The 144179-nt window shown below is 41.3% G+C and overlaps 2 protein-coding genes, 3 non-coding genes and 1 pseudogene across 21 annotated transcripts; all 6 read right to left on the minus strand.

Moving 5' to 3' along the window:
- Nucleotides 1–2612: 2612 nt before the first annotated feature.
- Pspc1 (paraspeckle component 1) lies at nucleotides 2613–59173 on the minus strand. The gene is made up of 9 exons (XM_021181553.3): nucleotides 58633–59173; nucleotides 52353–52654; nucleotides 45124–45219; nucleotides 43549–43745; nucleotides 40632–40716; nucleotides 29231–29339; nucleotides 8307–8364; nucleotides 5113–5282; nucleotides 2613–3106 (listed from the first exon to the last, which is right to left on the minus strand). The coding sequence occupies exons 1-9, from the start codon at nucleotides 58999–59001 to the stop codon at nucleotides 2921–2923; spliced, it is 1572 nt and encodes a 523-aa protein (XP_021037212.1). The 5' UTR covers nucleotides 59002–59173; the 3' UTR covers nucleotides 2613–2920.
- Nucleotides 59174–67111: 7938 nt separating this feature from the next.
- LOC110309901 (ATP synthase F(0) complex subunit C1, mitochondrial pseudogene) lies at nucleotides 67112–67513 on the minus strand (annotated as a pseudogene).
- Nucleotides 67514–69816: 2303 nt separating this feature from the next.
- Zmym5 (zinc finger MYM-type containing 5) lies at nucleotides 69817–91166 on the minus strand. Of its 17 annotated transcripts, XM_085828677.1 has the most exons (10): nucleotides 90781–90971; nucleotides 89979–90034; nucleotides 87766–87811; nucleotides 85124–85234; nucleotides 83533–83981; nucleotides 83267–83357; nucleotides 77988–78276; nucleotides 76741–76903; nucleotides 75792–75998; nucleotides 69817–73723 (listed from the first exon to the last, which is right to left on the minus strand). In XM_085828677.1, the coding sequence occupies exons 5-10, from the start codon at nucleotides 83935–83937 to the stop codon at nucleotides 72989–72991; spliced, it is 1890 nt and encodes a 629-aa protein (XP_085684803.1). In that variant the 5' UTR covers nucleotides 83938–83981; nucleotides 85124–85234; nucleotides 87766–87811; nucleotides 89979–90034; nucleotides 90781–90971; the 3' UTR covers nucleotides 69817–72988. The 17 variants fall into 17 exon arrangements, with proteins under 17 accessions (XP_085684803.1, XP_085684804.1, XP_085684808.1 ...); XM_085828678.1 differs by lacking the exon at nucleotides 89979–90034; XM_085828682.1 differs by lacking the exon at nucleotides 85124–85234.
- Nucleotides 91167–115026: 23860 nt separating this feature from the next.
- On the minus strand, nucleotides 115027–115112 carry LOC115029340 (small nucleolar RNA SNORD86). Its single transcript, XR_003834900.1, has one exon. It is a non-coding gene; the product is annotated as a small nucleolar RNA SNORD86 (small nucleolar RNA).
- A 15238-nt stretch (nucleotides 115113–130350) lies between these two features.
- On the minus strand, nucleotides 130351–130409 carry LOC115029274 (U7 small nuclear RNA). The gene has a single exon (XR_003834852.1). It is a non-coding gene; the product is annotated as a U7 small nuclear RNA (small nuclear RNA).
- Nucleotides 130410–130422: 13 nt separating this feature from the next.
- Nucleotides 130423–130481, minus strand: LOC115029271 (U7 small nuclear RNA). The gene has a single exon (XR_003834849.1). It is a non-coding gene; the product is annotated as a U7 small nuclear RNA (small nuclear RNA).
- Nucleotides 130482–144179: the final 13698 nt, after the last annotated feature.

Genomic DNA, 144179 nt, shown 5'->3' on the forward strand with positions numbered 1-144179 from the left:
AGTTTAACCACATATTTGATCATAGTTTTCATAAAATTTCATTCATTTGAATAACACATTTGCATTCCTTCCCTCATTCATAATCTATGTTGTAACTGTTAGTGTGCTGTTATTAGCCATTCACAGTGATACTTAATAGAAGATTTACATATAAATACCAAGATACTATAGTATTCAACAAGTATTTCTGAATAAACTTTTAAGTTATAATTTAGTGTTTGGTAAACAAGAGCCAAAGACTTGTCCTAGTCCATAAATCCTATCGCTATTAAATGTCAATCACAGCTAAGATGATCCCCCAGATGTAATGACATTTCTAAAACAAATATTTGTTATTTCACTGAATGGTACTGAACATAGATTTCTAGAAATGCCCACAAATGTCAGAATAGGTGAAAATTTACAAAATACAGATAATCCAAGGTTTTGCCTTAAAAACAAACAAAAAAACCCACATCTGACAGGAAGAAAAAAAAATCAATTTGTTGACTTAGAAAATAAAACCAGGAAATTCCAATAAAACAATTATAAAATTAGATTTTTCTTTATTATATGATTATTAACTACAATTAGCACGAGCATTCTGAATTCTTCAAGATTTTAAAATTGATTATTTCAAGACAGGAAAAGAAATAAGACTGTAGTACTATTATAAGAATAAAATTATGGCATGTTAACTTCTGTAGGAATTATAATAGTACATAGGACAATGTCACACTAAATCAGAAAAGCCAGAACTATTATTTTTTACGAATTTTCCTACTATTAAGCAAATGATATTCAAATCATCTATGGAATGCTAATTAATGAAATTAAAAATCCTGAATAAAAGAACTGTGAAGTTAGAGAACTCACAAAGCCACTAAGAACTGAATAGCTAGACGGTCATGATGTTCCACTCCACTGTCCCTCAGAAGCTGACTTCTATCAGAGAAACCTTGGTAAGCACTGCAACGGGGTTTTCTTGATGTAGAAAAGGCTGTGTAGACTCTTGTCTTGGAGCTAGAGCTGAGCCTGGACACTAGGCTCTGAGGAGATTAGGGTCACTCAGTGTTCTTAAATAACAACACAATCATCACAGCCTTGGACAAAGGCAGCTTGGTATAAACAAAAAAGATTGAGCTTCTCCAAATCTTAATTCAGGACTAAATCAAAAACACTGGTGAAAACTGCTGCTGAAGGATTGGACTGGAAAGACAGTTGAAAATGTTTTGTTTTTGTTTTTAAATCACTTAAAGTTGAATTTAAGAACTCATTCCCAAAATAATGTAACAAGTTAAAACAAAGTGCACTCCCCCCATCAGCTTATACTCTTGACACATATGTAATGGGAATTAGACTGCCTCTTATTTTTAAATCTCAAAATCATTTAAGTAATTACTAAAAACAAAGTTTCTGAATATTCCAAGTTTTTAGAAAATATATCCACCCTGCTGCTGCACATAAAAGGAGTAGAAACACATAATGATAAAATAAAAGATTTTGTACCAAAGATTACATCTCAATCATGTTTTATAATCAATTGCTTTTATGTAAGACTTCTGATTGACTGAAGACATCTTTCCAAATTATAGCTTATTCCCCAAAAGCCAGGTAGAAAAACATAAACAAAATCTACCGCAATGTGTGCTGCTCTTCAGAGAGGTATTCTGTAAGAGGACGATGTATGAATACATGGAAATGTTAGGAGAGAAACCACCTGCCACGACCATGGGTTGGGCAACTGGATATTCAAATACGAGACCCCATATACTTATATAAATGTACACATATATACACACACACACATATTGAAATTTTAAATAAATAGAGAAGGAACATTACAATATGGCATCACTTTCTCTCAAGAACCAAAAAGGGAAGTTCAAAACTGTATTTCCAAGAAGGATCTGTCACAGACCTTACAAGGCTGAGGAAAAAGGGGGAATGTGCATTTGGACGGATATTCCTCAAAAATGAACAGTACTAACATCACATGGGGTTTACTGGACAGACGTAACAAAATGGAAATATTCCAATACATCAGTTACACTACCTTCTAAAACATTTATGGAAAACAACAGGAAATGCTAAGTGGCTGACCTAGTATTTAGGAATAAGAGGCCACACCTTCCTTTCACTGCCAACACTCTGTCGGTATGGTTGGTTGGGATAAAGCTTAACACTAACTCTTAAAGTGATAACTGGGGGAAATGTAAATGAATGATGGCAAAAGATTAAAACCAGGAGTTATTTTATAAGCAAAAGAGATTTACTTTCAAACATTTTTTTTTAAGATTCAAAAGGTTTATTTGGAAAAATCAGCACAGAACAAAGATAGCCTCAATAACTTTTCTCAGAATATATGAATAGTGAGACTCTATATGAAATGTAAGCAACAACTCTAACTTACACAGGATCTATGGTTTATACAGTCTCAACCCCCATGCCTCCCACCCACTAGTATACTACAGTATGTATCCCTTATTGACATCAGCTTTCACTAACAGTCTGACTTAAGGGCTACAGGAACAAACAGAAAAGCAAAGTCATCTTCACGTTTAAATAGGTAGGATTAGCTAAAGCAACCATAGCAAGTTTTGTAAGGTCATGAGGGAATACCACTAAGAACATTTTAAATTAGGCAAAATCGTTTCTTTATTGAGATTAAGTAACTACACAGACTTAATAATAATGCCACATAGCTATCGTTAGCTAAGGTCACAAACACTTTTCAACATTCACAATGATGGGCATCTTTTTCACCAAGCTAATCTACAAAGCTTATGAATAAAGAAAATACAAAAAAACCCTCAAGTTTTACAAAAGAAAAACTTTAGTCTACATACATTAACAGTAAAACCATTTCTCCCAAGTAACAGACATGGTGTAAAGGCATACCATTGAATGTTTCTCTAAACAGTCAGGAATGAACCATTACTTAATATCTCCGACGCTTATTAGGGCCTTCAAAATTGCCCCCTTGACTCCCTCTACCAAAGCCACCAGGACCACCACTTACAGGCCCTACACCGCTCATTGGTGCCTGGGTAGTTTCAGAACCTGTTCTATTTCCCATGGGTGAACCCATCTGGGAAGGAGGTCCTTGGGGAAACCTATCATTGTGCTATAGTCACATATAATAAAGTCCATTTGGAACACGCCAAAATAAAAGTGACAAGAAAAATTGGCAAAATCCCAAGTGGTGGTGTCAGGAAGTTCAGCAGAAAGTCCAGCAGAGTCAGGATCAAACATAGAAGGAAGAAAGGAGCAAGTTAATTAGTTCCTGTTTTTAAAAATGGTAGTAGTAGCAATAATAATAATAATAATAAGCAGCATCTGAAGATTTACAAATTGCAAATGCTATGCTCCATTTCATGGAAAGAACTGATTCTGACATAAGCAAATGCCTCCTTATGCCAAATCAGCCTAGAACACCACTCTGATCCCTTTTTAAAAAGTTTACACTGCATGAACCGAGGATGGAAAGTAAAAAATAATGTATTTTGTTCCGAGTTGGAGTCTCTATCTACTCAGCCCAGGCTGGCCTCTAACTCAGGGCTCTTCTGTCTCTGCGTTTGCCCCCAGGTGCTGGGACTATAATATAAACATGTCTCATCAGGCCTGGTAAGAAAGAAACTTTTTAAAAAGAAATCAGAGATGTACACTGAGGAGCTGCATCATACTGTTTTAAAAGTAAACATTCTACAAACTCAATGATCAATGCTTTTAAGAAACAAAGCATTAAGAAACAACACAAAACTCAGGGATTTAATATGGAGACACATGAAGTGCTCCTTTAAAGGCTAGTTGTAATAAAACAGAATGTTTTAAGAATCATTTTAATAATATGAATAACTAAAAGCACATTAAATATCTGAGTCATTTATTCTTTGAAACTTTACAAAGGTCAATCTTAAGAAGTATAAATGCATAAATAAGGGAAAAAAAAACCCTAAGAATGACATTTAAATTAAATTTACAATTTTAGGAAAGTGTATAGGAATACAGCCAATAATGTCTATGTTACTGCTAATGATTAAATGCGGAAGAGAAATTGAACCAACATACTTCAAGTTTCAGGGATTACACTATATAAATGCTGCCTCTCTTAAAGGCGCAAAGGCACTGACCACTTAATGTGCCATCTCTCTGTCCTGGATACTGTGACCCTGCCTCTCTACCTCCTTAAACAATAGATTTGAAAATGATATCAAGACCAGTGTATTACTCTTCAGTTCTACAATGAACGATGCCTTCCTTTTAATCTCTCTCTGATCCCCATGGGTGTAAAAAGGATGGCCCGTCTACATTAACTGCCAGTGCATTTCCTCCTTAGCCATCGGTAGACTGCTAACCTTTAGGATGGTAATCCCAAAACCAAGCAGCCTTTGTGAAATCTGGTCACCAATTTTCTTTTTCAGAACTTTAAACAACCATCACCTGAGGAAGAAATGAGTTCTACTAGAAAGCGTCAGACACAGGTGGCAAGAGTCATCTGTCCAGCTAACTGGTATGTAAAGATGACAGACGTTACAACAGAGAAAATCAATCTTTACGTTTTAGCCACACAAAGGTATCTTCACACTCCTGGATCAAAAATTTGTACATATTAAATTTAGTAATAAAAGCCATCAGCAGTCATACTAAACATACAACTGTAAACCTTTAAAATGTTTTGAAAAACTAAAATTTTATCAACTTTTTGTCAACAAAGAGAAATGGTTTGAAATAAATCATTACAAGGAGATGTGTCAAAACTAAAGCTTGGTTTTTTTCCACACACAGTAGAGTTCTGTTTCTAGGGTAAATAGTCTACACAGAAAAAGCGCAATCATAAACATTTAGCCTTGCATCCATTCACTGGCGGACAGGAGTTAAACGCACTGCAGAGAACTGTAGTGAGACATGCGCTCTATTGAGGAAGAAGAATAAGTGGTGATGGCAATACTAAGACACTTTAAAATTGTCTCTAATAAATTGAAATTTAACAAAGTCGCTTCCTCTTCACTGGCTGTACATTCATACTACCAAAAGTAATGATACCACGTTATATTAAGTGTGAAGTTATCTTTGAGGCAGCAAAGTGCTTATTTACAAAATATAACCAAAAAAATTTTAGTGATACGTTACCACTGCGCCATTATCTGGTATCATTGGAGTTCCCATATTTGCAGCTCCTTCTGGTCCCATGGCAGGACCAGGACCCATTGGTGGGCCAGGTATAGTTCCTCTGTTGTTCATATTCATACCCATCATTGGAGGAGGACCTTGGGTACCAGCAGGTGCTGGGCTAAATGCATCTATGCAAAACAATCTACACTTAGAGCTGTCCTATCTTAGTTCAGTGAACATTAAAAACTGTACAATTCATTCAAATCTATACACAAGATTATCATCAAAATAACTTTCCTTCCTTAACTAACCATCAACAATAAACATCATATACACAGTAAAATTCTCATTACTAAAACAAGCCTACATGGCCATGTCAATTTTTTAGAGCCATTGGAACTATCATATTAAAAGTTTCAAAAATCAGTAATATTAGGTGTAGCTTATAATTAAAGAAAATGACCCTGAATAATTTTACATTCTATGAGCTTTAATAAACAGTAAAGGTTTGTCACTAAAAAACACAACTTGTTTTCCCTTAAAGTCAGAGCTAATAAAAATATTAGCATATAAAAAATAATAAATATTAAGGAAAATTACTCTAGATAATCACACAAAGACAGCTGTAAACTAATCACTTGGCTTTATATAAGTACTAAATACTTTAAAAACGTATCAAAGAATGGTTTTCAATTTTATATTAAAATATATAATCTAAAACAAAAAGCCCAAAACACTAGGATGAAACTATGTTTTAAAACACTGTTCATGCAAACAGATAAAATGATTATGTGCCTACTTCTAACAAGGACAACTTTAGACAGGGAGACAATGATGCTTCTAATTTGGCCATCAAGATATGCACCTGTTTCATATCACAGTGTTGTCTGAGCTGTCCTGTAACATATATGGTAGTCTCAAGTAAAACATTTCAAAGGAATTGATTATTTAAAAAGTATATGTACCTTTCAATCATAAAAATTCAAACTCAAAACTGATGCCAATTTAGAGATCTCTTCTACATTATATAGGCCAGTTTTCAAATAGTCAGAATTGAACTTCTTAAATACACATATAAAACACTGGTGTATTTAAGTCCATGGAACAATGACGACTGCAGCTGAACACTCTACAGTGTCAAGGCTAAGGAGCAGCAAAAGGAAGTAGCACTCCTCAGGAGTCCATCACGGCCTTGCTGTGCTCTTACAACTCTAATTCCAGAAACAAGCAATGTCAAGGGAAGGAATAGTTTTCTTAATCCCAACTCATTCTATTTAAATAATCAGCACTTTAAGCTGAAAATGTCTACTTCCTCAATATTGAAGGCTATATATAATAGAGACAAAGATAATAGAGACAAAAGGTAGACGGTAACATCTACAAGCCCTCTTATCTTAGCTCAGCTTTCCTGAAAAGAAAAGTACTGTTTTCCCCTCACTGTTTTTAAAAGGAGAGTGACTGGGTGACAAGGTCTTGTTTGTAGCCTAGTGTGATTTGCTGTCAGCTGTCACATACTCCTGCCTAATGTATCTTCCATGACAGAACTATAGGTATGAGTTACCATGGCTCCCTTCTTTATAATAGTACATAACTTAGATAAAATACAAGTCAGAATATGTAAAATAATACCGGTACATACGTATCTGATATATACACTGGTATACATCAAAAAATGATGCTGCCATACTATCAATAGGTCATATGTGGTTGTGAATACAAAGCCTTGAGCACAACCACTAAGCTACAAATTCTAGCCCCATTTACAAAGCTTGATGTGCTACGACAGTTGTAACAATTCAACGGAATAAGGACTGCAATAAGCCATCAAGCTATAGTCTAACACTGAAGATTAAAGAGATGGACTAGACTTTAGGAGAATAACTACTAACAGATTATAATTTTCTAAGGAACAGTATAAAAGTCTAAATTTCTAAAGCATATTCTCCTCATAAAGTTTTTAATCCAATGAAAAAACATTTCCAGATCTATGTGCACTATCAGAAATTGCTTAAAAATTTACAATACGTTTGATACTGATATTAATGAAAATAATTATATCTGTCTTTGAAATTGTACTTAATTGTATCTTCCTCTAACTGCCCTGAAACTATATTTATTGTCTTATATACTACCTAAAAGTTACTATGAAAAAACTACAGAGCCACCTCCCCATTATATAAAATCTGCTTACACTAATGACCCCTGTGCCTGCGCACTAACTGCACAGTTGGGTCCACAGTCCCATGCTTCCTTGGCATACCATAAACGCTAGTCAGTACACCTTGGTGGCCAAGGAAAGTGACCAGAAGGACAGTAATAAACTATATTACCTGACTAAAATAACTGAAAGGACAAGAATTTTTAAGAGCTACTCACAGAAAATATTCATGAACACATTCCTTGTTTAAGTTTTATCTAATACTCTACATATTTTAAGAACATATGAGTTCGGTATATATTGTCTATTCTAATAGTGTAATTATTCAAACAGCGTGTACATCTGAATTATACAGACTTTAATTTCATGAGAAGTTTCGGTGGGACAATTTAATATAAAAGTGAAACATGTATCATTATTGGCAAATGATTAAAGTATGCCAGTTCAAATTTTAATGTTTTTAATAAGAACCATCATATGCAACATAGTTTCTCGTTGGGTCACAACACTATTTCACTATACAATGGTGAAAATTTTAATATAACTACCTTCATAACATCTTATTTCCTCAACAAGCCACTGAAGACTCTTGAAAAATACTTTCATACTAAATACTGTAACCAAAGAAAACATTTAAAATATTCTGTAATATAAATAAAAAGCCTAGACCTCAAAGAAAAACAACCAATAAACAAATTTAAAATAGAAATTTTAAAATCATTTGAAAATAACTCAAAAACTATCAGCATCAGAGGTAAAAGGAAACTTGATTTCTGCACTATGGCAGCAATGTATTTATATCTCACTATGATTAAACTTGTCTCGCCATGTAGAAAAACCTAGCTAAGAGGCTTCTTTCACTGATGATATCAAACCATATTTGAGTTGTAAAATATTCTTCCTATGATACACTTTTATTTCATTTTTAAAAAAGATATCACCTTTATAACTGTTTGCATGACTTAGTTTCTCAGCATATAGATACCAAAACCAGCATACAGTCCCCAAAAGAATTACAAGTAAGTTTTATAAGTCTTTTGCTTCAAATCCCTACCTCCCATGTTTATTGCTCCACGGGGACCCATATCACCCATTCTCATTTCCTGTTCTCTCTGTAAGTAAACAGAGTTGTCAGAGTCAACCTATCCATCTTATGATTTGACATTTCCCATCTAAAATCAAACAGAAAAGAGTGAGTTGGGATATCACTGTCCATTAAAAATTCTGAAATTTTCCAACAATATTTATTTAACAAGAATACGAGGAGAGAGGAAACAAAAAGTAAAAACAAAATTCAAAACAAAAACAACAACCACCACCACCACCAACCCTTCAAGCATCCAAAGCTAATACCCATTAAGTGCTTAGAATCTCCAGGTTACACTGGAAGACTAGATACCACATGACCCAAACTATGTTCCATCACTCGGTAAGGCTGCTACTCCAGAGACATTTGCCTAGACCTTGTATCAGAGAAAAACTGAGCATTAATAGTTAAGGTCAATTATATTTAACTTACAAGTTATTAAAGTCTTAAAAGTTACAGGCGGTTTTCATTATATAAAACAAACAAAGGAGTCTTGATTTTTATTTAACTAACCAGGTACAATTCCACCTATGGTCTACAGATACACCCTAACTCTTTCAGTAGACACAAGGAGTTATAAAAATTTTATGCAATATTGCTTCCCTTTAAATAAGCAGTTGTTTTACTTAAAACATAAATAAATTCTTTTTCATTTACCAAGTTCTGAAATGATGCATTGTAGAAGTTAATTATAACGCAAGAGGCGGGTTATATAAATTAAGAACTTTTGAAATTTCATTACAGCAGCTACTTCATAGGAATTGTTTACTATGACTTACTTCAAAATTAAACCAATGAAATCTGTGTGAAATCACTCAATAACAATGAAATGGCAACACTACCTGAACCAAGGTACTAAGTGTCCAAATCACGAAAAGCAATCAGACACAAAAGTATCAATGAATGTTTCAAGTCAATCCATAGCTGAATGAAACACAATTATTTTTGATAAAAGCAAATTTTAGTAAACTAAATAATATAACACTGAACACCATACAAAACCAAGGCCATAAAATGCTACAATGGAAGAATAAATGGCATTCATGAGTGACTGCTTTCAAAGACCTCTGCAGAGAGAGAGGTTTAATGGTAGAGAAGCTCTACCAAGCACAAAGTCCATGGCCAGATCCCCTGGCATAGGCATGAGGGGGGCAAAGTCTTGCCCACTTAGTCTAACGAAATATATATTTTAATAGAACATTAACAAAAGCAATGTATAATGAACAAAGTTATATTCCAAACAAAAGAAATGTTTCGTTGCATTATTTAGAAGATACAAACACAATACCTCCATAAAAGCTATTTTTCAACTTTCCTAGAAGGATGTTTTTTTGCCTTCTCATAAAATTTGCTTATTAATAGATACTATCATTAACATAAGAAAAGGTTAAGTCTAAAGCTGGCCATGGTGGAGCATGTCTTTCATCCCAGCACACCCAGGAGGCAGAGGGAAACAGGTATTTCTGTGAGGTGCAGGCAAGTCAGGTAGGGGTATATGAGATCCTGTTCTCAAAACGAAAAAAAGGAAGATCATAAGATCAAAATGATAACCAACCAAACATCATATGGCAAACACTTTAAACATGTTAATTATTAAATTTCCTTGGGTCTTCAGGCTGTTACTTTCCAGATACTTCTACTAAAATGCAAAGGAAACAAAGCTTTTAGCATGGTCATTTTATAACCTTGAAGAGACTCCAGAATACCATCTATCTACAACTTCGCAACCGTGTGCCATTAAGTTCTCTTAATGATGTTGGAGATAAAACTCAAGAGCTTCAAGAGGATAGGCAAGAGCTGAGCCTTTAATATGTTTTAAAATAGAAAAAAGGATAACATTTTCTTGACCATAATTATTTACTTTACAAAATTATTCTAGTGTAGGTTGAAAACATACAAACAGAAAAAACTGTAACCAACATCCCAACAGACTTTTAATAGGAAGCAGAAAAAAATGGATCATAGTTAAAAGCAACTGCTGCTCTTCCAGAGACCTAAGTTCAGTTCCCAGCACCCAGCACCTTATTGCCAACTCTAATTCCAGTACCAAGGAACCTGATGGGCTGGGGAGATGGCTCAGCAGTTAACTGACTGCTCCTCCACAGGACCTGAGTTCAATTCCCAGCAACCACATGGTGGTTCACAACCATCTGTAATGGGGTCTGAAGCACTCTTCTAGTGTGTGTCTGAAGACAGCGACAGGGTACTCATACAAATAAAAATAAATCCCCTTTTTAAAAAAAAAGGATCTGATGGACCCAAGCCTCCAAGATACCTACCTGCACATACATGGCATATACTCACAAAGACACCTATATTAAAAAAAAAGAAGAAACCTAAGACGAAATATAACTGTTTAATATCAGCTAGAGATGGGTCACAGCACTTAAAGAGCACTTACTGCTCTTGCAAAAAGATCGGGGTTTCATTTCTGAGCACACACCTGGGTGGCTCATAACAGCTAGGGAAACTAGAACCGTCTTCTGGTTCCTGTAGGTACCTGGACTTGTGTGATACAAATTAATTCATGCAGACTCATGTGCATGCACACAAACACACAGGATTCAAGATTTCCTTCCAATAAAATAAAACTACAACAAAAACTCAAATTTTAAAATAGAAATTCAAACCTGTTAGGCAGAACGACCTATGTGTTTTATGGCACATGGTGAACCAAGGTCAATGCTGGGCTTACTTCCTCAATCCCTTTCCAGTTTTTATTCTACCCCAGGAATAGGGATAGAATCTCACTGTTTAGACCTGACTATCCTAGAACTTGTTATGTACTCACATAAATCCTCCTGCTTCTGCTGCCTGAGTACCAGGATTACCACAGTGCAACACCATGCTTTTGAGACTTTGGCTGGCCTGGAACTTTCTATGTAACCTTGGCTGGCCTCAGACTCATAGGTATCAGACCACCTCTTCCTGAGTGCGTGTGACTAAAAGCACTCACCACCATGCCAAGACCAGCTTTTTATTTTGAAGCAGAATCTTTCACTGAACCTCAAGCTCATCAACTAGAAGGGCAAGAAGTTTCAGAAATGGGGCTCCAATGCCCACCCAGCACACAGTCACCAAGATTAGAATTAGAGGCTCATACAACCATGCCTGGCTACAACACCTGGGTTATTCAGGGGTTCTGTAGCCCTGTGCTTGGATGGTAGGCACTTTACCAACTGGGCCACCTCCTCAGTCCATTTCTATAGCTATTCCCCTGAAGCAGAAGATAAAACAGATACAGAGGTAGTAAACAATTTGTTCAAGGCAATACAAAGTGAAAATGACCAAGTTGTCTTACAAAAATTCTAATAAAACTCATAAAATCCCACCATTACAAGATACCTCCAATCTTCAGCAATGCCAACATTGAAAAGCAAAGAAATTGAAGTTAACGTATAAAGAATGTATAGCTCTATAAAGAATTATGAATGAACAGATGACAAAAGAAGCAGCAAAGTAGAACTGTTTTCCAAAACTAAGCCCAGAAGCACAGTGCAGGCTAGCAGTTAATAAAGTCTTACTTGGAATATCCACAGCTCTTTCAGAAAATAACAAAAGTAACAAAAATTCTCTTTAACACTAAAAGTGCTAAAACTAAATTTTAATATTGAGACCTTACCACACATTTACATAATGTCAACATTCATGAAATTCCAATGTGGCAAAAGCAATGGGCATAAGAAAATCCTGATGTTTTAACACAAATCAGGGAAACTGACACCACTATATAATAATAGTAACTACCACATTTGTGACATATATTTATGTATGTGTGTGTGTGTGTATATATATATATATATATATATATAAAATGATTATGAATATTTGAATGAAGCACCAAGAATAGACTAATTTTATGAACTTTTATCAACACCGATATATATGTTATTAGTACCCTGAACAACCAAACAGGACACAAACAGTGTTTCTGCTACAATTTAAAAGACTGTGGTTATTTCAAAACCAGTTCCTGTCTGATTGGGCTGCGTAGTAAACAAACCATTTCAACACACAGTAACATCTTTACCTAGGACCTTAGTATCTGACTGCCTACCTGCCACTAAGAAATATAGTTTCTGAGTAAAAGAGACAATTAGATGATTTGCTTTTAAAAAGCAATAATTTTCTAATAATTTACATGAAGCTTAAAATTTTTCCATGGTAAAAAGTTCCATTCCGGTTTGAAGGCAGACCAATACGTTTTAGTGCAAAAGCATTTCTAAGACACTACCAGTCAAATATTATTTATATAAGAGAATTGTGTGTGTGTGTGGTTGTGGAGTTTTACTGTAGAAAGGCAGGGGGAAGGAGAGAAGACAGAAAGAGAGAGGGCAGTCATGGCTACGTGGAGAGAGGGAGGACGGGAGAGAGAGGAGGAGGGCTAGAGATGAAAGTAAGAAAGGTAAAAGCTTAAAAAACTATATAAGAATTTTTTAAAGAATTTTTTTATGGGCAAGTAATATAGAATCTCACTGTGTAGCCCTGTCTGGCTGAGAACTTGATGGGTAGATCAAGCTGAACCAAACTCAGGGATCTGCCTCTCTCTGCCTCCCAAGTACAGGGAATAAACATGTATACTACCATGTTTGGCTTCAGGAATATTTTTGCATCTCTTGAAATACAAAATCAAATGTGGGAAGATAACTATTTATTACAGAAAAATATTAAACAAATTTACAAACTTAAACAGTTTCCCAACTTCAAAAAGTTAAACATTAAGACTCTGAAACATAAACTGAGACTGCTATTCTTTGTACAGACATTTTTAAAATTGTAGTTTTAATTTTGTGTGTTTGTGTTTGTGTTTGTGTGTGCGCAGTTTCTGCATGTCCACAGAAGTCAATAGAGGATGTTACAGATGGCTGTGGGCCACCAACCTAGTAAGGATGTTAGGGATCTGGAGGAAGAGTAAGTACACTTAGCCACTGAAGCATCGGTTCTACAAACAACCCTTACATTTTTAATTGGCTGTAATTTGTAAAATGGCAAATAGTGATAACATTTAAAAGCTCTTTCGGGCCTTCAGTAAATTTTAATAAAGGAATTTAGATTCCATAAAGACTGGCATCCTATTGCTATTGTTGTTGTATGTCTTTTTGCTCTGTTTGGAAAGAAGATCTCACATATAAGAGTTGGACTGTATCTTACTAAGCAGCTGAGGCTGGCCTTGAATTCCAATTTAATTCTCAAGTGATGGAATAGAGGCATATGCTGCTAATCTCACTTGAAAACATTTCTTTTGAGAATATTTATCTATTATCAGTTTATGTATATAGGTATTTTGCCTTCTTGTATATACATACATACATACATACATACATATATGCGCACCACATGCTTGCCTGGTACCCACAGGTCAGATGAGTACATGAGGTCACCTGAAACTCGAGTTAAAGACAATTGTGAACCCCCATGTGGGTGCTGAGAATTAAGTCCTGGTCTCCTCCAAGAGCAGACAATGCTCTTAATTGTTCTGCCATCTCTCAAGCTCCTGTTTAATTGTTTTATCATGTGCACATCACTAGAGTCTGGCTGTGTGAGTAAGCCAGAAGCATCAGATCTCCTAGAGCTGGAGGTACAGGTAGTTCTGAGCCAATGACGTGGGTACCAGGAACCAAACTCAGATATTCTGGAAGAGCAGTTCACACTCTTAAATGCTGAACCATCTCTCTCGACCCTAGAGAAATCTTTCAAGTTCTAAACATTCCTCCTCAATAAAATTATAAAGGAAGGAAAAAAAAAAGGCGACACCAGTCTACATGAATCTATTCCCAACGCACGTTAAATGTGCCACTACTGGCATCTGATACTATATATCCTTAACATTCAGAACAAATATGTGATTCCACATAGTGTGATTATGTTTCTTACAATTATTTTGTGTGTATAGAACATATATTTATATAAAAAACAAAGGACTTGGGGGGCTGGTGAGATGGCTCAGTGGGTAAGAGCACCCGACTGCTCTTCCGAAGGTCCAGAGTTCAAATCCCAGCAACCACATGGTGGCTCACAACCATCCGTAACGAGATCTGGCGCCCTCTTCTGGAGTGTCTGAAGACAGCTACAGTGTACTTACATATAATAAATAAATAAATCTTTAAAAAAAAACAAAGGACTTGAAGAAAATGATTCTTCCTCACACCAAGTATGCCCTCTTCTGGTGTGTCTGAAGACAGTTACAATATACTCATATACATAAAATAAATAAATCTTAAAAAATAGATTCAATCTTATCAATAAGTATTTCTAAACCTAAATTTATAAATCTATGAACCACACCTTACATTTCTTTTTTTAAAGATTTATTTATTTATTATGTATACAGTGTTTTGCCTGCATTATGTCTGCAGGCCTGAAGAGGGTACCAGTTCTCATTATAGATGGCTATGAGCCACCATGTGGTGGCTGGGAATTGAACTTAGAACCCCTGGAAGAGCAGACAATGCTCTTAACCCCTGAGTCATCACTCTAGTCAGCATTTCATTTTATTTTTCTTTTCTCCTATTCTTTAGTAAGAAAATGTGAGCCGGACATGGTGGTGCACACCTTTAATCCCAGCACTCTGGAGGCATAGGCAAGCGGATTTCTGAGTTCAAGGCCAGCCTGGTCTACAAAGTGAGTTCCAGGACAGCCAGGGCTACACAGAGAAACCCTGTCTCGAAAAACCAAAAAAAAGAAAGAAAAAAGAAAAAGAAAAGAATATGTATGTAACAGGGTACTAAAATTAGATAAATGACCAAATTTCCATGAAAAACATTAATTAATAACCAACAAAAATATTAGCTAACACACAACTCCTAGGCACAAAGAAGAACACAAAAACTATCACCATGTAATATTTTAACAAAATAGAAATAAGAAAAGTGAACACAGGGCCCCAATGGAGGAGCTAGAGAAAGTACCCAAGGAGCTGAAGGGGTCTGCAACCCTATAGGAGGAACAACAATATGAACTAACCAGTACCCTCATAACTTCTGTCTCTAGCTGCATATGTAGCAGAAGATGGCCTAGTCGGCCATCATTGGGAAGAGAGGCCCCTTGGTCTTGCAAACGTTATATGCCCCAGTACAGGGGAATGCCAGGACCAAGAAGTGGGAGTAGGTGGGTAGGGGAGTGGGGGTCGGGGGGGGGGGGGAGGTGACTTTCGAGATAACATTTGAAATGTAAATGAAGAAAACAGCTAATAAAAAAAAGAAATAAGAAAAGTTTGTAGAAATTGCCAACATCACCAATAAAGAAAAAAAAAAAAGGCTCATAAAGCTTATGGCTTTCTTTTCTCTTCCAGCTTTCTTAAGCCAGTCTCTCTCTGGCACAGACTGGCAATCCATCAGCCCCACAAGTGCTGAGATTACAGGCTCATACCATGATCCTTGACTAAATGTACACTTTTAATTCAGGTAATTGAAAGCAATATCCAAAACTCAACATAACTTCCATTTAGGGAAGGAGTAAATACCTGATAAAATGTGAATTTACAGCATTTAACCTTATATTGTAGGACTTCCTGCGTACGATGTGAATACATGTATTCTAAAATAATTACCCACACAAACTACAGGAAACAGTTCTCAGTTTTATCATCATTAAATAAAATTTGTATCACATATAATTACAGAACTGAAATTTTTAAGGAGCCTAGACAGATGACGTGGAATTTAAAAGCACTGATTGCTCTTGCAACAGACACAGGTTTAATTTCCAGCACCTACATTGTGGCTCAGAACCATCTACAATTCCAGTTCCAGGGAATCCAATGCCTTCTTCTAGCCTCTCTAAGCTCCATGCACACAAATGTATACATGCTGCCAAAACATTCATATACATGAAATAAAAAATAAACAGAAGAAAAAGGTCAAACGGGAAAGAAAAAAGAAAAGAAAAACCAGTAAAAGAGTAAGTATCCAAATAGCCAAAGTCCAACAACCAATGACACTACTAAATACTAGGAATAATAGGGAAGGACAGGAGGAGCCATTACTGGGAATACAAAAGGAGCATAAACTGTCAGCATGGTGGGACTTAAATCTGCCCAATCAAAACGGAACATGAATGTTAATAGTAGCTAAAATTTGAAATCAAAAAATTTTTCTTCAAACAAATTATTGGAAAACAATTATTGTTCAAGACTAAAAAGAAATGATCTCTAAAATTAAGATGCAGGGAAAATTTGAATTGTAAATGAATAATGTCCATGTAAAGAAACTACATGCTGTATTATTCTAAACAGGACATCCTAGGAACAATAAAACATGGGCACAACTAGACAGAACAGACTGTAAGGGTAAGGAGGGAAAACTAAAGCAGCGGAGAAAAGGATTAAAACAGAGAGGAGAGCTGTGTGTGGAAAAACACTCTGGCCAATACCTGAATGGTAAAAATCACAACGCTCTTAATGCTAACACATGGAGTGAACCCTAAACTATTGCCTGTAATGGATAGTGATGTGCCAATACAGGTTCATCAAAGTGCTATCAAATATGCCATGCTGGAAGAGATAGGAGGAGGATAGAGGAAATAAAGCATACTGGAAATTGTCATACCTTCCTATCAGCTTTGCTAGAAATTTAAGACTACTTTTAAGAATGTACTAAATAAAACAGGGAAGAAAACAAGGAGGAAACATCACAAAGGGAAGAACACGGTGGATAGGATAACTAGCCTTCAAAAAATTCTTAAAAGATAAATGTTTCATGTTTCCATTTTAACAATAACTAAACTTATGCTTTTGTCATTAAAAAAAAATAAATAAAAATAGTTCATCTTTGCCCAATCAGAAATCAAAGTAACAACAAATGGAGAGATTACTTAAAACACAAAGGCTTTGGGCTGGAGAGATGGCTCAGCGGTTAAGAGCACTGACTGCTCTTCCGAAGGTCCTGAGTTCAAATCCCAGCAACCACATAGTGGCTCACAACCATAATGAGATCTAACCCCCTCTTTTAACAATAAATAAATCTTTAAAAAAAAAAAAACAACCCACAAGGGCTTTACCACAACCGTGCATTTTTCAGATCTTAAAATGCAGCAAAATCAATGGCTGATTTTTAATTCATGGTATTTCTGAGACTGAATTGAACAAACTACATAAAATGTAACAGGTAATAGTAAACAAAAAGGGAATACACTGTATATAAACTAATATTTGGACATATATACTGAGTTAAGAATTTTATTTTTAATGCATTTACCTGAGAACATTAATAACTATAACCTTCAAATGCCATATGAAATTCTCTGAAAATATTCTTGTTTTGCTTTGCTTCCTGAGGTAGGTTATAAGTGAAACTGCTGCTCCTTCTGTTTCAGCCTAACCTGACTGCTGGGGTTACAGACATCCATCACTGAAAAGATGCGGGTAATTGCTAGAATCTATCAGTAATACTTAAGTAGCCCTCAAATTTAGTTTAGTATTTTTTCTTAATACCAAACTACTAAAGGAATGAACAATGGCATCAGCTACAAGCAGATACTACTGACAGACAGACAGATAGATGGATAGTAACAAAGCTTTCTAACACTAACGGGAAGGGAGGTCTACACCCCTTTCCTTGTCTCTTTATCACCCTGCATATTTTTCTTATGAACATTATGCAACTCTTAGGATTGGACAGGTCAACTTATGAAAGACGAACCAATAAAAAAAAAAACACACACAATACAGGAGACAATCTGAACGTGTTCCCTAGGAGAGAGGAAAGCAATGGAAGAAGGCATCACTGGATCCAATATTATGAAGCATCAAACACATCAAAAAGAAGATGGTCTTTATCTGCTCATTTGCTGTTCACATCACACCAACAGTTTCGCAGGAGCACTGATATGCTAACAAAGACATTATTCATAACAGGCCACTCAAAGTAACACCTTTAATATAATGCTTAGATTTCAACTACTAAATAAAACTTCAGTTATATGAAATTGTAAAAGAAGCTATTTCTACAAACAAATCAATGTTGACGATGCAGAAAATGTACTAATATACCAAAAGAAGTCAGCTTACATCAAATATGGTTGAATTTACAACCTAAAGATTTAAGATACAGAAGACATATGGAAAAAAGCAATACATTTCGTTTGAAATTTTTCAATAAGTCTTTCAAAACACAAATATAATTATCAACAATCTAATTTAAAAACATTACCACTAGAGTATGTTTACAAACCAAGTTTTACACCTCTAGCAGTTAAAATTAAAATGCCTATTTATCTAGCTTAATTTGCAATTCTTAATATTTAGGTGATAATAGCTCCATGATCTCAATGAATAAACAAGTTACAAATGTTAGACATAGGCGATTCTATAAACATCTTGAAAATATAATCACCAAGGAAAATAATTCCTGCAAAATGGCTCTGCACTAAAGTCACACAGCAGAAGTAACAATCGAAATATGCCTTCTTACAATCTGTTACTAATTCAAACTACTTACAATCCAAATGTATTTATTACATTATACATATTAACGACAGTTCCAAGCCATGTTTAGCCCAACCACTTCTAATTTCCAATGCTGATTCTCTTCTCCATTTACTCAAAAATGGTAAGTATCTGCTAAAAATAAGATAGTACCATTGTGAACAAAAATTAAAACTTACCATTTCAAATGAAAAGGCATATGGTATACCTATAGCACAGCAGAATAATACACCAATTTTACCAGTTAGGATTTTAGAAAACACTAAAAATCAATTCTCAGTAATACTTCCCAGTAGAAAACTTTATTCCCTAACCCTCAAGAATACTTTAGTCTCTCTCTTAGAGGTCCTTCCCTGCATAAACACTGTACCAAAACACCCAGAACACAGGAAATAAGGTGGATTTTTTTCCCTAAATGGAAAAAACTTCTTGTAATGGAAACCAGCCTTCCTATAAAGTGTGTAGAATTCTCACATTAAAAAGTTAGATTTGCTGACAACCAAGCATGCACATAAGAAAGTTGATTATTTGACAGTTTAAAAAAGAACTATTTATTCATTATGTGATTCCACCATGAAGTCTATAAAAACAGTCCAGTAGCTTTACCTCAGTGCCAGTGTTTTTCCAAAAATCTACCAAATGCTTAATCTACGACGATATACCAAGGCACAGTAAATCATAAAGTACATTTAAAGTTATGATTTGATTATCTACCTACTTACCTATTTTTCTTTTACTGTACAACATCTCCCTATGTAGCACCCATGATGGCCTCAAATGTGTGATCCTCCTGCCTACCTCGAGAGTACTAGGTTATAAGCTTGAGCACCATTATGACCTACAATGGCAGGTGGGGTGGGAAACACACACAAAACTATTTAATTCTGTTAGCTTCTAAATAACTATATAAACAAATCCTGATCTTTAAATATTTAGCATTAACAGTAAACAAAAGCATTTTAAAACTTGGAACATAATTTGCAGGTGCCTAAACACACCATCTCCCAGAAAGGGAGAAGGAGAGAGGAGGGGGGTAATATATCTGGGTTATAGGGTCCTGAAACACCAAGTTGTCCCTTGATAAGGTGAACAACATATAAATAAGATATTCCCATAATTTCCATCAAATGTATTCAGAAAAGAAAACTTTTACATATTAATCAAAGAAACCCCTGTTCTTAATCTTATTAAATTGTGCATGTGATTCTACTAACAAATGTTATATCTTTCATTTAAAAACTAATTTAACAGGTGGGCGTAATGGCATAGAGGTCTCTGAGTTAAGGACCACCTGGTCTACACGAAGACACATAGTCCAGGATAGCCAGGACTACACAGAGAGCTTGAGCACTCTTGCACTTTCTCAAAACAAACAAACAAACAAACAAACAATTTACAGCACTATTAATTTGCTCCGATTTATATAAAAACTTGTAATGTAGCCGGGTGTGGTGGCACACGCCTTTAATCCCAGCACTCAGGAGGCAGAGGCAGGCGGATTTCTGAGTTCGAGGCCAGCCTGGTCTACAAAGTGAGTTCCAGGACAGCCAGGGCTATACAGAGAAACCCTGTCTCGGGAAAAAACAAAACAAAACAAAACAAACAAAAAAAAAAACTTGTAATGTTGCAACTAAATATTATTAAAACCAATATTCAGTATAATTAAATAATTATCTAAATAAAAATGACCAGTATTTCTATGCATATGGATATTTTTTACCTCCATGCATGTCTGTGCACCACATGCATGCAGTGCCCTTGGAGGCCAGAAGAAGGCACTATGTCCTTTGCGGCAGAAATTATGGCAGGCTTACTGCCATACCATGTATGGTGTGGGTATTGAGCCCTCATCTAGAAAAGCAGCAAATGCTCTTAATAGCTAAGCCATCTCATCAATTCCCTTACCAGTACTTTCAATTCAAATATATTTAATCATCAAAATCCTAAAGAATGGTGTCAATAACATGAGTAATTATCAGCTTAACAAGTGTATTTTAGTTTAGTCATAAGTCTAAGTTGTTTCAATTATATACCCTAAGCTACAGATGGTATTCTAATGAATTAATTACCCAGACTCCTTGTTCTTTTCTACTATACTCAAAAAAAGGAGTTCCGAGAAAAAAAAAAAATCCTCCCTAATATTTAGAAGTCCTTAGCTTATAGAGGGAAAAAAAAATGAAGTGAAAGTACACTAACCCAAAATGGATGAAGCTAAAACATGAAATGTGACCATCGCAACCCCACTGTGTCAGTCATTTGCTTTTACCAACATGTCCAACATCTGTCAACTAGCTGACCTGCAAGTCATACCAAACTAAAACAAACCCTGCCTTGATTATAATTCCCTCAATTATTTCCACAGAAAGAAAAGGCCATGCAAATGACTTATAAAATCCATCCTTGGAATGTTCATTTGTTTGTCTTTTCTCCACTTCTCTGGGGGAAAAAAAAAACTTCTATTGCAATCAAATTATTTGTTTGATAACTTAGAAAGAAAGATAAATTGAATTAGCCATGTAGAAAGCACAAAATTAGAGCTTGTCTAAAAAATACATAGTTTCAGAAAATAAACGTGTGCCTCCCTCCCCTCATTAGTAAGAAACAATAGGTGTCATTTCTCTTTGCTAGCTTACATTACTCAAGTTTTATCATTCCCAAACCTTATGTTTTGAGTCCTATACATGTCCCATCAGAGCAAATCAAGTATAATTAAATGATGGAGGTAATGGTAACACACAATCAATAATGACATACCCAAGTTGCTACTACTGAGCAAGAGGAAGCAGCATTGGGAAGAATACATTTTAAACCTCTACGGACAGAAAGGAAAGTATCGGGAAACTCGTAAGGACTCGTGTTTGGCAGCGTCACTTTAGCAGTTGTTTCTTTGACTCTTGCTCTGACTTTTACAAGACTATCATGAACCTAATTTGGATTCCTCAGGAACCTTGGATCTTACGATATGAGCAGATCTGCTCAGTGGGCCTTCTAAAAACACTGGAAAGGAAACATATAAATTAATTAATTTGCATTGTAATTTACCAACTGTTGAGTTTGGATAATCTGAGTTCCCCCTCCCTTTTTAAAAAAATCCCCCAATTATCATACTGATTCTAGATCAGGGAGTAGCAAACAGGGCCAAGTAGTAAATATTCTAGCCTTTGCTTGCCAGAAACTCTTGATACAGTATCTTATATTGTTCACAACTGGTCACCTTAGCCTTTATAAGGCAAAGCAAACAAACAAAGCTAACAAATGTATTTCAAATTTAAATACAAAAACAGAAGGCATGCAGATTGAGCAGGCCTTCTCTAGTCTGCTGATCCCTGGTCCAGATGAAATAAATCACTAAAAGGTAACAATATCATTACTTGAGACTGTATCTCCTGCATACATATAGTATGAGAAATCAATTGAAGGTTGATATCCAAATCCACCAGGCAATACTCATACAGAAAGCTGTACTATTTAAATTATATATATGAATCCCCAATTCTCTCCCATGTTTGCCCAAGTCCATTTAACACTAAAAACTTGTATTACGACCACGATAATTTCAACACATTTAAGTGCATCTTAAGCTTCAAAAACAGTAAGTTGTCCAACATTTTAAAATCCAACTATATGTCTCCAATATAAGCCTACTGATTACAAAATATTGGTGAATCTCAAGTATGTTTCATTAGTTTATGAATATGTCACGAATTGTTATCTACTGGTTAAGCAGAACACTATGCCTAGTTGTACATGCCAGAATCTACTCTAATCACACAAACACAAAATTCTCTCTAGGTATAAAATGTAGGGATTTACTGGGAACAATGGGATGCACACTCTTACTCCCATCAATAAGGAGGCAAAGAGGCAGGGAGATCTCCTGTGAGTTTGAGGCCTTAACCTTCTGACCCTTCTGCACCCACCTACCCAGGGCTGGGATTACAAGACTATACCATCCTGCCAGGTTTGTGCAGTATGGGATGAACTCAGAGTTTTACTAATGTTAAATTAATGAAGGTGCGCTTCATCCCCAACCACGTTTCCAGTCTTGACAGGAACGCACCAATAGAAGACCACTGACAAACTGGACACAACATAAATTAATAGTTGACACATTATATACTATTCTCAAGTATATGATGTGCATACTTATCAAAACCTGCACAGAGAATTCCACTGGCCCTTGAGGTGCACACCTTTACCCATAGCACTTGGTAGGCAGAGGCCAGTTTGGTCTACAGAATGGAGGGGGGGGGGGGCGCACTATATATAGAAACATAGGGTCCTGGAGAGATGGCTCAGTGGTTAAGAACACTGGCAGCTCTTTCAGAGGACATGGGTTCAATACCCTTGCACCCACGTGGCAGCTCACAACTCTGTAACTCCAATTCCAGGGGATCCAATGCATTTTCTGATCCCCACAGGCACAAGGCATTCACATGGCACACATACATACATGCAGGCAAAACACACACATGAAATAAGAAAAATTTTTGAATGTATAAACAAACACACATACTTAAGGTAGCGAAATTAAGACATGTTACAAGACTGAAAGCTATCATACTTAATTTATAATTACAACAGTTATCAAAGAATTTGACATTTTCTAAAAAGAAATAAAGTATAAATTAAGACTGATTAATTTATATCCCTGAAATTCTAAAACATGTATATCAAAAATAATTATGTTAAAAACTACCAAAAAATGTCTAATTGACTAAGCGCTGTTGTTCCTCATCCTATGCTACAATATTCCTGATGAAATAAAATGTATACTCCAGGGGCTGGAGATGGCTCAGCGGTTAAGAGCACTGACTGCTCTTCTGAAGGTCCTGAGTTCAAATCCCAGTAACCACATGATGGATCAACCATCCATAATGAGATCAGACGCCCTCTTCTGGTGCATCTGAAGACAGCTAACAGTGTACTTAACATATAATAATAAATAAACCTTAAAAAGAAAAACTGTACACTCCATGGCTTCCATTTGTGCTGTTCAAGTACACCCAGTGAGGGAGGGGAGGACAAGCTAGCAGGAGCACATTAAACTAACTGAGGAAACCTGCTTAGGCTCTTACTTGGGAAAGATCAACTTGCCATTAGACTTCTTTCTTTAAACTGAACAGTAAAAAAAGAGAACACATAAAAATATTCTAATTTTAAAATTTGAAAAAGAAAAAAAAGAATTAAAACTGCTTAATAATTTTCCAAAGGCACATTTTCTAAGTATAAGAATGTGAAAACTGCCTCACACTATGCCTATTAACACAATGTTTGCCCATGAACACAAAACTACTCTAGTACTTCTTTTAGCTACAAAGTGCTTTGATACACTGAGCAACCTAGTAAGTTTAGTTTACTTACAATAACAGTATAAGCATCATAAAGCTAAAGAACTTGTGCTTAAAGTTTCTTATCTACTAAAAAATTCTGAACAACCAGACTCCGTGATACATTCCTGTAATTGCAGCACTCCAGAGGCATATGCAGGGGATCTCTATGAGTTCCAAGTGAGCATGGACTACATAGTCAGACCCTATCTCAAAAAACAAAAAAGCAGGGCTTAAGAGATGGCTCAGCAGTAAGAGTACTGTCAGCTCTTCTAGAGGTCCTGAATTCAATTCTCAGAAACCATACAGTGGCTTACAACCATCTATAATGGGATCTGATGCCCTGTTTTTGCATGCAAGTATACATATAAACAGCATTCATATACATAAAACAATTCTTTAAAAGAAATTTTAAGGCCAGGCAGTGATGGTGCATGCCTTTAATCCCAGCACTTGGGAGGCAGAGGCAGGTGGATTTCTGAGTTCGAGGCCAGCCTGGTCAAAAAGTGAGTTCCAGGACAGCCAGGGCTATACAGAGAAGCCCTGTCTCGAAAAACCAAAAAAAAAAAAAAAAAAAAAGAATAAATTACAAATATTCCAACCAGTGGACTCAACATAATTCAAATGTTTAAGTAAATTGGAATTAGTCTTTAGTATCTTTCTTCCATTTTTTCTTTTTTGTTCATTCATTCATGATGCATGTGTTTATGTAATTTAAACACTTATGTTTGTCTATTTTATGCATTTGAAGGTCAAAAGATAACAGCTCTTTTGACTTGAGAGCTGTTCTAAACTAACTGTGTAGTCCTGAGACTCTAAAGTCATCTGACTTTGAAGCAAATGTCACTGTTAACTTGCACCAACCTAGCTTCTTTCATTTTAACAACGATTTACTTTTATTTTTGGTTCTGTTGTTTTTTGAGACAGGCGAGTCTTGAACTTGCAGCACACCTCAGGCTTCTACCTCCAAAGTACTTGGAATACAAGTATATGCTATCACGTTCAACCCTTCAATAGCTTGTGTCTGTCATGGGATGGCAGGTGAAGTACACAAGAAGACAGGGGCTTGTCTTCTCTAACTTAGTTTGTGAAGGAAGGCCTCTTACGGAACCTGAACCTGGTGCTCCCTTACCTGGCCAGACAATTGGAAATGAGCCAGTCTTTGCCTGGCTCCACCGTCTACCCTCTCTGGCCCGCCGTTCCTACTGAAACTAAGCAAGCCTGGCCATTTATTAATCTCAAGTCCTCCTGCTTCCAGTCAACACCTAATCTCTCTTCACATCCCAGACATGACAACAATCTGAGTGTTTCTGTACATATGATACAGCCTGTGTGGAGGTCAGAGGACAACTTCTGGAAGTCTTTTGTGTCCTTCCAAGGTGTAGATCCCAGAAACCTGGCACAAAGTGCTTTGATACACTCAGCCACTTAGAAGGCCCCTCAAAAATTTTTTTAAAAAAGAAAGGAGCATGTTTATCTTTAAAATTTGGTAGGGGCTGGTGAGATGGCTCAGTGGGTAAGAGCACCCGACTGCTCTTCCGAAGGTCCAGAGTTCAAATCCCAGCAACCACATGGTGGCTCACAACCATCCGTAATGAGATCTGGCGCCCTCTTCTGGAGTGTCTGAAGACAGCTGCAGTGTACTTATATATAATAAATAAATAAATCTTTAAAAATAAAATAAAATAAAATTTGGTAGTATGACAAAGGGCAGTAGTCACAGGCTGTAATTTAATATTCTAATCAGATTTTTATTATGCGGCTTTAAGCATGCAAAACATAGTTTTTTAAATAATTTGAAAAATATCTAAATTGGGCTGGAGAGACAGCTCAGTGGTTAAAAGCACTGACTGCTCTTGCAGAGATCCTGAGTTCAATTCCCAGCAACCACATGGTGGCTCACAACCATCTGTAATGGGATATGATGTCCTCTTCTGGTGTGTCTGAAGACAGCGACAGTGTTTTCAGATAAATGACATAAATAAGTCTTTAAAAGAAAAAAGAAAAATATCTAAATGTTTAAATATACTATCTAATCCTACTCTAATAAAATAATCTTGTGAAAGAATAAACTATGTACTTTACAAAAGCCAATAAAATCAGCCAGAGTATTTTAAATATCTAATTTCTCTTATTCCCCAAGTTCACTAGATAGTTATACAATTTTATCACCTTAAAAATTTTCTGCAAAAAAAAAAAACCAAAAAACAAAAGTGCCGGGCGTGGTGGCGCACGCCTTTATCCCAGCACTCGGGAGGCAGAGGCAGGTGGATTTCTGAGTTCGAGGCCAGCCTGGTCTACAAAGTGAGTTCCAGGACAGCCAGAGCTATATAGAGAAACCCTGTCTCGAAAAATCAAAAAAAAAAAAAAAAAAAAAAAAAAAAAAAACTTTCTGAAGGAAAAGTGTATATTTTATGAATTTAGAGGCTGATGAGATGGCTTAGCAGTGAGGAGCACTTGCAGCTCTGCCAAAAGAGCAGGGTTCAGATCAATTCAGTTCACTCCAGCTCCAGGTAATCCCAGCCAGCACACATAATACACGCACCCAGAGATATGCATCCTAAATTTTTTTTTTGATCATTAAAAAAGAAAGTCAAAAAGCCACAGAGTAATGGTGGTGCATGCCTTTGATTACAGCACTTGGGAGACAGAGGCAAGAGGATAGCTGTAAGTTTGAAGGCAGCCTGGTCTAAAATGAAGTTCAGGATAGCCATGACTAGAGAAGTCCTGTCTTGGAAAACAAAAACAAAACAAAATCTTGCAGGGCCAGGAACATGTCTCAACAAGTAGACCTTAAGTTCCATCCTTGGAACCCATAATGAAAAGAAAAAGCCAGCTCCCAAAAGCTGTCCTCTGAACTCACCACTGGCTACCCACATCCATTCATAACCACCCCTACTCACATGCACACATTTTACCTTAGGAAATTTAAGGAGTTCATAATTCAATTTTAAAACAAAATGTTTCCAAGCCACAGAACATATAACGTTATGTTGTATGGTAGAAAAGTAAAATTAAAACCAGTCATTCATGATTAACATCTATAGGCATATTAATATCTATGTTAATTTCCACAAAGCAAAAAATGGCATTATTTCAAAAACAGTCTACAACTGCATTTATGGTATGATAAACTAACATTTAGAAATAAAAAGATTCTTTACAAGTTTAGAAATGGAATATTTTACTAAATCTTTCCTTTCTAGTCCACTGCAATGACAGTATTAATAATACAAATAACTAAGTTCATTATAAAACATGTACAGTTCATGTCAGGAAAAATACAAAGGAAGTTAATATTTACCTATTTTACTATGAGAAAATCTTTTTGTAAATATTCAGATAAATAAAAATAATAGGTATTATTTCTTAATTCTCAATGGAAATTCTGTAAGAAATATATCACATCTGACTTACATATGATTATTAAAGACTAAAAAGCAGTATTAGCCTGAAAATGTTAACTTCCACTTCCTTTTATATTAAACAGTATCTTTACATTGATAAATCCAACAGATTTATGTTCAAAATCAAGACTGTAGTTTAAAATAAGTTGTTAAATACTTAATATCAAGGAAGAAAAGACAACAGAAAAGTAAAGCTAGCCCGGCAGTGGTGGAGCACACCTTTAATCCCAGCACTTGGGAAGCAGAGGCAAGAGGATTTCTGAGTTCGAGGCCAGCCTAGTCTACAGAGTGAGTTCCAGGACAGCCAGGGCAAAACAAAGAAACCCTGTCTCAGAAAAAAAAAAAAAAAAGAAAGAAAGAAAGAAATTAAATAAATAAAAATTTCAAAAGGACTTAAAATTTCTTCAGCAGTTAATTTGTTGATAGAATAATTATGAACATTTCTTCAATTAAATTTAAATGCCAGATATTTTCCAACCAAAAAAATATTTAGTTGATAACAGGATAAACATTTTCCTTGTTATTATCAGTTAAGGTTTCACTATGTTTATAAGTTCTAGTTAAAAACAAAACTAACATTTCCAAATACAAAAAAATGAGAAAGGGAATTTGAAATAAATAAATAAGTAGCTAGCACCAAAGACTTAATACTTTCAGCCTCAGAAATGTATTAAGTTTTAGTTGTGAAAGAATCATTGCTTTTGACACTAGAAGAAAACAAAAAACTATTTTTCAGAATAAAGACTATAGCTGGTATTCTTTCAGGTGAACAGTGAATCTTTCACTTAACTATCATTAAGAACTTGGAAAATATAGTACTTCTGAAGTATTTGGAGCCGCCATCATTGGGGAATAACAAAACCACAGAACAAACACCTAAACCCAGCAAGAAGGCATTTGCTGAGCAAACCTGCAAAACTGAGTTTGATTCCTGAATACGCGTAAAAAGGACTCCAAAGTTGCCCTATAACCTACCTACCTACACACATACACACACACCATGGAACAAGCTACCAACACCTAATGAATAATTTTTTTAAAAAATTTAAGCCTGGACTACCATGAAAGAAATTCAGAGATAAAAACTGTTGACTAATCTGTAACTAGGAAGGCAGGCCCATAGATGAGTTGCTTTAGTCTACATGATGGTGCATGGCGTGAAAAGGAAGAAGAAAAGGAGAGGGGGAGCTCCTACAGAGTCAAACTAAAGGGAATGAATGCATCAGGGAACGAACAGGAAGAGGCCACTCTACACATCTATTTAAGACCTTTGCAAAGTTGGGCTTGAAACAGTTAATATTAACATACCCACTAACAAAACTGGATGAGGTTAGATATTTTATACAAAATAATTCAGAAAAGGTAACGTGCAAGATGAAAAGGTTCAGTTCTATGTTTAGAGGCTTTATGGTTAGAGACTGTATATATCTGAAACTTTCAAAAATAAACACACGAAACAATACAATACAAAATCAGGTAGAGCTGATGCTTGTATCAAGGTATCCTACGAAGAGCATGTATTTTTACCAATCAACTAAAACAGATTTATAAGTTATGAATGACTTCAGAAACTAATGTATTACTTACAAGACATTAACAAAACCACTAGCTTAACAACCCTGAAAAATTCAGAAAGTAGAAAATACACTATTAAAAACAGAAAATCTAAAGACGTATAAGTGCACATCATACACTATGTAAATCATCTTGGCTAGCCGGTATTTCACTTACATTTTCCATATAGTTTGGCTTAAAACCGCCCTCCTGCTGTCGCCTCAGCTCCTCCTGTTCTCTGTGACGGATCATTTCTTCTTCACGACGACGATGTTCCTCTTCATGTCTGAAAATATTTTTTATTTTAAATTTCAGCACAAATTTCACATTTGAGCTTTTAGATACTGTGTTCAGGAGGGGTAGGAAGTTGGGGGTAAAACTGTTGTTCCACTGTATATACCAAGTTGTTACACTGTATATACCCAGTCTGTGACTGAGGGCTGCTTATGGCATCTGAGATTTCACCTTCTAGTTTGTTACAAGCTCTAAGTCAACAACAACAAAAACACAAGTCCAATATATAACTATGCATGTATCAAAGAACTCTAATCAACTTGCTAGTAAAACCTGTAATGTCATTTAAATCGTGGGGGCAAAGACATGGCTCAGCGGCATCTAAGAACACTTGCTGCTCTTCCAGAGGACCGGAGGTTAATTCCCAGCACTCACATGGCAGCTCATTCCTGTCCATACCTCCTGCTCCAGAGACTCTGACACCTTCACACAGACATACATGAACATTTAAAAAAAAAAAAAAATCTAGCATGGACTATCTGCTTAGGGAATAGTCGGAAATAGATCAAGGACAAGAGGTGTAGCTCAGTGGTAAAAGACTGGTCTAAAATGTAAAAAGCATGAATCAGAGGAGTTCAAGCCAGCACTAGGACAGAGTAAGAAGAGGGGGTGGGGTGGGGGATTAAAAAGGAGAAAGCCTACAATCTATCATCTACATTCAAAGTCTAACCAAAGATGGGATGAAGGGGACCAGCAGGAATGAATGGAAAACAAGAAAGGATGATGGGGTTGAATATGGTCAAATAGATTACCTAGATGCAAAAACGTTATAATGAATTCTCTTATGTATAATTAACATATGCTAATAAACCTTTAAATAAAGAAATCAAAAGTACATTATCACAAAGAACCAACTACATAAAAATTCAATTATACATGGGAGGTAGTATAAAAAAATATTTTCTACATTCATTAAAGCATTAAGGAAACTCCTGGGGATTCTCAATACAAAATCTGTATGTAAATCAGTCATTTACTATGGTTACTTTAGGGCCATAGTAGCAAAGTAGTTGAACTAGATATCAAAAGACGGTTGCTATTTTGTCCTTTTTTCAGAAACACTTACTATGCATAGAGAAGATGGCTCAGTAATTAAGAGGATCTGTTGTTCTTAAAGACCCAAGTTTGGTCCCCAACATCTACATGGTAGCTCACAACCATCTGTAACTCCACTTCAAGGGGATCCAATCCTAACTTCTGACCTCCACGGGCAACAGATGCACATGTATCTCATATATATACCCGTAGGCAAAACACTAACACACATAAAATAGTATGTATTATTATATATACATTAAATATAATATATACAACTAATATATAAAATAATATATATCCTGGAACTCGTTCCATAGACTAGGCTGACCTCAGAGATCCCAGAGTTCTGGGATTAAAGGCCACTGCCACCTGGCTAAAAAATATTTTTTTACCAGCACTCGGGAGGCAGGCAGATTTCTGAGTTCGAGGCCAGCCTGGTCTACAAAGTGAGTTCCAGGACAGCCAGGACTATACAGAGAAACCCTGTCTCGAAAAAACCAAAAAAAAAAAATATTTGTTGACACTGCAAACTTAACTTTTATTATGTATATAATAATATCAAAGACATAATTAAGCTATAAAATGATTAAGACAGTAAACAGTCAAACTAAAGTAAAATTCTCTCTCATGGTATTGGCATTAATTCAGGTGAAATTGAACATTTGTTTCACACACACATGTAAGTAAAAGAGTAATTTAAGTAGTAAAATGGGGGGGGGGCCCTCAAGACATGAATCTCAGTTCTCAGGAAGCAGTGACAGCCTTATCTCCACGGCAAGGCTACTTTACAAATCAAGCTCCAAGGCAGCCAGGTCTACATGGTGAAAACCTATCTCCAAAAACGTGGAACAGACATATGCAGCTGATGCTCCCTCCCACAGTACTGACAAGTTTGCAATGCTCTTATGAAGCACCTCTCGAGATTAAGAACCTCAGCAAAGTTCTCAAATTGCAAGATATTACTGCATGGTTTATGTATAAATTTTACCTGCAAATTACAAGTTTGCTGAAGTTTTTTTCTATTGCCAGAGGGAAAACTCAAGGACTCATGGCAAAACTTCTGGAACTAGAGAGATGGCTCAGTGGATAAGAGCATTTCCTGCTCTTGCAAAATATATGAGTTCCCAGTATCCACATAGAGTGGATTAAAACTGCCTCTACCTCCAGGTCAAGGAGGTCCAATGTCCTCTTCTGGCTTCAGCAGGCATGCACATTCATATTCATATCCCCCCTCTATTCCCCCACCCATATCTACACACACAGAGACACACTTGAAAAGGAACAGTACAGTACTATTGGCCTAAAGTTAAGTAGAGTTATTTGTCTGGGATGTACAGGGCGGGGTTTTCAATCTCCAGGACCCAACTAAAAATGTATTCAAATTATCATTTCTAAAAATTATTTGTATGGAATAGATGGTAAAAATCTGTAGCCACATTGGTTGGGAGCCATTTAGAGTAGGCTAAGGCTAGCAGATGGTCTTCCTGGAGGTGGCCATTTGTATAGTCTGCAATGTGTCAGCTTGATGGCAAGATCCCAAAGAGACTTCATCTCAGGATTGCTTCTTGCAGCTGATATGCCTTTCCTGTCATTATTAAATTTATGTAATTATCCCTGGGCACTAGTGTGAGATGTTGAACCCTGGGACCAAGTGGTAGTAATTTACCTAATGGGACAGAAGGAATTCTCTCATGCTCCTGGAACTCTGGGTCCTGCCTAAGTTAGGACCCCACTCAGCCCCCACAAGAGAAGCATGGTTAGTTAGAAGTCACATAGGCAAAGTCCCAAGCTTCTGACCTCCTGGCTAAACTCCTCCCCAGTTACCTAGCAACAGAAAAGATAGCAGCATACTTTAAAAGGGGCTGTTTGGCCCCTCCATGTTCTTTCTCACTCTCTCACTCCTTTCTCCTCTCTCTCCCTCTTACTCTCTAGCCTTTCTTATCTCTCTCCTTCCCCCACCTCTCCTCTTGGCATGGCTGGTCTCTCTCTTTTATACCTTCTCTCTTTCCCCCTGCCTTTCTATAATGAAGCTCTAAAACCGTAGACAATCTCTGTTCAGCTGCGCTTACTCTCACCTGTGTGGGAACCTCTTTCCCTCAGCCCTCTCTCTCATAACCCCAGGGATACAGGGTGTGGTCCCAGGGGCACCCAGGTAGGGGGCTGCCCCTTGTCCATATCCTGTCGAGTGGGTCAGAGGCTTGAATGCCCACCTGGCAGCCCTCCCGCATCCGCCTGCCCAGAACATAGGTGGAACTCTGGCCGGACGTGGGCTATCCTCCCGACCCCCTCTTTCCCAGGCCCCTTTTTAGTTTCCACACATTAGCCCACTCTAGTGATCAGATTTCCTGCATTATCATCATAAAGATAAACTATGCTGTTTATATGAATTCATGATTCTATAGAATTCCTGATTTGATTCAAACAAGTTGAGGAAGAAAGTTTTAAGAGATGGTATTAGTTGTTTTGCTAGAAAGGTGTAATAAACTTAGAATTAAAAAGAGAATGTGAGCTGGGCGTGGTGGTGCACGCCTTTAATCCCAGCACTCGGGAGGCAGAGGCAGGTGGATTTCTGAGTTTGAGGCCAGCCTGGTCTACAGAGTGAGTTCCAGGACAGCCAGGCCTATACAGAAAAACCCTGTCTCGAAAAACCAAAAAAAGAAAAAAAAAAAGAAAGAAAAACAGAATAAACAACATATAAGTCTCTTCAATTCCTAGGTAGAAATGGAAAGATAGAGAATGGAAAGAAATATTGCCACTTTTTGAGTTGGAGCACAAGAAAATAGGCAGAGGAATAGTGGGAAATCAGAGGCATTGCAGAAAAAGGTTAAGAGGGAGCCTCAGTAGGATGAAAAAGACAAGTGTGGGGGACAGCACATCTAGACTTTGACCAAGCATCTCAAGGAAAAAGAGATAGAAAGGAAACAGAAAAATGACTCAAAAGAACCAGTCAGGGGCTGGAGAGATGGCCTGGCAGTTAATACTATTGCTCTTGCAAAGGGCCAGAATCACATTTCCAGCACCCACTGCCTGTAACTCCAACTTCACGGTTCTGACACCCCATTTTAGCTTTTCTACCCAGATACATGCACATAAATACAAAAATTGAAAAGAAATGATGAAGCAGGCAGGCTGCAGTGCTGCATGACAGAAGCTTGCAAAGTGACTATTATTTTCTTATTGCTTATTTTTGAGATTTGCTTTCATTAATTCAGGTTACCCCCAAACCCACTGTATTGTAGCTATCTCTTAAGCATTTATTTTCTTATTTGCATGCTGGGAATACAAGCATGAGCCACCATGCCTTTGAAAAACTGTTCTTTTTGTTTTGTTTTAACTTTGTTTTTTTTCATGTGAGTGTGGAGGTCCATGCATGGCCGAGCCCCCTGTGGTGGTCAGAAGACACCTTTGTGGGAGTTGACTCTGTCCTTCTGCCTTGTTCAGACAGGACTCTCAATTCTGCCTTCCTACTGTATCCTCCAGATGACTACATGTCCCAAGAGTTCACTGCCTTCTGCCTTTAATTAGACGTGCTGGGATTACAGACGGATACCAGACTAGCAAGCTTTTCACCTGGCTTTGGGAATCCAACTCTGGTAAAGGCTTGCACAATATGTGCTTTTACCCACTAAGAAATCTCCCTAGCCCTCTTTCCCTCTCCTTCTCTATCTCTTTCAAATTTATTTATTTACTTAATTAGAAAATAAATTTAAAAAAGCCATGCAGTGATGACACACACCTTTATTACTAGCACTTGGCAGAGGCAGGCAGATCTCTGTAGTGTAATGTAAAGGCAGCCTGAGAATTCCAGGACAGCCAAGAATACAGAGAAACCCTGTCTTGAGAAACAAAACAAGTAGACAAAAGGATTTGTTTTAGCCAAGTGTGGTAGCACACACCTTTAATCCCAGCACTTGGAAGTCAGGGGCAGGCAAATCTCTTGAGTTTAAGACCAACCTGAGCCGGGCGTGGTGGCACACGCCTTTAGTCCCAGCACTCGGGAGGCAGAGGCAGGCGGATTTCTGAGTTTGAGGTCAGCCTGGTCTACAAAGTGAGTGCCAGGACAGCCAGGGCTACACAGAGAAACCCTGTCTCGAAAAACCAAAAAAAAAAAAAAAAAGACCAACCTGAACTGCATGCAGAGTGAGTTTCAAGATAGCAAGGTTACTCAAAGAAAAACTAACAAATTTTCTTTATTCTGTGTGTATGAGTGTTTGCCTGTGTGTGTGTGTGTGTGTGTGTGTGTGTGTGTGTGTTATCATGAGCCTGTGGAGGTCAGCAGAAACTCTGGAGCTAGAGTTACAAGGATCTGAGCCACCCACCATATGGGTGCTGGGAGATGAAACCAGAATCTCTGCACAGGTAGGATATGGCTCCTAACCACTGACCCACCTCTGCAGCCAGCTGTGACTTCATTGCAGTGGTCTAGTGTGTTGTCCTGATGACAATACAATGAGGTTATGAGTATTTAGCAAGAATGTCAGGGAAGCTATCAGTTGCTGAATCTTTACTGAGTAGTATCAGATATCTAATATGAAGTCTCAAATAGGATAATGGACAGTTTTGACATTTAGTTGTAGTGCTGTCTCCTGGGTTACTCTACTTTAAGTTTACAATTTTTCCACTTGACCTTAATACAAAAATCTTTGTTTGTAAAAACAAATATATAAAAATGTAAAAAAAAAAAATCATTCTTGATTATGTGTATGTGGATGTCTGTGTATGGGTATGTGAGTTCAGCTGCTCAAGAGGCCAGAAGTATCTTGTTCTCCTCAAGCTGGAGGTTGCCTAAAGTAGATGCTGGGAATCAAACTGGGTCTTCTGCAGAGCAGTACACTCAGGCTGGAGACCAATCAGCGGTTAAGAGCACTGGCTACTTGTCCAGAAAACCATTCCCAACACCAACATGGCAACACAACCATTTGTAAACCCAGTCCCAAAAAGTTTGCTTTCCCCTTCAAACCACAAGGGCATTCCGGGCATGCATGTGGTACATAAACACGAAGGCAAAACACCCACGCACACTACAGAAATAAAATCTAGAAAGTAATTTAAAGAAACCTGTAAAGAGAGAAGTACATGCTCTTAGCCACTGATCCATCTCTCTAATACATACAATATTTTAAAGATTTTTTATGAATATCTGTGCATCATATGCATACACTGCCTAAGGCAGGCAGAAGAAGGAATTAGATCCCCCTTGGTTGTTAACTGCCATTTTAGGTGTCATGAACTGACCTTGGGTCCTGTGAAAGAGCAGCTAGTACTTTTAACTACTGTGCCATTTCTCTAGCCCCAACAAATAAGCTATTAATGATAGAAATATTTGTATTAACACTATGCAAAAATCCTGTTGTTCAAGGCTTTACCTACTTTCATATTCATAAATAAATCTTCTCTTGTGGGAATGAGTACGGTAGGCAGAGCCAGTCATAGGGAGACTGAAGTAAGAAGCCCCTGTGGAATACATGATACACTGTCTCAAAAATAGTAATTACTATATTATTGGTGGGGCATGTGGACCGTACCACAAGAGGAACTGGCACAGGACTGGTGAGGTAGAGCATGTTCAAATCCCGGAAACCTCAAAACTTGAGACCAGAAAGAGTAGATGAGACTAGGAGTAAAAGGAGAGAGCAGCTCCTTCCCTGTTTCAGTGCCTACCTTGGAGCTGGTTACCAGGCTACCCACAACCAGGTAGTCAGTCATGTACTCAGTACTAAAGCAACTCAGTAATCAGCCTTCAGCCAAATGACCTTTTCCTCATCCTGGATACTGTCACTCCAATAAAGTTTACCCAAATAAAGTGTGTCCATTCAAACCTACCCCCAACGAAGAAATACAAACAAGCTAAGACCCTCTTAGAGAGCTGCCTTATTAAAGATCATCTGGTCAGGGAAGGCTGTTGCTCTTTTAGAGCCTGTGCCCCAACCAGACCGGATCCTGACTATCAAGCAGCAGTATCTGATACCATGGAAGGAAGAGGAAGACTATGAACCCCATCCATTCAGGACTTCACCCAGTCCTCTGTGAGCAGGTGTTTTGGCAGCAGTGTCCAGATACCCCGAGAGGAGAGGCATAGCACAGGACTACAACTATTTACTTATCACTGAGTTATCCCTTTTAATCTTTTTCTCTTTACTCTGTTAAATGGAATTCCGCTGTGAACAGTTGTTCTTTTTCCATTATGTATTTATTATTCAGTACTTTTAGCAGTATAAATTTACAGAAATTTTGTTCTATGGTTTGAAAGCTAATGATCTCATTCTCAGTGTCTCCATCTTTCTCCTTCTTTTGATGAAACTGTTTGGCCATTAGAAGCTGTCATGTTGGCTTCCAGGTTGTTCTGATACAACCTACCCTGTTTTGAGTACTTCCTTACTACTGATAGAATGTTTTGCTATTAGGCAATGAATGGCACTTACTAGAATGTGGAAAATAGGTGTGCTCATTGTGGCTGAGACAACACTGTTTTGGGGACTTTTATTGAACTGTACTGTACAGCATCTACCTATATATACTGAAAACCTCTGACCTTGCTCCAATAGTGAGAAATATGTCTCATACTACAGTTACTGTTCACTTAACAAAGAATATACAATGCTGGGTGTGGGAGTGCACACCTATAATCTCAGCACTTGAAAACCTGCAGGTAATCCTGTGCCATTGAATGTACACATTCATGTGCTTCCCACACTGTATGTAAATGCGTGGGTGTGTGCCTGTGAGTGTGCTTGTTTATTTATTTTTGAGAGCTGTTATGGCTCTGAAGAAAAAAAAGTGGTATATTGTATTCCCAAATATTTCCTCCACTCCTAAACCTACAACAACCTACTGTCAATAAATATGTGCACTAGAGTGGCACATTTGATAAAATCCATGAACCCCAATGACAAATCATTATCATCCAGAGTTCAATGGTTCTGTTAGGTTTCAGTTTTGATGTGTATGCCCTAAGTTCAAAGACAAAATGTAACATTCTACAAACCAGTCTTTCTGCCCTAAAACTCTGATTTCCTAAAGAGGGCTCAGAGATTAGGAGCTGCTTTTGTGGAGGGCCAAGGTTCCCAGAATCCACATGGAGGCTTATAACTAACAGTAACTCCAGTTCTGAGGAATCTGATACACACTTTTGGTTTCTACTGTATACATACAGGCACTTTCATATAAAATATGAAATTTTTACAAAATAAAAATAAAATTTTAAAACAATTTCCCTCATCTTCATCTCTACTCACTAACCTCTGACAATCACAATCATCATCTCCTTAGCTTGCTGTCTCCATAGCAATCAGAATCTGTGGTGCTTTACATATTACTCTTGGCCCATGGGAATTAGCACTATTAGGAGGTGTGGCCTTGTGGAAATAGTTGTGGAATTGTTGGAGGAAATGTGTTACTGTGTAGATGGGCTCTGAGGGCTCCGAGTACTCAAGCTCTGCCCAGTGCAGGAGAGTCTCCTTCTGTCTACCTATGGAAGGAAGTCTCCTCCTGGCTGTCCTGGCTGTCTTTCCATTAAGATGTAGAATTCTCAGCCCCTCCTCCAGCACAATGTCTGCTTCCTGCCAAGAATGATATGGACTGAACAGTAAGCCAGCCCCTATTAAATGTAGTCCTTTGTAGTTGCTTTGGTGATGGTGTCTCTTCATAGCAATAAAACTATAACTAAAAGTCATACAGTACTGACCCTTTTAGATAGTTATCTTTTACTCAGCAATAGGCATATAAGGTTCCTTCCATGTCTTCTGACTTTATTGTTCATTCCTCTACATCAATGTCAAATATTCTATCATCTAAAAATTTCAGATTATTCAAGTTCATTCTTTTCCAAGGTCAGCTGTAGCTACATAATAAACAAACAATGTTGGGGAGGGGAGACCCTTGTTTATTAATATTTTGTATGCATTGGTGTTTTATCTGCATGTGTGTCTGTGTGAGGGTGTCAGATCCCCTGGAACTGGAGTTACAGACAGTTGTGAGCTGTCATGTGGGTGCTGGAACTGGAGTCACAGACAGTTGTGAGCTGTCATGTGGGTGCTGGAACAGGAGTCACAGACAGTTGTGAGCTGTCGTGTGGGTGCTGGAACAGGAGTCACAGACAGTTGTGAGCTGTCGTGTGGGTGCTGGAACAGGAGTCACAGACAGTTGTGAGCTGTCATGTGGGTGCTGGAACTGGAGTCACAGACAGTTGTGAGCTGTCGTGTGGGTGCTGGAACAGGAGTCACAGACAGTTGTGAGCTGTCGTGTGGGTGCTGGAACAGGAGTCACAGACAGTTGTGAGCTGTCGTGTGGGTGCTGGAACTGGAGTCACAGACAGTTGTGAGCTGTCGTGTGGGTGCTGGAACAGGAGTCACAGACAGTTGTGAGCTGTCGTGTGGGTGCTGGAACAGGAGTCACAGACAGTTGTGAGCTGTCGTGTGGGTGCTGGAACAGGAGTCACAGACAGTTGTGAGCTGTCGTGTGGGTGCTGGAACTGGAGTCACAGACAGTTGTGAGCTGTCGTGTGGGTGCTGGAACAGGAGTCACAGACAGTTGTGAGCTGTCGTGTGGGTGCTGGAACAGGAGTCACAGACAGTTGTGAGCTGTCGTGTGGGTGCTGGAACTGGAGTCACAGACAGTTGTGAGCTGTCGTGTGGGTGCTGGAACTGGAGTCACAGACAGTTGTGAGCTGTCGTGTGGGTGCTGGAACAGGAGTCACAGACAGTTGTGAGCTGTCGTGTGGGTGCTGGAACAGGAGTCACAGACAGTTGTGAGCTGTCGTGTGGGTGCTGGAACAGGAGTCACAGACAGTTGTGAGCTGTCGTGTGGGTGCTGGAACAGGAGTCACAGACAGTTGTGAGCTGTCGTGTGGGTGCTGGAACAGGAGTCACAGACAGTTGTGAGCTGTCGTGTGGGTGCTGGAACTGGAGTCACAGACAGTTGTGAGCTGTCGTGTGGGTGCTGGAACAGGAGTCACAGACAGTTGTGAGCTGTCATGTGGGTGCTGGAACAGGAGTCACAGACAGTTGTGAGCTGTCGTGTGGGTGCTGGAACAGGAGTCACAGACAGTTGTGAGCTGTCGTGTGGGTGCTGGAACTGGAGTCACAGACAGTTGTGAGCTGTCGTGTGGGTGCTGGAACTGGAGTCACAGACAGTTGTGAGCTGTCGTGTGGGTGCTGGAACTGGAGTCACAGACAGTTGTGAGCTGTCGTGTGGGTGCTGGAACAGGAGTCACAGACAGTTGTGAGCTGTCGTGTGGGTGCTGGAACAGGAGTCACAGACAGTTGTGAGCTGTCGTGTGGGTGCTGGAACTGGAGTCACAGACAGTTGTGAGCTGTCGTGTGGGTGCTGGAACAGGAGTCACAGACAGTTGTGAGCTGTCGTGTGGGTGCTGGAACAGGAGTCACAGACAGTTGTGAGCTGTCGTGTGGGTGCTGGGAATTGAACCCATATTCTTTATATCGTACTTTGATAATTTTCCAAAACAAAAATATCAAGTTTGTTTCATCTAGCATAGCTTTGTTTAAAACACTAACTTTGGGGGCTGGAGAGCTGGCTCAGCGGTTAAGAGCACAATCTGCTCTTCTAGAGGTCCTGAGTTCAAGTCCCAGCAACCACATGGTGGCTCACAAGTATCTATACTGAGATCTAATGCCCACTTCTGGCATGTAGGTGTACATTAAGATATAGCACTCTTAAAAACAAACAAACAAACAATAACAACCAAAAATTCAGAAACATTAACTTTGATTTCTGAAAATTTGAAGACTAAGTACTTTACAGACCTTGAGCTAGGGATGTAACTCAGTTGGTAAGATGTCTATCTACCATGCAAGAGCCCAGCCAGCACTACATAAACTGGACATAGTGGCACAAGCCTGTAGTTCTAGCACTTAGAAAAAGTAAGGCAGGAAGATCTAGCCTTTGAAGCCAACCTAGTATACAATAGAGTGATGAGCCAACCCCATGGTACAAAGTGAGACTCTGACTCAAAATAAAGCAAGGCAAATAGCAATCCAAATGTACGTATATCTGGAAAAACTGGTAATCACAAGCATTCTTACAATTGCAATGCAGTCAAAGTGACCTTAACCAGCTAAAGAATCATAACAAGAACCACCAAAAAAGAGTTATGGCATATTGTAATTTTCCATGTGGCCAAAAAGGAAAAAAAGTTTTCTTTAGTATTTCTACTATTTTTACAACTTGTTTATAATAAATGGAAATGTTCTCACTGAAACACACACATTTATATTAGATGTTCTTTTACCTCAGTTGTATTTGCTTTCGTTTCTGCAGTTCTTGATTTCTGAGTTCTTCCAAACGTCTGAGTTCTTCTTGACGTCTCATTAGATCTAAAAAATATTAACTACATATTAATATTATCTAACCTTCCTTCTGTTTTCAGATCCAAAAGTGGAATCTCTATTACTGGCACATATAAGAGCTAAGGACAGAGAGGCAGGCGGATTTCTGAGTTCGAGGCCAGCCTGGTATACAAAGTGAGTTCCAGGACAGCCAGGGCTATACAGAGAAACCCTGTCTCAACACCCCCTCCCCCCAAAAAAAAAAGAGCTAAGGAAGTATTGTTTCTACTGCTTCCTTTCTGCTTTTGTCTCAAGGATTTATTTTTATTTTCTATATATGAACATTTTGCCTGCATATATGTGTGTACAACATCATGGCTGGTATCCAAGGAAGTGAGAAGAGGACATTAGATCCCCTACAACTGGAGTTACAGAGTTCTAAGTACAGTGACTGAAGCTGGGTCCTCTAGGAGAGTAGCCAGTGCTTTTAACTGCTGAAACAGCTCTCCAATCACATTTTCTTTTTAGTCTTTTAATTTTTTGTGAGTTTTTTGAGATAAGATCATACCCTAGACAAGTTGTTCTCAACTTATTGATTGCAACCCCTTTGGTGGATCAAATGACCCTTTCACAGGGGTCACCTAAGACCACCAGAAAACACAGGTATTTACATTTCAATCCATAACAGTAACAAAATTACAGTTATGAAGTAGCAATGAGAATAATTTTATGGTAGGAAATTACTAGAACATGAGGAACTATGTTATAGGGTTGAAGCACTTAGGAAGGGAACCATTGAGAACCATTGCTCTGAATCAAACAAGAACTCACTATGTAGTCCAAGGTAGTTTCAAATTCACCACAGCCCACTTTCTCGGCTTCAAAAGTGCCAAGATTATACACATTAGCAACCAAAAAATTGGGACGGAAACATGGCTCAATGTAAGAGTACAGAACAGTGCCGGTCGGTGGTGGCACACGCCTTTAATCCCAGCACTTGGGAGGCAGAGGCAGGCAGATTTCTGAGTTTGAGGCCAGCCTGGTCTAGAGTGAGTTCCAGGCCAGCCAGGGCTACACAGAGAAACCCTGTCTCAAAAAAAGAGTATAACACATATTGTTCTTACAGAGCCACACAGTTCCATTCTGGTATCCACATTAAAAAAAAATAAATAAACTCTGTAACCGTACCCACGGGGACCCAATGTCCTCTTCTGGCCTCCCTGAGCTACAGACATACCATACACTCAGGCAAAACACTCATATACATAAACAAAGAATTCTTTTATTCCCAACACAGGGTACCTACCCCTGGTTGTCTTGGAACTACCTGTATAGACCAGGCTAGCCTTGAACTCCCAAAGGTCTGCCTACCTCTGCCTCCTGAGTGCAAGGATTAAAGGCATGCACCACCACTGCCTTGTTCTAAAAGAAATATTTGCAGAGTCCAGTGAGACTGTTAGAAACACAGTAAAAGATCTCTATTTTATCCTGGCAGAAAGAGAATTTACCAAAAGGATTCAGAGATGAGTCATCAATGTTTTCTACTTTCTAAACTCACTTTATGTAGCCTAGGCTAACCCTGAGATGATTCTTCAGACTCTATGTCAGATGTTGGGAGTGCAAGCATAGGGTACTGCACAGTAATAAACGTGTACTATTCCAGGTACAGTGGTGCACACCAATACCTGAGGGAAGAATCAGGGGCTCAGGTTTATCCTCCAGGATTTAGCCAAGTTAGAGGTAAGCCTGGGCTACATGAACCTCACCTATCTCAAAAATATGTAAGTAAATAAGTAAATAAACACCCTAGAATGGTTTTTAAAGCTAAAATACCAGAAGTTCAATGTCAGCTTGAGTTACACGACAGGGCTAGAAAGATGGATCAGCATTTAAGAGTCTGGGCTGCTCTTCCAGAAGACTTGGGTTCAATTCCCAGCACCCACCCAAATGACAGCTTGGAACCAACTGTAACTCCAGCCCTAGGGGATTGACAGCTTCTGGCCTCTGAAAAGACTGCACACACATGGCTCACATTAAGTCAAATAGCTAATATACATAAAGACAAGTAACTCAAAAGTAATCTAAAATAAACAAACAAAACACCTTCAAAGAAGAGAAAAGGAAAATGTGAGCAAAAGATGAATGGAACAAGGACACAGAAGCTTCTAGGAAGTATTTAAGCAGTCCATCTTACTGCTAGCTATGCCCTCTAATGCTCTCTCTGGCTTCTGAGGGGCAACATGCACACTTGTTACAAAGGCATACTTGCAGACTACATTTGGTACCGACCCAGAGATCTAAATCTGTAACAAATCTGTTCCCAAACTTTTTAGATCAGGGATACTCAATCCCTACTAAATTTCTGACTTTAAAAGAAAAAAATTTTCAATAGGCAGTGGTGGCGCACGCCTTTAATCCCAGCACTGGAGAAGCAGAGGCAGGCGGATCTCCATGTTCGATGCCAGCCTGGTCTACAAGGTAAGTTCCAGGACAGCCAGGGCTTTACAGAGAAACAAACCCTGCCTTGATTTAAAAAAACAAACAAACAACAAAAACAAATAAAAAGTTCTCCCAGTTGTTGTGGCTCTATTCTGAAATTCCAGTAATCAGTATAATAAGGTGTTCAAACAATGCCTGAGTGACCAGGTGAGAAGAGTCTGTTTTTAAAACAACAAAGTTCTCTCAGAACTAGTATATTGAGTTACAACTCCTGTTTCTGAACTCCTAATTGGCAAGTTAATACTAGCACACAGCACTCAAAAGGCAGAGACAAGCAGATCTGCAAGTTCAAGTCTAGTCTGGTATATATATAAAGACCCTGTTCTCCACAACCACAACTACTAATAAAGGACTAACATCTCACTGGCACATCTCCTTTACCTTGCCTCATTAGCATTAACTGGTGTTCATGTCTAGCTGCTTCCATCTCTGCCTCCAGTTTCTCCTTGGCTTCTCTGATGTTTCTATCAACTTGTTCCCGCTGCTGCTTTTCCATTTCATCAAGAGCCTTCCATCGAGACGCATATTCAAATTCAAATGTCCCAGGTTGAGCGAACCGTGGTGGCTGCTCTCTTTCCCTGTATTAACATTAAAAACATACAAAAGTGTATACTTAAGAGTAAACAACCACAGAGAATAGTAACTATCACTTACTGGACATTTATGGCCTGAACAGTTAGGCACCATACATTGTCTCATGACAGGATCATGAAATAGATTCTATAAACACAAATTTATGAAATTTTCAAATAGTGCCCAATTGATAATAAATAATGATTCAAACTTACAAAATGCAATACTCCAACCTATGCTTTTATTACTAGCTCTCATAAAGACTTTCTGGTTTTCGTTCAACTACTACACATATTGAAACCTGTAACATACAATCCCAGTAAGCCCTAAGTTAATAGCTTAGAATCAGATTTTCTTAGTAATAAAAATGTTTTGTTATGTACCAAGCTATGTGGATGGGCTAAAGATAACCAACCAGCTCATTCTACCTGTAATTACATATTTAACAGTTATACCCTTATAGGACAGGCATTACCAGTCAACTATTTAATCTCAAATGTGTAATACAATTCCTATGACATATAACTTATGCTACAACTATACATATATACCTTTTCAAAAATTAAATAACAAATGAACAAAGAAATGACTAAATAAAAGATAAAAATTGGCAAGCTTTGTGGGGCATGCCTTTAATCCCAGCACTTTGGAGGTAGAAGGATCTATGAATTCAAGGCCAAGCTGGTCTACATAGTGTGTTTCTGGCCACCAGGGGCTACCTAGTGAGTTCATGTCTCAAAAAAGACAATAAACAAATAAGAGCTACAAATACAACTGAAGCTCAAATGAAGTTTTCAACCATTCTCAACTATGAGGAGTGTCTGGTGAAAGTATTAATACCAGTACAATTCTCATCTCACCTATAGAAACCTTACAGTTGGAATTTTCCTTTTATTTGGGGTTAAAGGGAAGATGAGCTGATATGATTAAATTCCAAGTACTAATACAGAAAGTCACAGAGCAAAAACAGGTAGTGAACACAGAATCACATAGGGTCCAGGAATTTAGGTCAGTAATATACAGAATAAGGCAATAAGGCACAGGATTTGGTCCTTGTGGGTGGAGGTGGGAGGGCAAGAGATGGGGCCAGGTGCAAGGGCAGGCAGATCTCTGAGTTCAAGACCCCATCTCAAAAAGGGAGGGAGGAAGGGAGGGAGGGAGTAGTTCACATATATAAATAAAATATATACATATATATATGTATATATTTATACACACACACACATATATATACATAAAATTAAATAGTTCTTTCAATAAAAATAACATTCCATATAGACCAAACCGCTCATTAACCAGATTGTATTCTAATAGTACTTCATAAAAAATATAATATACCCAAGACAATATATATCTAGAATATCTTTATTAATCAAGTCTTACTTATGGTACTGTTGAGTTTTCTGCATTAGCTTCTCTGGTAAACCATCTTCATCATCAAACTGTTCCATGGGTTCTACAATGACTGGACGAGGTGTTCTAGATAAAAGTATAAAGGCATTAATAAAAATTAATGTCATGCCTACAATTAACATCCTTTATAAGTTTTTATAATAAGAATGTCAAAAAATGTTAGTTAAGGAAAATGTCTAAGTATTATGCATATTTACAGATAAAAATTATGCAAGGCATGGTGGCTCACACCTATAATCCAGTATTGCAGAGGAAGAGGCAGGAGGATCTGAATTTGAGGCCAGCATGCTCTACAGAGCAAGTTCTATTGAATAGCCAGAGCTATTCAATGAGAACCTGACACAAAATTAGCTAATTAATTGTTAAGATCTTTGTCAAAATAGGTAGGCATGGTTGCTATGTTGGTCATTTTGTCTACTTGAGACAAGCTAGAGCCATCTAAGAAAGAATGTGTGGTAGTTTAAATGAGAAAAGCTCCCCACAGTTTTGGGCATTTGCATACTTGGCCCCTAGCTAGTAGCACAGTTTTAGTAATCTTAGGAAGTATAGGTTAGAAGTAGGTTATGGAGAGCTTTCAGTTTCAACAACTCCCACAATTCCCAGTTTGCTCTCTTCTTTGTGCTTTCAATTCAAGATCTAAGCTTTTGTTCAAACAACCATGTCTTCCTCACTCCACCATCACAGAACTGATGGCTCTCCCTGGAACTGTATGGGCAAATACATTCACCCTTTCCTAAGCTGCCCTGGTCATAAGTGTTTTACCACACCAACAAAAAAGTAACTATTACAGAATCTCAACTATGAAAATATCATCAACTGGTCTATGGGCAAACCGATTTTCTTGACTAGTGTGTAAAGGTTACCCCACTGTGGGTGGCAAAACCTCTGGACAGGCGGTTCTGGGATGTATCAAGAAACACACTGAACAAACTCTGATAGCAAGTAAGCAGTACTCCTCCCACAGCCTCTGCTTCAGTTTCTGTCTTAATTTCCTTTCCTGGCTTCTCTTTATAATTGGCCACAACTATAAACCGTTTTTCCAAGTTGCTTTTGGTCAGTTTATTTTCCTGTAGCAACTGAAACCAAACAATAGCTTACAGCTGCCATTCCAGTACACAGTATGTATAAATGTATAGTTCCTGATCTGTGTGCAAAGTGAGAGCTTGTCTCAAGTAACAGGGCAGGAGATTATGGGTTCAACCCCCAGCATACAAAGGCATTATGTGATCCAGATTGGATGTATATGGCTTCTTATCTCAGTCCTACCACTTCAAACACTCAGATTTGCCTATTTCTCAGTCTTCTTTGATCTAGCAATATTGTTCAATCATCTTTCGTTAAAAATTCTCCAACAGAATCTAGAGAACTGGCTCAGTGGTTAAGAGCACTCAGTGGTTAAGAGCACATAGGACCCAGGCTCAATTCCCAGAACCCAAATATGGCAAAATCATGAACTCCAGTTCCAGAGTATCCAATACCTTCTATCTCCTCAGGCACTGCACACACATGATATACAGACATGCATGCACACAAAACACCCACATAATATTTTTTTAACTTTTTTAAAAATTTACTTACTTATTTAATATACATGTATGTCTACATGCCAGAGGAGGGTATCAGATCTCAGTATAGATGGTTGTGAGACATCATGTGGTTGCTAGGAATTGAACTCAGTACCTCTGAAAGAGTAAAAATGCTCTTAAACACTGAACTATATCTCCAGCCCCCCTTTTCTAATTTTATAAAAAAATTCTACCGGGCATAGTAGTGCACGCCTTTAATCCCAGCATTCGGGAGGCAGAGGCAGGCGGATTTCTGAGTTCGAGGCCAGCCTGGTCTACAAAGTGAATTCCAGGACAGCCAGAGCTACACAGAGAAACCCTGTCTCGAGAAGGAAAAAAAAAAAAAAAAAAGGCAGGCTGGTGAGATGGCTCAGCAGTTAAGAGCACTGACTGCCCTTCTGGAGGTCATGAGTTTAAACCTCAGCAACCACATGGTGGCTCTCAACAAATAAAAACCTGTGGGCTAGAGCAAGGGGGAGAAGGGAAAGGTGGGGGAGGCAAGGAGAATGTGGTGGTGGTGCAAGCAGGCATTATTCTTGTGAGGTCCAGGGGGCAGGAAGTGAACATGAGGAGTTCAAGTCCTGTGGTCCTTGAGCTACAGAGAGTGTTCTAGGCCAACAAGGGCTACAAAAGGCCATGTGCTTGTCTCAAATAAGACGAACAAAAGGAATGAGAAAGTCTACAATGAGACCTAAATCAGGCATGGTGGTGAATGACAGAAGCCACAGGACACTCAAGGAACAAAATAGGGTCTGAGAAATTAAGAATGGGTACTGATAGATATGCCTAGAAACCGTTCTTACATTACTATGGTCTTAAGTAAAATGGAAGGGGGAGTTCATGAGAAGAGTCAAGTAAGAAGAATGGATGATATAATATTAAAATTGTCTCTGCTATCTGCTCATCACAATGCAAGTAATATGCTTTCAGAAGAGTGGTGGTTGAAAAAACACAAGTCAAGCCGCTAACAATCTGAGTTGAAACCCTAACTAGAGGAAAACCACAAAATGAGTTAAATATAAGTACTTGCCTATTAATACATATTATACTCCAAAACTTCGTAAAACTGAACATGGCAGTGCCTATAATCTCAGAACTTAGGAAGCAGACGCATGAGAAACCTAAGCTACACGTCATCTGAAATGACATGCCAAGTGGGCTGCAGAAGAACCCATTAAAAATAAATAAATAAAAAAAAGGAGTAGAGGGTGGGGCTGGACTCAGGACTTAAGAGCACTGGTGTTCTTCCAAATGATCCAGGTTCAATTCCTGACACCCACATGGCAGCTCACACCAGAGATCCAACCCCTTTTTCTGGCTCCATCAACAGTAGGCATGCACGTGGTACAAAATATATGCAATCAAATACACATATACATAAAGTTAAAATTATGTAATTTAAAGGAAGAATGGAGAAGAGAAGGAAAAGATTGAACATTATTTCTTCCAAAACTGATTTCTAGGGCTGGAGAGATGGCTCAGCGGTTGAGAGCACTGACTGCTCTTCCAGAGGTCCTGAGTTCAAATCCCAGCAACCACATGGTGGCTCACAACCATCTGTAATGAGATCTGATGCCCTCTTCTGGTGTGTCTGAAGACAGCTACAGTGTACTTACATATAATAAATAAATCTTTAAAAAAATAAAAACAAACAAAACTGATTTCTAGCCAGGTGTGGTAGAGAATGCTTTAATCAGGAGGCAGGAAAGGACTGCCTCCTGTAACAGATCCTGACAAATACAAAATTTCCAATTTCCCCCTAACTCTTCCATTGTCTTGTCCCTGAATAGACGCAGGAATAAAAAAAGGGTGAAGATCAGTCACTCACAAGCCATTTTTATCACATGACATAATAAAAGAAGAGGAATCTGAGGTATAATGTACTTAAGGGGCTCTTCCACCTTACCCTTGGTCTCACCATGCCTACCACTCCTGTGGAAGCTTCCTCTGTCCATTTTTGTAACTTAAACATGAGGATTTGAGCTCAATCCCCAGCATCCATTAAAAAGGCAAGTAGGGCAGGTACTGTAATTCCAGAGTTGGAAAGGCAGAGACAGACATATACCTGGAGCTCACTAGCCAGCAAGCATAGCTAATCATATCAGTGAGTCTCAGGTCTTAGTAAGGCCTTGTCTCAAATACGAGGTGACCCACTCTAGAAGACGACAACCAACATTTATCTCTGGCTCTTGATGATATTTACATAGACACACACTAAAACAAACAAAAAACAAAAACAAAAAAAACCTGAAGTTTCAATTTTGAAAGATGTCTCCTATCCCATTTTCCCACCTAATGCATTGTTTAGCAACTTGAGAAATATTCTATAAGTCATCAGGCGACAGGACAAAGCAGCGAAGGGTAGGGTATCTTTGCAGGCCTGTGACAAGTTGTGCTGCTAAGAAATGAAGCCACACAACAAAGAGATCTAGTGCAGGAGGTTTACTTGAGGAAGAAGGGGATAGCAAAAGGCCATCTTGGAGTATGAGCATGGGAGAGAGAGGCAGAAAAAGAAGACAAGGAGGGAGGCTAGGAGGGAAGGAGAGAAAAAGGAAGGGGGCAGAGAGGAAGGGAGGGAGAGAGAGGGAGGAGGGAGATGGGGGAAGGGGAGAGAGGGAGGAGAGAGAGGAGAACACAGGCAAGGGACTGAGCAGGACAAGAAGGGAATGGGGGTTAGGGTGGGCAGTGCTTTTATGCCCCTCACCTGTCAGCAGCAGGTGACCAGTAAGTGAGATGCCTCTAGGTCCCTGAGGGTAGAGAGGACTCAGCAGTAAGTGCAATGCTGCCCTTCCAGAGGACCCTAGTTCAAGTCCCAGCACCCACATTAGGTGTTCAGAAGCACCAGTAACTCCAGCTACTGCTGTTCTTTGAAAATCACTATTAAAAAATTAAAATGTGGGCTGGAGAGATGAGATGGCGGTTAAGAGCACTGACTGCTCTTGAAGAGGTCCTGAGTTCAATTCCCAGCAACCACCTGGTGGCTCACAACCATCTGTAATGGGATCTGATGTCCTCTTCTGGTGTTGAAGAGAGCAATGGTGTACTCATATACATAAAATAATAAAAAATATTAAAATGTAGCTCTAAAGCAGAGGCTCTCAACCTTCATAATGCCACGATCCTTTAATTCAGTTCCTCATATTATTGTGACCCCCAAGCATAAAATTGTTACTACTCCTAAATAATTTTGATACTGTTATGAACTGTAATGTAAATATCGGATATATGACATACACACCCCCATAGGTATCAACCCACAGGTTGAGAACCATTGTTCTAGTGTGGTTAAGAGTACATCCTGAGCCGGGCGTGGTGGCGCACGCCTTTAATCCCAGCACTCGGGAGGTAGAGGCAGGCAGATTTCTGAGTTCGAGGCCAGCCTGGTCTACAAAGTGAGTTCCAGGACAGCCAGGGCTACACAGAGAAACCCTGTCTCGAAAAACCAAAAAAAAAAAACCAAAAAAAAAAAGAGAGTACATCCTGGCTTTGCAGAAGAGACAAGTTCAGCTTCTAGTACCCATATTTGCAGTTCACAACTGCCTAAAACTCCAGGCTGAGGAGAATTTATCTAATGCCTGACAACTCTAGCCTCCAAGAGAAACTGAAGTCATGTACACACATACAAACATATATGTATATGTAGCTCAAGTAGAGAGCTTGTCTACCAAATACAATGCCCTGGATTTCATGCCATGCACTGCCCACATTTCTCAAAGCACAAGCCACAAGCTGGACATGGTGCGGTGGCCTGAATCTTTAATCCCACTACTTGGGAGGCAGAGAGAGGAGTGGATCTCTGGGAATTCAAGGCTAACCTGTCTACAGAGACTACATAGTGAAACCCTACATCAAAAGAAAACAAAACGCAAGCCACAAACAAAAGAAATATTTGCAATACTGATTATATAATTCATGAAAGCAAACTAAAAAAAAAAATTGGGTGAAAAATTTCAGATACTTCATGGGTGTTTGTATTTGATATAACTGGCCAAAAGTACACACACCAAAAAAACCAAAGTTCAAACTTTGTCATCACAAAAAAAAATCTAATTTAGCCTGCAATGAAATTTGTCCACATATTTAAGTCCAGAAACAGAAGTTGGTAGGACTATAATAGAACTATAGAACAACTAAAGCTGTCGGGCAGTGGTGGCGCAAGCCTTTATTCCCAGCACTTGGGAGGCAGAGGCAGGCAGATTTCTGAGTTCGAGGCCAGCCTGGTCTACAAAGTGAGTTCCAGGACAGCCAGGGCTACACAGAGAAACCTTGTCTCGAAGAAAAAAAAAAAAAACAACTAAAGCCTGCCATTCACTGCTGGTGGGACTCAGAAGTGATAACCACTTTGTGAAACAGTCTGACAGGTCCTGAAGTTAAACAATCAGCAACCTATTCCCAGGCTGAGTGTGATAGCACACGTCTGTAATGATACAAACACACACATCAGAATGAGTTCAAAGTCATCCTCAGCTGCATACAAAGTTTGAAGCAAACCTGCTCTACACAGCAAGACTATGTCTCAAAACAACAACAACATACTTCATTGAGCCAGCGAGGAACCACACACTTTTAATGCTTGGGAAGCTAAGAAAGGAGGATTATATCTCAAGGTTTGCTACAAATCAAGAAGGTTCCAGGGGCTGGTGAGATGGCTCAGTGGGTAAGAATACCCGACTGTTCTTCCGAAGGTCCAGAGTTCAAATCCCAGCAACCACATGGTGGCTCACAACCATCTGTAACAGAGATCTGACTCCCTCTTCTAGAGTGTCTGAAGACAGCTACAGTGTACTTACATATAATCAATAAATAAATCTTTAAAAAAAAAAAAAAAAAAAAAAAAGAAGGTTCCAGGCCAGCCTGGACTATAAAGATAAGACTCAATACCCCCCAAAAAATTCATTGGGTTCTACATTTAAAACAAGATGGGTTTTGATGTAAGAAAATTATACCAAGAAAGCTACAATTTCTTAGGATTACTCTATGTGACTTCTAGTGAAAAGCACACACATGAAAATGAGTATTCAATATCTACTTATCCTATGCAAACATGGACAAATATTATTCCAGAACAAACCATACATAATTGCACACACTTAAGTGTAAACCCAGCACTCAGAAGGCTGAGGTAGAAAGACTGCTGCAAGTTCAAAGGCAACATCTGCAGCCTAGATTTCAAAAACAAAAAACTGTCTTTAAAATAAAAAAGTCAGGCCTAATAGCGCATGCTCACCTTTAAACCCTGTGGCTCACTAGCCAGAGGCAGGTAGTTTCTCTGAGTTTGAGACCAGCCTGTCTCTATAGTGAGCTCAGGGCCATCAAGAGCTATGAGAGATCTTGTCTCAAAAAAATTAATAAAATTAAAAACAAGGGCTGGAGAGATGGCTCAGCGGTTAAGAGCACTGACTGTTCTTCCAAAGGTCCTGAATTCAAATCCCAGCAACCACATGGTGGCTTACAACCATCTGTCATGGGGATCAGATACCCTCTTCTGGTGTGTCTGAAGTGTACTTCCATATAATAAATAAATAAATACTTTTTTTTAAATTAAAAATAAACAAACACACACACACACAAACAATTCCCAACAAACACAAGTCCATATTTAACTGGACAGAGGACAAGAGAGTTAAAACTTACGTTGTTAGCAAGAACGCCCCATCACCACATCTCTCCAGAGCCTTTCGTGCAGGAGGTTTCGCTGCAAATTCTACAAAACCTTTTCCTGTGGCTCTACCACGATCATCCACAACCACAACAGCTTTCTCTACTGGGCCAAACTGGGAAAATGCTTGCTCTAGAAGCTCATTGGAAACAACTGGAGAAAGGTTCTTGACCGTTAGGGCTGCTCCATGTGTAGCAAATCGAATTCGGAGAGGTCTGCTCTTCAGTATGGTGCCATCCAACTCTGCTTTTGCAATTTCAGCCAGTGTTCTGGATTCCTTTTTAGGAGGAAAAGTCAATTTTTTAAAAGTTGAATTACAAGAAAATTAAAATAGTGGTTTGGCTCTAAGAAGACTGGGTATCACTAAAAAACAGATACTAAGGTCCCTTTCATCTTTAACCTTGGCATCACATGATTTACTATGTATTCATAGAGGTGCACGCCTTTAATCCCAGCACTTGGGAGGCAGAGGCAGGTGGATCTCTGAGTTCGAGGCCAGTCCGGTCTACAGAGTGAGTTCCAGGATAGCCAGGACTACACAGAGAAACCCTGTCTCAAAAAAAACAAAAAAACAAAAACAAAAACAAAAAACCTCAGTCATTAAGCATTCAGGGCAGAGGTAGGTAGATCTCTAAGTTCAATGCCAGCCTGACCTACAGAGTAAGTTCCAGGACAGCCAGGCTACACAGAGAAAACCCTGTCTTAAAAAATAAAACAAAACAAAAAAAAAACCAAAAAAACATTATTTTAAAAACAAGTATCAGTTTCTTTTTTTTTTTTTTGGTTTTTCGAGACAGGGTTTCTCTGTATCGCCCTGGCTGTCCTGGAACTCCCTCTGTAGACCAGGCTGGCCTCGAACTCAGAAATCCGCCTGCCTCTGCCTCCCGAGTGCTGGGATTAAAGGCGTGCGCCACCACGCCCGGCTAAGTATCAGTTTCTTACCATGAAAACAGTATTTCTTCACAAATACCTCAATGTTTGACACTGGTTGGTTGGTTCATTTATTTATAGGCTGTTTTTTGAGACAATCTCCCCATGCAGCATAGGCTGGCCTTTACGTTGTCCTTCCCCTACCCCACCCCCACAGACACCCCTGCTTCTGCTTTGTAAGTGCCGAGACACAAGTGTGTGCTACCTACTATGCCTGGATGATATTACAACAAAGCATATTATTAGTGTCAGCCTACCCACATTATCTGCAAACACTACCATTAGTTCTTTTTTTTTTTTTTTTTTTTTTGGTTTTTCGAGACAGGGTTTCTCTGTGTAGCCCTGGCTGTCCTGGCACTCACTTTGTAAACCAGGCTGGCCTCGAACTCAGAAATCCGCCTGCCTCTGCCTCCCAAGTGCTGGGATTAAAGGCGTGCGCCACCATGCCCGGCTTCCATTAGTTCTTGTTAATCACTCCTCCTGAAATACCTACCTGGGCTACGTATTTTTTGCTATCATGGGAGGGAGTCAAATTCAAAATCATGAACTGCAGTTTCTCCATTGTACTGAAAAGCAAGTGATACATTCAAACCTGAACAGTTCCCTCACAAATGCTACAATTGCTATTGTGCACAGCTAGAAAGTTCTCTATTATCACAAATGAGTGTATTTTCTAGTTTGTCATTGCCTATGTACACTTACTTCTTCACAGGAAAATAAGAACTGTTACAGTCCACAAACTACTTGTTACTTGATTTGCAATGAAACCCTATCTCCCAAAACAAACAAACACTGGGCCAGTAAGATGGCTCAGCAGGTAAAAGAGAACAGACTCCCAAAGGTGTTCTTAGACCTCCACATGTGTGCTACTGTGTGCATGCACACTCATGCAAACATATCCACACACACAAATAAATAAATCTAACAAAAATTCAAAGAGAAACTCCTTTCTACTGAAGAGATTTCACATCTGTGGTACAAAATAAGTATATATAATAATAAATAACTGATATAGTTAGTAGAAATGGTATTTATTGTGCTCCAAGAACTATGAAGAGCTTCTTTAGGCTTATATACACTGAGCAGAGGTAGCACACACCTTTAATCCCAGCACTGGTTTAAAGGCAGAGGCAGGAGGACCTCCAAACTCAAAGCTAGTCTAGTTTACAGAACAAGTTCCAGGACAGTTGGAGAGATAGCTCAGCGCTAACTGACTATTCTACCAGAGGTCCTGAGTTCAACTCCCAGCAACCACATGGTGGCTCACAACTATCTGTAATAGGATCCAATGCCCTCTTCTGATGTGTCTGAAGACAGTTATACTGTACTCATATACAATAATAATTCTCTGGGGGAAAAAAAAGTTCCAGGACAGCCAGAGCCCCCCCCCCAAAAAAAGCTTGCCCCATGAAAACTGCCCCGAGGGTACACTACCTCTTTATTCAATCTGTATGTGATGGCAAACTTGGGAAGCATAGGCAGAAGGATCGGGACTTCCAAACTACCCAGGCTACAGAATAAAACCACTTCAAACAGTTAATTCCAGCGTGGAGGAAAGGGCGGGGAGGAAAGGGCGGGGGAGTCTCTGTGACCAGGACAACCTGATCTACATAATCAGTTCCAGAACAACCAAGGTTAATACTGAGACCCTGCCTCGATAATAATAATAATAATAAATTAGGAGGCTGGAAAGCTGGCTCAGCACTTAAGAGCACTTGCTATTCTTGAAGAGGTCTTGGGTTCAGTTCCACACACACACACACACACACACACACACACACACACACACACACACACACACACACACGGTGGCTCATGGCCATCCTTAACTCCAGTTCCAGGAGTTCAACACTCTGCCTCATGGTCATCAGGCATCAAGTGGTGCACAGACACACAGAAAAACACATCAGACATATAAATTAAAATAATAAATCTAAAAAGAATTTTAAAAATAACAGTATCAGCCAGCAAGATGGCCCACAAGGTAAAGGTGAGGCCACCAAGCCTGATGACATGGGTTGGTTCAATCCCCAGAACCAACTCCCACAAGTTGTCTTCTGACCTCCATACTTGTACCATTGTTTGTCCAAAACATTTACTAACACATGAATGTAAAAAAAAAAAAAAAGAAAGAAAAAAAAATAGGGCTGAAGAGATGGCTCAGCGGTTAAGAACACTGACTGCTCTTCCAGAGGTCCTGAGTTCAATTCCCAGCAACCACATGGTGGCTCACAACCATCTATAATGGGATCTGATGCCCTCTTCAGGTGTGTCTGAAGAGAACAATGGTGGTGTATTCATATGCATAAAATAAATGAATATCTTTTTTAAAAATTACCAAATTAAGGTTAGACATGACATCTTTAGTCCCAATATTCTTGGGAGGAAAAGGCAGGCAGATTTCTGTGTGTTGTAGGCTAGACAGGGTTACATAATGAGACCTCATCTCCAAAAATAAATATTACCAAATAAAAAGAATTTCTATGAACTATGGAGACAGATCAGCAGGAAAAGATGCTTTGCTGTGGAGCCTGGCAACCTAAATTATATCCCTGGGTCCACACAGTGGAAGGAGAGAACTGACTCCTGCAGACTGAATCTGACCTCTACACATATGCTGTCATGCACATGCACACATAAGTAAAGAAAATGCTTTAAAAAAAAGTATTTCTAGGGGCTAAAAAGATAGCCCAGCAGTTAGGAGCACTTGTTGCTCTTTCAGGGGATCTGGATTTGGTTCCAGCACCTACATAATGGCTTGCCACAATCTATAATTCTAGCTGAAGAGAATCCTATGTTTCCTTCTGTCCTCATGGGCACCAGGCACACAAATGGTTGTAGCTTTTGCTACATTGTGGGTTCTTCTTTTTCCCCACCTTTTATCTCCCTGGGTTCACAACCTACCACTAGATAGGAAAGAAAGACTAGAGGGGGAGAGAGAAAGTCCTAAACCTAATTTCTTTCTTCTTTGGTTTCTTCCAACCACTAATAAACCACAGCCAACCCCCATGAACAGCCAACACCTACAATCCCCGCCTGCAGGGTTCTAGTATTTATATACCCTCGGAGACGATCCCAGAATTCCAAATATCACACAATCCTAGAAACTATCTGCAGCTCACAAAACTATGCTTTCCTAGAGCAGGAGGCAAATCATAGTCAGCTGCTACAGACAGCCCCATAACCCCACACCTGGGATTTAAAAAGCACATTCTTATGATATTTCTGTATTTTTTACAGAAACCAGGGGACCAAAAATCCACTCACTACACATAGTGGACACATACATGCAGGCAAAATATGAACACATGTATTTTAACGTTGATAATACATTTTTTTTTTAACTTTTCAAGACATGGTTTCTGTATAGACCTGGCTGTCCTGGAACTCACTCTGTAAAGCAGGCTGGCCACAAGCTCACAGAAATCTGTCTGCCTCTGCTAGGACCGAGTGCTAGGACTAAAGGCATGTACCACTAACACCTGGCAAGATGATAGTACATTTTTAAAAAGTACTTCTAGGGGCTGGAGAGATGGCTCAGCGGTTAAGAGCACTGACTGTTCTGCCAAAGGTCCTGAGTTCAAATCCCAGCAACCATCCTTAATGAGATCGTCTGCCCTTTTCTGGGGTGCCTGAAGACAGCTACAGTGTACTTACATATAATAAATAAATAAACCTTTACAAGAAAAAGTGCTTCTAGAGGAGTATTGGTTACAACTCTAATCTTAACACTATGAAGGCTGGCTACGCACCCACCCTGTCTCCCTTAAAAAGGGGAGTTGGGAAATCTCTAGAAATACAAACCAGGCAAAATTCGTATCAGAAATGTAATTGAGGAAAATACATAACAAAAAAAAATTTTAAAAAAAATTTGTATCAGTTTTAAAGCCATTCTACTATCTACCTATTAAGTCACTGTATATCAATATTTATATTCACACATACTATACAATTATATGTATTTCCAATTGAAAATTAGACTTAAGCAATACTTAGAATTTATAAATTTACCTGCTATGCACAGAATTCAGATTATACTGTAAAATTACCTAAGAAGACTAATTTCTGTAAGTTAACTAGTTTCCAATTAACAGGTCTTTTTATTCCTACACAAAAAAACTCTGGGTGCCAGGTTTAGAGGAACACATCTCCCATCCTACCCCCATCCTGCTTTTCAGACAGGGCCTCTCTATTTAGTCCTGGCTGTCTTGAAACTTGCTACGCAGACCAAACTGACCTGGAACTCACAAGAGACCATCCCACCTCTGCCTCCCCAGAGCTAGAATTAAAAGTGTGTGCCATTGGGCTGGAGATGGCTCAGAGGTTAAGAGCACCGACTGCTGCTGGGCGGTGGCGCAAGCCTTTAATCCCAGCACTTAGGAGGCAGAGACAGGCGGATTTCTGAGTTCGAGGCCAGCCTAGTCTACAAAGTGAGTTCCAGGACAGCCAGGGGTACAGAGAAACTGTCTTGAAAAAACAACAACAAAAGAAAAAAAAAAAATGTATACGACTTGCAATTAACTATCAGGCATAAGCTAGGTGGTGGTAGCGCAGGTGGGCCTTTAACGTCAGAGCTCGGCAGGGACAAGCAGGTATGACTGAGTCTGAGGCCAGCCTAGTTTACAGAGTGAGTTCCATGACAGCCAGGGCTATATAGAGAAACCCTGTCTGGAAAAACCCAAAATAAATAAATAAATAATGAATGAATGAATGAATAAATAGTGCTTCAAGCTGATAAACTAGGCATATTTTTTTTTTTACCTAATTGGATTTTTTTTCTTTACTTAAATTTAAGAGGGTATAGGATAATATTTTAATGCTAAGATAAGTCAAATACACGGTAGCACCCACCCTTGCCCCCAATTACTCTCAGGAGTTTGCAGACCTGGATGGCTTAGCGTAGACAGCACGCAATGCAGAGACAGAGGGCGAATACTTGCTAGATGCAGGAGAAGGAACCCTGGGCCTTGAGCATGCTAATGCTAGGCCAGGTTCTGCCACAGAGCTACACCACTCGACACATCCCCTTGAAAGCAAAAGGAAGCTGTGGATCATTCTGGTAAGGGAACAAGTCTGCTGCTGAAATTCCTCAAGTTCATCCCCAATTCACCTCCGTGACAACAAAATTTTGTCGCGCAAGACTGTCCACCCAAACGCCGCTGGTCCTCCTTGACCCCGCCCCCTGCGATAGCAGCGCGCTCCCGAAGTGAGCCCCCGGCGACCGGCGACCAGCAGGACAGAAGCCCTGCGGCGCCCTCACGCCAAACCGCAGCCCCCGCACTTTTTTTGTTGTTGTTGTTTCCTCGCGCCCCGCCGCAGACTCACCAGGCGGATGAAGCCGAAGCCTCGGTCGCGGTTGATGAAGACCTCGCTGGGCTCTCCGTAGCGCTCAAAGAGGCGCTTGAAGTCCTCCTCCGTGATGTCGGTGGGCAGGTTACCCACGAAGAGGCGGCAGCGCTGCGTGTACGTCTTCTCGCCCGGCTTGAGGAAACTCTTGATGTCGATGGTGAAGCCCAATTCCTCGTCCGGGTGCTCCTCGGAAGGTGCGGGTGGCGGCGCCTGCTCGCCGGCCAGCGTCAGCGCCATGGCCGCCGCGGCCACCGGTTCGCTCTCTCCAGCCGCCGACTCCAGGGCGCGAAGACGAGCCGGGTTTTTCTCAATACGTACTTGCTTCAGATTTCCTCTTAACATCATCTTAGCAAGTTCGCTTGGGATGCTGGATGAGGCCTAGACGTCAAGGTACACACGTCTCCACATGTATCTATGGAAACGAAGCAAGGAAAGCCAGGTAACGGAGGGAAGCCCAGCCTCCCCGCAATCACGCCCGCGGTGGCCGAATGCTCAAAATGGCGCTGCTTCAAACTGCAGTTGGAAGAGACGCGGGCAAGAGTCCCGCCCCTCCACGGCGCGCCTGCGCAAATCCCAACCCGCGAACCGTTTGCTTGCATGGCGCGTGCGCAAACTGTGGCGAGCCTGAGAGTCCACTCCTAGGGTCATCCCATCCTAAGATAGTGCAGACTATTGGGGGAGAGGGTTGTTTTGTTTTCTTGCTTTATGCAACTGGAAGTGTATGGACATATATATCCGAGGCTGACCTTAGCTTTCGATCCTCCGGACTCAGCCCCGGGACACGTAGGTCAAACCACTACGCGTGAGGTGTTAGTACCAGTACACTCCATCCTGGCCTAACAATATGACCCTTGACCTGCGTTGCCTGGACAACGACCCTCAATCCCACAATCCACTTGGCTCAGTTCCCACCCTCACTTTCTATATAAATGCGGGAAGGAATCACCCCCTCCTTCTCTTCTATTTCTCTCCCCTCTCTTTCTCTCTTTTTCCTCTTCTCTGCCCTTCTACCCGCTTCGCCGCCCCCCAATCCCTGCACAATAAACCTCTCACGCGTGGAACCACCTTGGCCTGGTCTGCTGTCTGGTCTATCCGCTCAAAATATATATAGATTAATATCTGATATTAATTAACATATTATGAGAAACAAAGTATATGTGTACAATACGGTGTGAAAATACAATAATTTAGGAAATGTATTTGCCCTTTTAAATATTACGGCAACTATCACTGAATAGAAAAAGAAAAACTTGCATGTTATCTGCACTGAATAGACTAAGGAGGAAGATAGGCAGTTCAAGGTCAGCCTGGGCTACACAGCAAAGTGGTATTAATAGAAAAAATGCTTCCTTTCATTTTTCTTGAGACAGGGTTTCTTTGTATAGCCCTAGCTGTCCTGGAACTTAGAGATCCACCCACCTGTGCTGGGATTAAAGGCATGAGCATATTTATACACAGCACTTAATAAAACAAATTTTCGAGGCAATTAAAAACACCTTTTAACAGGTATGGTAGCTTACACCTGTAATCCTAGCTAGCATTTGGGAAGCCAGAAAAAAACTAACAAAAATAATAAAGCTCTTAAAAATCATATTTCCTGATTAAGCAATCCAATGTTGTTTTTTTTCAGTGCTGGGAAATGAACTCGAGCTTTGCACACACCAGTGCTGAGCCCCACAGCCTCACAATCCAAGTTTCTGAAACAATCATGATTTTGCTTGGTTTAGTCTATGTAGCCCAGGCAGTCCTGGAACTCTCTACCTAAACAAAGCTGGCCTTAAACTCATAGAGATCCTCCTGCCTGTGTTATCTCTGCCCCACTGCCTCTGCCTCCCAAGAGCTGTGTTTAAAGGTTCACACCACCCTGGCTGTGTTGTAGATTATTAACTTTAGAGTAGAATTTCCTGAAATAGATTATAAAATTAATACAGACAGACCATGAACTCCTATGGACCAGACACCAGGCTTAAGTATTGATAGACTCCCAGAGGAGCACCTCACTCAGGCCTCAGGACAATAGCAGACACCCAAGAACTCACGATAGACCAAGCTTGATGCAAACCACATGAGGCTTTATTCCGGGAAAGCCAGAGCTCTGGGGACAACTCATATCCCAAGCAGGGGTAGAGGAGTCGACCTTGAGGGGAAAGAGGTCCCAGTTTTTATAGGCCCTCAGGGGAGAAAGGAGGGGGGTGGAGTAGGGGATTTCCAGATCTAAATAATGTCTATTCTCAAGAAATGGGTATGGGAGGGGTACAAGGAAAGAGTCTGGTGCAGGTGTAGCAACTCAGGATTGGCCGGGCTGTGGTTGCTGGGGAGATTTTCTGACTCTTTCTCAGCAACCAATGTCACAAACACCTGGCAATGGGCTTCATCAGTGGGCACACACATGGGTTCAAGGAACGGTCAAAACACTGGCAGACACATGGGTTCAAGGAGTGGCCAGAGCATTGTGCACCTCTATTTTTCTAAATCAGTGAAGTTAGTTCTGCTAACAGTGACATCTATCTTGCCAATTTCAGGGCTTCTGGGACCTTTTACATTCTGTCAGGATCTTTCAATACAATTAAAAAGAAAAACATACAAAATGAAATAAATCAACCAGGAAGATACACACTATCCAAATTAAGTAAAAAAAAAAAAATGCTGAAGATGGCTCAGCAGTTAAAAAGCACTGCCTGCTCTTCCAGAGGCCCTGAGATCAATTCCCAGCACCCACATGGTGGCTCACAACCATCTATAAAGGAATCTGATGCTCTCTTCTGGCATCCCCCAACTACCCCTGACATTCCTCAGTCTGCTCCAGTTCCACCATCCCTTCCAGTTGCTCCAAAGCCTTCAGTGAACTGAGTCTTTAGAAACTATCAGCAAAATCCTCCAGCCTCATTGTTTCCTGATTGTCCTGCAGTCATCTGCTTTAATTGCAGCTGGTCTGCTGTGAGGAATGCTTCTATCTCTCTAGAAACTCCTGGGTGTGACTGCAGATTGCCCATCTGTAATCAGCATTTGACAGGCTGAAATAAGAAGAACACATGTACAGCAAACATGGATGACAAGAGAAAAAGATACAAAGATAAATTAGCAGGGAGGTGGAGACACATATGTTTAATCATAGCTCTTGGGAGGCAGAGGAAGGTGGATCTCTGAGTTCCAGAACAGCCAGGGTTACACAGAGAAATCCTGTCTCAAAATAATAATAATAATAATTTACAAATAGATTTTTTTTTATATTTAATGTCACAGAACTTACATGTGAAAATATGTCATTTCTCAACTTTTATTTTTATTTATTTATTTATTTATTTATTTATTTTGGTTTTTCTAGACAGGGTTTCTCTGTGTAGCCCTGGCTGTCCTGGAACTCACTTTGTAGACCAGGATGGCCTTGAACTCAGAAATCTGCCTGCCTCTGCCTCCCAAGTGCTGGGATCAAACGCGTATCCCACCACTGCCCTGCTGTTTCTCAACTTTTAGACCACCTGTTTCCTTTTTCCTTTGACAAAAGTTCTAAGTCACAAAAGTTCATTCCAACATCATTCTCTCTTTGTCTAGCTCTTTTCCTCCCTTAATCTGTATGATATCTATTAATACAAGTATCGTGTGAGGCCAGAATGCATATATCCTTTCCTTCTTTCCTAAATAAACTGGTCTACACAGTTATCTTCTTCCTCAGAGCAACACTTCTCCCTGCCCTCACTTGCAGCTGATAACATCCACTCTATATTTTTTTTCCACTGAAGAAAGGACAGATAACCAGGCTAAAGCTACCTCATTAGCACAAGGATCAGCCTACTCCCCAGTGCAGCCTCCCACTCTTCTCTTCCTGTTCCCATGAATAAAATGTTTTCTCTATGGCTATTAGTTACATCCTTTTGCCTTGTTCTTTGTTCGGGCAGTTGATCTACCTGATCTAAACTGAGCAATTCTTCATCTGTTCTGGAGCTGTTGTTCACCTAGATGGCAAATAAGCAATGTCCAGCTTATCGTGTCTAAAGCTGGCTGTGACAGTGAGTGCCTGCAATCCCAGCACTTGGAACTGGAGGTTGAAGGATCAATTCAAAGTCATCCTGTGCTTCCTGGCAAGTTCAAGGACTACATAAGACCCTGTCTCAAACTAACACTCTCAATCCCCACAAAACATCCTGTTCAGACCAAGGCTCTTAGCTGTCCCACACAATGCTCATCCAGTCCTTTCCACTTCGCACGGAGGCACTATCTTTCATTCACATCATGAAACCAACAGTGCAAGGTTCATATTGAAGCCTTAAAAAATAAAATAAAGTAAAATAAATAAATAAATAAATAAAAATTTAAAAACACATACTCAGGATCCACCCAGCCAATAGTTTTGGTTCTATCTTGCAACGTTATCCCAGGTTGAAGAGATGGCTCCAGGGTTAAGAGCACTTACTGCTCTGGCAGAGGACTCAGTTTAGTTCTAAGCATCAACAGGGTGACTACAATCACTTTAGCTCCAGTTCCAGGGAACCTGAAGTTCTCTTCTGTCCCCTTGGGCACCTGCATACATATAGTGCATATAAACCTTTGTAGGCACATGCCTACAAATATACATAAATAATAAACTGTTGTTTAAAAAGATGTCCCGAGCCAGGCTTGGTGGTGCACATCTTTAATCCCAGCACTCAGGAGGCAGAGGCAGGCAGATTTCTGACTTCGAGGTCAGCCTGGTCTATAGAGTGAGTTCCAGGGCAGCCAGAGCTACACAGAGAAACCCTGTCTCAGGAAAAAGAAACAAAACAAAACAAAACTTAAAAAGACATCCCATCCATTCTATGCTAACTCATCTTCTGCTAGGTACTAATTATTGTCTAATAATGACTATTGTGCTTTCAGACATATTCCTGGTTCTGCCCTTGCCCTATTAGGCAATACATTTACTCAAAATCACTAGCTCCATCCCATCAGTATGTGACCATATATGGAAAGAGGGTCTCTAAAGAGAGAATTAAGATTAAATAAAGTCAGGCTGGGGAGATGGCTCAGTGATTAAGTGCACCAACTGCTCTTCCAGAGGTCCTGAGTTCAATTCCCAGCAACCATATGGTGGCTCACAAGTATCTGTAACAGAATCTGATGCCCTTTTCTAGTGTGTCCGAAGAGAGCAACACTGTACTCATTTAAATAATTCTTTGTTGTTGTTGTTGTTGTTTTTGTTTTTTGAGACAGGGTTTCTCTGTGTAGCCCTGGCTGTCCTGGAACTCACTCTGTAGACCAGGCTGGCCTCGAACTCAGAAATCCGCCTGCCTCTGCCTCCCATGTGCTGGGACTAAAGGCATGCACCACCAGTATGTGGCTAATAATTCTTTAAAAACAAAAAAAATTAAATAAAATCAAAAGGATGGAGGTAAGATCAACATAACTAATGTCATTATAAGGAGAAAAGATAAAGACATGGATAAGCAGAGAAGTCAGCCATCTGCACAGCAGGAAGTGGTTTTAGAATAAAGCAACCCTGCTCACAACCTAACCTGCACTCTGAGCCTCCAGCACTGAGGAGCGGACTTCTAGGTTTAATTCACTAAGTCTGGGGTGCTTGAAAACTCTTAGGAAGTTATTTATTTTTAGGTGTGCATGTGTGTCATTGCACCACTGGTATGCTTGGTGCTCAAGGAGGATAGAAGAGAATGTCAGATCCTCTGGAACTGGAGTTACAAGGTTGTTGACAACCATGCAGGTTCTGGGAATTGAACCCAGGTCCTCTGGAAGAGCAGCTAGTGCTCTTAACCACTGAGACACCTACCCAGCCCCAGCCCCAGTCCCTGGTACTTTTTGTTACCTGGTACTATTTTGTCTCTCTCTCTCTCTCTCTCTCTCTCTCTCTCTCTCTCTCTCTCTCTCACATACACACACACGCGCGCGCGCACACACACACACACACACACACACACCGCTGGAGCTGAGGAATGAACCCCACAGCCTTGTGCTTTCTAGGCAAGCACTCTACCACTGAGCTAAATCGCCAAACCCTGGCCATTGTACTTTTAAAAGACAAAGAAACAAACTGGGTGATGTTAGCACACACTTTTAAAAATCCCAGCATTTAGTGGTGGCGAATGCCTTTAATCCCAGCACTTGGGAGGTAGAGGCAGAGGCAGAGGCAGAGGCAGAGGCAGAGGCAGAGGCAGAGGCAGAGGCAGAGGCAGAGGCAGAGGCAGAGGCAGAGGCAGAGGCGGCAGAGGAGGCAGAGGCAGAGGCAGAGGCGGCAGAGGCAGAGGCAGAGGCAGAGGCAGAGGCAGAGGCAGAGGCAGAGGCAGAGGCAGAGGCAGAGGCAGAGGCAGAGGCAGAGGCAGAGGCAGAGGCAGAGGCAGAGGCAGAGGCGGCAGAGGAGGCAGAGGCAGAGGCAGAGGCAGAGGCAGAGGCAGAGGCAGAGGCAGAGGCAGAGGCAGAGGCAGAGGCGGCAGAGGAGGCAGAGGCAGAGGCAGAGGCAGAGGCAGAGGCAGAGGCAGAGGCAGAGGCAGAGGCAGAGGCAGAGGCAGAGGCAGAGGCAGAGGCAGAGGCAGAGGCAGAGGCAGAGGCAGAGGCAGAGGCAGAGGCAGAGGCAGAGGCAGAGGCAGAGGCAGAGGCAGAGGCAGAGGCAGAGGCAGAGGCAGAGGCAGAGGCAGAGGCAGAGGCAGAGGCAGAGGCAGAGGCAGAGGCAGAGGCAGAGGCAGAGGCAGAGGCAGAGGCAGAGGCAGAGGCAGAGGCAGAGGCAGAGGCAGAGGCAGAGGCAGAGGCAGAGGCAGAGGCAGAGGCAGAGGCAGAAATTTCTGAGTTCCAGGACAGCCTGGTCTACAGAGTGAGTTCCAGGATAACCAGGGCCACAGAGAGAAATCCTGTCTTGAAAAACTAAAAAAAAAAAAAAAAATCCCAGCTCTTGGGAGACAGAGGCAGGTGGATATATGAGTTTGAGGTCAGCCAGGACTACAGAAAAAAATTTCAGGATGGCCAGAATTACAGAGAAGCCCTGCCTCAATAAATAGATAGATAGATAGATAACATTGTTTACTTAGAAGCATTCAGAATAATGACAAAAAACAGTTGCAATTTTTATGACTATAGAACAATAATTATTTTCATATAAGCTGCATCAAGGACAATTGAACCTGGGGGCGGGAAAACTACTATCTATAGATATAATTAATTTGTCTTGTGCACCATCAAGGACCTGCTTTAAATCTTTTTTTTTTTTTTAAGATTTGTTTATTTATTTATTATATGTAAATACACTGTAGCTGTCTTCAGACACTCCAGTAGAGGGAGTCAGATCTCATTACGGATGGTTGTGAGCCACCATGTGGTTGCTGGGATTTGAACTCTGGACATTCCAGTCCGGTGCTCTTACCCACTGAGCCATCTCACCAGCCCATTTTTTTTAAAGGAACTTTTTCTTTTAATTAATTTATTTATTATATGTACGTACACTGTAGCTGTCTTCAGATACACCAGAAGAGGGCATCAGATCTCATTACAGATGGTTGTGAGCCATCATGTGGTTGCTGGGATTTGAACTCATGACCTTCAGAAGAACAGTGGGCGCTCTTAACCGCTGAGCCATCTCTCCAGCCTCCCTGCTTTAAATCTTCATGCCAATTTACAACCCCCAGACTGCACCAGGCAAGGTTAGTGGTTCAGTTAGTACCACCAGAATAGCGCTATCCAAAGCCACATCAGTAGTGTGTGAGCTATACATAAAGACAACATACAATTTAAAAACAAATTTTACAAGCGGGGCAGTGGTGGCGCACGCCTTTAATCCCAGCACTTGGTAGGCAGAGGCAGGCAATTTCTGAGTTCAAGGCCAGCCTGGTCTACAGAGTGAGTTCCAGGACAGCCAGGACTACACAGAGAAACCCTGTCTCGAAAAACAAAACAAAACAAAACAAAAAAAAAAAAAAAAAAGAAAGAAAAGAAAAAAGAAAACTGTCACACAACACAGATCTCTCCCAGGTTTTTCACAATAGCAGCAATAGATTAGCCAAGATGTTCTTCTTTGATGTTGGGGCAATACTCAGAAGAGAACAAGAAGACCTAAGTAAGCCTTTGTTTTGTTTTGTTTTGTTTTGAGACAGGGTTTCTTTATGTAGCTCTGGATATCCTGGAACTTGCTTTGCTTTTTAGTTGTTGTTTGTGGTGTTTTAGAGAAACTTTCTTTATTATTTTTCTATTTTTATTTTATTTTTTTTTTCTTTTCTTTTCTTTTCTTTCTTTCTTTTTTTTTTCGAGATAGGGTTTCTTTGTATAGCCCTGGCTGTCCTGGAACTCACTTTGTAGACCAGGCTGGCCTCGAACTCAGAAATCCGCCTGTCTATGCCTCCGGAGTGCTGGGATTAAAGGCGTGCGCCACCACGCCCGGCTAGAGAAACTTTCTTGTTTAATGGTAAAGCTCAATACACTCCAGCACCAGGACTGGCATGGATTTAAAGCAGTAGGGATGGCTGGGTGACCCCATGGAGTCTCACATGGCAAAGAGGATGAGGAAGGCGACCATCAAACAGAAGAGTCCCATGGCCTCAGGGCAAAACCCAGCATGGCATAGGAGAAGAGTTGCTGCTTGAGAGTTGGGTTCCTGGCATAGCCAATAATCAAGCTACCAAACACTGTGCCAGTGCCAGCCCCTTATTCAGCCACACCAACTCAGGCGGCCCCAGCACCAATAAACTTGGCTGCTGTGTCAATGTCCCAGGGTGGGGATAACACTGGTCTGGAATTCCTGTCTGGCCACCTGGAGAGAGAACTGCTGCAGGCAGGCTGTTTAGATGGGTCCTCTGGTGCACTCAGGAGGGAGACAGACACAGGCCTGATTGGTACAGGAGCTGATCAGAACTGGAGAAATGACCAGTGCCTTGGTGGTCTGCATTTTTCAATCTGGGAAAACCTTGGTCCTGTTATTTGTTGTTTTGAGACAGGGTTTCTCCATGTAGCTGTGGATTTCCTGGAACTTGCTTTCTAAATCAGGCTGGCCTCGAACTAACAGGGATCCACCTGCCTCTGCCTCAAATGCTGGGATAAAAGGCTTGCACCACTGCACGTGTGACTTTTCCCTTTTCTTATACAGACATGGGGGTCCTACCTCTCTAAGCACTTCTTAGAGAACTCTGAGAAGCTGACCCAAGCATTGTGGTACTTCTTGTGCTCCTCCCAGAAAGAAAGGGTTGCATAGGTGCTTGTATTCAGTTGATTTTCCTGTCCAACTGTCAACAGGCTCTTGTCTTTATAGAGTTCAATGAACTGCAATTCCTGGTAAAACTGACTTCAAGTTTTCCTCTCACCTCCTTATTCTTTTCTTTTCGTTCGTTCGTTCTTTCTTTCTTTCCTTCTTTCAGTACACTGTAGCTGTCTTCAGACACTCCAGAAGAGGGCATCGGATCCCATTACAGATGGTTGTGAGCCACCATGTGGTTGCTGGGAATTGAACTCAGACCTCTGGAAGAGCAGTCAGTGCTCTTACCCACTGAGCCATCTCTCCAGCCCTTGACCTCCCTCTTCTTGCAGGCAAACCAGAAGCTCACAACTACCTGTACCTCCAGCTCCAGGCAGACAGACAGACAGTCTGTCTCTCTGACTGGCTGGCTGGCAGATTGGGGCCTAGAGAACAGTGATTAGGTGAGACTAGCCAACCTTTTGTTCAAGGAACATCAGAAGTGGGTTTTATTTCATTTGCTTGGTTTTTTGTTTATTTGTTTTTTCCTTTCTTTTTTGTTTTTTTGTTTTTTGTTTTGTTTTTTTTTTTTTTTTTTTTTTTTTTTTTTTTTTTTTTTTTGAGACAGGGTTTCTCTGTGTAGCCCTGGCTGACCTGGAACTCACTCTGTAGACTAGGCTAGTCTCAAACTCAGAAATCCAGCTGCCTCTGCTAGGCTTAAAGGCATGCACTACCACTGCTTGGCCCTGCTGTGATCCTTAATGAAGCAGTTCTCTGAGATGGTTCTTGCTTGTTCACACTGGTTTATTTGATGGTAGATATAAATGCATACACATTATTTGGAGTGAACCAGGGATTATATATCTTTTGTGGTGGAATACCCAGGAATGGAAGCTCACTGGATGAAGGCTTGCTCGATACCTCATGAGCATGGAGAACTCCAGGTGCTACTTTATGTGACTGACTGTGGTCCTCTCAGTGGTGTCATGGTTTACATGTCCCAGAGCAGGTACAGTGGCAGATAGGGAGTGGCTCCACTCCTACTGGTCTCAGGTCTTTGAGAGTGAGCTCACAAAACCTTGTCAGTCCTATGTTTGTCTGGTAACACAATCCCACATGCCTTAATACATATTTCCAAGACAGCCAAAGCTACAGAGAAACCCTGTCTCGAAAAAAACCAAACAAATAAATATTTGTGGTTTGTTTTATGTGGGGGTGGATAGAGTAGTTAAGGGCATTTGCTACCCTGGTAGAGAACTTAGGCTCTATTTACATGATCCATACATACTGGGCATCTCCAGATACTCCACTTCCAGGTTGATGACATCTTCTGGCCTCCAAGGGCATCTGCAAGCATGTGGAACACATAATTTAAAAAATGTTTTTAGGGGGCTGTAGAGATGGCTCAGCAGTTAAGAGCACTGACTGCTCTTCCCAGGGTCCTGAGTCCAAATCCCAGCAACCACGTGGTGGCTCAGAACCATCTGTGATGCGATCTGATGTCCTCTTCTGATATGTCTGAAAACAGCTACAGTGTACTTACATATAATTAATACATTTTTAAAAACACTGTCTACTCTTCCGGAGGTCCTGAGTTCAATTCCCAGCAAGTACATGGTGGCTCACAACCATCTGTAATGGGATCTGATGCCCTCTTCTGGTGTGTCTGAAGACAGATACAGTGTACTCACATACATTAAATAAATAAGATCTTTAAAAAAATAAAGGTGTAGCAGTATAACAGCACAAGCCTTTAATTCCAATATTCCTATGAAGAAGAGGCAGAGAGCTCTTTGAGAGATTGAGGCCAGTCTGATCTTCATATTAAGTTCTAGACTAGTCAGGGCTACACAGTGAGGCCTCATATTAAAAAAAAAAAAAGTTTTATAATTAAATACATGGTGTCAATATTGTTTCCCTCCCATATTGCAAATTCCAGGAGTGGGGTATGGTGTGTGTGTGTGTGTGTAGGGGGGAAGCAGGGAGAAACAAAATTAATAAATCTCATTTTCACCAAAGAATATCAGCAAAAAAGGGACTTGGACCCAGTTTTTATTTCCAGTTGAAATTGGTATACACGATACTGATTCCCAGGAGGCAGACCACCACAATTGGATCAGATTTTCTATCACCTTTGTCTGAATGCCAGTCAGAAACGGAGTATATCAAGCTATATAATTTTTCTTTTTTCAAGACAGGGTTTCTCTGTGTAGCCCTGGTTGTCCTGGAACTCACTCTGATGACCAGGCTGGCCTCGAACTCAGAAATCCGCTTGCCTCTGCCTCCCAAGTGCTGGGATTAAAGGCGTGCGCCACAAGGCCCGGCAAGCTGCATACTTTTGTATTCAAGTCACAGAGCAACCCTGTCCTGAGAAGTATTTCAACAATAAGTATGTGGATAGTGGAGAGGATCACTCCAACAGCAGAACGATGCTATTTCCACACCGATGTTCTCAGCACACTACAAATCAAGACAGCAAGGAGAACCTTTAAGACCCTTAGAATCTGGGCTTGGTTCCTAGCACTCAAACGGTAGCTAACAAACATCTATAACTTCAGTTCCAGGTGTACCTCCCTCTTCTAGCCTCTGCAGGCACCAGGTACACACATGGTACATTTAACATACATACAGGCAAAACACTCCTACACATAAAACTATAAAGTGTTATATTTTCTAAAGTAGCCTTGTAGACCTCTGCATGTAGTGACATTTTGAAGCCATCACAAAGCTGTATTTACGTTAAAATCAGCCAGTTTCTCTAAAAGAATAGCAATTATAGCTCAGGCTGGCCTAGAACTCATTATGTATCCCAGGTTTAGCCTTGAATTATGAACAATCCCCCACCCCCCATTACCTTCCCAAGTGCTGAGATTACAGTTGACAGCCACCATGACTCACTTAGATCCAAGCCTAAATGATTAAAAGCAACTTTCTTTTGGCGACAGGGATTCATAAATCCAAGGATGGCTTCACACCTGCTGTTTGTGTCTACCACCCGAGTGCTATGATGATAGGCCTGCTGCTACATGGCCAATGCAGATCAAACCCAGTTTATTGTGTGCTAGGCAAGCATTCTACTAATCAAACTACATCCTCTCCCTGGAAAGGTCTCATGTACCGAGAATGGTTTTAGTGGGTATTTTAGAAAATACTGTCACAGAGCAACATGACTGAGCGTCAAGTGCTCCCATGCAGAAGGAAGCATCTTCTCAGGCCATTGTTAATGATACTGTTTTGCAAGAAAAGCCCTAAAGAGGAAAAAAAAAGCTCACGTATCCCTAAGAATTCAACAGATGATAAAATTAACATCAGAAATCAGAAACAAAAACAAACAAACCCCAAAAACTATCAAATGCATGATCAGGACCATAGATGGCCATCAGAAAATTTGCTTCTTCTTTAGGAAAATGTCAAATGACCAATGAAGCTGGTATAGCTCAAGCACTTGGAGGCCCAGGGAGTTGTAGTAGTGGTCATGGCTGTGGTGCTCTTGGAGGTAGGACAGGGACAAGCTGGACTACCTGGTCAAGGACATGAAGACCAAGTCCCTGGAAGAGACCTACCTGTTTGTTCTCCCTGCCCATTAGGGAGTCTGAAGTTGACTTTTTCCTTAAGGATGAGGCTCTAAAGACCATGCCAGTGCAGGAGCAGAGGAGGGCTGAGCATCGGTCCAGGTAAAGGTTTTTGGGGACTACAATGGTCACATTGGTCTTGGTGTTAGGTGCTCTAAGGAGGTAGCCACTGCCATCCAAAAGGCCACCATCATCTCAGCCAAGCTTTGCACTCTCCCAAGTGTGGAGAGGCTATTGGAGAAACAAGACAAGTGCCACAGTTCTATGCAAGGTAATAGGCGACTGTGCCTCTGTGTTGGTACATCTCTTCCCTGTCCCCACGGACACTTGAATTGTGCCTGCTTCTGTGCCCAAGAAGCTATTGCTGGTGGCCAGCCAGTACTGATTACTGTTACCATCAGTCAGGGGTTGCCCTGCCACCCTTGGCAATTATGTTGAGGCCACCCTAACACCTACAGCTACTTGGCCCCTAGCCTCTGGAAAGAGACTGTCATCACTAAGTCTCCTTTCCAGGAATTCACTGACAACCTTGTGAAAACCCACAAGAGAATCTTCATCCAGAAGACCCAAGCTCCAGTTGTAGCTACCACAAGTTTTTTCTTTGTTTTTTGAGATATGTAGCCCCAGTTGTCCTGAAACTTGCTCTGTACACCAGGCTGGCTTTGAATTCAGAGATCCACCTGCCTCTGCCTCCTGAGTGCCACCATTCTCAGTTCCATATAAGTAAGGGCTTTTACACAAGAAAACAAAAATAAATCAAGGCTAAAGAAAATTTTTTTAGATTCATAGTTTCTCAAATTTCACACATGGAGTATACTTTCACAAGAAATTAACAACACTGAAAAGTTAACTATATATACATACATATATATGTATACACACATATACATACCACATTTTAATTTTTATATTTATACTAATAGCTATATATTCTTTATAATTCTCATAACAAAACTAAAACATTCACACATTAAGTTGAAAACAGAAATATAAAATCAATAAAACACAAATTACTTCTATTTACCACAACAAATAACTGTTTTACACAAATAAAAACATGTTTTAAAGAAATAAAACTCAATTTGGTTTAATAACAAACAGCTATTGCTTCTTAAGCTGTTTGAATGCATTTTCTTCTTTCTTTCTTTCCTTCTTTTTGGTTTTTCAAGACAGGGTTTGTGTGTACCTTGGCTCTCCTGGAACTTGGTCTGTAGACCAGGCTGGCCTAGAGCTCACAGATATCCAACTGTGTGTTTGAGTGCTGAGATTAAAGGTGCACACCGCCACCATGTGGTCTGAATACATTTTCTTTAGCTTGTTACAGATGCATCTTGCCACCTCTTGCTCTTAGGCCATTAAGTGCAAGTCCTCCAACAACATTTTACAAGGTGAGAACCCTAACAGTGACAAAGCTCAAACTGCCTTTGCTAAAGTCTGCAATGACTACACTCTCGAAAATTGCTTTTAGGTTTAGAACAGGAACATTTTTTACTATTTGTTTGCTATTAGACATATTGCTAATGAACTCCTGTAAGTTCCTCTTACACAGTGTATGGTACAAAACTTCTTATAACAGTGTCTGGGTACTGCAGACACTGTCATATGTAGAGCAGACAGGACATCATGTGTACAATAGTTGCACACAATTTTCCCCACCTTCTGTAGCTTCATTGGTTTTATTTTCCAAGTCAGACTTTAATTTTGAATACTTAACACTATTGTTAATGTGTATTTCACTTTCGTCATGGTTACTAAGAAGATATGACAGATGATGCCAATCTTTGCACCCATTCTCATTTCTCAGTTGATTTTTTCCTTCCCCAAAGAGTCTGCAATACAGGCAAAACACAGAGTCCTTTGAGGCTGAGTAGAGCAGCCAGGGTCTGGTGCCCTTTTCACCATTTGGAAGAACTCGGGAATAATACGTTTCAGAAAACTTCTTGCCTGCACTGTCTTTTGGAAAATTAAAATTTCTTATTTGAGGTGGATTGTTTTTGACAAGAAATTCACGTTGTTTCATATTCAAAACTCGGGGCCATGAACCTGGATCCAAAGAAGGTAAAATGGACATATCCAATTCCTCTGAATTTTTGTCTCCTAGTTGCTCTTTAAATGTATCAGATATTACTGCTACAGAACAAGGTAAATTCACATTTTGTTCCTTTGATGATGTATCTAGGCTACAGTCTGCTGCGACTTTTATTATCTCTGAAGTCTTTTCCTTTTTTTCGGGTATGTCTCCTGTGTTTCCTGAAAGTGCACCTGCTGATTCACGTAATTGTTTTTCATTTTCTTCTCTGATAGCATTCCTTTTTCTATTTTGTAAAAGCAGTAGTTTTGATTTTGCTTCCATTATCTATAAGGAAATACATTATAATTTATTGGCATTTTAAAAGTTGAAATAAAGACATAAGAGTAGGCAACAGTTCACTATTAGCCATCAAAGACATAAAGCATCCCACGGCATGCACTTGGTGTACGTATACACATGCAGCGAAACACTCCTAATCAGGATGGCTACAACTGAGAGACAGTGACAAATGAAAACATGATGTGACTCAGGCAAAATTAGAACATTACTAAGGGCTTGGTGGGACTGTAACATGTTGACTCATGTCAATTTAACACAAGCTGAAGTTATCTGAGAAGAAGGAATCTCAGTGAAGCAGAAAGCTGTAGCACACACCTTTAATCCCAGTTCTTGGGCGGCAGAGGCAGGCGGATGTGAGTTCCTGACTACCTGTGAGTTCCCTAGTTTCTAAAACAAACACAAACAAAAACTCTTTTCAAGGCAGGGTGTCACTATGTACTCCCAACAGTCCTGAATCCCACTATGTAGGATTAGGCTGGCCTGATCTGCTTGCCTCTGGTGTGAATAAACAAGTACACTGCCATGCCCAGCTATTTACCTCTCCCCCCCCCCCCCCCAAAGACAGGGTTTTTCTGTGTAGCCCTGGCTATCCTGGAACTTACTCTGTAGACCAAGCTGGCCTCGAACTCAGAAATCCGCCTGCCTCCGCCTCCCGAGTGCTGGGACTAAAGGCGTGCGCCACCACGCCCGGCTATTAATTTTATACATGTGTTTATGTATGGGACATGCACATGTGCACATAAGTATATGAATGCACGCACTCTTGAGCATGTTTAGTTTTAGAATGACATTAGGTGTCCTAGGCCAAACACATGGTTACAAAGGCAGCCCTAGTTAAACTTAGTTCATTACAAAACAAATAAAAGACAGTGTGGCAGTTTGAATGAGATCTCTAAAAAGGCTTTGAGGTTTCAATATTCCTACCATTTCCTTGCCTACTGATACAGCTGCTTCCACCTCACACTCTGGAATAGGGAACCCCAAATAAACCCTTTCTTTTATAAATTGCCTTAGTCATAATATTTTATCACAACAACAGACAAGTAAGTAATAAAACAAACATGAACATAAAGAAGGGATATGGAAGGGCAGGGAAAGTTGACAAAGTAGAAATAAGGGCAAGGAATGAGCATAATAAAAAGAAAATATATGGCTGAGCAGTGGTGGTGCACGCCTTTAATCCCAGCACTTGGGAGGCAGAGGCAGGGGGATTTCTGAGTTCGAGGACAGCCTAGTCTACAGAGTTCCAGGACAGCCAGGACTACACAGAGAAACCCTGTCTCAGAAAACAAAACAAAACAAAACTACATATGCATTATATATATGTGTGAAATTGCTAAAGAAAAAAATTGATATTTAGTCAGATCTGTATGACATTAGGTCTTGCTTTGCAGCCTTGGCTGATCTAACTTTCTAGGTAGAATCAGGTAGCCTTGATCTCACAGAGATTTTTACCTGCTTTGACCACCCTCGTGCTAGGATTAAAGGCATACACCATCATCCCTGGTATCAAAATGTGAAAGCCTGGTGCAGTGGTATACATCTAAATCTGAGTGCTCCTGCAACACGATGGGGAACAGCCACACAAGAGAATCACCAGGAGCTGGAAGGTCAGGTAGCTTGGTGCATTCCAGGGATCTTGTCTCAAACAAGGTAGCAGGCAAGCACAGACATCTCAGGTTGTCCTCTAACCCTCACACACAACCAATTGCACTCACACAGACACACAAAGAAAGAAACAGAGAGAGAGAGAGAGATAGAGATTTTAGATAGACAGATAGACAGACAGACAGACAGAGGCAAAATTAGAGGCTGGAGAAATTATGTCAGCAGTTAAGAGAGCTGAGAGAACTGGCTGTTCTTCCAGAGGATCTGGGCTTGATCGCTAGGTACTTACATGCTGGCTCACATCTGTCTATAACTACAGTTCCAAGGGATTCAACATCCTTTTGTGGACTCTGAGAGCATTAAGGATGCATGTAGTGCACAGACAAACATGCAGGTAAAACACCCATGTACATAAAATACATTACAAAACAAAACAAAGAATTACCTCTTTATATTCGTCAGCACAATTCTGGCAGCAGAACCTCTTTTGCTGACCTGTTATCAGAATGCTGTGCCCAGTACTCTTGGGCAAATACTTGCTACACTGTTCACAGCAGTTCATTACTAGACCATTCATCAATCTGTATTCATTAAAGCAATTATTACTGCACAGTTTATGTGTTAAACTGTTAACACTGATTTCATGGCGAACCTAAAAGAAAACAAAATTTCTTAAGACAGTATTTTACAATTTATTGCCCTATAGTATTTAGACTTTTCCCATATTAGTATTTGGGAGGCGGATGAAGGGAATCATTATCATCCGATTTAGCTACCAGGGGCAATGTAAATAAAACATAGGACTGCTTGAATGTATGGTTACTCCTCTTGAAAATTTATCAAACCATTTGTTCCACACACTCCTGTAGGATATATTGCTTTCTCCATTATCCTGAAACTACTGAATTATCACAACTAATTCTTTTTTTTTGTTTTGTTTTTCGAGACAGGTTTTTTCTGTGTAGCCCTGGCTGTCCTGGAACTCACTTTGTAGACCAGGCTGTCCTCGAACTCAGAAATCTGCCTGCCTCTGCCTCCCGAGTGCTGGGATTAAAGGCGTGCGCCACCACTGCCCGGCTACAACTAATTCCAAAGAAACAGTCACTATGAGAATTGTGTGTGTGTGTGGGTGTATCTGTTTAGTATATAGTATTTATTGTCTGTCCTGGAACTCGCTATGTATAGACTGGCTGGCCTCAAATTTACAGAGATCTGACTGCCTCTACCTCCTAAATGTTGGAATTAAAGGTGTTCACCACCACTCAGAAGTAAAACTTTTAAAGTTTCCAATCTGACTTTTAGGATATGGACATTGGATAGATGGCAGAGCTTACACTAGCACTTAAAAATTAACATTTCTATGAGTCTAAATAGTAACAGTATGAAGAGCAGACCTCTCCTAATTTATTACAGATTATACATCTTGACTTAGTAAAAACTTCTTTCCTAAGACTCTGGCAGTTTTCATAGGGAGATAGCGATGCATTATAAAATCCTTGTAAGGACTTGCTTGACTCCACTGGAGGAACAATAGTTGTGGTTCTCACAGGAGAATCTCTGAAACACAAAGGAGAAAGAAACATCTGAAGATCACTGTATTTTAAAATCCACTTTCAACTTTACTTCCACTACTTCCTAAGTGATAAAGAAGAGAATTCAAATGGAAACTCTTCTAACATCAATGTTCCTTAGCACTCAGGACTGGAGAGATGGCCCAGCAGTTAATGTTCTTGTAGAGGACCCAGGCTCAGTCCTTAGCACCCACATAGTGGCTTACAACTGTCCATAACTCCAGCTCCAGGGAATCCAGTGATTTCTGGCCTCTGAGGGCATCAGGCCTACATAGTGTACTTATATAAACACAGGCAAAACATCATTCAGATAAATAAATCTTTAAGAAAAACACTGGTAGGAAAAAACAAAACCAATGGTGCTAAACGGATGGTTTACTGATATACGTTTGGCTCTTTATAAAGAACTGGAGTTTGAGGCCTCGTCTACATCAGGCCGCTCAGTATTACCGTTTAACTCCAGCCAGTGGGTGATGCAACGTCTCTGAGTCTTGTAAAACACAACACACTGGACTTAAAATTTTCTCCTTTATTTTTATTTTATGTGTATGGTTATTTTACCTGTGTGTACATCTGTGTACCACAAGGATGCAATGCCCATAAGGGCTAGAAGAGAGTGTTGGATTTCCAGAGACTAGAGCTAACTACAATTAACCTAGATATTGAAAATCAAACCAAGGTCCTCTAGAAGAGCAGCTGGCACTCTAAAACACTGTACCAACTCTCCAATCCCATAAAATAAATCTTAAAAAATGTTAATAGTGGGCTTGGGAAGATGGCCCAAATGGAAAAGGCATTGACTGAACTGGTAGGCTGCCAGAACTAACATGTAAGATGTAGAACAGAAAAGGTAAATGTAGCAGCTGAGAGAAGGGTACTATACTTCTGTACCAATATACATTCTCTTTTAAAATTATAGTGTAGATGAGATTCCAGTTCTAAAATAGCCCAATCTCAATAAAAGTGAAGACATCTGACACACCTACCACAAGTCTAGCTTACAATTATGTCCACAGTATTCATGTACACTGAGCACTAAGCCACATGGAGAAATGTTAAGGTCTGCTTACTTTTTACACATTACATTCCGTGTCTTTCGAGTACGCTTATGGGAGAAAGAAGAAAGGCAGGTGGTTGAACAAAAGAGGTGAGCTGATCCTTTTCGTTGGTAAGCTGTCTGCCCCTTCTGTAAAGGATTTTTGCAGTTTTCACAAATAATTGTATTAGCAGGTTTAGTAAGAAGTTGTTGGTTCGAGGGCTGGAAATTCTGTTTAGGAAGTGAGGCCACTGGTGATAAAGAATCCACCTTTTGTTGTTTCTGGTTACGAGGAAATGATGCTGACTGGGAGATACAAGAATCTTAAAAACAAAATGAGTAAGAAAAAGAAATGGAAATAAATACAAATACATATTAGCAACCTTTGGATTTAAGTGTTTAAGAGACTCATAGCACGTGGTTAAGGCAAAACAACTTTGACAATCAGTCCAGTATCCTTCCTACTATTCCACTGGGTATAAAGTTTCCCAGGAGTTCATTTTTCAACAATTGGTTTCCAGTTGGTGGACACAGGGCCTACCTGGTGGAGAGAGGGATTTAGGGAAGGGCTTAAGTTACAGCACTAGCTTGGTTGAAGCCCCAGGTCTCTCCTGTAAGAAGAGTGCTATCCTGCATGGTGGCACAACCTATAATCAAAGTATGATGTAAAAAAGGACAGGAGAATGACTACAACTTTGAGGCCAGCTTGGTCTACTGTAGCAAGACTATCTCTAAAAGCAAAGGTTTCAGGCAGCTGCCACTGGTTCCTCAAGCTTTGGAGCTGCCTGTCATATTTCCAGGTTGCCAGATTGTAGTCCTAAAACTATGAGCCAAAATATGTCCCTCCTCCCTTAAGCTGCTTCTTTCAGGTAACAGATACACAGATACACACAGATACACACACACACACTACAACTACCTACTTAGAATTCTAAGGAATATTTTCTTTTATCAGGGAAAAAAAATAAATGCTGTTTTCTAAGATTATGCAATATGGCAAGCCACTAGTCATTTTCATCCTCCTCAGGTATGAAACTCTCCGGAGACTGTGGTGCAAGTACAGCACGTGGTGAGTTTGTGGCCTCTCTGTGGTGCTGGAGATGTATATGCTAGGTCAGGGCTCTACAACTTAGCTAAGTTCTCAGGCCTATGGCTTGCTAGTTTTGTTCTCTTATAAATTGAAATTATACCTAATTCTCCAGTATTGTAAGGAATAAAGAAAATACATATTCAACTGTAGAGTAGGCAGAAGTTATAGTCTGGGATCAAACTTTCTCTGATTATTTAAATCTATATAGCAAACAGATTAAAGCTACAGCAGGAATAAAACATAACAATCTTTATCAGATTTATCAATATTAATACTATGAGAGAAATAAACCTGAACTCTCTAAATAGTTTTGTTTACAATGTAGACTTACTGCTACTTAAGGGAAATATATTTGTATAGAATTAAGAAATTATTACATTGCTTAAAATGGTTATTTTTGTTTTGTTTTGTTTCTGAGACATGGTTTCTCTGTGTAATAGCCCTGGCTGCCCTCAAACTCCAAGAGATCTGCCTGCCTCTAGCTCCTGCATGTGAGGATTAAAAGTAAGGCATGCACCAATGTGCCTAGCTCTTAAAATGGTAATTTATCTGGGGGAAAAATCACTTTAGGTTTGGCACATATATAAAACAAGTGTGTCTATTTTTAGTTGTTGTTTGGTTAGTCTTTTCTTTTCTTTTTCCTTTTTGTGGTTGTTGTTGTTTTTCGAGACAGGGTTTCTGTGTAGCCCTGGCTGCCCTGGAACTCACTCTGTAGACCAGGCTGGCCTTTGACTCAGAAATCGACCTGCCTCTGCCTTCCTAGTGCTGAAATTAAAGGCGTGCACCACCACTGCCCAGCTTTTTGTTTTTGTTTTTTTTTTTCTTTTCTTTTCTTTTTTCTTTTTTTGAGACAGGGTTTCTCTGTGTAGCCCTGGTTGTCCTGGAACTCATTCTGTAGACCAGGCTGGCCTTGAACTCAGAAATCTACCTGTCTCTGCTTCCCAAGTGCTGGGATTTCTTTTCTTTTTTAAGTGTCTATTTTTACAATGCAACTATTTAAATACCTAAGTAAAAACGTTCAGCTGGGTATATTATTGCATGCTTTTTTAAAAACCTATTTGTTGCCGGGCATGGTGGCACACGCCTTTTAATCCCAGCACTTGGGAGGCAGAGGCAGGTGGATTTCTGAGTTCGAGGCCAGCCTGGTCTACAAAGTGAGTTCCAGGACAGTCAGGGCTATACAGAGAAACCCTGTCTCGAAAACCACAAAAAAACAAAAAAACAAAACCCAAAACCAAACCAAACCAAAAAAAACTATTTGTTTTTGTTTATTTTTTAAATATCTGTTTATTATTATATCTAAGTACGCTGTAGCTGTCTTCAGATACACCATAAGAGACCATCAGATCTCATTATGGATTGTTGTAAGCCACCATGTGGTTGTTGGGATTTGAACTCAGGACTTTCAAAAGAGCAGTCAGTGCTCTTAACTGCTGAGCCATCTCTGCAGCCCCTACTTATTTATTTTTTGTTTATTTTATGTATGGGAATACACTGTAGCTATCTTCAGACACGCCAGAAGAGGGCACCAGATCTCATACAGATGGTTGTGAGCCACCATGTGGTTGCTAGGAATTTAACTCAGGACCTCTGGAAGAGCAGTTGGTGCTCTTAGCTGCTGAGCCATCTCTCCAGCCCTTACTACATGCTTGTAATCCCAAATGCTGTTTAGACAAGATGACTAGCTGAGTTCTAGGCCAGACTGGAGTATAGATGTCCTGTCTTTAAATAAGTTAATTAACTTACCAACTGGGAGAGTTTTAGTGTTTCTACTCAGATTGAAATTTTAAGACAAAATTTCCCATACCCCATCTTCAGGATACATTTTAAGACCAGAAGTGTCCGTCTTAGTCACTGTCCTATTGCTGTGAAGAGAGATCATGACCAAGAAAGTATTTAATTAGGAACTTGCTTACAGTTTCAGATGATTCCCATGACTTTTATGGCAGGAAATAGAAAGTCATGGTGCTGGAACAGCAGCTGAGAACTTGATACTCTGATCAGCAGGCAGCGAGTTTTTTGAGGCCTATCTTATTTTAGCCCAGCTCTTTCCATATAATATATACAAGAAACGCTAGGTATGAATGAGGGTGCAGTCCTTTCCCAGCACTTGGGAAGCAGTGGCATAAGGATCTCTGCCAGTTTGAGGCAGCCCACATAGTAAGTTCGAGGACAGCCAGAGCTACATAGTGCGACCCTATCTCAAAAACACAAATAAAATTCTCTCCCTACAAACACAGACACACACATCCCTAAGAGAAATTAAGAACTAGAGGTTAGAAAATTACCCAAAGTTTAGTAAGTACTACAACCACTATCAAATTTGTGTTCATTTCTCCCTGTAACTTAATTCACTTAGTCTGGCTATCTAGTTTGCTCCAGAGATTGTACGATGCCATCTCCCATGTGCTAGTATTTGCAAGGCTGGCACACCCACCCAGCTTTTATGTAGGGTCAAGGAATCTGAACTCTATCCCTCATGTATAGGCAACAAGCATTTCACCTGTCAGCTATCTTCCCAGCTGGATATTTTATTAGTTTTTATCTTATTCCCAAATAGTCTCAGTAGAAATAGAAATTACCTAGTTACTAAAATTACTAGAAATTACCTAGTTCCTTGAATCAGTATCATAGAATATCATAGCTAGAAATATTAATAAAGCAAAACAAAAATAAAGCAAGGATGGCAAGACCAATCTGTATAGGTTCTTCTTTTGGAGGGGACAGGGTCCCATTGTGTAGCTCTGGCTGACCTGGTTAAATAGAGATCCAGCTGCTTCTGTCTTAGTGCTGGGATGAAGGCCTGTGACATCATACCTGGACCTTTGCTTCAGTTTTTCTGACATAAAGTCTCATGTAACCAGCATGCCATGAACTGGGACCCTCTTACTGCCACTTCCTCAGTGCGAGGATTACAGGTAGGGACCATTACAGGTAGGACTCATTTTGTGTTATTAGGTCATTTACTTTTTAGTCCTTAAAAGTCAACACCCTAAAAACCACTAGTAATTAAACTCCTAAATTAGTCTCCTCTCAGCCCCTTGAACCTCAAATAGTATAGTTTTAGAAAAGGCCTAGGAGCCATTTCTCCAGCCCTTAAAACAGCTAAGATGTGAGTAGCTTTAGATTAAAAAAAAAAAAAAAAAAACCTGGGGGTTGGAGAGATGGCTCAGTGATTAGGAGCACTGATTGCTCTTCCAAAGGTCCTGAGTTCAAGTCCCAGCAACCACATGGTGGCTCACAATCACCTGAAATGGGATCTGATGCCCTCTTCTGGTGTGTCTGAAGACAGCTACAGTGTGTGTGTGTGTGTGTTTGTGTATGTATGTATGTATGTATGTAAAATAATTCTTTAAAAACAAAATAAAAATCACCCTCTCCAAATTACAGATACAAAATAAACTTTACAGTTATATTGAGTAATACATTCTATCTTAATATGAAAGCCAGTAACTTATTTTATACAGAATATATCAGATATGAATTCTAAAAAGCATAGCTATGGGAGTTGAGGAGATGGCATAGCTAGTACAAGGCTTGTCCCATGACTGTGTAAGCATGAAGACCTAAGTCTGAGCTTCAGTACCCAAGTGAAACTAAACAAAACCAACAAAAAGCAGGTCAGTGAGATAGATACCTTACTAGGTAAAATCACATGAAGTCAACCTGACAACCTAAGTCGGATCCTTAGATCCTATATAGTAGAGAACTGATCCTTGCAAGCTGACCTAGCTTCTACATGAGCTGTAGCAAGCAAACACACACACACACACACACACACACACACACACACACACACACACTGCAATCTGAAATTTTTTTTAGGTTAAGCCAGGAATGGTAGCTCATAAATTTAATCCCTAAACTCAGGAGAGAGGCAGGAGGATCTCTGAGAGTCTAAGGTCAGCCTGATCTATATAGTGAGTTTCAGAGCAGCCATGATTACATAGTGAGACCCTTAAAAGACATTTTGTTAAGGTAAAGAAAGAAAGAAAGAAACACAGATAAAAGGTTCTCTGGTGTTTACCAGCTAACCAATCTGGCTGAACTGCTGAGCTCCAGGGTAGTGGGCTGGAGAGATGGCTAGGCTCACAACCAAAAATATAAGAAATAAGGTAGTGACCAAGAGAGGAAGATAGCTTTGGTCTCTAGGAGCATGAGTACAGACTCACAGAGACAGCTACATTTACCTGAACACGAGGCAAATACAACTTAATGCTTACCAGGATTGTGATGAACTGCAAATCTTCCATTCTGAAACACATCTGTGACATCAATCCTACCGGGATTAAAAGGTCCTACTGCAGTCTTGGTCTGTGAAGTTAAAGATGAGGCGTATGTTTGTATACTAACACTAAATCCTTTAGTGACATCTCCCAAGTTGGTACTCTATGGTGATGTACAATCATTAAATTCCTCTCTCACCCAGCCTTTAGGGCTTACACCTGCTTCTAAAGATGATACTATTAGTAACCCTTGCTGAATTTACCTTGCTTCTTGATAGACTGGCAATGGGGAAATCCACATTTTTGGTATTATTTTTATTTCCATTCGGTCCCCATTCAATAAAGTCGGTAGGATTTTTCTCCTCCCCTCCATTTGTGTCTGTGTCCCCTTCATCATCAATTACAATTGTTTCACATAGATTTCCCTTCTGAGAAGTCAAATCTCTCCAAGAAAGGGAAATTGTGGAATCAGTTCCTTGTGGATTTTCATGTTTTGAGGAAGCAAATACAAAGTTTCTTTCATTAGGTATTGCTGGAGCACAAATTGGAGGCTGTACTGATTCAATAAATACAACATCATCATCTTCCACATGTGTGTTTCTAGATGTACCGGCTAAAGAACTAGTTGGACCCCCAGATGATTCCATATCTTCGAGATGAGCTTCCATGTCCAAGTCCAATGTACAGTCAACTAGTCTTCCCACTGATGAATCTTTGAGAGAGAAGAGGATTTTTAATTTCACAATAATTTTAATATTTTTACTTATTTATAAATAATAATAGATAATTAACTATTTATGTGATTCTCATTCTGTTTTTCCTGTTAACCACTTTTTTTGTGGAGTTTGATAGAAAATATGCAATTTGATAGTCCTTAAAAAGGTCAATTCTTCTTACTTTGTGCTTTCTACTCACAACAAAAACAGCCTAAGTTTTCTTTGAATTTAAAATAACAAAATTTGGGCTGGAGAGATTGCTTGGCAGTTGGGAGCATCTATTAGTCTCATTCATATAAGACCTCCATTCAGTTTTTAGCAGTCATACCAGAAGAATCACAGCTGCCTGCAACTCCACCTCCAGAGACTCCAACATCTTCTAAACTCCACAGACACTTGTACCCACATAATCACACAGACACACAAGTTAAACAAATAAACTTGAGGGGGCTAGAAAGATGGCTCAGTGGTTAAGAGCATTGGCTGCTCTTCCAGAGGACCTGGGTTCAATTCCCAACACCCACATGGCAGCTCACAACTATCTGTAATTCCTGTTCCAGGGATCCAACACCCTTCACATAGACATCTTTGCAGTCAAAACACTAATGTACATAAAATAAAATTAAATAAATTTTGAAATGTTAAAAAAAGAAAAAGAAGCTGGGCATGGTGGCGCTCGCCTTTAATTCCAGCACTCGGGAGGCAGAGGCAGGCAGATTTCTGAGTTCGAGGCCAGCCTGGTCTACAAAGTGAATTCCAGGACAGCCAGGGGTACACAGAGAAGCCCTGTCTCGGAAAAATACAAAAAAACCCAAACAAACAAAAAATGAAAATTCCTGAGTTCCAGGCCAGTCTGGAGTCTACTTAGCATGGTAGTTCTCAATCTGAGGTCCATGACACCTTTGGACTTGCATATCAATTATTTAAATTATGATTTATACGAGTAGCAAAACTATAGTTATGAAGTAGCAACAAAATAATTTTATGGGTAGTGTCATTGCATCAGAAGGTTGGGAACCACTGACTTAGCAAGTTCCAGTACAGCTAGGTCTAGCTAGATAAAGAGACCTTGTCTCAAAACAACAAAAAAGCAAAGACCGTAAAACAAAAATAACCTGTTGGTGGTGGTAGCACATACCTTTAATCCCAGGCCTCCAGAAATAGAAGCTTGAATTCAGATGTCTCTGAGTTCAAGACCAGCTTGGTCTATAAAACAAATTCCAGCACAACCAAGGCTATACAGAAAAACCTTGTCTCGAAAAGTCAAAACCAAACCAAACCAAACAAACAAACAAAAAAATTTAAATTACATCTCAATTATTGTCAGGTACAAAATGAAACTCTTGACAAATGGCTGTGGTACCTACTAGCATACAAAAATGTCTGCTGACTTCCAGGCTCACTCAGTACCTGTAGCTCCTCTCTGCTCTTCTCACCCTGCCCCTTACCCTTAACTTTTCCATTCTCCCAGACAGCCCTGCCATGTTGGCCATGTGTCCTCTAGGTCCTTTCTCTTCTGCACCCTCTCTAGCTACCTACCTTTCACCCCCATGGCCCATTCTATTCTGCTGCCCATGTTCAGTCTATTTTCTCTCCCTGCTCTATAGACTCTTCCAGATACTTTTAGCTGTACTCTCTCTCACACCTACAATAAAAACCTTCTCAACCATTTCTTGGAGCAGTCACGTCCTCATCTCATTCAATTGTCATTTTCAATGAGTCGTTTAGAACTTGGATCTAGGGCTGGTGAAATGGCTTGGTGGGTAAGAGCACTGACTGCTCTTCCAAAGGTCCGGAGTTCAAATCCCAGGAATCACATGGTGGCTCACAACCATCCATAATGAGATATGATGCCCTCTTCTGGTGTGTCTAAAGACAGCTACAGTGTATTTACATAGAATAATAAATAAATCTTTAAGCCGGGTTTAGTGGCACACCCCTTTAATCCCAGCACTTGGGAGGTAGAGGCAGGCGGATTTCTGAGTTCGAGGCCAGCCTAGTCTGCAAAAGTGAGTTCCAGGACAGCCAGGGCTAAACAGAGAAACCCTGTCTTGAAAAACCAAAAATAAAAATAAAAAGTAAATCTGCAAAAATAAAAAAAAAAGAACTTGGATCTGTTTGTTATGTTGTGGTTTATTTTTATTTTTTAAAAGATTTATCCATGAGGGGGGGTATGAGGAACTTTCAGGATAGCATTTGAAATGTAAATGAAGAAAATACCTAACAAAAAATTGGAAAAAAAAAAAGATTTATCTATTATTACATGTAAGTACGCTGTAGCTGTCTTCAGACACCCCAGAAAAGGGCATCAGATCTCATTACAGATGGTCTTGAGCCACCACGTAGTTACTGGGATTTGAACTCAGGACCTTCAGAAGAGCAGTCAGTGCTCCCAACCACTGAACCATCTCTCCAGCCTTGTTACGTTGTTTTTATTTGCAGATTTTTTCAAATAATAAAACTCATAGCATTAGTAAACATTAAAAAATTGTATCTCAAAAAGAGCTGGTGTAAATTAAAAGCTTAATAGCCAAGGTAGAGAGATTTGCACTGGTTAGTTTCCTTTTTTGTCAACTTGACACAAGCTAAAGTCACCAGGGGAAGGAGGACCTCAATGTAGAAAGTACCAGACTAGCCTGTAGGCAAGCCTGTGGAGCATTCCTTGATTGATGAATAAGGTAGAAGGGCCCAGCCCACTGGGGGTGGTACTACCAGGGACAATTTATTCTAGGTTGTAGAAGACAGGCCGATGCAGTTTCTGCCTTTAGGCTCCTGCCCTAGCTTCCCTTCACGACAGACTATTAAATATAAGAGTATGAAGAAAAATGCAGCAGCTAGAAGCATGGCTTATGCTCAGAAGGAAGCGAAGACTAACAGGATCATTTGTGTGGCATAATTAAATCTGTAGATCCGGGCTGGTGAGATGGCTCAGTGGGTAAGAGCACCCGACTGCTCTTCCAAAGGTCCGAAGTTCAAATCCCAGCAACCACATGGTGGCTCACAACCACCCGTAATGAGATCTGATGCCCTCTTCTGGTGCGTCTGAAGACAGCTACAGTGTACTTACATATAATAAATAAATAAATCTTAAAAAAAAAAAAAAATCTGTAGATCCCAGTTAGCTGGGTCTGAAAACTTGACTATGATCAACAAGAAACCAGCAGATTTAACTGAGATGGAATCTAGAAAGTATCTGGCATACAGCACTTAGGAGGCACGGGCAGGCGATCTCTTGAGTTTGAACTCACTCTGGTCTACAAAGTAAGTTCCAGGACAGCCAGGACTATACAGAGAAATAGCCATGCTCTTTTTTGTGTTGACTGTGTATGGGTGTTCTTGGCTACAGGGAGAGACTAGCTGAGCCCTCTCTGCAGCCTCTGGCTTTGAACTTTTAAAGCAGGGGTTCTCAACCTATAGGTTGAAACACCTTTGGTAAATCTCTATCTTCAAAAATATTTCCAACTCCTAAGAATAGCAAAATTACAGTATTAAGTAGCCACAAAAATAATTTATGGTTAGGAGTTACCACAACATGAGGAGCTGTGATAAAGGGTCAAAGCATTAGGCAAGTTTGGAACCACTGTGGGTTTTGTTTGTTGTTGTTGCTGTATTTTTTGGGACAGTGTTGTTAGGGTATACTATGTGAAGGTATGTCCCTGTATATTCGGTCATTCATTTTGTACTGGCAGAGAGCTAAGTGCTGGAAGGAGCTGGGAACTGTTAATTCTATGGCCGGCCCAGCACTGGTCTCATCTTCTGTAAATACTCCATCTTCCTCACCTGGTCAATAGTTGGGCAGGAAGCGCAAGGTGGATCCTCCAGGCACCTAGCACACATGCAAGTAAACAGACAGACCAGAGTTGAGTGTAAGATGTAGATCTGACCACACAGCAGGAAATAATGCCAGGAGTAGTCAGGTTAGAGTAGTCAGGAGCCTGCTCAGCAAAAGAATGGAGCTTTAAAATATTAATAAGCCCTTGTGTTATTTATATCTTTGGTGGGTCCAAGATAGTCCCGCTATACAGGTCTCTCTGCATAGTAGTCCTGGAATTTGCTCTGTAGACCAGGCTGGCCTCAAATTTACTGTCTCCCAAGTGCTGGGATTGAAAATGTGTGCTACCACAGTCTGGTGAGAACCACTGTTTTAAAGTGTATATATTTTTCAAATTGCTTATTTAATTCTGTGGGTGCTCCTGAGTACATGTATGTGCATCATAAGCATGTAGGAAGCCTGAGGAATCAGAAGAGGCATCAGGTCCCCTGAATTGGAGTTAGAGACTATTGCAAGCTGTCATGGAAGTGCTGGAGGAACTCAAGCCCAGGTCCCTCACAAGAGTACCAAGTGCTTCAACATGCTCCAGCCCCTCATTCGCCTTTTTCAATTTCTCTTCCAAGACAGGGTTTCGCTGTTTAACTCTGGCTGTCCTGGAACTTGCTCTGCAAATGCACCCACACCCAGTGCAACCTCCAATCTTAAAAGGCAGACAGAATTCTACAGTCTGACACTGCCCTAACTTTAAAACAGTACATCTGATGTGGACTGGAGTGATGTCTCAGCAGCTAAGGATATCTGCTGCTTTTCTAAAGGACCAGAGTTCTGATCCCAGACCCCAGCTGATCTTAGAACATAACTACATGTACCTCCAGCTCCAGTGGACCCAACACCTTCTTCTGGTTTCCTCAGGAAGGATGGAAGGAAGGAAGGCAGGCACTTTCTCTCTAAATATTTTTTAAAAGTAAGAAATACATGTCTGGGGGCTGGAGAGATGGCTCAGTAGTTAAGAGCACCGGCTGCTCTTCCAGAGGTCCAAAGTTTAATTCCCAGAGACTACACAGTGGTTCACAACCATCTGTATGAGATCTGGTGCCCTCTTCTGGTGTGTCTGAATATAACGACAGTGTATTCACATATATAAAATATATAAATAAATCTTTAAAAAAAAAGAAAGAAATTAAAAAAGAAGTGCATGTCAACAAACTACTATATAAGAAATCACAGGGCTAGAGAGATGGCTCTGTGGTTAAGAGCATCAGCTGTTCTTCCAAGGGACCAGGGTTTGAGTCCCCATACGCCTAAGTGCAGTTCATAACTTGCTGTCTAGTTCTAATGGATCCACTACCTTCTTCTGGACTTCTTTTTTTTTTTTTTTTTTTTTTTTTAAGATTTATTTATTATATGTAAGTACACTGTAGCTGTCTTCAGACACTCCAGAAGAGGGCGCCAGATCTCGTTGCGGATGGTTGTGAGCCACCATGTGGTTGCTGGGATTTGAACTCTGGACCTTCGGAAGAGCAGTCGGGTGCTCTTACCCACTGAGCCATCTCACCAGCCCCTCTTCTGGACTTCTTGAGCACTGCAGCCAAGTGGCACACAGACATACATGAAGCAAAACACCTGTATGTGTAACATATAATCTTTTTAAAACTGAAAAACAAACAAACAAAAAGCCCTTGTAATTCATTTGTCATCTTAAAACATGTCAGTAATTTAAAAAAATATTTAGTCTTTATTTTAAATAACTGTTTAGTGTGAGCTGAAGAGATGGCTCATTGGTTAAGAGCACTGACTATTCTTCTAGAGGTCTGAGGTCAATCCCAGCAACCACATAGTGGCTCCCAACTATCTGTAGTGGGGTCTGATGCCCTCTTCTGGTGTGTCTGAAGAGAGCATTGGTGAAAACATTTTAAACAAACAAACAAGCTTTTTCAAAAATAAATAACTGCTTAGTGGTTTAAAAATACAAGAGCAGAAAGAAATCTCCTAGAAAGGAACACAAAAATGTTAAGTGCACAGCAACTTATGACTAAGAACATAGTCTTATTTAGGATTCTGAGAAGACAGCCATGTTAATAGTACCCACTAACACACTACAGATCACACTGGCTTGGCTTTCTCAGCAGAAATCACTCAGGCAGCAACTCTTCACTTCGACAAAATAGAAAACAGTCTATCCTAGTAGCTTTAAGCAGGAAAGCTATGCAAAATGACTCACAATGGACATGTTTTCCTTATTTCTGTCAAATCCTTCACCAGAGTAGCTTGAAGATCCTAGTATAAAAGGCAATTTACAAACAAACAAACAAACAAACACCCAACACACACACACAGAGTAAACATCAACAGCTTGGAGGTAGCACCAAACCCTGAACGCCAAAGGAAATAAATAAGTCAAGGTGAAGTTATTCCCAAGCTATTCTACCAACCTTCTCCAAATAAACAATAGATCAACTAAACGACAGCAGGCCAAGCTCAATATGTTCTTTCCAGTTTCAGAATTATGAATAGAGCGCGCAGCTGAGTCGAAGAGTAAATGCGTCCTGGAAGCTAGAAAGGGATTTGTATTCTCCTAAGTAGTTACCACTCAAGTACCAATCCGACGCGGGAGAGGTTCAACAATTGGGTCTCATTTGAGGCAAGCAGTTGATTAGGGCCTAACTCCTCAGTAGCCCGCGACAGGCACCAGGTCAGCCATTAGAAACTGGCCCAAATAAGACTAAAAGATGCGACAGACCGACCAAAAAAAAAAAGAGAGAGATAGAAAACGCCGCGGGACGTAAGCGGACGCCCCTTAACACGGAAAACTTGGGGTCTCGGTTGGATGGACAGGGTGGGAGTGCGGCCCACGGGCGGGAGGGCCAAAGGGCCCTTCCCCCGCCCGCCCGCCAGCTCGCAGCACAGAAAGGAAAACACTCTTCGACCTCCGGCCGCCGCTGTCCACACCCGGAGGCTCTCGCGCTCCCCGCCCCCGGCGACCGCCTCACCCAGCCAGCCCTGCCGCGCCCGCGCTCCCTCACCCCTCGGGCCGCACGCGAAGCCGCCCTGGACATCAGCGCGGCCCCCAGCGCACCCTCAGGCCCCGACGCAGCGGCGGCGACACCGGCCGCCGCGGGCTGCTAAGCCCGGCTCGGTGGGAGGCTCCCGACGCTGCCCTCACCCATCTCCGCCTCCCCAGTCGCCCCCGCCTCCGCCTCCCGAGGCTGCGCTGCTCCCAGCCACCCCCACTCTCCGCGGCCCTCGACAGGAAAGACGGCGGGGAGAAGCCTCACCCGGTTCTGGCTGCGGCTCCGCGGAACGAACCTCCCCTCCCCCGGCCCACCCCGCTTCGGCGACACGCACAACTCCGCTCGGTCCAGTCCCGGCTTTAGCGCTGGTGAGGAGGAGGCAGAGGAGGCGGCCGCACGGCGGGGCCCGGGGAGGCCCCGCCCTCCGCACGCTCATTGGCTGCTGGCGTGGGCGGCACGGAATGCCTCGGGCAGGTTCCATTGGCCCAGTCGGCCTTCTTTCAGGACCCTCCTCGGTGAGGTAGTCACGGCGGCTGTCCGTCAGATATGGGCCACGCCCTCGGGCCTGCCGGCCCTCCCCCCCCCCCCCCCCCCCGCCGCCAGCCGCGGGCTGGGCCGGCCCTCCCTCCCTCCCTCCCTTCCTCCCTCCCTCCCTTCCTCCCTCCCTTCCTCCCTCCCTCCCTCCCTCCGTGCCCCCGCCCCGCCCCCACTCGCGGGGTCCGCCCGGGTCAGGAGCCCGAGTGGCGCGGCCCGCAGTTCGGCTCGCACTTCGGCCCTGGGGGCGGGCGGTCTTCGTCGAGGCTTCCCGTGGGCCCGGGATCAGGACACTGGGTCTCGGCTTCCAGACGGTCGCCGCGGCCCCTTGCGACTCTGCTCGAGGAGAGACGCGGCCTCGATGTCCGGGCGTCCTCCCTGTCCAGGCCCCCAAGACCCCGGCGACTGGCGAGCCCGGCAGTGCCTGCGACGGACCGAGGGGGCGAGCCCGGCCGCGGCCGCAAGGGGACTGGTGCGCTGGCGGCCGTGCAGGCGCTTCCACCTTGCCTGGCCCGTGGGAAGGGTGTCCCACCTCCGCCATGGCTGCGGCGGGAGGAGACGTCGGCCTCCATTTTGTGGGATCTGTTGGGAGAACTTGGGGCCCATCAGAACCGAACCCGTGGGGACGAGAAACTTGGCCCGGAACGAGCCCGATCGCGCTCTACCATAGGCCTTGTCCTCGGCCGCCAAGAGTTTGCGTGCCGAGATTGCGGCGGGGCCACACGACAGTGGTGACCCCAGACTGCCGCCGGGCAAGATGGAGCCCCGGGCTCCCTTAGCGGGCTCGCGCCCCTGGGACCTGGGCTGTCTGGCCTCGGCCGTCGGTGCCTGGCCGAGCACGCGCTCTCCGGCCTGCCCGGCGCCTGTCCTCCACGTTGGCGGGGCCTCGGGCCATCGCGTGCCCTTCGCTTCAGTCCTGGCTCCGTGGCCAGTGACCCTCTCATGGGAGTCCCACCGGGCGCATTCGGAGCCGAGCCGCTGGAGGGCGGCACGAGGGTCTTTTGTTCCTCGTCTACACCCACGTCTTTGGCAGAAGACTTGGTGCCGGATTTCCAGGACTCCCTGGAACCTAAGAAATGCACCTCGCCCTGGTGGTTGTTAGCGGGATTACAACTGATGCTTTTAGGTTGGATTGAGGTTCTTGTTACATAATATGTGAAAATATATGACTCTTAACTGGACTTGGTGGCGCATGCTTTTAGTTCCAACACTCGCAGGCAGAGGCAGTTGGATATCTGTGAGTTCGAGGGCAGGTTGGTCTACAAAGTGGATTCCTGGACAGTCAGGACTACACAGAAAAACCCTGTCGTGAAAAACCAAAAGAACAAAAATATATATGGGTCTCTCTTGTAAGACAATGTCTAGCATAGTCTGGCCTGGAACTCTGTGATCTTTCTTCTGCCTCTGCCTCTGGAGCATTGGGATTGTAAGCATGTCACCACTGCTTTCTTGGTTTAGGCTTAGATATGATTTGAAAACAAAATCCCACACCTCATAGCACATGAATGGAGTGCCAGTATTAAAGGCACAGAAGTAGCAGAATCAGTTCAAAGCTGACCCGGGATACATTAACTGCCTCAAAAAACAAAACCACAAAACCCAGGCAGCTGAGTGGAAGATGGCTCAGAGTATGAGTGCTTCCTGCTCTTAAAGACTTACCAGATTTGTACCTGCATGGAGCAGTTTCCAACTGTCAGTAACTGCAGTTCCAGGAGTGTACTGGCTATTTTTGTGTCAACTTGACACAGCTGAGTTATCACAGAGAAAGGAGCTTCAGTTGAGGAAATGCCTCCATGAGATCCAACTGTAAGGCATTTTCTCAATTAGTGATCAAGGGGGAAAGGCCCCTTGTGGGTGGGACCATCCCTGGGCTGGTAGTCTTGGGTTCTATAAGAGAGTAGGCTGAGCAAGCCAGGAGAGGCAAGCCAGTCAAGAACATCCCTCCATGGCCTCTGCATCAGCTTCTGCTTTCTGACCTGCTTGAGTTCCAGTCCTGACTTCCTTTGGTGATGAACAGCAGTATGGAAGTGTAAGCTGAATAAACCCTTTCCTCCCCAACTTGCTTCTTGGTCATGATGTTTGTTGCAGGAATAGAAACCCTGACTAAAACAAGGAGATCCAAGCCCTTTTTTGGACAAGCTCTTCTGGCCTATCTACACACATAGATGTATATATACATATAAATACATTCATGAGCACATACACATATCTCAGAGTTACAGAAACCCGAGTTTTTTTTCAGTATTTAAAACGCACATCCCCCTTTTTTTCTCTTCTGAAGTATGATAAAAGCATGCTCATTCGATGACAAACATATAACCCTAAGTCATGTTTCTTGTCCGTGGGTTGATTGGTGGGAGAGTTAAGTAAGCCTTTATATTACATAATGCTTTACTCTCTGGACATTACCAACATCACCAGCATTTTACTTAAGTCTTCAATGGCTGAAAATAAATGTGTTAATCATAGTAACATTTCCATGATGCTGAAGATGATAACCATCCCCCTTTCTCTTAAGCATTTGGAAATACGAAACTGTAGGTCTACTAAGTTGATTCACAAGGATTCTGTAGGTTTGGGGAGACTAAATGTTTTTAGTCTTGGTAGCTACAGGCCATATGTTTTCTGAAGCCCCATTTCCACAATTCTCTAATATTAGTATCGTTCAAAATTAAAACTTACCTGTTTCCCTTAGTGATGACAAGAATGAACGCTGTCCCTTTAGTGTGCTGCTGTGTTGAGTGTGTCAGTCAGTTTGATGCTGCTATGCAAGAGTTCCACATACCATAAATTAGAACTACAGTAGTTTATGTGGCTAGTGCTTTTAGAAGCTAGAATTTCAGTAGGGAGACACATCTGGTAAGGGACTCTGGAAGTATTGCAAGTGCTAGAAAACAAGGGCAGGAACAGAACACTCTAGAAACTCACACTCATAAAGGAGCCACTCCTGCAATAGATACTTAACTCTCAGAATTTCACCATACGTCCACCTAAAATGGTAGAATGCTTACGACCCAGGTGTCTCTCAATTCCCTTTGCAATCTTAGCAGCCAATAAGTAATATGGATTTTGGAAGGAACATTCAAAGTATAGAGTTTTGAAATTCTGGAACAAAGTTTACTCATCGTTGATAATTGGTGCTTTCATAAATTTAATGTCAGAACTGTTGGAGCTGAGTCTGGTGGCTCTCCATGGCCAACACTCAGTAGGCAGAGGCAGGCATATTTCTGTGAGTTTGAGGATAACCTAGTCTATGCAGTGAGTCCCAGGCATGCCAGAACTACATAGTGAGACCCTGTCTCATAAAACAAAACAAAAATAACAGAACTTTTTCTAAAGACATAACGATTCTGTGAGAGTAAACTCCAGAGCAGTGTGATGTAGCGACATCAGACTGAGCTTTGCAGTAGCAGACCTGTATTCAGCATCTGCTCAGAGCTGGGGAGGATGCCTAGTGACTGTAACACCAGCACCTGGGACTGTGAAGCAGGAAGATTGTGAATTCAAGGCCTGCCTGGCTTCCATAGATCCTGTGTCAACAAAACAAAACATTCAAAATGTATAAGCCCCAAGCAGAGTGATACAGCTTGTAACCCATATCTTTGGAGACAGAGGCAGGAAGCTGGAAGGCTGAGCCCAAGTCTGCAAAATAATGAGATGACTCAGAAATAAAATATTTTTCCTCAAGAAAATACTGAAATGTTATAAAAATTAAGAGACAGTAGTTAAGATAGGGCATAAAATTTTTTGGATTTTTTTTTATTAGATATTCCAGAAGAAGTCAACTGAGACAATATAGAAAAAAAATTACTGAGATTTTTCTAGAGGGCATGAAAGATACATTTCAGGATGGAAAAGTATGTAAAGAATAGAGTAATTAAAAGCAAATCCTTTTTGGGACAGCCAGGATACATCAAGAGACCCTGTCTCAAGAACAACCTCCCAACAAATCTTTACAACTATGTCCAAATGGCAGACTATTAGAATGGTTGGAGAGATGGCTCAGTGGTTAAGAGCACTGTCTGCTCTTCCAGAGGTCCTAAGCTCAATACCCAGCAACCACATGGTGGCCCCCAACCAACTGTAATGGGATCTGATGCTCTCTTCTGGGTGTCTGAAGACAGCTACAGTGTATTCACATACATACATAAAAAAATAATTCTTTAAAAAAAGGCAGAGGAACAGGTTTATTTTATTTTGTTTTGTTTTTGAGCGGGGAAGTAATAGAATTGCAATCGTTACAAACTTTTCAGGGTTGGAAGTGATAAGCCATGACTGTAATCATAGCCCTTGTGAGGGCGGGGAAAGAACTTCAGGAATTCCAGTTCATTCTTAGCCACCAGAGTTCAAGGCCAGCCTGGGCTACATGAGACCCTGTGTCATCTCTAGAAAATAAAGAAAACCTCTGACTGTGACTGCATATATCTAATCAATGGTGGATAAATCAGTTTACAAAGTGTGGTATACAATGCATCAATATGCACCCATAAGAAAGGGGCACTCTGATGTGTTTATAAAAAGATAAAGAGAGAGGGAATATGTTCTATGGGGGTGTAGTAAGGTATGGGAGAAGGGGATGTCTCAGCAGGCCCATGCTGAGGCATCCCTTCCCCCTGAGGGACCAGCCACAGGATGCTATAGTATAGAATAGAGTTTATTCAGGGTATGGGGAATGGAGTTAAGAGGGTAGTAGAGGCAAAGAAAGGCAGAGAGAAGGAGAGAGTAGAGAAGTAGAGGCTGGCCATGAACATGTGGAGAAAGGAGGAAGGGAATGGGGAAGGGAGGGGGAAATGGGAACAAAGAAGAAGCAAAATAAATAAATAAATAAACATCAACAAAAAAAGAACAAAAAGAAATAAAAAAAACAAACAGAAAAAAAACAACAACAAAAACAAAAACAAAGAAAAACCAACAAAAAAAGAGACTTGAAGATACTCTATGAAGTGAAATATGAATTACTGTAAAACCCAAGTAACCCTGTTTTTAAAGAAACTCCGTAATCCCAGGAAGAAAATCACACCTGAGCAAAACATCCTGTGATACTCCCCCTCCTCCCTTTAGCAACAGCCAGGCTACAATAGCAGGACCAAGGTGCACAGAGATAACCTAAGACATCCTGCAGAGAATAGATAACCCAGCCATCCTGCTTGTCAGGTGGTTCTGCCCTTGGGTTCCGTTCCTGCAGATTACACCAGAAATGTTGTTTTTAAAATATAACATGCTGACATGTATGGAATTTCCCCAAGTTTGCTGTAACCACAATAAAAACTCTGAACCCCTAGGCTTGGGGCTCTGACTCTGACTTGCTGGGATGGTGAGAGTCTGAAAGACTTTGCTTGAGAGCTCATAACACACACCCTTATGTGTCTGCATCATCAGGATTGGCTCCTCGGTGGTCTTTGGGTCCTGCAGCTTGGGCGTAACGTTACAAAAGGACAACTACTGTAGGGTTTCATCCTTATAAGGTATTTAAAATACCTGGAGGTAGGAACGGGTGTAAATAGAAATCAGCTGTGCCGTGGAAGGAATCGTGGAGGAGTGACTCAAGCAAGCAAGCCGGGAGCTGTGTGGAAAATAGCTGACAACAGGTCTTCATCAGTAATTACTTTAAAGTTAAAGGAATCACAGTCGCCAATCAAAAGCAATAGATTCACATCCAACCATGGCATCCTCAGGCTCCGCAGGGTTGAAGCTTGAAGGTGGCTCCTCACTCACTCCTCACATCGGCAGGCCCTCCTCATATTGAAAAGTACTCATAGAATGTAGTACAGCACCTCCCAACCTGTTAGGGAAACAGGCCCAGCCTGGAACAACCATTTCTGGTTCAACCTGTTTTGACTTTAGAGAGAATGGCTGCTCCTGAAGCTAAATCATCAGCAAGAGCCGGTCGGTGGGAACTGAAGCTTCCCCAATCTCCTGTAAAGGGGAACAAATACTGACTTTAGGAATTGCTTTGCTTCTCTGGATTTATTTTGTTTTCCTTCACTATTATTTATTATGTTAACCCAAGAGACTGGGAGTTAGACAGACTAGGAAGGTAGACAGATACGGAGAGAAATCCCCGCTGATGGACTGGCTCAAGGAATTCAAAGACTGCTTAGCAAACACGTCACAGCACAGTTCTGGGCCAATCAACTACTTTAGCTTCCTTCAGACTGACTAACACTGAACTAGGAGAGGAAAACTTTTCAGTCTTCTGAGACTTTAAAGTCCCCAGCCCCTCTTCAGAAGACACTGGAGTTTCCACTTTCCAAATCCGCCCCGCCCCTCCCTGCCCCTCCCCTCCTCCATCCCTCTGTCCTGTCCTTGCTTGATGCCTTCCATAAATCCCGTCCACCCCCAACCCCGTGGTGTGTGTGTGTGTGTGTGTGTGTGTGTGTGTGTATGTGTGTGTGGTGTCTTGGACATCCCCTACTTTGCAGAGGGTCTTTTTCTCTATGTCTGGACTGCTGAGTACATGTTTTCTCAGCCCCAATACTCGCCCTTCTTTGACAGCTGATTCTGGCAGCACTGCTTGAGATTTCTCCGTGGCTACATGTTGCACTGCAGATTTTCTCTGCCGTTTAAGTCTTCAATTGACAGAGAAAACAAACCCAATCAAGACCCCTAGACTGCCTTAGTCCCATCTACTTTCTATCTTGCATCTATTTTCCTTCCTCTGCTATCTTAAACTTTATTTATTTAATTTTTTTATGAGATAGGTTCTCACTAAATCCATGCTGGCCACAAATTGGCTATGTGGCCCAGGCTGAACTGCAGTTCTGTAACATACCCCGACCCCACCCCGCCCACGACCTTAGCACAACTGACTCCATGATGGAAGTACCACTCAGGCTGTAAAACTCAGCATGGAGACAACACAACCTGCTAAAACAAAAACAAAGACCTAAACTAACAAAGTCTGTAGTTCTGGGAAAGTCTCTAAATGTGCCAACCTTGGCTTTGGCTTCTGTAGTTTTGCTTCTAGCTAATTGTTCCCACTAACATTAATATGACAATCCAGAATGTGTGTGTGTGTGTGTGTGTGACTAAAAGCTTACCCTAAGAAAGTCTGGGCACTGCATTGGGATCCTGAACACCCAGTGTAGTTGCTGGCTAATAAAGACTTTGTATTGGTTTAAACGAATGTCTGAGCAGTCTTCTCCTATGGATACTCCATCATAGCTCCAGATCTTTCAGCCTCCTCCTCACAATTGCTGAGAATATAATCTACCACAGCCCTGTTTGCACCTTTCTAAGAAATGTCTGCCTGTAATATACACAGAATGACTCCCTTTCTTTTTGTTACGTGTCAGTAACTTTTAGCTATAATTATTTATTTTTTTGTTGTTTTGTTTTTTGTTTTGTTTTTTGAGATAGGATTTCTCTGTGTAGTCCAGGTTGTCCTTGAACTCACTTGGCTGGCTTGGAACTCAGAGATCCTTCTGCCTCTGCCTTCCAAATGCTGGGATTAAAGACACACATCACCAACCCCTGGCTTAGTTCTAATAATTTTAAGTTTTTGGTTTATCTCATAAGCACCCTGGCTCTTTTGTTTCTCATTCATAATGGGGGGTTAGTAATTAATATTTCGAGTTATTTTTTTTACTACATTTAAATATCTGTGGACCACACCTGTAATACCAGATTTGGGGAGGTATTAATTAAAAAGGGTGTTAATTAAAAAAATGGCTTCTCTAGTATATCTTCACCAGCTTTCTTTGACTTTTAGTGGAAAAATACTGTGATACTCCACTGTGATATCTGTCTGAGGAACTCCTGTCTCCTACATGGAGTCCCCTGGGTCTTGTATGGAGAAAAAGAATGTCTTGCAGTATTGATAAAAGAAATGAATGATCTGTGATCCTAGCATATGTATCTGATAAGACCAATATAGGCAGCCCCCATATTCGTCTGGCTATTTTCTACAATAATCTTTTGTCTGGTCAAAGAGAAAACAAGTATAGAGATCATAATATTTAGATGGGATAACAGATACAGGGATAACAGCAATTTGGATCTGTTCCTGGCATCCAGCTACGGAGCAGTTTCCTGACCCTATTTGGAAAGACTGTGTGTTATCTGTGGGGGTTTCTTGAACCTCGAATCTCTGGATGTAAGGGCTACCCTGGATAGAATGACTGTGGGGCTGGTGTGCCAGTGAAGGAAGCTCTGGCCCGCAGGAGAGTTGGCAGGGCAGAAAGTGGCTGGATGGTAGCTCGGGAACTTGGCAGGTCATATTTATTTATTTAGTTAGTTATTTAGTTTTTCGAGACAGGGTTTCTCTGTGTAGCCCTGGCTGTCCTGGAACTCACTCTGTAAACCAGGCTGGCCTCGAACTCAGAAATTCATCTGCCTCTGCCTCCCAAGTGCTGGGATCAAAGGCTTGCGCCACCACGCCCGGCAGGCAGGTCATTTTTGATATTTCCCACAACAGGTGGCAAACTAATGTGTTGGGCAAGAATTCACTAGAAGTTTAAGATTAGTAGCCTGAGAGTTTCATTTTCTAAGTGTGAGAAAGGTAGCACTAGACGAGTCATGTGACTCAGCTCAGGAATTGAAACAAAGCAGGCCCTCCCTGAGGTCCCCTGCTGTGGGAAATTGCAGGCTGCTCTGAATCAGAAGAATGAAGTTGTCTACTTTTTAGGGTAGAGAAATTGAACTGTGAATTTTAAGTTGGGATTATTTGCTTTTAGTATAGATTTATATACAGATTCTGTCCAAATCACAAATCAGCAGAATTTCACCTGCTATTCAGAACTGTGATATGGAAAATTAGTCACTGACTTCAAATAGCAAGACAATGATAATAATTGCCTGCTGTGTACAGGTAGTAATTATATTGTCTGTGGCTCCAGGTGGAGAGATCAGATAGCTATCATACATGTATTAATAAAGTATGTCTGTGGCTCCAGACAGAGAGAGGAACAGATAAATGGTATAACAAGATGACTGCTCTAGGCAGTAAGATGGTGTGAAGATTGCTTTATACATTTCATAGTATACTCAGATTCTGTCTAACGTGGGCTCCACGGGAATCTTGGGTTATATTCCTGCTTGGCAAAATAAATAAGGCCTAATAATAGGCAAATACAGTATTTTACTTTATTTCATTTGCTTTGGGTGGTTTTAATTTTCAAAATGGGTATGATTTTGAGTTTTGTGGTCATACTATTCCTCTGGGAGAGAGGTCTAAATAAAGGGTTTCCTGATTGCTGGCTTGAGGATGTGCTGATTTGGGAGAAAGGTTTTGTCTTTGTGTTTTTAGAAAGGGTGATAAAGGCCAACCTATTTTCTCTACCTATTTTCCGTACCCCAGACCCCTCAAAATATCTCAACACCCATATTCAGCTTGAAGAAGTTATGAAGAGTTGTCGAGCCAGTGCCCTGGGCTTTGGAGCTGGAAGGGGTTATTATAGGTTGTCTTTCTAGGGGATGTAGAAAAGATCATAATTGGAACAGGGAAGAATAGCTAGAATTGATTGCATAGCCATAATCTCATTCGGTAGAAATCTTTTTAATTGTTACTAAGTTGAAGTCATAATTTCTTATGTTGGTACAAGTTTTATTTTGATGCAAAATCAAGGTTTTTATTGGTCTAAATTTCTTCTACTGATATAAAAAATATTAAAAGTACAGGGCTTAGAGCCAGTCCTTCTTTAACTGTTATTATAAACTGATCTGAGATGTTTAAGCCTGTGAGTTAAGGGCCAAATACCAAATTCATGGCTCTGAGTTTATTAAATAGCTGTTTTAGAAATAGCTGAGCGTACAGAGAACAGTTCAGATTACTTTACGTAGATAGTTGGCTTTCAAAAATGTCAGAAATCCACAGAATGTAACATTTAATGTTATTTGTTCACTTGTTGTTGAGACAAGTCTGCTCCTGACATCATTCCCTTTCTTGAATTCAAAGAAGAAATTGGGCATCAATGGAGTTGCTCCAGTTGTGGTGAGGCAGCCACTAGGCAAGAATTGCCTCATTACATCTACAGACATAAGACTGTGCAGTGGTGGCACACGCCTTTAATCCCAGCACTTGGGAGGCAGAGGCAGGTGGATTTCTGAGTTCGAGGCTAGCCTGGTCTACAGAGTGAGTTCCAGGACAGCCAGGGCTACACAGAGAAACCCTGTCTCGAAAAACCAAAAAAAAAAAAAAAAAAAAGACTGTCCAGAAAAAGGACACAATTTACAGGTTAGGACAGCTTAGTCTGCTGAGATAGAATAGGTTAGTCCTTACTATTCCTGTATCTGTAAGGTCTGTCAGATGATCCTAGGCCAGAAGGCTGAAGACATGCTCCAACTTACTGACTTACTGGCCTGTATAGGTAGGCAGCTGTCTCTACAGTTTGTCTCAATTCTGGAAGGTGTGTTAGGCTTCCTGTATATTTTTCAGTTAATGTTGGTCATTCTTGGATTTCTGACAGCGTGAAAGTCTCATAGTCAACCCAGCCTATTTACATTGAGAGATTTGAGAAGATTTGAGAAGATTGTTTTCAGATGGCATACAATCTAAAGCCAGGACATAAGTCTTTAAAGCTAGGACAGATGACATTGTTCTATCTTAATGACAAAAATGATGGACTGGGTGTTAGGTTTATTTTATACCTTATAAATTACAAAATGGTAATAGTTGTGCTCAATTTATATTTTGAAAGAAAAGTTTTTTTTTCTATTTAAACAGAAAGGGTGATATGTGACAGGACTTTCCCTGTCCAATCACATTAAAATAGTGCAGCAGGAGGCCTGTGATTGGACAAGGAAAAGGGAGGCGGAGCTAAGAGTTGCAGATGTCTCAGAAGAAGAAAAAGCCAAGATGGAAGTGGACAGACAGGAAGAAGAACCTGAACCAGCATGGTTTTAAATAGCCACATGTAGTTATGATGTCATAAAGGTTAGAATAATTGAGATAATTTGTCAAATCTAAAGGTGGGCAGCTTTTATCATTATCAACTGGTTCTGAAATTATTATATTGGCATCTTGTGAATTGAGAATTTATTGATATATAAATCTGTTTGGTTAATTATTGTGGGAAGCCACATGTGCCGTTGCAGGGTGGCGCAGGCTACTGCTGGCCACCACGCATAAGTTTGGGCAAACAACCAATGTGTACTTATGCAGTAAAGTTTTTTCAGCCGGGCGTGGTGGCGCACGCCTTTAATCCCAGCACTTGGGAGGCAGAGGCAGGTGGATTTCTGAGTTCGAGGCCAGCCTGGTCTACAAAGTGAGTTCCAGGACAGCCAGGGTTACACAGAGAAACCCTGTCTCGAAAACCAAAAATAAAATAAAATAAAATAAAATAAAATAAAATAAAATAAAATAAGATAAAAACCAACAGACTCTAAAGTTTCACCTCTTAAAAAGTCCTCAAAACTAAAACCAACAAGACTGAAAGTGAGAATATGGAAAATGACATTCAAGAAAATGGAATCTAAAATCAAGTTTGAATATCTATATTCACATCTAAAAGTAGTTTTAATTATTATACTTAATTAGTTATTCTCTGCCTCTTCTCTTCTCCCACCGTGTGCTGTGACTCATGTGCAGAGACCAGAGGCCACTTGCAGGAGTTGATCTCTTCTACCTAATGGTGCCTGGGGATCATGCTCAGGTTGTTAGATTCAGTGGCAAATGGCCAATGTCACTGAGCAATCTGCTGTCCCTGAAAGTGTATTCAAGCTGAAATCAGTCAAGTGACAAACCCACTGCATACTGATGAAGAAAATAATTCATCAAGAAATATGATTGCAATATATATACACCAAATAGTGGTGTATTCAATTTCACAAAACCAATCCACATAAAGAGTCAGACAATGGGCACAGAAATGGCTCAGCAGTGGTTAAGAGTGGTTGCTTATTGCTCTGTCAGTTCCCAGCATCCATCTCAGGCAGATATTAACTTCCTGTAACCTCGAATCAGGGATTCTTGTTTCCTTCTGGACACTGCAGGCACTACTCTTACATGCACACACTCCCCACATCACCAGGAACCATCAAGGAGAAGCTCAAAACTGGCAGGTGATCTTACTGAGATGGTTGTACCATGGACTACAAAGTTAATGATGGATTAGCTTCTTTAGGCGAGGCCAAGGAGGTTTCATCTGAGGAAAGATGCCTGCTATTAATAAGCTTTTACTGATATTATTAAATATATGTAACAATCACTAGGTGCTAACCCACCCTTCTGAGCAGATTTCTGCAGAACAATGAAGATGTACTGTCTTGTAGTGATGCTATATAGACAAATCGATGATTTCTTAATTATTAATGAGGATTCTATAAAAATTCCTAAAATTATATTAGTAGTTACTAAGCTCTTAAGCAATTAAGTCTGTTGTCAAAACTGCAAGGAGAACTCTGCCAGTTTTCAAGTGCCATGAGTTAATTACTTCTGAGATAGCAAGTAGTCGTTCTCAATTTAGAGCACATACCAAGAGGTTGTAAAACAATTAACAAAAGATCATAAAAAGGGCACTAAGGGTTTACCATAGGTGCAAGGACAGAAGACGAAATGCTGACTGGGTTTATCTATATGAAACCTCACTAGTAACTTAGTCACAAAATTATGGTTTTTTAACTTTCAATGAACCTGTTGAGGTAGTGACAGCTAATGAACGTTTAGCCAAATAATTGCTCTTAAAGGATGTGCATATAAACATTCTCTGTTGTAAACTTCTTATTCAATTTATGATTCAAATTTATGTTTGAACTTCTAGTGAACTTTTGTAAAAAAAAAGAAAAGGGGGGGGTGCTTGGATAAACCATATGATCTATTCTCCTAGAAAAGGTGCAAAGGACTAGGAAAGATTACATTTGACAGGTATAGCATTGGGAATAAAAACATTGAAAGTAAAGGCATTGAAGTAAAGGCATTGAAGTAAAGGCATTGGGAATAAGAGTATAATTAGTCTTACATCAGAGCAGAAGGAAAGAGCAAGATTAGAAGGGGAATGAGGGTATGATTTAGAAATTATAAGGTAACTTTAAAAATTAAGATAGCAGCTGGTCAGTGGTGGCACACGCCTTTAATCCCAGCACTTGGGAGGCAGAGGCAGGTAGATTTCTGAGTTCGGGGCCAGCCTGGTCTACAGAGTGAGTTCCAGGACAGCCAGGGCTATACAGAGAAACCCTGTCTCAAAAAAAAAAAAAATTAAGAGAGCAATATGCATAATGAAGAGGGAAAAAGGAAAAGAGCAGAAGGAGCAGGCAGGCCTCTCCATACCATGGGACAGAACAGGTCTTTTCTTAATAGTAAGACAGGCTTGGTCTTACTAAAGAGGACAAAGCTTTCTTCTAATAGACTTGGGTTTAATTCATCTAGCAATAAAAGGGTAGAAGCTTTTTCTTTCTCTATGCAATAAAGATTGTAGCTCATTTTTCATCCAGGATGAGTGAGTTCTTTCTGCATGGGTGCTTGGTCTTTTGCTCCATGTGCATATGGTAGTATGGATGTGTGTGTAAGTATGTAATTATGAGATGAGTATGTAGGTAGACCCAACTGGTTTGAATGGAGATGTATGAATGTGCAAGCATAAATCTGTATATGAATTTATGTGAGTTTAATCCATATTTGCTTGTGTAAAAGTTTTTCCTTCTGCGTGTTTGACTCTCTTCTGCTGGTTCAATAGATGTTTATTGATCCAAACCTCCCCCTCAGCTTGATGCATCTGGTCAAGAGGGAATAGGCTCTAGCAGTTAATCCCTTACATAATCCCCTGCTGTTTTATGATGAGGTGCTAAACACCAGAGACTTCAGTTTCTGGACTCAGAGGAACTCAGCCAGACAGGCAGGTCAGCTTCTGCAGCAAAGTGACTCAGACTTAAGACAGGTAAACATTTTATTATTAAACAGCAACCCCAAATATCTTGCAAAACCAAGTCTTGACCTTTCTGATACTCTTTCCTCTTGGCTTACCTCAAGAGGAAAGAAGAGGGCTGGAGAGATGGCTCAGGGGTTAAGCGTGCTAACTGCTCTTCCTGAAGTCATGAGTTCAAATCCCAGCAATCACATGGTGGCTCACAACCATCTGTAATGAGATCTAATGCCCACTTCTGGTGTGTCTGAAGACAGTTACAGTGTACACCACTGATATATATATATATATATATATATATATATATATATATATATATAAAATCTTTTAAAAAATAATGGGTGACTTCAACATCTTATCCTATTCACAGATAGATCATACATACAAAAGCATTAACAAAGAGTGGGGAGCAAGAAGTCTTGGTGTGTGAAGGCCCTAAGACACCTAACACCTGAGTTCAGTTCCCATGTTGGACATGGAGGAAAGAACTACTTCATATCTGTAATTTTGTTACAGTTAACCTGGTATGTGACCACAAAAGGGGTCACAACCCACAGGTTGAGAACCACTGTTTTTTTTTAATTTTTAATATTTTTTTATTATGTATTTTCCTCAATTACATTTCCAATGCTATCCCAAAAGTCCCCCATACCCCCCCCTTCCCTACCCACCCATTCCCATTCTTTTGGCCCTGGCGTTCCCCTGTACTGGGGCATATAAAGTTTGCAAGTCCAATGGGCCTCTCTTTCCAGTGATGGCCGACTAGGCCATCTTTCGATACATATGCAGCTAGAGACAAGAGCTCCAGAGAACCACTGTTTTAAAAGCCTTACATAAACCATCGTATACATGTTTAGTTAGTTTTTAAGCCCTTGACAAGCACTTTTACAGGAATATTTTCTTAAAACAATGCATCAAGTGAGGCAAGGTGGTGCATCCTTCTGATCCCAGCCTGCTCTGGAGATAGAACTCTGTGAGTTCAAGTGCAAGAGACCCCCAGGTTTTAGCACACCATGTTGGAGGAGGAATTGTTCTGATGACTCTAGCTTGAGTCAAGTTGACACACAAAATCAGCCAAAACATCTGACTTGTTTGCAGGTCATTTCTGCTACAGCCATGCTAGTAAATGAAGCTGACAAATTGACTTTTGGGCCAAGAAATGTTCTCAACGACTCCACATTCTGTAGAGATTTCCTGATGAAAGGTGGATTTTGAAGGTCTGAGTAACATATTATTGAGCAAGTCTCCTGGAATAACCCTATATCTGATTGTATAAAACTTCAGCTATCAACCCAGCTAGCTTGGGGCTAGATGATAACCCAGAAAGCCGCTCCATAACTGCCTAGAAGTGACTGAAATATTCCAAATTGGTCAGACCTGATCTGATGGATGTCCTGGTTTGAGAAGAAGAAGACATACTGTACATTGATAGAAGCAGTTTTGCTCAAGATGGAATCAGGTATGCCAGGGCCATAGTTGTTGCCTTGGACAGAACAATGTGCACTTTCCCACCTGAGCATTACCTGTGTATAAGTTCCTGGAAATAATGACTCTGAGACTTCTACATATGCATCAATTTTGAGGCTAGTAGCTTTGGCTCTGTTCCATGACTAGGTCATATCTCAATTACTTGCTTTGTTTGTTTGTTTGTTTGTTTGTTTTTTATTCTGTGTTCTGCCAAGTGGAATGGTACTTAGTCCTCAGTTTCATGAGACAGTCATTTTCTCTGTCTCAAGGCAAATCTTCCCCAACACCTGTCTCTATCCCAGAAATCCAATCTCTCTCTACTGGATGTCCCGTCTTCAAATCCTGCCTCAGCTCATTGGCCAAAGACTTTTTTATTGACAGGTGAAACTTCCATACATTGTACAAAATATTACCTATACAAATGTGAGCCCAGTCTCTCAGCTGAGGGACTTCAATGCCAAAGGGCTCAGTTCCTGGTCTTAACCCAGGTACTTTGCTGGGGGATGGGAAAAGCCATCACTATTTACACAGACTGTATGTATTTGCCACAACCCATGTCCATCAGACCCTTTATAGGGAGAAGGAACTCCTTACTTAGGTGGAAAGGAAAATTAAAAACAAACAATTTCTGGCCTTACTAGAGGCCATATGGCTGCCAAAAGAGGTAGCCATTGTCCTCTAAAAAGTGCATTAAAAAGAAAAATCTCCAGAGGCCCAAGGGAACAAGGCATAGACCTGGCCATCCGGAATGAGGCCCTGGAACCAGAGGAGCCTCTTCAGATCTTGGTTACCTAAAGGTTGCTCTAGTGCCAACCTGCACTCTCTGCCTCTACAGGAAGATAGATGGTAATCAAACTCCACCAGGCAGGCCAACCATCTGGGGACATTCAAAACTGCCAAGTTACTCAGGCCCAGATATTATATCCCTCTAGATAATCTTTTCAAAAACATTGTGCTGGACATACCACTTCTATAAAAGTAAACCCCAAAGGAGAAAGAAAAGACCCAGACAAAATCCACGCCTGAGGAACCACTCCAGAGACTATTGGGAAGTGAACATTACAAAAATAAATCCCACAGTTCTTGGCTCTAACTATTTGTTAGTTTCATAAATGCCTTCTCTGAATAGATAGAAGCCTATGATACCTGAAGAGAGATAGCCTCGTGGTCACCAAGAAATTCCTTCAAGTGTTGATTCCTAGACCCCTCTGCCTGGTGTCTGACAATGGCTCCATTTTAATGCCAACGTTTCCCCAAATCTAACAAAGATCCTAAATGTTAATTGGAAAATACGTTGTACCTATATACTGCAGAGTTTGAGACAGGTGGGAAGTGTGGCATTGTGCAGGCAGACATGGTGGTGGGGGAGGAACTGAGAGTTCTACATCTTGATCTGAAAGCAGCCAAGAAGATACTGATTCTTTTGCATGGTGGGGGGCTTGAACACTAGGAGTCCTTATAGCCTGCCTACACAGTAACATACTTCTTTCAACAAGGACATACCTCCTAATAGTAGCACTTCTGATGGGCCAAGCACATTCAAACCACCACATTCCACACTCTGGCTCCCCTTTAATACTTGAACCATACAGTTTGTATTTTTTTCTTGCTAAGCTTGCTATGCTTGATTAAAATGCTCTTCATGAGAGTCAACCAGAGGACAAAGTCTATGTTGAGCTTTGGTGAGACTTCCTTTGTCAATGTAATTAATCTGATTCTCTTCACTTTAGCCTCAGGTAGACTCTTCAGACAAGGGCAAAAAGTACTATTATTCTTCATCAAAACATTGTAAGAACAATTTCTTGTGTTCAAATCACCCTCAGCACCAATGTCTTTCTATATTCCTATTAAGAGGGCTGAACAGGGCTACACAGAGAAACCCTGTCTCAAAAAACAAAAAAAACAAAAAACCCAAAGAGGGCTGATAAATTCCCACTTAAAGCATTCCATGGCTTTCCAAATCCAAAGTCCCCAAACCCACATTCCTCCAAACAAAAACATGGCCAGGCCTATCACAGCAATATCTCAGTTCCTGGTACCAGCTTCTGCCTTAGTTTGGATTTTATTACTGTGTAGAGATCAAGGCAACTCTTATAAAGGACAACAAACAGTTGAGACTGGCTTTAAATTTCAGTTTCAGTCCATTATCATCATAGTAGGAAGCAGGGCTGCTGGAAGCAATGCTGAATGCAAGCAGACTTGGTGCTGAAGGAGGAACTGAGATTTCTGCATCTTGGTTGGAAGGCAACCAGAAAGAGACTTGAACTCTTCTGTACTGGGCAGAGCTTAAGCACTAGGAGCCCTCAAGCCTACCTACACAGTGACACACTTCCTCTATTACGGCCACACTTCCTAATAGTAGAAATTCCCAAGGGCCAAATATATTCAGATCACCACACGCTCACTCTTCTCTAAACTCAAAGATATTTATAAGGCAGAAATGACTAACCACACCTCCTACATCTTCCTCAAACCCTTACAGGCCTCAAAACAGGTCTAGAGGCCTATTTATCAGACAATTTGAGAGTCTGTGGCCTTACCCTTTTATGAACTTGCCCACAAGTCCTGGCCTGGTGACTTTGTATGGATAAAGAAGATTCACACTCAGAGCCGACATAAAAATGTCCATACCTGTGGTCCTCACCACACTCACTGTGGTGAAGGTCACCAGTGTCATCTCATGGATCCACCAGACCCAGCTGAAGGAAACTACAGAAGACAACAACAGATGTGTCATGACCAGGTCCTCTAACTCCCTAAAGATAAGACTGATAGGGGTCCTATGATTATGATGGTTTTGTCTTCTTTGTCTCCCTGTAGAAAAGGCCCCAAACCCTCATAAACTATGACCCTGTGGGTCCAACTTTTGCCTGCCTAAGGGTACGATCACTCAGAGGCAAAACTCAGGGAGTTTGATCACCACGGTGAGTTGATGGGCTGTAGGGAAACACTGAGGTACTACTCCAGGGGTGGGAAAACGCAGTCTGAGATGTAGGAAGGCTGGAGCTGGTTCTGGGGTCCCTGGGCCTGTGATGAAGCTGGGGCCATGGGGATCTCACACTCTTGGACATGGAGGCACTGCTGGTGAAAGAACCTAGTGGGGAAACCCCCACTCAATTCCTGTTCAGCATGCACCCAAGAATCACGAACAGATGACCATCTTGATGTAAAAGCATGAGGTAGTTTAATGATGGAGCTCCGGACTGACATGTATCTCCCACAGGAGACAGAGGTGTAGACCACATGGTGGAGCCATAATGGAGGAGCTCCAGGTCGAAATGTATCTCCCGCAGAAGACAGTGGTTTTGACCCCGAGGCTTGGAAGCTAGGGGTTTTTATAGAAAAGGGGTGGGGCTGGGGGAGGAATTGGCGTGGTTTTACATGATTGGTCCATTTAAACATCAACAGACCGTCAGAAGGGTGGGAGATAGGGAGGCACTAGGCCAGTCAGGACATGTAATGATGGGCCTGCCCAGGCATGTCCTGGCCTGTTCTGCTATGTTCTCAGCCCCAGGTTTCAAAGCTCACAAACAACTCTTTGGGCTATTTGACATAAATTACATGAATCACGTCTCAAGTTTTATTTCCTTTCACTGGGAATCTCAGAAGAGCCAAGAATGAAGTTGGGGACCTGAGGGCTGGGGACAGTGTCTAGCCTGGAGCTGGGGGAAAGAGGAGCTCTGGCTTGTCCTATCAGTGACTGTCCTTAGCTTGGCAGACAGGCTGGAAGTTCAGAGAGGCCTTCTACAGGAGAATTAAGCTGTGGCTCTGTAGGCAAATGCCTTCTCTATGGCTCCCTATGATGGATCTCAATAAAAGAGACAGTCCATGGTTCTAAACAGTTTATTGGATGTTCATAGTGGAGAATGGGTGCATACTGTAGCATAACCACTTCTCAGGGTGGACCTTGGTTTAAATACCTTTGGAGGGAGAAATGTCTGGAAAGGGAAGCTAACTGGCTAAGCCCTCTGGGCCTTTAGGTACCTCATTAGCTTGAAGAATTCTTTTTTTTTTTTTTTTTTCAAGACAGGGTTCCTCTGTATAGCCCTGGCTGTCCTGGAACTCACTTTGTAGACCAGGCTTGCCTCGAACTCAGAAATCCACCTGCCTCTGCCTCCTGAGTGCTGGGATTAAAGGCATGCACTACCATGCCCGGCTTAGCTTGGAGAATTCTGCTCTGGGCCTACTTGACCACAAGTCACATTTCCTTATGTAAGGAATGTGGCATGTGTTCCAGGCCAGGAATCTGGCAGACAGCAGGGAGTGGCCTAAGTCTTAGGAGGTATGTGCTTACTGAGTCTCCAGATCTCAACCTGCTCTACCTTACCAAGCTTCTTGGCATAGTTTTACTGTCCAACATGACCCTGGGTCTGAAATTTTAAGAAGCGTGTGGATGGGTGGGTGGGGTGGGGTGGGGTGTCAGGGAGCACATAGCCAGTCTATCCCCTTCAACTCAACCGTCGTTCCAGGTAGACTTCTGACAACTATTACTCCCAGAGACTACTAGCAGATGCTTTGTTCTCTCCAGGGGAGAAACACCCTGCTGAGTCTGCGGGTCCACAGGTGAAAAGAAAGGGCTCTAATCTTATCTAGTGCCATGGTTGCATAGCTGACAACTCCCCAAGCTGCCAGGAGCCAGCAGAATTCCACTGTGCTAAGTAGGGTTGTGAAACTGGGTTTTCCTGGGCACATTCATTCCTAGGATCCATTCATAGTCCAAGAAATAGGACCAACACAACTGACTTACAGCCACAGGCAATGAAATCTCATACCCATAAAGGTTAGGGCCTGGCAGAAAGCCAAAGGTCTTTATTGAAAAACCAGTAAAACCTGGGGAGTCCGCTTATATATCAGTGGTCCAGACCCAGACAATAAATTTACTCTCAAAAAAGTCTGCCACTTAGAGTCATCCAGCCCATCAGCCCAAACCTGCCTACTGTGAAACCCCTGGGAAATGAGCCCCTAAGGTGATAAGCCTAGTTTGCCCAGGAATGCCTTCAGTAACTCAGGGCATAAAAGTGAAGTAACTGTGGAACCCTGAAGTGGAAACTTCTAGTTTCTTTGGAAAGTTGTGTCAAATGATGTTTTTCTGGGGCACACAGTGAAAAGATGTCTTGCTAAAGCAGACATGTGAGAGAATGTTTTCCTGGAGCAGACATAGGTGAAAGGACGTTTTGATACAGCACACATGTGAAAGGAACCATGATGATATGATCCCACAGACAGTGGCAGAGGAGCACGGAGCATTGGTTTGGTTTGCTCTGCCTCACTATTCTTCCCTAATGACTGCGGGAAGCAGGTGTGGCCGCAGGCCCGGTGAAACCCACATGTTTACTGCCTTGCCTGAGCATGCGCAGTGAGGCGGCATGCGTGGGCTGCCTGCCAGGCTGGACAGTTCCTCGTGATCCAGACCCGTCAGCCTATCTGTGAACAACCTAAGCTTGCACCTGGAGCGTGTGTGAATTCTGATTGGATGAGGTGGGGTGGAGCTAGAAGGAGGTGAGTCGGTGTGAGTAGTTAGTTTTGTTTAGCCCTTGCCCTAGGTAGAAGCCAGAAGTAGAATAAGAGTAGTTTTAGCCCTTGCTGTGAGTAGAAGTAGAGTAAGAGAAGCTGTTATAATAGGAGTAGTTTAGCCCTTGCCCTAAGAAGAAGCTGCTGGGGAAGAGAGCTGTAAAAGAAAAAGCCGGAAGTAAAGTTGCTGTGTGAACCCGACTTGGTGTCTGTGTCGTTCGTGTCTCGACAAATGACACCCATGAATTTGCTCCCCTTACATAGTGTTGTTGAGCTCAACTTGTTATACCAACACCATTGAAAAAACTCACCAAAGAACTGGTGGTGAATGTTCTTGTGGCTCTTCAAACCTCAGGCTGGTTGATAACCCTTGTGGTTTCTTCTGGATTGAACTACAGCTGCTAGTTCATGCCTGGTGTCTGAGTAGAGGACTGGACTTATAGCTGCTGGTTCATGCCTGGTGTCTGCCTGCCTAAAGGACTGGTCTGCAGCTGCTGAATTGTATTTGGTGTTTGCTACAGGACTGAACTGCTGCCAAAGAAGATCGAGCTCGCCTCCAAAGAACTATTGTTGGACAGGTCCACTTTCCCCCATATGCTAATAACTTTTCTCTTCCATTACCTCTGCTGGCTAGGGGAAAGCTTGAACCCTTATTAAAAGCAGGTTGCAAAAAATCTATGCCTACGGAAGACAGTTCCTCAGAATGCTAAGAATGGTCTATCATTCCCTTAACCATCCTCAACTGGACATGATCAGGACTGCTGTCTATGCCTGGACCTCAAACCCCCTATATTATATTGGGATTGATAGTAACCAAACAGTAAGCTCCTGTTCCAATCCTGACAACTGTAAATTTGACCAACCTAAGCTAAACCTGGGAGCCCTCCAAGGAAAGGTTACCTGTAGTGGGTAGCCCTGCAGCTAATTATATTTGATGTTAATTCCATTCTTCGGTGAGTGGTTGTGAACAAGGAATGAGTCAGCACTCAGGTGATTTCCTGTAAACCTGCTTCCCACCTTAATTTGGAAAATAAAGGAGAGCTGATGGTTGGGCAGATAAAAGGGAAGGTGGAGCGGAAGGTGGGAGGAGGAGAAGGAGGAAATGGAAGAGGGAGAGGACGCAGAGAAGGAGGAAGAAGGAGAAAAGCAGAGCAGAAGCACATGGCCTGGAGAAACTGCAAGTTCTAAGGGGTCCCATAAGCTCTGAAAAGATGGTAATGTAGCGGTAGATCTGCCCAATCTAGATGCACAGCATGTAATCATATTAATTGTGCTGTGTTTTCATTGCTGGGGCATATTTGGGTTGGAGAGATTTACCGCAACAGATAACTGCTTAATGTCACTAACATATCTCCTAGGTAGTTCCCCCTGTGCAGATTCCTGTAGCCATAGCCAGCAGGTTAACCCCAGAAATGACAGTGTATTTCCAGACCCCAGAGACTACCTGGTTTGCTTGGTCTAAGAGTTTAATCAGTTGTACATCTGAATTGTTTGCGTTGACGCAGACCCTACTCCTTTGCATTTTGTGTACATCCTATCAAGGATGTTTGTGATGGAGAAGAGAGCAGGGCTGTTTAAATCTAGATTCTGGGCTTCCCCAAGAGCTGTGAGTTATCCCTCTGTGGGTGGGGGCAGGCATAGCAGGCTCCACCACCATTAAAATCTCAGCTCTAGTTATGGGGAATTAAAACTTTAAGGAACTCAGTGCTCAAGTAAACAAAGACCTGGCCCATATAGAAATTCTACTCTCCATCTAGAAGCCCAAATTGTTAGCTGAGGTTGTTCTTCAAAATTGAAGAAGATTGGGCCTCCCATTTATGAGACAAGGAGATCTTTGTATGGCTCTTGGAGTAGTTGTTTCTATGCCAGTCAGTCAGGGATAATAAGAGAACGTTTAGCCATGGTCAGAAATAACGGTTCTTGCTAACCAAACTGTGCCAACCAGAATGTGGATTTTGTGCATAGCAAAGAATGGTGAGGCTTGGGCTGCATCACTTAGGCAAGTTCCCTGTGTAGCTGCAAGCCAGTAATGCATATGTTCTATTCAGGGTTTTTGTTTTTTTTTTTTCCTGGTTTTGTGTTTTTATTGGGGTTTTATCATGGGCGGGTGCTGCCACCACAAGGTATGCCCCTCCCATCAAGCAGGTCCGTTCTAATCCTCCTGTGCTTTCTGGGACTTTTTCTTTGTGCTGCTCTTTGTGAAGTTAGCAGCAACTCCAGGCTCCTCAGAAAATTTCCTTCTCTTCTTAGGGATGGTGGGGCTTGCTGCCTCCTCTTCTGGTTCACTGGCCACTTCCTCCTTAGGTGAGGACTTCTTTCTTTAGGAGCACTGCTAGTGGCCATCTCTTCAAGGTCACTGGGCATCTCTTCAAGGTCACTGTCAACTCCTCCTTGGGAGAGGCTTTCTTTTTCTTGGTTTTAGGCAGAGAGACAGGTGGGTCTTCCATTCCATTTTCCTGTAGGGTCTCCTGGGGTTTTAGCTTCTTCTTCTTAGGTTTTTCATGTACCTCCTCACACTCCTCTGGGGTACTGCTGTTTTCTGACGAGGCCAGGGCCAGTGCAGCCAGTCGCTTTTTTTCCTTCTTCAAGCGTGTCTTCTCCTGTTTTTCTAGCTTCCTGGTGATTTCAGCAGCCGCTTCCTCTGCCTGAACTATGGCTTCCTTCATGACATCCAGGTTCTTCCGTGGCGATCTCTCCAGTCTCATAGAAAGACAGCCGTTCCTCAACTTGTTCTCGGAGTTTTCCCCCCAAACACTTGTGGAGACCTCAGAGAAGCAATCAATTCTCGAGGCAATACTGCATTTGTTTGCTAGGTATCGGGAGATATGGCCTTTGCTCTTTGCAGCTGCTCGGCCAATGAAGGTGGAATGAAAAATGAGTCCATATTTTGGTGTGTTACCCCTTGTCTTCAGGGCTCTGGAAACTCGGTCCCTTTTTGTTGGGCCCTGGGAATCACTCAGACACCAGGACTGGCCATCACTCCCATAGCAGAGCTATTCAGTTTTAAGAGTGTTTTTTTGTGTACTCTGATGAAATCACCCGTGTGTCTACAAAATCACTTTTGGGTCAGCTAGGGGTACATAATGAGACTCTGTTTAAAAACCAACCAACCAACAAAACCACCACCAACAGAACAAAGAACAAAGTCAAAACCGATACTCTGTCAAACCAGGCTTGGTGGTATACATAATGCCTGCATTTAGGAGATGGAGAAAAGATGTTCGGTATATATTTGAAGTTTGTCTGGCTACACGGTGGCTTTCAGGACATACTGAGAGACAGGAAGCCCCTGTGTTAAAGAATAGTAAAATCAAAACAAAACAAAACAAAAAACAGGTAGGGTGTGACACATGCATTTAATCCCTATACTCAGGAATCAGAGGCAGGAGGTTCTCTTCAGGACAACTTGGTCTACACAGAGAATTCTAGGACAGCCAGGGCTACACAGAGAAACCCTTTTGTAGTAAGGAGGAGGAGGAGGGGGAGGAGGAGGAGGAGGAGGAAGAAGAAGAAGAAGAAGAAGAAGAAGACAACCAAAAGAATAGAAAAAAATCAATTAAAAATAAAAGTAAAAAAGATTGTAGTATCAAGGATGTGTTTTGAAAATATCTCCTAAGATTATGATTTGAGTTTATGATTTTATTCTTTTTATTTCAATGCTGGGGCTTAAGCCAACCTTCCTCCCCGCTTCCTTCCTCCCTCCCTCCCTCCCTCCTTCCCTTACTTTCTTTCTTCTTGCAGTATGTGTTCCTGTCTGCCCGGAACTGCAGAGACAGGGAGTGCTGGCATTAAAGGTGCACAGCACCACACACCATTATGGTCTTAGCCAGAGCTCTATCACTAAGTTACATCTCCAACTATGATTTGTTCTTTTTTTAAATGTTTTTTTATTATATGTAAGTACACTGTAGCTGTCTTCAGACACACCAGAAGAGGGCATCAGATCTCATTACAGATGGTTGTGAGCCACCATGTGGCTGGACCTCCCGAAGAGCAGTCAGTGCTCTTAACTGCTCAGTCATCTCTCCAGGCCCCTCTTTGTTTAATTTTTAAAAATGTTTCTTTTAGTATGTGTCCGTGTGTATGTGTGTGTAAGCACACAAGGATGCCAAAATAGGACATAAACCTCATTGGAGCTAGAGTAACAGGTATTTGTGTGCAGCACATCCTTAACATGAGGATTGAGACCTGAATGCCAGTTTCCATGACTGAGCAGAAAGTGCTCTTCATTGTTGAGCTAGCTCTCTATCCTCTGCCCCTCCCCCTCTCTTTCTTTTGGGACAAACTTTCATTTAGGGCAGGCTGATCTTGAACACACAATGTGGTTGAAGATGATTTTAAACTTCTGATCTTCCTTCTCCTAAGACTTTTAATTGCTGGGTTTAAAAACTTAAATTTTAACCGGGCGGTGGTGACGCAAGCCTTTAATTCCAGCACTTGGGAGGCAGAGGCAGGCAGATTTCTGAGTTCGAGGCCAGCCTGGTCTACAAAGTGAGTTCCAGGACAGCCAGAGCTATACAAAGAAACCCTGTCTTGAAAAACCAAAAAGAAAAAAGAAAAGAGAAAAAAAAGAAAAACCTTAAATTTTTTCTAATATTAACATTTTAGCATTTTTTTTACATTAACATATAAAGTTTTAGGCTTCATTATGACATCATTACACATTATACTATTACAGTATATATAATACTGGCATGCACTAGTATCATTAGACCTCTTTCTTACTCCCCTGCCCTCCCTTCGGCCCTCATGATGTTCCTCTCCCTCTGAAATTACTCTTCTACTTCCATGTCATATGAATTCCATTATTCTCTCTCCCCCACCTCCTCACTGTTAAGATGTCTTTCTCCTCTCTAATGGTCTCCATTCTACTTTTATCACACACACACACACACACACACACACATACACACAGATATATATGAGAAGAAACACATGGTATGTGTCATTTTAAGTCTGGCTTATGTCATTTGACATAATTATTTCCAGTCCCATCCATTTTTTCCTGCAAATGTATGACTTTATTTTCCTTTACGGCTGAAAAACATTCCCTTTTATTTATAAACCACATTTTCTTCATCCATTCATCTGTTTGTGGACATCTGGAATGGTTCAGCATCCTAGCTAGTTTGAATGGTGTGGCAGCTAACATGCATGTACATGTGTCCTGTTGACTTAGACCCTTCAGGTATGGACCATGTGCTGTATAGCTGGGTCCAATGACAGTTCCATTTTCAGTTTAGTTTAGTTTGTTTTTTTTTTTTTCATTTTTGATACATGGTGTTATATAACACAGGCTGGCCTCAAACTCACTATGTAGCTGAGAATGAGCTTGACCTCCTCGCTGCTCTGTCTTTAGTGCTGGGATTACGGATGTATGTTACTATGCCTGGTTTATTTTTACTTTTCAGGAACTTCCATGTCAGCTTCCATCACAGCAGCAGTTAACATTTTCACAAGCAGCACGTGAGCATGTCTTTCCCTGCACCTTGGCCAACTCTGGTAACGTCTACCTGCAGTTCTAAATGCCTTTTGGTTTGGATGTCCATTTCTTTCTCTAGATTTTTACTATAATTTTGTGGAATAGATGTCTAGGATTTTATTTCAGCTACATTTTTATCCTTTGTTCTCTCTCTCTCTCTTTTTAAGATTTATTTATTTATTTTATGTATATGAGTGTACTATAGCTGTACAGATGGTTGTGAGCCATCATGTGGTAGCTGGGAATTGAATTCAGGACCTCTGTTCGCTTGAGCCCCACTCACTCCAGCCCAAAGATTTATTTATTATTATATATAAGTACACTGTAGCTGTCTTCAGACACACCAGAAGAGGGTGTCAGATCTCATTACAGATGGTTATGAGCCACCAGGTGGTTTCTGGGACTTGAACTCAGAACCTTCGAAAGAGCAGTCAGTGCTCTTAACCGCTGAGCCATCTCACCAGCCCCTGTTCTCTTAATCATATCTCAGCGTCCTGAAGGCTCTGGTGATGATCAGTAACTTTTCCTCCCTTGCTGTTTAACTGTAGTGTTCTTAGGTATTGCCCTCCAGGCCTGATATACTTCAGCTTGGTTAAGATTATTGGTAATTCTTTTTACTCTAGTCTTTTCATTTGATTCATTGAGTTTTCATTCCCAACATTTAAAAATTCTTTTGTTGCTCAAAATTCCAGTTTCTGTCAGTTCTTTTCTTCCATGTTGCTGACTTTTTGATCCATTTTTCTCATCCATCTTCTGATTTTTTTCCCTCTCTGTTACTACCTTTCCTTCCTGAGTCCTGGATTGAAGTCATCTGAGGTCATTGATCTCTTTTTATTTTTTTTCTAATAATTTTTGACTTCTTCTTCCTGCATTTTTCCTTATTTTGGTATCTTTGAGTTCAGTAGTTGAGGACTTATTTGGAGGGGTCATGTTACCTTGCTTCTATGTTGCTTTATCCATCTGTTAGTTTGGGTATTGCCTCAGTTTTATATAGAGGTCTTCTCACTGGGGAACCTACTTGTGAGATTTCGATTCTCAGCACCACTCAGGGAAGAAAAAAACACATTTATGTAAGAGGATCAACATGAAGCTAACCATAATATTGAGACACATTCAAAAATCAATGAAAACCCACTAACATCATCAGAAATCATAAAATAGACAATGAAAAGCTGATAGATGGGCGTGGTAAGAGGTTAAAACCATTTAGGATAAATGTGGAGACAGTGGATGGTATCGACAAGGGCGGAAGTTAGTGAGAGAGGAACAGTATGAGGGATGGGGCAGAAGGCCAAGGCAGAGAAGAATGTTCTGGAAAGGAAGAGGAAAGGACATTAGGAAAAATGTAAACCAGGGAGTGGAGGAGACTCACGCCAGTAATTACATCTGTGAGGTTAGGGCAGGATACAGAGTTCAAGTTCAACTTGAGGCCAGCCTGGCTATATGAGAATCTTTCTCAGGAGAAACTACCAAGCATATGACAGCCATGACAGCTCACACTTGTAGTCTCAGCAACCGTCTCTATTAAGTGTGAGGCCAGCCAGGGCTATATGGTGAAAGCCTCTTCAATTAAAAAAGAGAAAAGAGGGCTGGTAAGATGGCTGGTAAGAGCACCCGACTGCTCTTCCAAAGGTCCAGAGTTCAAATCCCAGCAACCACATGGTGGCTCACAACCATCCGTAACGAGGAGTATCTGAGGACAGATACAGTGTACTTACATATAATAAATAAATAAATCTTAAAAAAATGAGAGAGAAAAGAAAAGAAACAAGATGAAAAAAAGTTGTTTTTTTGTTTTGTTTTGTTTTGTTTTGTTTTTTTTAATCCTAAAATAAAAGGAGAAGGAAGAATATTTACAAGAAGTGAGAAAGTTTGGGAGTAGAATTAGATAAATATAACATATGACATGAAAAGTGAAAACATGAAAACCACGAGGCTATAGAAATGATTCATCGGCACTGCTCTGCCAGAGTTTTATTTCCAGCAATTATACTGAATGGTTCACAAGCCGTGGAACTCCTTCTCCAGTCTGACACTTGTGACTTCTGTGGGCAGGGACACACACATACACATACACACACACACACACACACACACACACACACACACACACCCAAAAGCCAAGCATTATTGAAAGAGAATAAATCTCTTTATTTAGTGGCTGGAGATATGGTTCAGTGGTTAAGAGCACTTTCTGCTCTTGCCAAGGACCCCAGGTTTGCTTCCCAGCTCATACATGGTATTCCAGTTACCCCTAGGTTCAGAGTATCTTATGCCTGTTGTGACCTCCGTGGGCACCAGACACTCATATGGCACACATACATACATGCTTTAGTTAGTGTTTATATTGCTGTGAAGAGACACCATGACCAAGGCAACTCTTATAAAGACAACATGTAATTGGGGCTGGCTTGCAGGTTCAGAGGTTCAGTCCATTATCATCAAGGTAGGAAGCATGGAAGCATCCAGGCAGTCATAATGTAGGGGGAGCTGAGAGTTCAATATCTTGTTCTGAAGGTAAACAGGAGAAAAAAAAAAAAAACTGGCTTCCAGGCAGCTAGGCGGAAGGTCTCTCAAAGCCCACCCTCACAGTGTCACACTTCCTCCAACAAGGCCACACCTCCTAATAGTGCCACTCCTTGGGCCAAGCATATTCAAACCACCACAATACTTGAGGGCAATTCATACACATAAAGTGTACACCCATGCTAAGACCTTAAACTCAACTGTAACTCCAGCTACAAAAGATCCAACATTCTCTTCAAGCCTTCCTGGGCACCCATACACATGTGGCATACATCTACACAAATGCATATATAGATTTCTTTTAAATCTTAAAAAAACCTTAGTAATATAAAGTTAAAATACTAATAGTATAATGAAGAGGAGTGTGATAGAGGGCAAAAATGAAAAAAAGAAAAAGAAAACAAGAAATGAAAAAATTAAATAATGAATACATAAATAAAATTATCTAAATGTATGGAAGTGGACCAGTGGGTAGAGCCCATGACCTGAGGTTGATTTTTTTTGGAGGGGGGGTTCTCTGTGTAGCCCTGGCTGTCCTGGAACTCACTCTGTAGACCAGGCTGGCCTCGAACTCAGAAATTTGCTTGCCTCTGCCTCCCAAGTGCTAGGATTAATGGCGTGCGCCATCATGCCCGGCCCCTGAGGTTGATTCTTGAACCTTGGTAAAGATGGAAGGAAAAAAATCAACTCCATGAAGTTGTCCCCTGACTTCTGTATGCTCATAATATCACACATGCACACACATGCATACACACACAAATAAATATATGGAAAAAATGATAAAGTAAAAACATGGCTAAATGTGTAGTAAGAACGTCAAAGAAATCCGGTCATGATAGTTCAAAAATGTATTCCTAGCCCTTGGGAGGGGGCAGGGGAATCAGTTCAAGGCCAGCCTGCTCCATGTGAGGCCCTTTCTGAAAACAACCACCAACAACTACAAAATAACCCAATCAACCAACTAAAATCAGCAGCCGCTGCAGCACAGGGCTACAGAGATGGCTCAGCAGTTAAAAGCACATACCAATCTTTCAGACCTAAGCTGGATTCCCAACACTCACCCCAGGCAGCTCACAACCACCTGTAAATGGAGCTCAAGGGGCATCTGACAGGCCTTTGGTGGCACCTGCACTCATACACATACCTGTACAGAGACACATACATACATATAATGAAAAACAATTTTTAAAAGTAATTTAAAAGAAGTGGTTTCTTTTATGGGGGACTTAGGTTTGATTCTTAGCTCCCACACTATTTCTCAGAACTATCTGTAACTCCAGTTCCTGGAATACAAACCCTCCTTCTGGCCTCCTCAGGTATATGGTGTACAGGCATACATACAGGCAACATATCTCAAACACTTAAAGCAATATATACTTTTAAAATAACACACCAAGAAAAACAAACAAAACAGGAAGAGATTCAATGTTGGACAATCTTCTTTTGTTTCTCTTGTGGTATATCCACCAAAGACTGCTAGGACACAGATTAAAGCCAATAGGAAGTCTTAATTATTAGCCTGCTAGCAATTACACTGGGTGTTCCCAGTCCCTGTGTATCCCCGAGCTTTCCTTGAGGTGAAAAAGTTCCTTGGCTGAGAAAACTCTATCAGTTAAAGTCTGTAGGACATTTTCTTGATTAATGATTGATGTGGGAGGACCCAGCCCTCTGTGGCAGGAGGTCCTGGGTGGTTAAAAGAAAGCAGGCTGAGCAAGCCATGGGAAGTAAGTTAGTAAGTAAATAAGTTAGTGTTGTTTTATAAAACAGAGGTGGTAGGGGAACGCCAGGGTCAAAAATTGGGAATGGGTGGGTAGGGAAGTGGGGGGGAGGGTATGGGGGACTTTTGGGATAGCATTGGAAATGTAATTGAGGAAAATACGTAATTAAAAAAAAATAAAAAAATAAAATAAAACAGCGGTGGTGTAATGGGGCTGGAGTGGGGGAAGGACCTCAGCGGGCCCAGCCAAGGTGTCCCGTGAACAATCAAGCCATGCGACAGACCTAATATATAAAGGTTTATTGCCAGGATGAGGAAGGGGACCTGGAAAGGGGGGTAGAGGCAGAGAAAGGGAGACAGAGAAGGACAGAAAGAAGAGAAAAAGAGAAAGGGAAAGAGGCAAGCTGGTGGCACATAGGGAAAAGAGAGAGAGAGAGAGAGAGGAAGGGGGAGGGAAAGAAGGAGGAAGGGAGGGAGGGAGGGAGGGGAGGGAAGCAGAATAGTCCTTTCTTACTTAGCTAGCAGCTGTTGCTAGGTAACTGTAGGGTAGAGCCTAAAGGAATGCTATCTATGTACAGGTGACCCCAGTGGCCTGCTCTCAGGGACTTAGCAGCTGTTATGTCATCACGTGCCACCACCAGGTGCACCAGGTGTGTTCCAGAGGAGCCAGCAGCCATTCCAGAGCACTTCTCTCTCTCTCTCTCTCTCTCTCTCTCTCTCTCTCTCTCTCTCTCTCTCTCTCTCTCTCTCTCTCTCCTCTCTTTGTTCTTTCTCTCTGCTTTTTCCCTGTCCAGTCCCACCTCTCTGTCTCCATGGTGACTTCATTCTCTGAGACCATTGAACCTGCCTCCAATAAATCTGCTTTTTTACTTTTAAAATTTGGATTGATTTGGTTTATTTTGTTGGCAAAGAAACAATGTCTGAGACAGAAACCTATTACCAGTCAGCAGCAATCTTCCATGGCCGATACTTCACTTCCTGCCTGAGTTGTTGCTGTGTCCTCCTTTTATGATATGATGTAAGGTGAACTAAGCCCTTTCCTCCCCAAATTGCTTCTGATCATGGTGTTTTATCACAGCAATAGAAAGCAAACAGACAAATTGGTATCATGATTGTGGGGTATCATGTGATAGACTTGAACATGTTGTTTTGGGGAGAGTTATGGAGGAAGCTTGAAATTGTTTTTTGAGTTGAAAAAGCCATTGAGTGCTCAAAACTTAATGAACTATTATGGGGAATTTGAATAAGAACACGGACAGAAATAGAGATGGTGGAGGCCTGATTTGTGAAATTTCAGAGGGAAGTTTGAAAAGTCAATTTGGGGCAGGACAGGGTCTCTCTAATTAGTCCTGGATGTCTTGGAACTCATTATGAGGACCTGGTCACTATGTAAACCAGGCTGGCTTTGACTCAGAGGTCCATCTGCCTCTGCCTTTCAGTGCTGGAATTAATGTGTGCACTGTTAGGCCCAGTGACACTGGAGTTAAAAGAGAATTTGGGTTTTAGAGTGTTGAAAAATTTAAAGATTGTGGGACTTTTAAAGCTATACTGCATTCTATATTGTGATGTTAATATGAGATCTTGGGGGATAAATAGAAAAAGTAAAGGGTTCTGTTTAATAGTGATATATTTGTGTGTCAAGGTATAGGATAAACACTAACCATTGTGCTGCCTAGTGTTTTGTCACCTTGATCCAAGCTAGGGTCATCTGGGATGAAAGAACCTCAATTGAGAAAATGGCTTCATAAAATTAGTGTTTTCTTTCTTACTAAGGGCCCAGCCTTGGGTGGTATAAGGAAGCAGTTTGGGCTGAGCATGGCTGCTCCTGCCTTGAATCCAGCACTGGGAGGCAGAGTAGGCCAGTGTTTTGAGTTTGAGATCAGCCTGGTCTACATAGTGAGTTCCAGAACAACCAGGGATACATAGAAAAATCCTATCTCAAACAAACAAACAAACAAACAAACAACATAAAAAGATGCAGTAGAGGACTGGAGAGATGGCTCAGCAGTTAAGAGCACTGACTGCTCTTCCAGAGGTCCTGAGTTCAATTCCCAGCAACCACATGGTGGCTCACAACCATCTGTGATGGGATCCGATGCCATCTTCCGGTGTGTCTGAAGACAGCTATGGTGTACCCACATAAATAAAATAAATAATTTGAAAAAAAAAAAAACATTCAAAGATACTGTAGAATCAACTTGAGTTAGAAGCCAGTTTGGGCTACATAGTGAACACAGGCCATTCTTGGTTCAAGAGTAAGACCTTATCTCAAAACAACAACAACAACAACAACAAAAAGCAAAACCCTTGAGAGACTTGAGGACCCAGGGAGTGGGGAGGCCTAGTGGGATAGGGGATGGTGGGGATATCCTCTTGGAGATGGGGAGTGGCAGGGGCAGGGGAAGGAATGATGCAGACCAGGAGGGGGATAATGACTGGACTGTAAAAAAAAGATTAAAGATAATTTTTTTAAAAATGAGGAAAATTTAAAGTTGGAAGCGTTCTGTCTTCCAATACTTTAAAATATGTTCACTCTTTTTTTGGTTATTAAAAAAAAGAATAAGCTGGCAGTGGTGGCACACGTCCTTAATCCCAGCACTTAGGAGGCAGACAGGTGGATTTCTGAGTTCGAGGCCAGCCTGCTCTACAGAGTGAGTTCCAGGACAGCCAGGGCTACACAGAGAAACCCTGTCTTGAAAAACCAACCATCCAACCAACCAACCAAAAAAATAAAATAAAAAAGAATAATTAATGAATGGTGGATAGAAACTACCTCCAAGTATTAAGAAGAGCAGCCAGTAAAATATAAGAAGAGACTCTATTTCCAGCAGAGAAGAGGGAAGAGCTTTGGAAATTCACAAAGGCATCATAAAACTGCAGAGTGAGGGAGAAGGAAGGCTAGCAAGACACAGAAACAAATCAAGGTGGAAAATGAATCCAAGGTGAGGGGAGGCAGACGCCTGATCTACAAGTCCTGTCAGGAGCTCTGGTAAAAGATAGTGGCTGTCCCACCATCAGACAAGCAGCACCCCTCATCAGCCTTAAAGCCAGCTGAGTCTGGGGGAGACAGTGATCCCTTCAGTAGAGAGCAGAAGGGTATATCATGTGTCATCTTGTGAGGGATTTGAATGTCTAAAACTGAGCAGCCCCCAGGACCTGAGAAGAGAGAGCAATCACTCATCAGGGAGCCTGAGTTTAACATAGCACCCCCACCCCTAACACCCACCCCCCAGGCCAGAGACAGCCCTGGAAAAGTAAGAGGACTAAATGTCGACAAGCCAACACATGCAGGCTACAAAAGGCTCTGTTCAGGAGATGCAGTGCAGAATGCAACTGGAAATGCACCAGAGTAACTTTTGGGTTGGTTTCCTTCCTCCTTCCCTTCTCTTCTCTTCTCTTCTCTTCTCTTCTCTTCTCTTCTCTTCTCTTCTCTTCTCTTCTCTTCTCTTCTCTTCTCTTCTCTTCTCTTCTCTTCTCTTCCTCCCTCCCTCCCTCCCTCCCTTCCTCCCTCCTTTCCTCCTCCCCTTCTCCCTCTCTCATTTTTCTTTTTTCATTTTTTCCCCCATCCACCTCCTTCTCCTCTCTTCTTCCTCCTCTTCTTCCCCCTCCCCTTTCTCCTCCTCTTCTCTTCTTTTTGAGATTGGGATTTCTCTGTGTAGCCCTGGCTGTCCTAGAACTCTCTTTGCAGAAATAAATAAAGAACTGTGTTATAGGGTCACAGCATCCGGAAGTTTGACAACCACTAATTCCAGCACTTCAATGGTAGAGTATGACCGGCAAACCCTATCTATACTCTACCCTGAACCTTCCAGCCCAGGGACTGGGATGCTATTTCCCAAGAGGCTTTTCCCTATATAATCTAGGCATTTTTGTTACCTGATCTCTCTGCCTCTCTGGCTCATCTTTTGGCCTTTTGGCTGCTTTACTTGGCTCAGTTAGTGGAGTGTTTTCCAAAATGCATAAAGCTTTAGGTTCAATGCTTAAGACTGCATAACAGGTGGTGGCGCACGCCTTTAATCCCAGCACTTGGGAGGCAGAGGCAGGTGGATTTCTGAGTTCGAGGCCAGCCTGGTCTACAGAGTGAGTTCCAGGACAGCCAGGAATACACAGAGAAACCCTGTCTTGAAAAAACAAAACAAAGCAAAACAAACAAACAAAAAAGACTGCATAACAGTAGCTGTGGTGTACTGCTTTTATCCCAGCATCCTGGAGGTAAAAGGAGAAAGGTTAGAAGTTCAAGGTCATCCTTGTTTACCTAATTAAAAACTACCTTAGTTAGGGTTTCGATTGTTGCAACAAAATACCATGACAAAAAGAAAGAAAGGATTTGTTTGTTTTACAGCTTGCAGTTGCCCATCATCCAGGGAGGGTAATTCAGGGCAGGAACTCAGGGCTGTTAAGTGATGCAGAAGCCATGGAAGAGTGCTGCTTACTGGCTTGCTTAACCTGCTTTCTCAGAGAACCCAAGATCGTCATCCTATGCCTCCTGTGGTGAACTGTGCCCTCCCACCTGAATCACCAATCAAGCAAATGCATGGTAGGCCAAGCTAGTTGGGCCATTTTCTCAACTTAAGTTCTCTCTTCCCAAATATGTCTTGGTTTGTGCTAAGGTGACAAAAACCAGCCACACAATATTCAACCTGAGTCCCTATGTCAACACACACACACACTCACGTACATACACTCACATTCACACACATATACTCCCACACATATTCATAAACACACACATATTCATATATATTCACACATGTTCTCACACACACATACACACACCATATACATATTCACATACACTCACACACACTTACACATTCACACTCATACACACAGACTCACACAAACTCATAAACATGCATACACACATACATGCACAGACACTCAGATGCACATATGCACATATATACATGGTCATACACACACATATGCATGCACACACACACACACACACACCTCTGTTATGGAATCCTGTCCTCCAGACATGACATGGTCATTGTCCTTTTGAAATCTCAGCAGCTGTGATTTCTTGTATGAATCCTAAACAAGACTGGTCATGGCTCAAGAGATGGCTCAGTGGTTAAGAACACTGACTGCTCTTCCAGAGGTCCTGAGTTCAATTCCTAGAAACTACATGGTGGCTCATGACCATCTGTAATGGGATCTGATGCCCTCTTCTGGTGTGTCTGAAGAGAGTGACATTGTATTCATATACCTAAAATAAATAAATAAATAAATAAATCTTTTTAAAAAAAAGAAAAAAGAAGACTAGTTCCAGTAATGTTTCTTCATGGACAGAAGAGAGGCTCATGAGTCCTTTTACCAGATGGAGTGTAAGCAGATAACTGCTGATGGGGTAAGGGATTTCCTTTGTTGTTGCTGTTACAGTTTGACTGGCATATGCATATGTAGGTGTTTGCTCATGAATACCATGGTGCTCATGTTGAGGTCAGAGGACCATTGACTCTTTTTGCCTCTTCCACCAAGTTCCCTGAGCCCTGAGGGAGGGTGCTGGCCTACTTACTGGATGCTATCTGCAGAGATCTGTGGGACTCTGGCCAGGCCAGAGTGGCCTCAGAAGGGGAAGGGAATCTGATCAAGGCAAACTGCCAGGCTTCTTCCTCAGTGTGGTATGGTGTGGTGTGGCAGCAGGCTGGAGCACAGCAGGCAGCCAGGAGCCAAGGTCAGAGTCAGGGAGCAGGAAGTGACTGTGGTGGGCTTGAGCAGCTTTCAGCGATGACGAAAGCTTCAGGGGAGAATTCTCTTCCCCAAAGTGTTACATCTCTATAAGACAGAGGCTATCGGACAGTCCTTGATGAAGTAACGTGTGTGTTTTATTCCTCGTGTCAGGGTCTTATATATATATTTTGGGGTGGGTTGGGGGTCTAGGAGCAGATGCTCTCTATTGACTTGGTCTGAGTTGTTAGGTCTACCTCATCTGCATGTGGAGGGGCTTCGGGTACTGGCCCTATGAGTCACAGTCCTCTCCAGGGGGTCCTGTGTTCCAGGACTGGAATCTGGTAGATGAAACTCCTCCCATCCTTGGGTATGAGAGAACTGGGGTTTCTGAATACACTCGATCTTACCCAGTTTTTGTCTGGTGACACAGTTCCACTTGCCCCACAGGAGGAGTTTGATGAAGACATGCCATTTAAGACTGAGTGTTCCAGCTAGGCATGGTGACACACATCTTTCATCGAATCACTCAGGAGGCAAAGGTAGGCAGACCTCTGAGTTCAAGGCCAGCCTGGTCTATAAATGAAGCTTCAGGATAGCCAAGGCTACACAGAGAAACCTTTTCTCAAAAAACCAAACCAAACCAAACCAAACCCAAAACCAAAACCAAAACCAAACACCCCCCCCCAAAAAAACCCAAACAAACTAATAAGAACAACAAAAACAAACCACCACCACCAAAAAAACCCCTGAGTGTTCCAAGGCCTCTCACCCCCTGCACATTATCCGCGTGTGAGGCTCTGTATTTGTTCTCGGATACTGCAGGTGGAAGCCTCTCTGGTGACAGATGAGACCTTATATATGGGTACATCTGAATATTATTGAGAGTCATTATATTGCTATGTCCATTTAGCAGTTCAATAGTTTTTAGTTTCTCCCTAGGTCCATGGCCTATTTAGATTCCAGTTCTTGGGTACCCAAGCAGTATCAGGTCCGGGTTCCATCTCATGGGTGGGCCTTAAATCCAGTCAGATAGTGCTTGGTTACTCACACAATGTTTGTGGCACTATTACATCAACTTTATCATGCAGTCAGGTCACCATTGTAGATCAAAGGGTTTGTAGCTGGGTTGATGTTTGCCTTTCTCCTCAGGTAGTGGTGTAGGGTACCTTCAGCTAACATGAACACTAGTGATTTGGGGTGAAGGCTCTAGTTGGACATCAGCTCAACTTCTCTGTGTTCACTGAGATATGTAGGTATCAGTAGTAGGACCTTACCATCAGTTTGTGGAGAGCAAGCAATAGTCTTGGAAATAGCCAGAGTTGTTTGGGGGTTTCCATGGGGCTCTTTTGGCCAACAACTCAATTAGATGTAACCTATTGCTGGCAGTGGAGGTCTTACTTGGTGGTGAGAGAAGTCTAGTTGTAGTTTTATTTCCCTTGTTGTTTGGTGACTACATTTATGTTTCTTTCATGAATGTATATATTTTAAGAAAAATCTACTATAGTAGGGTTCCATATGACTCTTCAAATGGCTCTTAGTTTTAGCTGCCCCTCCTGTTTTCCTTTTCTTATCCCCTCTTCTCTCCTCCTCTCCATTTAATCCTCTGAATATGGTCCCCTTCATCTTTTCATAACTAAATATTTTATTTCCCCTTCCTTGGGAGATCCTTCCATCCTACCATAGGCTCTGTCTTAGTCAGGGTTTGTATTCCTGCACAAAACCTCATGACCAAGAAGCAAGTTGGGGAGGAAAGGGTTTATTCAGCTTACACTTCCCCATTGCTGTTCATCACCGAAGGACTTCAGGACTGGAACTTACACAGGGCAGGCAAGAACGGATGCAGAGGCCATCAAGGAATAATGCTTACTGGTTTGCCTTCCCTGGTTTGCTCAGGTTGCTTTCTTATAGAACCTAGAACCACCAGCCTAGGGATGGTATCACCTACAATGGGCTTGATCACTAATTGAGAAAATGTCTTACAGCTGGATCTCGTGGAGGCATTTTCTCAACTGAGGCTCCTTTTTCTGGGATAACTCCAGCTTGCGTCAAGTTGACACACAAAACCAGCCAGTATAGTCCCTTACTCTATGTACTTAACTTCTGTGGTTATATGGATTATAGCATGCCTATAAAAGCCTTAACAGCTAACATCCACATATAAAGAATATACAGGGCTGATGAGATGGCTCAGCAGTTAAGATTACTGACTAAGCCTTCAGAGATCCTGAGTTAAATTCATAGCAACCACATGGTAGCTCACAACCATTTCTATTGGGATCTGATGCTCTCTTCTTATATGTCTGAATACAGCTACAGTATACTCATATAAATAAATAAATAAATAAATAAATAAATCTTAAAAAATACATACCATATTTGTCTTTTGGGGTCTGGGTTATATCACTAAGGATAATTTTTTTTCTAGCTGCATCCATTTACCTGCAAATTTCATGATTTCACTTTTTAAAAAAAAAATTAGCTGAGTAATATTACTTTGTATAACTAAGCTCTATTTTTATCCATTCCTCAGTCGATGAGCATCTAGGTTCTTTCCAATTTCTGGCTATTGTGGCAAAAATGAACGTGGATGAGGAAGTGTCTCTATAGTAGGATGTAGAGTCCTTTGAGTATACGCACAAGAATGGTCTAGCTGGATTTTGAGATAGATACATTCTCAGCTTCCCAAGGAACTGCCACACTGTTTTCCACGGAGGCTGTATACATGCCAAGGACCAATCTTGGCTTGGTTGGGAGTCCTGAGGAAGGGGTGTTGGGAGTGGCAGAAGAAATGACTCGAAATCAGTGATGGGGTGCAAGCTGACAGCTCTGTAGTCTACTCAAGATAGCTGTCTAGACAGTTCTCCAGATAGCTCAGGGGTTTTCCAACCAAAGTTAGAAAACCTCAAAAAATTCCAAAGGAGCTGTAATAGCTCTCTGCATAGCTCTTGGGTTTTCTGACTAAAGTCAAAAAACCTACTAGACAAAATTCTAATAGAGCTCTCTGGATAGCTCAGCATTTGCAGACCAAAACCTAGTCTTTTATTGGCATATTAATTCAGTCATTTACCCCAGGTTCTCTTTTGATTATTCCACAATCATCATTTTATGACCTTAGCCCCTTGATTTTTAGAAAAAGACAGTAAGTATATTTTTTAACATAGCAAGTCCTATGCGGTTCACTGGGCATAGAACTCATGTTTGCCAAAGCTACACAGAGAGGTTATATTTTTGTGAGAAAGTTCGTTTAATGATTTCCAACTCTGTAGCTACTTATATTCTAATGCTAATTGGTTCTCCCAAATTAGTTTGCAGGAGAGGGTCTGCACATAGCTTCTGAGAACCTGCCCCAAGTTATTTCTGATTAGTAAATAAAGATTCCAGCAGCCAATAGCTGGGGAGTAGAAAAAGAGGGGTGAGGTTTAGGGTTCCTAGACTTGGGACTGCTAGGAGAAGAGAAAGGAGGAGAGATGCCATGCCTGAGGGTGGACAGGAGAGTGCCAAGTTGCCATGTAAGGTGGCCAAGAGATTGCAGCCCAGAGGGCTGCTCAATTGGGCCCAGAGCAGCCAAGATGGAACATAGAAATTGTAAGTAGTAACTTGGAATTATTCATGGGAAATAGATTCTAACAACATGGAGGTTACACAGTCACCCAGCTATTGTGCTGCTTAGGGCATATTAAAACATAAAGGCTGTGTGTGTGTGTGTGTTTCATTTGGGAACATAAACCATTGAGGTGGGAAGCAACCCTTCAATGGGCATTATTAATAAATAATTAATATAATATAACTCCTTCACTGACTAAATTTGGCTATCCTGGAATTTACTCTGTAAACAGACACAAACAATAAGTTTAGCTGAGTAGGATCCCACCCCGAGGTTACCACTCCTTTACTTCCTTGTGCCTCTTTATTACTTAAACCATTGGCCTTGTTTGTTTGTTTATTGTAGTGGCTATTCCTGGTTGTCAACTTGACTATATCTGGAATGAACTATAATCCAGAATTGGAAGGCTCACCTGTGATCCTGATCTTGAGGTTAGGAGATACAAGTTTTTGACCTAGATCTTGGCATGGTTATCTTGAGGCATAGGGGCTATGAATCCTAGGAGACTAAGGCAAGGAGATCTCTGAGTTCAAGGTCATCTGGAACAAAGCAAGTCCCAGATCCAGGCGTGGTAGTACACACCTTTAATCTGGGCCACTCCTTCTGCTGGAGACCTACATAAGGATGTTGGAAGAAGGAGGACTCTCCTTTGCCTGCTTGCCTTGTGGACTGAGAAACTGCTAGATCCTTGGACTTCCACTCACAGCTGGTGCTGACCATTGTTGGGGAGTTGGACTAAAATCTATAAGCCATCAACAAATTCCCTTACTATATAGAGACTACCCATAAATTCTGTGATTCTAGAGAACCCTGAAAAATACATTTATTTTTAACTATCCTTTTCTCTTTATCATTTCATTAGTGCAACACCTCTGTTCTTTCTAGTCCAAGAAGTCCCTCAAATAATTTATATTGCATCCTTATATTTTGCATAGCTCAGAAATCCTGCTTATATATTCTTGAACTCATGTTTTCAGAGTTCTTTCCGACAGCCTTAAGGGCTACCCTGAAGGTTACAGCACTACCATTTTACTGAGGTACATAAAACACACCCCTGCCTCCCAGAATTGTGCTGTTTCTGATTATTATGGCATCATTAACCTTGGCAGAGAGAACATTCCTCAATAACCTTGGCAAGGAGACCATTCCCTAAAGGAGGAACTTGAAGTAAAAGATATACATTATTATACAAACAAGCCTCATGCCTATAGCATCCATCAGCACTTTAAGACACATGCCCTGCTGGCCCTTTTCCACAAACAGGATTATGTCACAACATCTGTGCTAGACCTGGCTTATAAGTCTATACTCCCACCTGCAATGAATGGGTGTTCCTTCTAACTCATGTCCTCACCAGCATGCGTTGTCATTTGTTTTATTGATTGTGGCGATTCTGAGTGAAGTAAGATGAAATATCAAAGTAGTTTTGATTTGCACTTCCCTGACAACTAAGGATGTTAAATATTTCTTTAATTGGTTCACAGACATTTGTATTTCATATTTTCAGAACTGTCTGATTAGATCTATAACCCATTTTAAAATTGGGTTATTTGTTTTCTTTGATGTCCAGGTTTTAAAGTTATTAATATATTTTGAAAATTAGCCCTCTATCAGATGTATAATTGGTACAGATATTTTCCCAGTCTGTGATTTGCCACTTTGTCTGAATGATGGTGTCCTTTTGCCATACAGAAGATGTTTAGTGTTGTGAGGTCTCATTTATAAATTGATGTTTTTAGTGCCTATGCTAATGGCATTCTGTTAAGAAAGTTTTTTTTTTCTCTGTCAATGTGTTCAAGACTATTTCCCACTTTCTCTTTTACCAAATTCAGGATATTTGGCCTAATGTTGAGGTCCTTGATCCATTTGTGCAAGGCAATAAATATAAACCTTTTTGCATTCTCCTACATGTAGCCATCCACTTTGCTCAATACTATTTGTTGAAGATGCTGTCCTTTTTCCAGTGTGTATTTCTGGCTTCTTGGTTTAAAATCCACTGTCCATAGATATGTCGACTTATATATGACTCTTCAGTTCAGATACATTGATCCATATGTCTGTTTTTATGTCAATACCATGGTGTTTTTATTACTATAGCTCTGTAGTACAATTTGAGATTGGGAATGGTGATATCTCCTGCATTTCCTTTATTATTTAAGATTGCTTTTAGATATCCTGGTATTGTAGTTGGTGGTGGTGGTTATGCTGGTGAGTATGTTTCCATATGAAGTTGGAAATTGTCCTTTCAAGATCTTTGAAGAATTGTGTTGGGATTTTGATGGGTTGGGCACAAACAAAAGAGAGTACAAGTTACATCTGTGCTAAATGGCCATTCCTGGATTTCCAAAACTTGGCACCTACAGAAGGAATCACAGTGAAGAGGGACAGAGCAAGGGAGAAATGATAGATGATACACCTCAGACTGGCCTTTAATCCAAAAGAAGAGAAAATGCATGTGAGAGTTTGCAGGTGGAAGTCTTAATTATGGCCCAGGACAGGAAAAATTCAATAATTGCTGTGTGGTGCTGAATATCTTTAATCCAAATACTTTGAAGGCAGGCAGAAGCAGGAGAATCCCTGAGTTCAAGGCCAGTCTGGTCTACAGAGTGAGTTCCAGGATAACCAGGGCTACACAAAGAAACCTTTTATTGGGAAAGGGGGCCAGGGAATAAAGAAAGAAAATTCAATAATCAAGGTATTTTCTGTCTCTGAACCACTTGTATTGGGATTGACTTTTTAAACTTTATTTAGGGAGTGGTGTGTGTGTGTGTGTGTGTGTGTGTGTGTGTGTGTGTGTGTTTGAGTGCAGGTGCCTGTAGAGTCCAGAAGAGGGTGTTGAATCTTCTGAAGCTAAAGTAACAGGCAGTTGTGGGTCATCCAACATGGATGCTGAGAACCACACAAGGTCCTCTGAGTGAGTAATATATGCTCTTAACCATGGGGCCATCTTTCCAACCCCAGGTCTCCCTTGTTATTCTCTATAAGAGTATAAGAGATGTCCATTTATTAAGTCCTCACACAATTTGGCATTCACCTGCCATTATTTTATTCATGTGGATGATTCTTTGTGTATTATGTGGTATACTTGAGCGTGACATGCCCTGAATGTAGAGACCAATGTAGAGACCAGAGGTAGGCATAAGTGTCTTTTCTCCATTGTTCTCCAGCTATATTTTTTGAGACAGAGTCTCTCACTAAACCTGAAACTCACAGTTTGGCTAGGCTGGCCAGCCAGTGAGCTTCAGGGATCTTATCAATTTGCTCGTATGGCATTGGAGTTACAGGCATGCCAGTTCTAGGGATCTAAACTCATGTAGACATTCCTGAGCAGTAGACATTTAATTGAACGAGCCCATCTGCACCAGGGATCCTTTTAATTTGTGAAGTTATTATTGTACATGTGAATGATGTGTGTGTTGGCAGGAACTCCACCACACCTGTGTGGCAGTCAGAGGACTTTTTTTTTTTTTTTTTTTTTTTTTGAGACAAGATTTCTCTGTGTAGCCCTAGCTGTCCTGGAACTCACTCTGTAGACCAGGCTGGCCTCGAACTCAGAGATCTGCCTGCCTCTGCCTCCCTAGTGCTGAAATTAAAGGCACGCGCCACCACGCCTGGCTATGAGTTTTCTAGTCTAATAAATTCCATGATGAATGAACCACAGATATGTTTTTTACTCTTTATGTCTTTAGCACTCATGTATCTAAAATAACATAGAGTTTCAATACTGGTAGAAGGAATAGACCACACAACTCTGCATAAAAAATTTTGGGCTGGGTGGTGGTGGCGCACGCCTTTAATCCCAGCACTTGGGAGGCAGAGGCAGGTGGATTTCTGAGTTTGAGGCCAGCCTGGTCTACAGAGTGAGTTCCAGGACAGCCAGGGCTACACAGAGAAACCCTGTCTCGAAAAAACAAAACAAACAAAAAAAATTTTGGGGGTGCTGGAAAGATGTCTCAGTGGTTAACATCACTGGCTGCTCTGGCAGTGGACCCAGGTTGACTTCCTAGCACTCACCACATGGTACCTCACAATCACCTGTATCTCCAGTTTCAGGAGATCTAACACTCCATTTTATTCATAGGCACCAGCCATGCACATGCTACACAACCGGGTAAACCACTCACTCACATGGAATAAAATAGATGAATCTAGGAAAATAAATATATAAAAATTATATCTGGGCAGTGGTGGTGCACGCCTTTAATCCCAATACTTGGTAAGCAGAGGCAGACAGATCTCTATTAGTTTGAGGCTAATCTGAGCTACAAGATGAGTTTCCAGGATAACCAGGGTTACACAGAGAAACCTTGTCTTGAAAAACAACAACAATAAAAAAATTCTACTTTGTATTAATGACAATGACTAAGTGAGGGTTAGAATCATTACACCACATCTAAGGTGTGATGACGAGCTGGGAGATGGTAATCTCAATCCTTGGCAAAAGTTCCAGGTCCGCATGGGGTAAATTAGTGGAGAATGGGCTCCTAACTACAGATGCAGTTACTTGGTAGTGTACAGACCCATTTTTTTATGTCACCACATAATCAATCGAAGTGTCCCTAATGTCCTCTTCCTGCTTTCTCTCGGGTGCTGTGTGTGTTGAATGCTACTTTCCTATGAGTGTGCCCTCAGATCTGATTTCTTACTAACCTTTCAGGAGCAGAAGGCTGCCGTGGTGTGGTGCTTTTAGTAATTACATCTTACTTGTTTCTTCACATATTTCTTCTTGAGGTCTTTTTACTTATCTGTCCCAGTTTCCTATTGCTATGATAGAAAGAGATAACTGACCAAAAGCAACTCAGGGAGGGATGGGTTTGTTTCACCTTACACTTTACAGTCCATCATTGGGGAAGTCAGGGCAGTAATGTGGAGGCAGTAACTGAAGCAGATACCCTGGAAGAACTTTGTTGACTGGCTTGCTCAGACTTTTTTTTTTTTTTTTTTTTAATAGCATCTCTGCTCACCTGCCCAGGGGTGGCACTATTCACAATAGGCTGGGCACTCTCACATCAATCATTAATCAAGAAAGTATAGGGCTGGAGAGATGGCTGAATGGTTAAAAGCACTGACTGCTCTTCCAGAGATCCTGAGTTCAATTCCTAGCAACCCCATGGTGGCTCACAGCCATCTGTAATGGGATCTGATGCCCTCTTCTGGTGTGTCTGAGGACAGCATATTTTGTGTATACTCATATACAAAATAAAATAAATAAAATTTATTTTGTATTATACAAAAAAAAAAAAAAAAGAATGTGCTCTACAGGCCAGTCTGATGGAGAGTTTTTCTTTTTTTTTTTTTAAAGATTTATTTATTATTTATTGTATGTAAGTACACTGTAGCTGTCTTCAGACACTCCAGAAGAGGGAGCCAGATCTCGTTACGGATGGTTGTGAGCCACCATGTGGTTGCTGGGATTTGAACTCTGGACCTTCGGAAGAGCAGGCGGGTGCTCTTACCCACTGAGCCATCTCACCAGCCTGGAGAGTTTTTCTTAACTGAGGTTTTTCTTCTTGGATAACTCTAGCCTGTATTGGCTTAAAAAACAAAACAAATAAGCAAACAAATAAAACCAACCAGGACACTCCCCATCAAGAGCAAAATCAGGATGATGACTTTTTCTGGGACAATTTTATTTTTCTAACCATCACCAGCTCTTTACAGAATCTCTTCTTTACTCTCTTCCATGCCTGTTAATGCCACGTCTACGAAATATCTGTGGCAGTTAAGTGTATAGGGCAAGTTCATGGAGTGAAAGGCCAAATGTGCTGTGGACTTTAATAGGGTTTATAGTGGATGGCGAAGCATGGGCTTAAGGAAGGAACCACACTAAAACAAGAAGCCAGAGAGAGACTTGGGTGGGAGGTGGTGTGGGGCTCTCTTTGACCTTCGGCGGCAGCAGGGAGCCAATCTTCAGGAGACAAGAAGGTTGCACAGCACAACCGGACTCAGTATCTGGTGTTGGTTCATACTGCAGGAGTCTGACCCAAAGTGGCTTATGTTAGACACATTTAAACATAGCACAATTCAGTGAAAACTCTTCTGGTGATGACACAATCCTGCTATAATAAAGTACACCTAAATCTCCTTGAGGAATAAAGTAAGTTAAATATTGGATCAGACATGACTACCAAAACTCTTGGTAATGCCCATAAAGATAGGTTCTATAAATTGACTGAGAAAAATGAGTTTATGAGATTGGGACTGGAGAGAGGGCCTGTGCCTGAAAAATCTTCAGCCACATAGACTACACAAAGGTCACCAGCCTAGAAAGCACGCTTACTCCAGACTTCTGGGCAGAAAGGAGGCTTTGCTTTGAGGTTTCTTCCCTTGGAGAAACGATTCTTGATTTCCAGGTTTCCTGTGAGCACATTTCCATGTCCCCTGTTAGGCTGGAACCCCCAAACCCTCCAATGGTACTTCTCAGTTGTCCTAGGACCTACTACAGGCCTCACCTCATGGAGGTTCCCCCTCATCTCAATAGGGTTACCAAGAGAACAAGACCTCCATTGCATAAACCTGGAGAGATATGCCGCACCCAAGCCATAGCATCATCTTATAAAGAAAATGGGCAGTGCAGATCTTTTGGAGTGTTATATGTGAAAAAAAATTGCTTTATGTAACATTAATATGGAAAACAATCATAGCTGGGTATTGTGACATACACCTTTAATCTCAGCACTCAGGAAGCAGAGATAGGTGGATATCTGGATTTGAGGCCAGCTTGGTTTACAAAAAGTGAACTTCAGAATAGCCACGGCTGTAACACACACACACACACACACACACACACACACACACACACACACACACAAGGGGGGCGGGGGAGAGAGAGAGAGAGAGAGAGAGAGAGAGAGAGAGAGAGAGAGAGAGAGAGAGAGAGAACCCAAGTTGCACCCAAGTACCAGAAAGGACTCCACTGCTTGTCCTTGGCCAGGGTTACTCCTTAGCTACTTCCTAGCAACAGTTAATCAAAGTCTGATAGTTTCAGATGTACTTTCAGACCCTTCATGATTGTATATGGTCTTCAGAGCACCCACCTGCAGGCTTACAATAGACATTCGGTTAGATGCTTGCCAGGTTGGACACCCCCTCACTTGCTCCCATTTACCTACAAAACCTTGTCCTGATGAGCATTCAAGGCTGCTTCACCGAACTGTCCTGTGGGCTGGAGGTGAGCAAGCCCAAACTCAAGTTTGTAATAAAGAGACTTACTTGTGATGACATTGGAAACAGTTCCTCTGTAGTCTGTCTTTTTTTTTTTTTTTTAGTCTTATTTTTTTATTTTATGTACATGAGTACCCCGTAGCTGTCTTCAGACACACCAGAAGTGGGCATCATTATGGATGGTTGTGAGCTACCATGTGGTTCCTGGGATTTGAACTCAGGACCTCTGGAGGAGCAGTCAGTGCTCTTAACCACTGAGCCATCTCTCCAGCCCCACATTTACCCTTTCTTGTTCTTTCTGATCTCTGGCTGGTGCTGACTCAGCTAGCTGTTCTGGCTCAATCTTCTCTCCAAGCTGACTGATTGAATTTGACTTTTCTCTCTCTTTCTTTTCTCCTGAATTTCTCTGCTTGATCTCAAACTAACTAGCAATCTGTTATAATTTTCTGCCTCATTCTCATTTCCTGGCTCATTCTGTCTTCACTTGTGTCTAGCTTGTTCTTCCTCTGCAACCTGTCCTCTCTATAACTGTCCTGTCTATAACTGTCCCAGTAAAACCACCTCCTCTTTCCCTCTGCACTGCTTTCTCTAAGTTACCTTTCTTTCCTCTGTTCTCATGAGAGTTGGGCAGATCCTGTTCTGTCAAATCTTTCTCTGATTTGTCACTCTTTCTGTCATTCAATTAGATATCACTTTCATACATGGGTGTCTCCTTCTACAGTCTAACTTTACCTTCATTGTTTGGGATTAAAAATGTGTAATAAGGATGTGCTAAGGCTGTGCTAAGGCTGAGCCATACCACAACTAGAAACAGGGTTATTTTCATTATATAACACAATATCAGGGTTCATAGTATGATCTAATATCCTGTAACAAAAAAGCTGAGAGTTCTACATCTTGATCTTCAGGCAGCAGAAGTGAATGCTGTACTAGATGTGTCTTGAGCTTCTGAAACTACAAAGCCCACTCCCATCAAGATGCACTTCCTCTAACAAGGCCATACCTACTTTAACAAGGCTATACCTACTCCAACAAGACCATATCTCCTAATAGTGCCACTCCCTGTGGGCCTATTTTTATTCAAACCACCACATGCAGCTTATAACTCCAATGTTTTTTCCTAGCCTCCACAAGCACCAGGCATAGACACAGTACACTTCTATACATGCAGGCAAAATGTAACAGGGCTCCACATGTTAATATGCCCCCAGACATTAGCACAACTGACTCCATGATGGAAGTCCTATGCAGGCTATACAACTCAGCATTTAGTTAGTAGCATCTGTGAAAACAAAAAACGAAGTCCATTAAAGTCCATAGCTCTAGGAAAGTCTTTAAAGGTACTAATGTTGCTTTTTGGCTTCTTTTCTCTTTTGGCTAATGGTTCTTGTTAACTAAAGTATGTCAACCCAGAACATGTTTTTGTGCTTAAAAGCTCATCCTGAGTTGGGCGTGGTGGCTCACACTTTTAATCCCAGCACTTGGGAGGCAGAGGCATGCAGATTTCTGAGTTCGAGGCTAGCCTGGTCTACAAAGTGAGTTCCAGGACAGCCAGGGCTATACAGAGAAACCCTGTCTTGAAAAACAAAAACAAAACAAAACAAAACAAGACAAAAAAGACTTCTATGGCTTAAACCTATGTTTGAGTAGTCTTCTCTGGTATATATCCCCCAACACAAAACACTCCCACACATAAAGTGAATGTAAATAACTCTTTAAAAAATAATAAAGTCTGAATTTGAAGAGATGGCTCAGGGGTTAAGAGCACTGACTGCTCTTCCAGAGGTCCTGAGTTCAATTCCCAGCAACCACATGGTGGCTCACAACCATCTGTCATGGGGTTCGATGCCCTCTTCTGGTGTGTCTGAAACAGCTACGGTGTACTCATATATATAAAATAAATAAATAAATAAATCTTTTTTTTAAAAGCCACAAAGAAGAAAAAGGAAAGGCTCTTAGCAATAAGCCAGGGAAGTGAGAAGGAAGTGGTCAAGGTGCTGGGACTGGCTCTCACAGATCAGAATAGACAGAAACCAAAAGCTTTCTTTCAAGGAACATGGAATGTGTGATTCTCTCATTTTAGTGAAGAAACCCAGGCTCCAAAAGACTCAGAGTTGCAATGTTTTTCCTTTCCTTTAGAACTCATGGTCAGAGAGAGAGAGAGAGAGAGAGAGAGAGAGAGAGAGAGAGAGAACCACAGAAGTTCAACTTGTATTGCTAATGTGACAATACTAAGAGGAGTTAGAGTTTATATTATGGGAGTCCTCCCTTTACATATTGATTAGATTAGTGTTTATATTATGGGGGTCCTCCCCTTACATATTGATTAGATTAGTGTTTATTTATGGGGGTTCTCCCCTTACATGTTGATTAGATCAGTGCCCCTTTGGTGGTTATGGGCTCCTTATCTAGGAGCGTCATCACCTATTATTTGCTCTTTCAGGTCTCTGCTCTTTAGCTGTGTGTTGCTGTCCATACCGAGGCACCTTCCCATTTGGCACCTTGATGAACTTCCCCAAATCTAGAACGAGCTAATATGTAGGGATAATGTTTACAGGCACTGTGTACAGATGTGTCTCTGCCGTTCCTTGCCTGTCTAAGGCATCTTCTGAATATGGCCTAATGCAAAAGGCAGAACAGAAGGTGGGACGTCTGGCAGCGAGAGGAACTCTGGGAGAGTCAGGGGAGGGAGATTCACTATGGAGATGTGGAAGTTGGTGGAATCAAAGTGAGGAGATGTAACCAGGCAGCAGAGCTTAGATGAGACTCAATAGGAAAGTGTTAAGTGAAGAAGCTGGCTGGGGAGCAAGGCCAAAAGCATTGTAAATAAATACAAGCCTCTGTGTCATTATTCAGGAACTGGGGCAGGCATAGAAAGGCCCACAGTTACAACAATACATTTCCATTCTTTATAAATTATGCAGCCTCTGGAACTCCACTGTGGCCTTCAGAACAGGCAGACAGCCACGGGGTTAGCAGACAGGGGAATCAGCATCATCTTCAAACGATGAAGCACTCTCCCAGTTCTCCCAACTCTTGTTACTTCTCCAGACATTTTGTTTGTTTTTGCTTAAAGAGATAAAGGGTTACTTTATTTCAGTACCTGATCTGCGTAATCACCAGGGCCACTATGTATAGACACTAGATGCAGACTTCATTCACTGCTTTCTTCCTCTAGACAAGTCAGTCTAAGGAGCCATTCTTAGGTCCCTCCTCCTCCTCCTTCCTCCTGTTCCTCCTGTTCCTCCTGTTCCTCCTGTTCCTCCTGTTCCTCCTGTTCCTCCTGTTCCTCCTCCTCCTCCTCCAAGCTCTTGTATAACCCAGAGTAGCCTTGAATTTACTAAGTGCCTAATCTTGCCTCACTTGTTTGTTTGCTTTTTTCTAGATAGCCTTGGCTGTCCTGGAACTCACTCTATAGACCAGGCTGGCCTCAAACTCGTCATTTGTTTACCTCTGCACCTTGCCCCTTGTGCTGGGATTAAAGGATGGTGGCCAGCCTCAATTTCTCAAGAGCTGACATTACACACAAGTGCCATCTGCCCCACCCAGGAACAGGATTTCTATGTAACAATCAGCCATGTTAAACTTGTTTCTGCCTTTCTTCTCCTGAAGTGGAAACTTAAGGGTTCTTTGGAAAGTCAGTTGTGTCAGATGGCGTTTTGCTGGGGCAAACACGTGAAGGATCGTTTAGCTGAAGCAGACAGAGGTGAAAGGATGTTCTGCTAAAGTAAGCATGTGAAAGGACATGTGATGAAGGATTCTTTGCTAATGACAGCATGCATGTATTGGTCCATCTTATATTGAGTAGTTGAGCTTCATTTGTTGGGACTCCACAGAGAGAAATGCATAAAAAAAACAAAAACAAAAACCTTCTGGTGATGCGCTGCAGCTTCTCGCTGCTTCTGCAGCCTCAGGCTGATTAGCAGAGTTCTGTCAGCTGAGACAGACTCACGTGGAGTTTTGCTAAGTCAGACTCCCGTGCTGAGGTAAGACGCATGGTGAGGACTTCACAGACAGTGATGGAAGCTGGGCGAGGCTTGCTTATAGAACTGGCTGTGCAACACTTATTGGCCCTGGTGCCTCCTGCTGACTTGTGCCAACTTGGCTGAGGCCTGGCAGTATCTGCTGGGTAGTTCCACCATTGATGATTCGTGTTTACTGTCCTGACTCTACCGAACTGGACTGCTGGTGTATCTGTGACGTGTTTCAGAGTGGATTGAGCTGCTTTCCTGTGAACTGAACTGCCGATTTCCTGACAACACACATGGGATTTGCTCCAAAGCAAATTTCCAAACAGGTCCACTTCTCCCATATCCTTTCTTTCCCGATACCTCTGGTGGGTAGTGGGCTAGAAGGAAGGTTAAAGCATTTAAGAACACTCATTAAAAGTAGGTTTTGAAAAATTGAAGTTATATTCTCCCTTTAAAAAAAAACTCCTTAGTTCTTCTATGATTGCAGGATTTCTTTCTTCTTAATGGGAAAATTCAAAGTGTAAGTCTATGTTAGTTACTTAACCAGGCTCAAACAACTTTGAGATTAGAACTGCTAATCTTCTAGTCCCCATATTGTAAGAATAGAATAAATTACATTAGCAGGGAAGCTCTGTTCCCATCACACACAACGTGCTCACTGCAGAACAAAAATAAACTTGCCTTTTACCTTAAGAAAAGTTACACTAAACTTTCAGAAAGAAAAAAAAAATGCATTTCATTTAAACCACTACTTGATCTGTTTACAGTCATCATCTTGATTACATATGAGCATAATGTTGGTGGTAGATATCCTAATATAGACCTCATAAACTATTAAACATATTTTTTTCTGCCCAAGCAAGACAGCAAAGTTTTGTAAGCCTAGCACCTTTTCCTGTGTGACAGGATCTCCCTACATAGCCTCGCCTGGCCTTAAACTCATGATCTGTATTCTAGTTTGCTTTCTATAGCTGTAACATTTGGATCAAAACCAACTTGGTAAGGAAAGGGTTTATTTGGCTTACACATCCCAATCACAGCCCATCATGGAGGGAAGTCAGGTCAAGAACTCAAGATAGGAGGCAGGAACTGAAACAGAGGCCATGGAGGAACAATGCTTATTGATTTGCTACCCCTGGCCTTCTCAGACTGTTTTCTTATACAATCCAAAACTACATGCCAGAGCCCCTCAGAGGGCTAGGAACTCCCCTATCAATTACTAATCAAGAAATGCCCACAGGTCAGTCTAATAAAGGCATTTTCTCAGCTGAGGTTCCCTCTATGTCAGATGACCCTAGTTTGTGTGAAGTACATTAAAAACTCACTGGTCCAATCCTGCCTCTGCCTTATCAGTGACAGAATTGTAGTTGTGTACCATCAAGCCTAGCTCAAAATCTTATCTCTAATAATCTACTGAGCCAATTATGACAAGCTGTGGTGGTTTGAATAGCTATGGTCCCCATAGACTCATGTGTTTGAATGCTTGGACCATAGGGAATAGCACTATTAGGAGATGTGGCCTTGTTTGCAGAAGTGTGTCATTGTGGCGGTGGCTTTGAGGTCTCCTATGCTCAAGCTCCACCCAGTGTGGCACAAAGTTTCCTTCTGCTGACTGTGGCTCGAGATGTAGAACTCTTGGAGCCTTCAGCTTCATGTCTACCGGCACACTGCCATGCTTACCATCATAAGGATTATGAACTAAACTTTTGAAACTGTAAGCCAGCTCCTTTGAAATGTCTTCCTTTGTAATAGTTGCCTTGGCCTGGTGTCTCTTCATAACAATGAAACTCAAAGACATAAGCATGTATTAAAGTTTGCAAGTTGTATATACAGGTGCCTATTGGATCTCTGAAAGGAGGGGCTATCTATATCTTACACATGATGAAACAGGGTTTGAGAAGTTACTGCATGCCTAAAATCATTGCCCAGGGGTAGGTGATGCTGGAGTTCAAATGCTGAAGCA

Source organism: Mus caroli, unplaced genomic scaffold (assembly GCF_978045245.1).
Source record: "Mus caroli unplaced genomic scaffold, Mus_caroli_1 scaffold_12, whole genome shotgun sequence".
Taxonomy (NCBI): Eukaryota; Metazoa; Chordata; class Mammalia; order Rodentia; family Muridae; genus Mus; species Mus caroli.

Excerpts from the sequence above, each read along its gene's own strand:
- Pspc1 (XM_021181553.3), bottom strand. The coding sequence starts at position 59,001 with ATGATGTTAAGAGGAAATCTGAAGCAAGTACGTATTGAGAAAAACCCG. Across the intron at positions 40,717-43,548 it reads GTTAATGCTAATGAGGCAAG|ATCTAATGAGACGTCAAGAA; the intron begins GTAAAGGAGATG and ends AATATTTTTTAG. Across the intron at positions 5,283-8,306 it reads TGGAGCAATAAACATGGGAG|ATGCATTTAGCCCAGCACCT; the intron begins GTAGGGATTTGA and ends TGTTTTGCATAG.
- Zmym5 (XM_021182118.3), bottom strand. The coding sequence starts at position 83,937 with ATGGAAGCTCATCTCGAAGATATGGAATCATCTGGGGGTCCAACTAGT. Across the intron at positions 76,904-77,987 it reads CGGAATGTAATGTGTAAAAA|AGATTCTCCTGTGAGAACCA; the intron begins GTAAGCAGACCT and ends TTTGTGTTTCAG. Across the intron at positions 73,724-75,791 it reads GTGCTGACGAATATAAAGAG|ATAATGGAAGCAAAATCAAA; the intron begins GTAATTCTTTGT and ends ATTTCCTTATAG.